Source organism: Calypte anna, chromosome 4B (genome assembly GCF_003957555.1).
Source record: "Calypte anna isolate BGI_N300 chromosome 4B, bCalAnn1_v1.p, whole genome shotgun sequence".
Classification (NCBI taxonomy): Eukaryota; Metazoa; Chordata; class Aves; order Apodiformes; family Trochilidae; genus Calypte; species Calypte anna.
In genome coordinates, this window is record NC_044249.1 from 399720 (window position 1) to 543898 (window position 144179).

At 38.2% G+C, this 144179-nt stretch overlaps 2 protein-coding genes across 2 annotated transcripts; both read left to right on the forward strand.

The window, feature by feature from the left end:
* Positions 1–4144: 4144 nt before the first annotated feature.
* KIAA1109 (KIAA1109 ortholog) lies at positions 4145–90897 on the forward strand. Its single transcript, XM_030450371.1, has 87 exons — positions 4145–4243; positions 9335–9473; positions 11917–12033; positions 13311–13389; positions 14047–14111; positions 17399–17585; positions 18733–18814; positions 19396–19589; positions 22505–22584; positions 22977–23127; positions 24939–25095; positions 25809–25887; positions 26659–26750; positions 27608–27725; positions 28804–28959; positions 29935–30032; positions 30999–31177; positions 31319–31425; positions 32178–32386; positions 34036–34263; positions 34835–34972; positions 35635–35811; positions 36451–36579; positions 36834–36953; positions 38311–38588; positions 39349–39599; positions 40070–40328; positions 40746–41586; positions 41998–42068; positions 42552–42725; positions 42988–43108; positions 43712–43858; positions 44150–44277; positions 44679–44881; positions 45445–45642; positions 46403–46614; positions 46942–47093; positions 47783–47933; positions 49028–49180; positions 50288–50528; positions 51661–51809; positions 52091–52310; positions 53082–53240; positions 54422–54597; positions 55085–55260; positions 55873–56579; positions 57906–58145; positions 58530–58623; positions 60098–60148; positions 60643–60849; positions 61002–61240; positions 61779–62023; positions 62658–62763; positions 63494–63591; positions 63834–64019; positions 64423–64591; positions 65133–65344; positions 66418–66616; positions 67129–67188; positions 68232–68458; positions 68959–69159; positions 69374–69504; positions 69954–70077; positions 70480–70589; positions 71066–71156; positions 71526–71585; positions 73146–73390; positions 73694–73909; positions 74644–74824; positions 75038–75230; positions 77384–77545; positions 77657–77796; positions 78792–78993; positions 79386–79589; positions 79706–79885; positions 81005–81142; positions 81477–81737; positions 82813–82963; positions 83132–83289; positions 83787–83979; positions 84171–84388; positions 85031–85282; positions 85834–86037; positions 87214–87408; positions 88306–88440; positions 89035–89200; positions 90197–90897. Exons 2-87 carry the CDS (start codon positions 9377–9379, stop codon positions 90411–90413), a joined length of 15267 nt encoding a protein of 5088 aa, XP_030306231.1. The 5' UTR covers positions 4145–4243; positions 9335–9376; the 3' UTR covers positions 90414–90897.
* A 782-nt stretch (positions 90898–91679) lies between these two features.
* On the forward strand, positions 91680–100782 carry ADAD1 (adenosine deaminase domain containing 1). The gene is made up of 11 exons (XM_030450882.1): positions 91680–91860; positions 92687–92863; positions 93268–93435; positions 93971–94039; positions 94559–94684; positions 95649–95772; positions 95974–96144; positions 97699–97925; positions 99216–99453; positions 99973–100105; positions 100669–100782. The coding sequence occupies exons 1-11, from the start codon at positions 91680–91682 to the stop codon at positions 100780–100782; spliced, it is 1728 nt and encodes a 575-aa protein (XP_030306742.1).
* Positions 100783–144179: the final 43397 nt, after the last annotated feature.

Consider the following 144179-nt stretch of genomic DNA (forward strand, 5'->3'; position numbering starts at 1 on the left):
CTTAGATTCCACTGCAAACAGAGGTACAAGTAACTTAAAGATGATGCTTTTATGCAACTACTCTTTCCTTAGAAAGCAAGACTTGGATTTTATACACAAAATAATTATTCTGAGGCAAATGTGAAATAATTTAGACCATAGAGGTCAGGGTTATTGTTGGGGAAACAAGTTCAGAAATACACAGGTTGTGAGCAATCCTACCTTACTTCAGCTTAGGCACGTTGGGTTAATGGTTATTGAGGCCTAGTTAGAGGTTTCTAAAAATGAGCTAATGGGAAAGAGATAACTTAATTGGCAACAGAAGAGGAAAATAATTATGTGAGAAGAAGTGGTTCCGTGAGAATGGAATGTGTAATTGGAATACAAAGCCACCTGCATGATATGATGGTGTAACAAGGCTTCTCTATATCAGTGAGTGCAAGTTGTTAATAAGGATTTCACACAATCATACTGATGTGCACAGGGAATCCTTGAGCCTCCACAGACTGTTTTACCGCAGGTTATAATTTTCGTTAACTTGAAAATTACATGATGGGACAACACTTATAAAATCTACTTTCAATTCCTGTGTTGATAACTAAGGATGCAACATCATTTGCTGCAAAGAGTTTAAGGATGAACTATTCTCTGGTTTTCCTAGACCATGAGAAAAACTTGGGCAAGCTTGAAAGTCATACCCCAGGGACAGCATTCAGCCTCTGTGCTGTGTGCATGTACATAATGCCATCTGAAGTTGCCACCTCCACCACTAAAGGCAAATGAGCCTGGTATTTTAGAGAGCAGTCAGGACTGAGAGAAACCCCTGACTTAGCCCCCCTCATAAAATGTGAATCTATACGTGACAGTCACTATGGCACTTCACCTTAATGTACTGGATCATATAAAAGTGCATTGTATCTTCTCTTCTAATCTTGAGACACCATTAAGAATGGCTCACTGTGTTGGAAGAGGCTTTCTTAGTCCTTCACAACTAAATCATCAACTGGACTACAGAAGGAAAAAGCAGATTAATCAACTCTTTTCTCTTGTTACCCAAGTGGTTTTAGGTTAAATTTTTTTGCTGCCTTTATAAAATAATGTCTATAAATAAATTACAGATGCCAAGTACATTTTATTGTCTGGCAACTGTGTACAAAAGCGCTGAAAGAAGCAAATCAGCATCATTACTTAAGTGGAAGAAAGTGAAGGGAAAACTCTTAAGATGAGAGAGAAGGAAAAGAAAGCAGGAGGGAAATGGGAGCTAAACTGTGGACACTCCCCCAAAAGGTCATGGGAGGCAATGGAAGGAATGAAGCTGGTGATAGAAATCAGCAACACAGATAAACATCAAAAAAAAAAAAAAAAAAAAAAAAAAAAAAAAAAAAAGCAATCTTCAAAAAAGCAGCAGGCAATCAATCTCAACATCCTGGCCTCCCAGGAACTACACTCATAGGGTCAGGAACTTCCATGTAACACCAAGTGCCCACATAAAAAACAATAACCCAGCACCCAAAACTTTGTGACACAGTGAGCCACAGAAGTCATCCATAGGAGAGGTCCCATGAGAGCCTGCAAAGACCAAGCCAGGCCAAATGATGCTGACAAAATAACACTCAGGTGTAAAAAAAGAATCTGAAAACTGAGCATATACAAACCTTAAAATGATAAAAAACTGTGCCACTCAGTGCTAAAATTACTCTTTTGTTTTGGAAATACTACTAGTTACTACTGCATTAGCACAGAAAGGGACTGAAGGCGTTTAAAACCACAGTGCTGCTGGCTGCTATAAGGCAAAGTGAAGCAGGCTGTTAGAGTGCACACCACAAATACACACACGTACTAATATTTTATATAACACATCAGCAGCATGTTGGACTAAGCTGGCCTTTTTAAAAAATACTGTCTGGAATAACTTATGTTCCTGATTTTATCTCTTGCACAAGTAGACTCAAAGTCTTTGAATTTCCTTGCTACCACTGCAACTGTGGTAACGCTCAGAATTTCAGCTGTCTTGGCTTTCCTATATCAATCCTGCTAGCTTTAAATTGTGGTATCACAATAAGAACTGAAACTATTTCTCCCTCTGCCTTATTTTGGTTGTTCTGGGACACATTCTGCCTGTAATTGATAAAAATAAATCTAGCATGGCCTGTTCAAAACATTGAAAATATTTTCTTGAGAAAAAAGCGCAGGTTTCTTTTTCAGAGAAGGTAAATATTAGTGCCCTTTATGAAACAAACAGGTTCAAAGTCTAGAGGGGTAAATATTTTTCCTTGTGTATAACTCATGTTTCAGTTTTCTACCCAGGCCTGTATCAGCATTCAAGCTTTTCTTTCCATCTCTTACAACATGCAAAGGCCCACCTTCCCCAAGCTCTAGTGCTAGTTTGTGAGCTGAAATTTCTTCATGTGACTTAGCTGCATGGTCCTCATTAAAGCCTTCCAGACACCATGTGGATAAAAAACATTTGGAAGAGCCTCCCAACACCCTGAGTATCCATCCCCTTGGTGTAGCAGGTCAGAGCATCACTGGAGTGCATGGCTCCAGCAACAGCAGGGAAATGAGGTGGAAAGGGGGTCTTCACTGTGAAACCAGAAGTATCTAAAATAATATTTTCTTACTATGCTTAGTATGATGAGAATGTAACCAAAAAACATGAAATATAAAACCTCGCTAGATAACACTTGCTTTGATGGTAGTTCATCTGCTGGGTGGAGGATGCCTGAAGCTGTTTGGAGCCCAGTCACCACTGCTCAGGATGCCACGGTGAGGGTTTCGCCCCTGGTTTGCAGCACTGCAAGATTACAATGCTGCTTGAGGGATAATCCCACTGCCCTCTTTCTGTGCCAGGTTGAGAGCTCATGCCAAGTGCCATGGGGCATCCAATGCCCTTGTGCCAGTGAGTGGCATCAAGCTTGCTGTTTGCCAGTCCAGCTGAAAGCTCTGCAAGGAAAAACTGTGTGGGTCTGCTTGAGACAACATGGGGTAGGAGGCAAAACATGAGACTTGCAAAGAGGAGCCACAAGTCCTTTGCCCTGCAGGGCTCAGTTTCCACTTGGCTCCAGGAAATCACAGAACCACAGAATTGTCGTGGTTGGAAAGGATGTCTAGAGCACTGCATCCAACCATCAGTGCAGAACACACCAAACCACACCACAGCATCACCACCATCTCACTGGAGCATGTCCTGAAGGGCTTCAGCTACATGGTTTTTTAATACCTCCAGGGATGGTGACTCCACAGCCTCCCTGGGGCAGCCCATTCCAGAACCTGACTACTCTCTCAGTAAAGAAATGCTTCCTCAGATCTAGTATAAACCCCAAGCGTGCAAGTACTATGGGGACAGAGGTTCAGAGAGACCCAGATGCTCAGTTACTGTTCCAGTTACATCCCATCCACTACTCAAAAGTGTGCAGGATGCACACCTGGTGGTTTTAAAGGAATCTCTGCGTTTATCCTGTTTTACACCTGGCAGTCAAGTCACAACCGTGGATGTGCTTACAAAACCTGACAATCACCTTCGTGTCTGTCTGTCCTTCAGGGTCGAGTTTTGTCCCCCTGCATCGGAGGAAACAGCAGAGAGGAATCGGGACACACGGCAGCCCAGCTCTTGGGAAAGCAAAACACTTCAGTGCCTCCCAAGTAAGAAATGATGGCGAGCCTCCCGACCGGGAAGGTGGCATGTGCTGGGGATCGAGCGGGCCCTCAGCCCTACGGCCTGTGCTCGGCGGCGGAAGGCCGCACGGCAGCGATTCACCTCACGGGACGCTTCAAACGTGGCTGTGCCGGCGGCGGACACGTCCGTCAGGTGCACGAACGGCCGGAGAGACTGCAAATGAGGACCCGTGTGTACCGGTACCTGCACCGGACCCACGACGCCAGATCCCGGCTCCCGGTGCCGCCCACGGCCCCTCAGCTGCGCCTCTGCCTCCGCCTGCGCACGCGCAGCGCCTCTCCCCCACCCCGCGCCCGCTGTGAGGGGACGGGAGAGGCCGCCCCGCCCCGCCCCGCCCTTCCCGCGCACACCACCCGTGGCCGCCGCCCATTGCGATTGGCGGTGTTGCCCCTTCTTCCCGCCCCCTCTGGGAGCCGCCGCCCGTACCATTGGCCCCGCCGGCCGGTGGCGCCTCGCCGTTGGCTCCGGCGGCGCTGTGGGCGGGGCGGCCCTGCCTGGCCGTCGCCGTGAGGTACCGGAGGGCTCGGCAGCCGCCGCTGTCGCCGCCGCTTCCGGATCTGTGGTGAAGCTGTCGCGGAGGGCGATGGCGTAAGTGCGGGGGTCGGCGGTGGCGGTTCGCGGCAGGCGGGGCCGGGCCGGGCCGGGCTCGGCCCGCTGTGGAGCCACCGGGGTGGTGCGGAGGGTTCGGCCCCGCCGCTGTCTCTGGGCCTGTCAGGCCGCGCCGCCGGCGGCCTCTGTGAGGGGAAAAGCAACTCTCCCGCGGAGCGGCTCTGAGAGGAGCTGGGTGCTGCTCGGCAGCCCCGTGGAGCCGGCACGGGTCTCCGCTGGGCCGGGGAGAGGGTTCTGTGGAGTGGGGCGCGGCCGGGCCGGGGAGGGCTCGGGGGGCCCGCGCCTCGCCTCGCGCTCCGCCGGTCCTGAGGAAGCGGCGACCCCCGCGTGCTGCTGCCTGCGGACAGGGGGCGGGAGAGCTGCCGGAACGGGCGGGCCTCGCCCTGCCCCGCCGCTCTCCTGGGAGCGGTGCGTGAGGAACTGGGTTTCACGGGTTCCTGGCTGGGTTTTTGGTTTGTCTTTTCCCCATTGCATGTGTCTTTTGTAGGGTTACGCCCTGTAGAAAGAGCATCAGGTCAGTGGCCAGGAGTTCAGGTGCTTCCAGTTTTGTTTGGTCTGTGAGGAAAGTTTCGTTTTCCTTTCCCTGGCTGGTGAGAGGTGACTCTGCCAGCACCTGCGGCCCCGACGGGGTCTGAGACACACCTACACACCCAGGGAGGCACACACAGAAGCACACACCCACACAGACACACACAGGCACACACACACTTAACACAGAATGCATTTCACATTGTCAACAAAAAAAAATTCTGATGTAATTTATGAATTTCATGTGCTCTTAAAAAGTTGATAGGGTGGAGGACAATTTAACATTCACTATGTAGTAAATATCCCAGGTATAAACTATATCTGGATTTGTTTCCCATCTTAAGAAACACCTCCACAGCAGCCTTCACTGAACTTTAAGGAAACTTCCAGAGTTAACTGCAACAGATATATCTATGTGCATAATCTTATCAGGCTTACTAAGAAAATACACGTGATTGCTGCCATGGCAGTTCTTCTGTTGTATAATTTAATTAGTTAATTATACTTTTTTTCTTGCTTTTATTAATTGTAGCAATGCAGTCTTTTTTTACAGTTTTTATGTGTAAAACATAATGACCAGATCAACAGTTGGGACAGAAATTTTGGCACCTGGGGAGAAAAACTGAATTATATGAGGGAGTGGCCCTCTGACTTCTGAAAGTGTGTTAACAGGTTATTCAAACAGTATTTGATAAAATTGGGTTTAAGGCCTGATTAAGCAGTTCTCTAAACAGATGTTTGAAGATATTTGCTTAGCATCATGAACTTAATATGCACAATTTGACAGTGTTCATAAATGAGTAGATTTTGGTCATGCATTGCCTGGGGTTGATTGGGGGAAGGTACCTGCACCTCCAGGACTTCTCTAGAGGGGGCTTTCATCCTCACGTGTGTGGCAAGCTTAACTGAGTCACTGCTTTTGGGAATGCTGTTAGAAAACTTTGGCATGTGAAATGTGCATCAGCTGCTCTCAGGTAATTGTCCTTTTGCATCATTTTGTCTCGTGGGAAGTAGGCAAAAGTTGACTGCTTGGAGTTAGCAGTTTGCAGAGTTATCCTGTATTTATAGTCGTGTTGAGATACTCTGCCTTTTCCTACTAACTTCTTATCTTCTTCATAACTTCTTAGAGCACTTGTTGCTCCACCAAAATCCATGGGCTGGCTGTGGGCTGGGACAGATGCTAATGAAGACCTATATGTAGTTCACTAAGGATGATGGTATATGTAGCTGTGAAACTCATTTTTAGTTTCCTTTATGGCTCAAACTGTGGTGATGTGTCAGAGAATAAATTTAAAGGAAGTAGTTCTGAAGAAAAAATAATAGGTAGGGTGCAGAAGACTTGATTTCATAGAATGTTTCAGAGGTACAATGCAGCAGTTCAGATTTTAAAAAAAAGAAGGGGGAAAAAGCCATTGCTTGTTGTTGAGACCAAACCCAAAAAGGAATATATTTTTTTATACATGTGTGTACGTAAGAAGAGTTCTTGTTTATTTCTACTGTATTTCTGTTCTACTGAGAATAGAATCCTCTAGGTTCTGTTGTTAGGATTTGTGCTTCCGTGCTGTGGTTTCAGCTCAGCGGAAGGTTGTAGCAAGATTTCATCAGTATAATTAGAGCAGTTGTTTAGTTTGTTTACAGTTTACTGCTGTTGTTACCTGCAGCAATAGCAGAGGGCAAGAGAATAGGCCTGAGTTTTACTACTTTGCTTAAAAAAAAAAGTTACTTTTTATTTGGGTATAAGGTACAAAGAGGATGCAATGTGTTAGAGGGCAGAATTGCTGTGTGCATCTTGTCAGTAGAATATTTGCTGTGAAAATTAGATCAAGTTTGGAATGCTGGAAGCAGGCTGCAAATGAAGCACTTCCTTCAGGATTGTAACATCCCTTGTGTCATCTTACTACTGAGAGAAATGGATTGATGTGTGACAAAAGTAATTAAAAATCATTTTTGAAAGTGTGTTAACTGTGTGTTTCTGCTATAAAGAATGCCTGTCTGACCAGGAGGAGCAAATCCTCAACACTATTGAACCCTCACATCTTCAAGACAGTCTGCTGTCTGCTTTGAACACGCTAAGTGCTCTAAACATAGCCTGAAAAGCAGGCCCCAAGTGTTTGAGTTGGGGCATCATAAATAGAGGATTTGGCTGTAAGTCTCCTTGCTCTGGACATCTCATTTGCAGAAAAAGACCACATGATGTTTTAAAGGACTGCTGTGTAGATAAATACAAGTATTGGCATTCTGTCATTTGAGTTCCACAGAATCTTTCTCTTCTCCCAGGAGAAAGCTAATACTTTTTGCATGTATGAACAGTTATGGTTAACGAGAGCCCCAAGTCACATACTGAATAGTCAAGGTGTGCTTAGGAAAAAAGCAAAAAAGAAAAAAGCAGAGGGGAAGGCAAGTTAACCAAAACACTTGTCATGGTTTTGAATGGTTTTCCGCCATTTTAACTGAGCTCATCCCATAAACTGTAACAGAGAACAGGAAAATGGTGCAAATAAGCGCAGGGAGGTAAATGTGAGGTTCAGGGTTTCTTGTTCTCTTTGGTGTGCTTTCTTGTTTGTGTCAACAGTTAGTAAGATTCAGACTCCAAACCTAGTTCTTTAAGATTTGGATAGTGTATTTGTACTTCAGAAGAATACAGTAGCAACATAAATGTAAACTACAGGCTCCTCAACCTTTGAGTCACTGTTCCTGCAAAGTGCAACACAGTCAATGTTTTGCAGGAAATAATGCTCTCAGTCAAGAGAAAACTTAGTTGGGAAGACCTTAGTTTTTGAGCAGCATTACATCTTGAGAATAATCAGTAATTAGAAGTGTTAGCAAGAAAACTAACAATATATCCAGTTTTTCCTGTAATATCCACACTACCTCTCACTCATAACTTGAAATGAAAATGAGGAAAAAGCTGAAAACCCCCCACCTTTATTGCACTTGTTTCTTCCCTGCCTTTGGGTATACACAGTACATTGACCTAAAAGCCTATGTTTTGAACTAAAATGGGAGTCCGAAGAATAAGTGCTAACAATTTGTTCATTATGTTTACTGTAAGAGGGAATGAAATGGGGAGGAAAGAACATGAAAGTAATAAACAGAAGCAAACAACAAAAAATCCAATGCCAATACACCAGACATCACTTCCAGTAGGGATGATAAAGAAGCTACTAACTTAGTTTCCCTACAAAGAGGAATAATAACCGTCACACACACACACTTAAAAGAAGCCCTTGTTTTAGAAGGCTGTTAGAACAACAAATTAAATCACATAATGCACTGTGATTTGCTTTAAGACATTCACAGTACCTTAATAAAAAACCCACATGTCAACTTGCATTAGGAAGCAGATGATGCCTTCCATGCTGTATATACTGTACCCAGAGATTTAAGTCCTGCAGCACTCGGCAATCCACCTGCACTTGGCCACCCAAGTTATGAGTGAGAGGTAGTGTGGATATTACAGGAAAAACTGGATATATTGTTAGTTTTCTTGCTAACACTTCTAATTACTGATTACTCTAGATGTCATGCTGCTCAAAAACTAAGGCCTTCCCAACTTAGTTTTCTGTTCTAGAGCTTTTGACTGAGAGCGTCAGGCACTTCATAAAGAAAAGAAATAACCACATTTAAAAAAAAGTTTTAAAGATTTTTTAAACATTGAATACTGCTAGGAAGTCAGGATACCAGGATCTGAAAGTGTTTTGGTTTTGTTGTGGTGGTTTGTTTTTTTTTTTTTAAAAAGCAGAATTGATGCTTAGATTCTTTTAAGAATGCTTGACAGCTAATATCCAAGTTAGAAAACTTTACATGAATCTAATGCAAGCAAAATACTGTTGTGTAATTGAAGATGTTACTGAGTTGAGCTACTCCCTGCTAATCACACTTAATTAATATAACCCGGTTGCAAAGTGATTTATAGGTGATTTGAATAAGTAAGATGAGAAGGACTGGATTCTTGCTCTAGAACAGACACTATGCAGTCACTTTTTGTAAGATGATGGCAATTCATCCTTAAGCAGAACTGATGGATTAGGAGGTTATGGGAATTTTCCATAGCTCCTGAAAGAGTCTCCTTCAGCTTTGCCATGCAGGCAGGGTTTCAGTCTTGGTTTGTATTCCTTTTTTGAATGTTAGGAGGCTCACTTGCATGTTCACTTACCTTTGAAGTACTGCTGTGGTTCAATGTCTTTGTAAATTCCTTTGCTATTATATGCTGTACAGAGCATTTAGGGTCATAAATCTGGAGAGTGTAGTTTGGCATTTTGTTGATATATGAGTTGTTCTAGGGAAGCAGGTGCCTGGAAACTGCCTATTTCAGCAGAGATGAGTGGAAGTGTTTTTGGAGCTCTAGAGTAGAAGAAAGGGTAGCTGAGAATAAGGAAGATGTTAAGATGCTATTGAAGGAATAAACCAAGTAAATTGGTACTTGTGTGAAACAGACTGCTAGAGATTATTTAACATGGTATGTGCTTATTTTTCTTCAAACTATACTGTACTTGTTACTAATTTTAGTGGGTGTTTTTTTGATTGTTTTTTTCCCTTCAGTTCTATAGGTGCTGGAGCAAAACCAGTAAAAACAACTTAGCAATGGATCAAAGGAAGAACGATAGCTTTGTCCCAAGCATCACACAGTTGGAAGACTTCCTCACAGAACATGACTCCAATGTTGTTTGGTTGTTAGTAGGTAAGGTGAATCTAATCTTTTTTGTTAAATGTTTTTGTCTGTGTGCCTTCTCTAAAGGCTGTCATACCAGTATTTAATTTCTTACCAAATTATGTCAGAACACTGAAAATGGTTTCATTTGTCACATAGCTGTGTAGTAAGGTGTAACAAGGCTACCTAAATAATTCAGAAAGAAAAGAAATAGCATCAGAATAATCTGGTGATCATTGTTATACCATAACAAAGGATTAGCATTGTAATGCATGTCATGCGTATACAGTAACTTTATTATACTGCTATGCCATTTTATATGGTATAGCTTGAATACCATATAAAGTGATATAAAGTGTTTAGTGACTTAACTTCTGGTCTAAATCATGTGCCTCAATAAGCCCTTAAGCCAAATCATCACATACTTGGTTATGAGCTGTTGTAAATGTGCTTATTTAGGTATGCTGGCTTTTCTATAACAATAGTGCTATTGGTTAGGTTTGTGTGTAGGTACTTTTACTTTCTGAATCTATGAACATGTGTTCATAAAAATGAAGTGGTGTTCAGGTCTGGATGAGAGTGCTAGAAGTATGTGATGAATTCTGACTTTTCCAAAGGTAGATAATACCTACTTTTCAGCCTTCATTCTTGGACCTGGAGTGAGGGATGGTGTAGGAAATGGTGAAACAGGTGATGAATTCTAGAAATGAACATGTTTCTCAAAGAGCTGTTGCTCAATTTTAGAATAATTTCTTAAAATCATGTATAATAAAGCTTTTGAAATGTAGCTTGCATGTAGTTTCAATGAAGAGGCTTTTAAAATCAAGAATAAAGAGATGTTGAGAATTTATGTGGTCTGTCATTTAACAGCAGAGACTGATCTGGTGAGAGGAGATAAAAGAATAGGCTACAATTTGTGGCAGAGTTGAAACTAGTGGTAAAGGCAGTGGATTAGGATTGTAGTGCCTCAAGACTGCACTTGTTGCTGGTTTTTCTCAGCATATGTCACATTAAGAGGGTTCCTTCCTGACTTTAGGTTTTTAGAAGTTAGGTGTAGTTAGTGTTGAACTTTGGTCTCAAATTTATTACTTGAATATGAGTCATCCCACCTTTCTCCCTGCACTGATAGACCAGCAGCAAGTAACATACTCACCTGAAAGTGAGGGGAGGTGAACACTGTCCTGGGAGTGTGCCTTCAGTGAAAGTTAAGAACAGTTTCTTTCATGACATGTAGCTCTAGCCTTCCTTGTCTTCTTTCTGTGTAACCACTCACACAGATCTGATGTGTTTTATGTGTCAAGCAGCTTACCTGCCTCCTGTGTGTATGAGCTGCTTGAATTTTGGCTCCATGGAATCAGTTTTCCAGTAAGGAGAAGACAAAGTCAAAAGTCTTTCTCTTCTACCTCATCTTTCATCAAAGCACAGGTGTTGTTACACAGCAGTTGAACATCCCACTACAAAAGTGAAGGAGCAGTTAAAGGACAGGCTGTTTTTGTTTTTTGATGGTTTTGGTTTTTTGACTAGGCATCTGAAGTCTGCAGAGTGAAGGCATCATGCCCGTATGACTTTCTGCACTTTTTCCATTAATGGCACAGTTAATCTAAGATTTTCAGTATGAAGCATGTACATAAATTAAAAAGTTCTGTTACAAAGTTCATTAGTATAATGAGTAGAAATACCTCAAATACAAAAATCACTTTTTGTCATACTCTGCTGTGGATGAAACAGAATGGTAATTATCAGTAAAATGAGTTAGAAGTATTCCTTTCCCTGGCAGTCCCATTCCTTCTGGGTTTATCCTTCTGGAAGGTTTGAGAACCCTCATAGTTAGAAATAGGTTACTAGCTCTTAATCAACTGAAGTAAAAATTACCGTGGGGATTAGCAGACCTATTTTTTTTTTTAACATGTTTCTCATTGGATTGCTGTTTTCTTTTTTTCCTATCGAATTCCATCCTTGAACTGTTGCCAGATTTCTGTTAACCCAGGGACTGTCAGGATATAGCAACTTAGGAAAAGATTTCAGACATAATAATGTTGCTTTCTGGGCTAAGATATGAAAGACTAAAAATTTAAGTTCCAGGTCATGCTTTGGAGAAAGGTGGAGAAAGAAAGCAGTATGATTTCTGTTAAAATAAATGACTGTTATGATTTAGTCCACAAAATTTAAATTACTGGATGATAAGGGATGATGCAATGAAATATGTGTTGCTTTTTGCAGGTTTTCAGAAGGACTTCTTTTTTTCTTATGTTGGAAATGGAACTGAGCTTCCTGTTTCCTTTTCTATTTTCTCCCCATCTCTTTACACCTTTTTTACACCATCTCTCTGAAAGCACCCATTAAAATGTTCTCTCAGCTTCCAAGTTTTTTGACAGTAGGAAGATTGTTCTTGTTCTTTATAGTCTCAATAGGTAAGGCTTTTATCTAGGTCAGCATACTTCAAAATATTTAATTCGTTTAAATCTTTCAACAGCAACAATATTGTCTTGTGGATGGATTATCTACCTAACTTACTATAATTCCCGGAACATTGGACTCATTTTAACATTGGTTCTTAACAGATTATATAAAAATGGCTACATCCATATTGGTAAGTTATAATTACTGTAATGCCACTGTATATCTACTGCTTTTTTTTTAATTTCATTTTGTTAGAAATGCTAAGTAAAACCAAGGCATTCCTTCATTACAATAATTTGAAAATGGTCAGCGTGGATTTAGTTCAAGAAGAGAAAAAGTTCAGTATCATGCTTGATATAGATAGAAAACCCCTCCCTTTTTCACTGAAGTTTCATTTTATGTTAAGGTTCACTTGATGGGCATTTAATTTTATGTCAAGTTTACTTTATGTTTAGCCTGTATATTTTGTGTAGTGAAAATCTGTGCCTTTTTCATTATCTGTTTTTCAAAGCCCTAAATCATAATGGTTAGAGTCCTAGGAGGAGAAGAATGACCTCCATCCCTCATGGACCCTGCATGAATTGTTTCTGAAATATCTCATAATTTGGTGTTGAGGGGTGCAGCCCCCCACTCCTCTACACCTTTGAGGTGGGTTTTAGGGCATCTGAAGTGTGGGTAGCAACTGCTGGAGCAGGCTCAGAGGGGCACAGCAGAGTCTCAAGCCTCATCTCTGCTATGGCAATGTCCTTGCTCTCTAAATAAGCTGTCAGAACAACTAATCATGTTAATCCATACTGGGACTGTGATATGTAGAATTTTTACTGCCTAGAACATTTGCATGGAAATCCATTAATTTTTAAAATATTTTAAAACATTTTTTAATAAAACAGGTCAGTGCAAATCACTTGGGTGCTCACCCACATTACAAAAATATCTGATGCTGAGTCACAGAGGGCTGTGTCCCATTACACCAGTCTGATTGCACTTGTGATTTTCTTTCATGTATTATTCCATGCCTTCCTCTGTCTGCTTTCCAGAATGATGGATATTTTACTTCTGGATATTTTTTTGCAACTATTGATCATGAATTTAGTGAAAACTTAAAAAAACCTCCAACCATCTATTATCCCCTGCCAAAGAGAACCCTCCAATAATTGGTTTATGCCCTCAAGAATTTAATAAGTGTAATCCAAATAATTTTCAAATCCAGCTTTCTGAACAGTGATGTAGATGAAATACTTATTGGTTGCTACACCTGATCTGTAGGGTTTTATTAAACTATTTCTGTGAAGTTGCTATAAAGTAAAGACGGCTGGACATAGCTGGTCAAATGTATGGCCAATTCTTTATAAACTTAAGCAGTAAGAGCACAACAGTGATTAAATTTCATGATTTACAGCTTGACTTCTATTGAGTAATGTTGATTTAAAAAAAATGACATCCTGTGAACCCTTTCTCTCACACTAGGCTCCTTCTCGTTCTCGGTGCTGTCTGGAAAAATCATGGTTCGTGAGATCTATTTCATCACAGAGGACATGTCTATCAGGTACAGATTTCCTAGGGAGTCACTCTTCTGAACAGTGATTTCAAATACAGTACATGTCTAAATAATGCATATAAAAATACTGTCTTAAAAATTAACAAGAAGTATAAGTATACTTATTAGACATAAACTGACCCTTTTGATGGTCTTTCTTAGATACTTGTGTTAGCCCATTTGCTGCTTGGGTGTTATCAGTTGGAAGTGAGTATTGGATAAGATTCTAGTTGTCCTTAACATTTGTGAAAGAAAACACATCAGAGTTTGAAGGAGAGCTATTTTTCATCAGTGTCTTTCCCTCCTTCACACTCCCACTCTTTAATCTGGAAATCAATTTTGGCCAAGTAGTTTTCATTTACTGGAACTGAGAATTGTTTCATGAACCACACACTAGAAAATTGTTGTCATTTTGATTATTAAAGTTAAATTTGGAAAGTCATGGGAAGGCAAATGATATGGGATTTTATACAAGTTTCAGCTAATGCAGTAATTGCATATATACCATGTTGTTTATGCTGTAATGCTTTTTGCTTTAATATTGCTTGTACACCACTGCTACTGCAGGTCTCCACACTGCATAATGCAACATGCCATGAATCTGTACGTAGGATTTTTGGATTGTCATTCTCTTAACTTCTGTTTTGTCTGATCTATTTGATTTAGAATTCAAGATGGATTTATCATATTTCGCTGGTGGAAGATGTACAACCCTAAGCAGAAACAGCATGGTAAGTTTCTCAAAAAGATTTCCAAGTTTCAGAAGTATACAGAAAAATACTTCCCTTGCACAATTGGATGCATGCAATTGATCTGTTAATATGTGCCTGAAGCACGCTGAATCATCAGAAGGTGTGGGTCCTTTTAACCAGCTGACTAGAACAACACAAGGAAATAAATACCAGATTCATTATCAGGGATTTGAACCCCTAAAACAAAAGACTAACCTTAATAGTAGCCTTTATTGTCTGTGGTCTAAGCATAATAGACCCTGTATTGCAGTTTATAACTCATAAAGAGAGACTTATGTTCTGGAAGTAATTTTATTTTCAATGTTTTAGTTTTAGTCTACAGATCCTTCATAAAGCAAAAATAAAGCTGATATTTTGCTATAGGAAAGCATGGAAGCTGAATCAGAGATATTAACAATTTAAAAACCCCACCGGACTTTTATAAAAACACAATTATATATTTTAGTATTTTCCTTGGAAAAAATATGTCTCATGAAGACTTGGATACAAGCAGAAGCAATTGTTGTCTGAGTGTTGTGTTGATGTTCTGTGTTTTGTTGATTTTTTTTTTTTTAATTTTTTAATTTTTTTAAAATGTTCTGTAACCAAAGTGAAGGTTACTTTTAATAACAAAATGCAACAGGAATGGGATTTTTCCTAGTGATGACAAACTTAAAGTCCTGTTAGGGTAGATCTAATGTGATATTATGCTGTTTTTTTCAGAGATATTTAGGGTATTAGAGGAAGGAGGACCTTTGTGCACAAAGGGGAGTTTGGTGAAGGAGCCCAAAATACTTGGAGACCTTCATCAGGGAACTCCCTTTCAACTCATTTCAGGTGTCCTTAGCATCACCTTTTTTGTTAAAGGGATGTGCTTGAGAATGCATCAGAACAGATGCATTGTATGCCTATCTTTGGAATCTAAAGTGAATGTTGCTCTAAGACTTGGTTGCACTGTACCTGGGATGCTTCTCATGAAGACTTAATCGCAATTCCTCACGTAAGAAAAAGTTTGATCCAGAAAAAGTTAGGATAATGACTATTGATAACCTGTATTTCCAGTTCTTCAGCTTGACCTCCTTTTCATCAGGGCACTATATTTGTACCAGGCATGTCAGACCAGTGTTCAAAGAACTTAATAAAAAAGCCAAGTATGTGGGTTGTCTTTCTGCCCTGCGTTTTAGGTTATATCATACTGGGACTTGAGAGCAGATTTTGCATATATTTGAGAAATGAAATGTTTTAGGAACAGAAGTTGGAGGATTATATTGTGAATAGGCCACATCCAGGTGTCTTGGCTTAGGTGCCACAGCAGATAATAAATTTTTGTGTTTCAAAATCAGATAGTGTTGTTTGTGAAGTACTCTGCTGAAAGGGGAATATGGTTTTCAGAATCAATTCCTCTATTTTTTATTGTCTGGAGCAACTTTTTTCATGTTTCCATTAGGTTTTATTTCATGGTTATATTTATGTTGAATTGTTTGGTTAGGTGTGATACAAATACTTAAATAATGTCTTGATTAAACTCTGTAGGAGGCAAGTGTCAAAACCTTAGCAACGCTATTCACCTTGATTCCAGCAAATGTTGATAGAACTTTTACATGACCTATCTATATACTTCTTTGAATCATTTAGCTATATGACCTAAAGATTTACTTGTCTCTTCTGACTTTTTTTTTTTTTTTTCCTGTTCCAAAAGTATCTTAGGCAACCAAATTTGTGTGTGGAGATCAAATCTTTTTGTTATTCAGAAAAAGAGGTAGTTGTCCCTTTAACAAAATGAATTACTGCATATTATTTCATTTAGTTAATGAAGTCTAATGCTTGCCTGCAGGAAATTGAAAAATTAAATTTACTTGTGTTCTTAATGATACTGAGATCTCCCAGATGAACAATTGTGTATCCTAATCTTTGTCCATGTCATCCTTTGCCTGTATCTTCTTGATGCATGTTAACATTACCAAAGAAGGGATTTGAAAGTGCTTTTATGAAAACAGGAAGGAACTGAAACTGACTCAACAACGTATTTCTCTGTCTCTTGTTCAAGAAAACTGTGATGTCTGTACTTTCTGGAGACTTGTTATATATCTGCTTCTTTTTATAATGATACAGAAATGTCTCGTCATTGAGTAAGAAGTGGGTTTCTGTTGTTGGGTCTGTGTTGTATAGACACAAAACACTGGGGGGCAGAGGAGTTTGTGAGCAAGGAGGGGAGGGGGCACTCACTAAAGCAGCTGTCTCTAGACTTGGACCTTTGAGCAGCTGCCTTTTTCTCTTGGCCCAGACCACAGCAGCAGTGGTGTACACTTGACTTCCCAATTTCCAATATCTGTGAGAAATGTCTTCAGTTTGTACCCCCTGAGTTGCAGTTGGGCACTGCTGTAATGGCCATTGGTATTTCAGCTTTCTAAAGTCTGCTGGACTTGGAGCACATCAGGTTTTGGAGCAGCTCGGGTCTCTTGAGTGCATGTGTAATGGGCACTCTTTCAAATGGGCAATTAGGGGGAAATTGTGCGAGTTTTTCCTCACATTAACTACATAATTAGGTCATACTACTGAAGGCAAAAGTATGTCAAAACATGTCAGAAACAGCTCTGTATGCCATCAGCAGGTGTTAAACTGGTTTTTAAGTATCAGAGAGTCAAACTGGTAATAAACTTAATTTTTTTTTTTAAATTTAAGAAAATGTTGACCCATTTTGCAAAATGAATATGCTTCATGTTTGTTTTGCATATTAATGCTTTCTCTTTCTCTGTAAAAGAAAATTGTTTGGGTTTTTTTGTTGTTGGTGGTGTTTTTGGTTTTGCTTTTTTTTTTCCCCTGTTCAGCATTGCTCTACCACAGACCTTGGCTAGAGAACCATTCAGTTTGAGGTTGATTTGGTCTCAAGTACTTATACGTGTGCTGAAAAGCAGAAGTTGGCACCAAGGCTTTTGTGCTGTGCATCAAGAGAGACTTTTTTTTTTTTTCTTTTTTTTCTTTCAGGTATGAGAGTGAATAATCTTCACCTATCATCTTGTGCAGCTCCTGCTTGGACTTACTTTTAAATTGTGACCAAAGGCTGAAATGCCTTCTAGGTTTTATATTTTGTATACAATTGTCTAACATGCCAAGTTCTACTGAATTTCTAGGAATAGTGTATTTATTTTACAGGATTTTTTCTACTGCTTTTTATATATACTTCAGCAGCTGTTCACTACTGCATAGGTTGTTTCTGCAAAATGTGTGTATTTGAAAAACTGGAAAAATTGCAAGGCAGTGTTCATGTTTTCCTACTATTTTATTAGATCCAAAGGCAGAAACAAGGCTGTATATTATGGTGAACGACTTTGAATTTCATGTGTACAACCGTTCTGAGCTTTATGGACAACTTCAAGAACTATTTGGGTTGGATCCCACAATAATTCCAGTAAAGAAAGACGATGAAAAAGCACAAGTAAACGGGAGGCAGAGAACACACACCAATCTTCAAAGGTAAATTATTACTCATTTTGCTATTTTGTTGATGCTTTGTTCTGCAGAGTGCTGAACTAATTGAGTAATCCTTTGTTAACATATGCTTTAGAGGCCAAATGGCCGAAGCACAGCTGAAAGAGAAATTGCTCTGACAAGCCTGACAGTCTAAATCTTTTTCCTTTTCTCAGAGTTTCTACCATAATAATTAAAAAATGCAAAAAACCCTACCAGACACTCCTAGTTTAATGCTCAGAGACAGGTTGAAAAATTTATTTGAAGCACAATGTGGAAAGGAAGTGTGTGTTAAAGAGGATTATGTTTCCAGAATAATAATGATATTGCTCAGTAGAATTTATAGCTGCTGAAGGCATAGAATAGAAAAAATGTGAGGATCTGTATGGTTTTGGGAGCACTAACTGGTTTTTGACCTTCAAATATGAGCTGATTTCACAAGTAGCCTTTTCAGGGATGTATGTTTGTTTATAGCTATGCAAGCCTTCTTTTCTTACTTAATTCCTGTTTTTGGGTACCTCAGAAAACATGGTGTGGGTCTGTAAGGAGTTCTGTGTGGCTTGTGTGTAGTGGAGTCAGACATTCTATAGTAAGGCTCTCTGAGCAGAATCACACCAGATTTACTTTATCAGTAGGAGCAGTGCAGATCTAAGGAGCCTGAATTCTTCCACTGCTGCTGGCCAGGCCAGTATGTGTTACTAAATTATGTAGTGGGCAGCTGCAGGGCACTGTCAGACCCGACTTTGGATGAGGCTGTGCTGCTGAGCAGGTATCCCCTTGTTCCCATCTTACACCCTTATTCTGCCTGTTGGTACCATGGGTCTTGGGAAATGAAAAACCTCACACCAAAGACCTGAAAGGATTGGTTTGGAAATACTTGGATCAGACTGCGTTTTCCTGAAGAAGGGTTATTCAACTGTTGCTCTGTGTTAGAGATGCCACACTTGTTTTCTGGCTGTGTCAGCCCAGTCCATCAGCACACAAGGCACAGCTGCACAGGCTGACAGGCTCTGGAGTATGCAGTAGACTACTGCAGGTCCTTTAGAAGAGGAGTGTTCCCTGACAGCTGTGCACTGAAGACCTCTAGAGGGAAAGGTTGGTTGGTTCTTCTGCAGACAAGACAAAATAATAAAACTTGTTTTTTTCCCCACAGTGTTAAAGTAAAAACAGAATCTCAAGACCCTTCTTCTTCATGGAGGTCACTTATTCCAGTCATTAAAGTCAATGTGAGCACGGTAAGTGAAAAGACACTGATGATGATGATGATGATGAAAATATTTAGCAGTATATGTTTAAAAATCTGGCTTGCCATTTGGTTTTCTTTTACGTTCTTTTTGAATTTCTGTTCCCCTTCATGCTTTAAAGAAGCTCTACAGTAACACTACTGGCAATCACCTGAAACAGGCACGAATCCTGCAGGTGCTGTTGAAAACGTGTTTCTGATATTCCCTATTTTGGGGAATACTTGTATGTTAAACTTGTGATGGTTTCAAGAATATCACCAAATAATTAGGCTAGGTAATGCGTGTTGTACCATGTGGGGTGTGTTGGCTTTTCTCTTATTTTTTTGTTTCTTCCCCATCTCTTCTAATAGGGGGATTTGGACATGTTCTTAAAGTTGATATTGCCTCCCAAATAGCCTGGGAGATGAAATATTGACAGCTTAATGTAGAAGGTAGTGTTTTTAGATATGCACAGATTATGCCCAGGATTTTTGTCCGTGGTATTTATGTGCATATGACTGCAGGTTAAACTGCAGTGCATAAGTACAGAAGAGCAGTGCATAGTGAGTAACTGGGTTTTCTTTTTGATTTAGGGTCGCTTGGCATTTGGGAATCATTACCAGCCACAAACACTTTGTATTAACTTTGATGATGCTTTTTTGACGTATACCACAAAGCCACCCTCAAGCCACCTTGATCAGTTTATGCACATTGTGAAAGGAAAACTGGAAAATGTTAGAGTCATGCTGGTCCCAAGTCCAAGATATGTTGGTCTTCAAAATGATGAGTAAGTTCGGGGGTTTTTGTTTTGTTTCCATATTATTTTTTTATATATTTTAAGAAAATGAAGAAAATAATGTTGGTTGTGTTTCCATGACTTCATCTTTCTTGGTGTGTTTAGATAACTGGCGGGTTCTACCACTCCAAAGGTTTTAAATGTTAGATCTTTAAACTGTTTTATTTATGGAGAAAAGTACTGGTTTTCTGTCTCATTAGTAATTTTTTGTGTGTGTGTGTTTCTGCTCTGTGATAAACGCCCTACTTTCACCTTTATTTTCCTTCACTTGGGTACTACAGCTGTACATAGGCTTTGACAGCACTAGGATAAATGCAGGGCTTAAGCTGTTGACTTCTACAGAGCTGATTTGCCAATGGTTTGGAAAATATGTTTCAATAATGGGCAAAAGCTGCACAATAGTCCCTGTAGTATAAATCATTTTATCTTCTGAAGCAGCATTGCTGGTCCTTGTACACTGATGTGTTCCGCAGAGGAGGGGTTGTGCAGCTTTAACAAACCAAAGGGTAAAAAGTCGAAGAAAAGAAAGGCTGCCTGCATAAAGTGATTTGGTGGTAGAATTTTCATCTTATTACACTTTAACCAGCAAGACAGTTCCGTGCATACTCCGTTAACATTCTTGATTTATATGGTATGAGAAACATAGGCATAGTTTTCTCTATCTTATTTAATGCTTACAATGATACATATTCAACAGATAATTTGGAGAAACGTAGATTTCAGTCTTTCACAGCCTTTATTTGGTCAAAAAGCCCAAAGTTTGCTATCCTTTCACAACTGTATGTGTAAGTTTATGTAAAATGAGTATAGCAATTCTATACCTCCGAAGCATCAATGTCCAGAAAATTAATCATGATCCTTGGAAATGAACTGTACGTGATTTGACTGTACCTTAATTGGATTTTTATCAGCCAAATACTGCTGTCTGTAATATGCCTTCAAGTAACATTCTGTGGATGCCTAGAGAATCTTACTCTGCCAACATGATAACAAAGGAAATTTCTGCAATTAATAATGAAAACAAACAAGATTAAACCAAAATAGAATTAAGATACTTAACTATTAGCTTTCCCTCCTGCTTCTGCTAAGTATTTTCTTTTTATATTGTTACCATCCCTACAGCTCCTGGTGGCTGAAGGATGCCATGTGTACAGAAAACATGACCTAATTAACTGAGTTGATTCAACAGATGACCCAGTTCACTGCAAACTGGGAATGTTTGAATCTTTAGAGCCTGTCCTCTTACCCTTCTTTGGCTTAAAAATTAAGCTTAACTTCCAGAAATTCCTGCAGGCAATCCATGTCAAAAAAACAGCTAAGTGACTTGATGCAATTTGTAACAGGCTGACTAATGGATACAGGCATCAAAAACCCACCTTGAAAACTGTCAGATTATAGACACCTCAACATTTTCATCACTTCTTGCAAATAAATCCTCCAAAACCCAAGGAAAAAAAATCCAAACCAAAAAAAATCCACCACCACCAACAAAAACCCCCACAAAACCCCAAAACCTTTGCTAGGAAAAGCATATGAAAACTAAAGAAATTTGGAAAGCAGCGACTCAGCAGGATCAAAGTGGAAATGTAGGGTAGATATAAGGAAGTACATTTTAATTCTAATATTGTTATAATTCAGTGCCATTTTTTTTTTCTTTTTTCTTCTGCTAATGGTCTGTTGTGGAGTTTCTAGTGTCCTACAGCCTCCATCACCTAAGGGTCATAAGATGTATTTGCTGAAGTTGGTGGGTTAGTGGCCTAGTTCAGTACCTTTCTTTCCCAGGACTGCTTTTTTTGTGTGTGTATTTTTTTTGTTTGTTTGTGTGTTTGTTTTTGTTTTGGTTTTTTTTTTTTTTTTGGTTAAGCTGTAACAATTTCTAGAAGTAGCAAAGTCTTTTGTGGTAAAAACAAAATGTTTGCATCATAACCATTATTCTACTACAAAATGTAGTATTATGGAAATTCACGTGGTAAGACTAAGGAATGGATGGTAGTATAACAGTGCCACAAGAAGTTTTGGGTGTTAATTTTATCACTTAGATCCTTTTATATTGAGGGAAATGTTTTTTTTTTAAACTAATGGTCTAATTACTGACTATATCCTGTCCCTTTGGTTTAGCGTGCTATTTTAGTAAGAAAACAATTAGCAGGTGGAAGAACAATATAGGACAAGGAGAGAGGAACCCTTCATGGAGACAAACACTGAAAGTAAAACTTTGATACTTGGTCATGGCTTATAATACTTCAGAAATGTCTTTGTGGAGAGGAAACTTGTAATGCTTCAGTTAACTGAACTTTCAGTTCCTTTATGTAATAATAACAACAACAAAATAATGTTCCAGTACTTGTTTCAAATCAGGGTAGACACTGGCTAGCAATGTGATGGCTTTCTTTTTGATAGTAGACTTGAGACCAGATCAGAAGCTCATTTAGTCTGAGGTAGCAGCCTGGGAATCACAGCATGATAGGGAGGGAAAAGAAGTTTATAATCTGCACAGCAGCTCCATTTCAACAGACCATGAGTGTCCTGGGCACTTGGGTCTGTTCCATCCGCCCCACTGGCAATGTGACAAGACTGGCAGATAAGGCAGCCTGTGGCTCCTGCCTGCAGTCAGGCTGCTGGCAGAACCCATGTGGACAGAGGGAGCCTGGTGTCCTGGATTCACATCAGGCTTGACTCTTGTCCACATACATTGAATCTCCACTGTTGGCTTGTATGAGACAGGCAGCAGTTTTATTAATGATTCCATGGTTAAGTGTGTAATACTCATATGCTACAAGTGAGCCTGACCCGTGTAGTCTCTTCCATCATGCTTAATATGTTTCATGCAGATTACTTCAATTCATAAAGACTAATCTCAGTGCATTGCTTTTTAACCTGGACCTTTGCACTTCTCTCCCTTACAGACCCCCGAGGCTGATGGGTGAAGGTTTTGTTGTAATGCAGTCCAATGATGTTGATATCTATTACTATATGGATGAACCAGGTACCTTCATTTAATTTTTTTTTTAATGCCGAAAAATCTTTGTGCTGAGTCAATATAATGTTTCAGAGCCAATAAGAGCATTCATAAGTGTGCTTATGAACCCTTCAAAATTCATAGGTCATGTTTTCTGAATGCGAAAAAAACTTCAGTTGAAGCAAATGGGAAAGAGTTCAAGTCTTTCATATTCAGAAGGGAGTGAAATTTTGAGCTGCATTTGTTTAATGGTGGTTTGCAACTTTTGAGTTTTTTCATGTAATGTCATGTAATGTCATGTCCCTGACATTGGTGAGCAGCACTTCGGAATAGGACTTCTGTCCACATTGTTGCCCTCATCAGGATACTTTAATGAAGACTTCTTTCATGCTATCTGGTTATTGTATTACATAATACAGGTCTGGTACCAGAGGAGACAGAGGAAAGTACTGATGGAGAAGCAAACAATGAAGACAGCAAATTACAGGATCTGCCACCATGTTGGGGTTTAGACATTGTTTGTGGAAAAGGAACAGATTTCAACTATGGACCTTGGGCTGACAGGCAGAGGTATTACCATGATTTACATCTTTAGTTTTTATCTTTAGAATGTCTTCTCAATAGTAATAGATATTAAAGTTTTTCAGTGTCTGATTGCTCAAACTTCTAATTTATATGAGGCAGGCAGTCCTGCTACAATGGTTTTAAAGTTTGTAAATTCATTGTTGTTTATCTGGTGGGCCTTCCAAAGTTAGGATCCCTCAGTGAATTTCTATTATCAAATCAATAAATTATATTCCTATTTTTTTGAACAAAGTAGTTTTAGTATTGATGAAGTGTTAAATACCTAAGGGTTTAGCCTTTTAATTAGTTAACTTTAGACATATTAAGCTCCTAGTAGCTCATGGTTGGGAATATACTGCATATTGATGAGACAATTTTATGGAAGAACAAATCTGGTTGTGAAAATAATAAGGGGGGAGTAATTTATTCTTGCATAGCAGAATCAATCACTTGATGTATTCCCCAAAGAATTTATTATCTAGACATTTTAGTGACAGAATATTAGGCTAGAGGTCTACTACTTTCATTTATCCCTCAATGTTTTGCACATGACTATTTCTGGTAGAGACAATAAGATTGTTTAGAGAGCAAAGGACTATTAAGTAAAAGTGACATAATCCATGCTGTCCCCTTTTTCCCCTATTAATTACAGACTGATACTTCTCTTGGCCTCCATTAATTCTCCTGTGAAATGATGATGATGAGCTGTCCCTTAGGAGTGTGAGAATGGCAGACCATGGAGTTGTCATTAGATAGGACTGTCAGAGAACTTAGGAGATAAAGGCCAATTTCCAGAACAGTGCTTTGCTAGGAACAGTCAGTAATCACAAACTGTATTTTTAACACTTACCAAGAAAGCCTGCACTGCAGTGGTGTGCTGCTTGTGGGTTTAGCTGGCTAGGCAGAGGAGAGTTTGCAGTCTATGCAGAGTGTGTGGAGTTCATAGGTGCATATGCATTTTTACGTTTTGCTATTTATAGAAGACAGAATTTTGGGAAGTGTCTGGGGGTTTTAGAAGCACAGATGTGTAGGAGTTTTGTGGAATTTGTACTCTCAGTTTGTACAAGGGATTCTGCAAATACTGAAACTTGGTTCTTTGGTTTCTACAGAGTTTTGACTGTGTATTGGGTATTGCATTTGTAGGAGGGTTGTTATTGTGTTTTTTGGCTTTTTAAAAAAAACAAAACAAAAGAACTTCTATGCTGCTGTAGTGATCAGGTGCTGAGTTCAGGGAACTGCTACCTCTCCTTACAGACTTCTACTCCCTTTAGAGCTGGATGAGAAATGCTGTCTCTGCTTTATTGCTGTGGCTTTCCTTTCATCTAGTTGCATGTTCAGACATAAATCTGGAAATGTAGGCTTCATTTCACTCCCATCCTGAGGTCTTGAAGTTTTCATATTTTGTTTATTTTTGGGCATCGCATCAATTATTTATGCACAAACAGAAGCATAAACAGATTACTTCCTAGTATGTTTTTGTTGCAGATTTGTAAACCAAAGATGAGGAATAATAAGCAAAAAACCATAGCTTTTCATGTTTGTTATCTGAATGAAAATATTTGATTTGTTCTAAATCAGTTATGCTGTGTCCATTTCTGGCTTTTATCCAAAAGTCACTGGTAATTCACTAGTGAGTTGGAAGGCTCCCATGATCAAGATTTTAAAGAAGCATTCTTTCTTACCAATCATGCACTGGTTGTCTGAAGACTCAGCTAATTGGAAAATAATGTGTTTATGCATCTATTTGCATAATTGTGTGTGTGTACATATATATTCTGTGAATAAACACAACCTTTTTTTTTTCCCCCTCCCACTAGGGATTGCTTGTGGAAGTTTTTCTTCCCACCAGACTACCAAGTTATGAAAGTCTCAGAAATTGCTCAGCCTGGGAAACCAAGACAAATTCTTGCTTTTGAGCTGCGGATGAATATTATTGCAGATGCTACCATTGATTTACTTTTTACCAAAAATAGGGTAAATAACACAAACTTGCCTAGAAAATAACTCGTCTACTCTGATTAAACTGTGTTTTTGGGTTGTGCTTAGTTCCTCTTGTGTCAGGTGTTTTTTACAAAACTGTGTTTTTAAAAGCTGGTGACTTAGTTTAGAGTTCCATAATTATAAGCATATTCTTCAAAGACAAATATTGGCTGAGATACACTGTTATTTTTTAGCTTATTGTAAATTTCTGTTAAGCCTTAAATCTTTATCTTATGCCACGCTGGCTCCTAAATTCATGATCTGGACATTTCCTGTGCATATCTAATGTTACTGGGGAAAGGTGTATTGTGTTTAGAGGTTTGGATTTTTCCTCTACTTGTTGTTATTCTAATGAATGGGATCTGGCATGACTTCATTATACACTTGTTTTCTTTTTCTTGTGACTTGAAAGGGATAGAAAATGTAGTGTGAGAAAAACCATTTCCTCTACCCTCTCAGGGCTTGGATCAGAGTATCTTACACCATTTCTATTAATGGACTTAAGTCAACATTTGTTAAGCCTAAAACTGATGTTACTTGGTATTGGGGCACATAGATAGTTCATTAATAATTCTTGTGAAGATACAAAAGACTTCAGTCATTGGATGCCTTAATACAGCTGTGAATAGTGATAGGTATGAATTATACTGATTAATGCATCAAATGTATAAATAATGTTTGAATGTCTTTCCTGTCTTGAAATACAGGAAACCAATGCTGTACATGTGAATGTTGGTGCAGGTTCATATTTGGAAATAAATATTCCCATGATAGTAGGTGAAAACGGTGAGTTACAGCTAAACTTAATTTGTTTTTCTTATGTTTTTCCTGAACTATTTATCTTAGTTCATGTGTGTGTGAATGTCTTGTGTTGTTCTCCTGTGCCTATGAAATAATGTTTTCTCATGTAAAGGAAGAAAAAGTTTTCTTGTAGATTTCATTTCAAGATAGTAAAACAAGTATGTATTTATATAGTTAACTTGATGTTTTTTCTAAATTAATAAACACAAACTCTTTAACTGCTAGACTGCTTATCATTTAACTGTGTGTATTAAAGCAGATGACAAACACCATCAAAGAATTCTTCAATAGCATTAATGTAGTAGTTGAATTATGCTGAGAATTTTAATATGAAAACTAATTAAATAGTAGTATGTTTAAAGAAAACAAACCCCAAAATTGAAGATGGAGATAAAGATGAATCACAGGTATGTTTCTTGTATATACTCATCTTGCTGGCTGACTTGAAGCCATTTGCTGAATTTTTTGTTCTCTTGATTCTCTCTGGCATATTTTAGTTATATTCTATAACTTAAATCAAGGTCTCTAAAACTTAAGTTTTGCCAGACCCAGGAAGGAGAATTCTATCACATCTTCTGTGTGAATACAGAACATATTAAGCTCTTTGTTGGCAAGCAGTAGAGGGAGTAGAGGACAGAATTTTTATAGAACTAATTTCCTTGGTGATATTTCTTGACTGTTAGTGGACTGCTGAAAACTATTTAAACACGTGTGCAACTCTTTAAGTCTGAATGTTTTGTATTTTTTGTTTGCTAGGATATTCACCAACAATTAAAGGGCAGCTTCTACATGTGGATGCCACCAGCAGTATGCAGTACAGGACTCTCTTAGAAGCTGAAATGCTAGCTGTAAGTTTGCTCTAAGAGTCATAAAGCTGTACTCTCTAGAGGATTTAAAATAAAGAACATATATATTTATCTGTGGAGCAGATCGTTCGGTTCTTAAAGAATACAGAAATACTTGTTTTGAATATGTTTTGCAAGACCTTAATATATAAGGAGCTTTTATATATACACACAACTATGCACATGTGTAACTTTCAGTGACTTGCATGATTTATATACCAATTTATATGTGTTTAGAGAAAGGAGTGAAGGGATGCCTTGTTTACTGTGTAGCCATGTGTTTCTGTAGGCTTTACCTTAATAAATAATTACACTCACTAGGTGTGCTACAGAGTGTGCATGCATAAGTACTTAAAAGTACTTCAGAATGCTCAGTCTCCTAATTGAATAGTGTGTTAGTATTTGGTTCTCCTGGTATTTTGCTTTACTGTAATTCTGAAGATTACTTTTCTCACTGTTTTTTAAATTAACCTCTTAAGGTGATGTTTTTATTGTTCAAATCTGAGCAGCATATCAATTGTTGAAAAATACTGTATCCTGAAAGAGTTCAGTGTATCTTGGAAAGCAGTACTTTTAGTGAAAACTTTGGTTTGTAAATTGCTTGGTACGTCTGCTGTGACAGATGTGTCAGAAGTCCATAGTATACCTCTCCAAATAAATGAATACACTAACACTTGACCTTCAAACACATACAGGGAGAGAGATTAAATTATTATGGAACTGGAGAGACCTTCTGTTCATTCCAGCAGGAAAACAGTTTTAATTATGCAGCAGAGTATATATGTGAAAACTGCTGAGCTACAGGGTCAAGCATTGTCATCTTTTCAAATAATCCTGATGCTTTAATTTTTTGTCCACAGTTTCATATTAATGCCAGCTATCCCAGGATATGGAACATGCCCCAGACATGGCAGTGTGAACTTGAGGTTTATAAGGCAACCTATCATTTTATCTTTGCTCAGAAAAGCTTCTTTACAGGTAACTTCTTTACTAAATTAGTTGTGCATCAAATGAAGTATTCCTTCTTTAGAATTTCTTGTCAAATTCTGCACGGGTGTACAAAGTCAGATAACTTTTTTTACTAAATAAGTTGCATATTAAATTGTCTCATATTTGTAAATTACCTAAAATTGTTCCGGAGGACAAAATTCCTGATGTTTTCTGTTATTTCTAAGTGTTTAAGTACATCATATTGTTTTATTTGGATACCAATTAATTTAATTTTCTACCACTTAAACTAAATTTGGTCTACAGTTATGTTATGTAGCCTTAAATTTCAGGTTAATTTCTTTGAGAGCTATTGATTTGTTTAATGTCTGTTACTTAGGATGTTGATTTCTTGGTCTCTCTCTGGATGACTGACTTTCAGCTACTTAGGCTTTAGGTCATGTCCCTGTGGCTGACAGATAAAAGAAAGTAATTTGCTCCTTACGATTTTGGCTGTGAGGAGGAACACGTGCATACAAAGAACTAGTGTAATACAGAATCAACAAACTGTTGCTGAAAATTACAGCTCCAATAATGGAAAAAATGTAGCCCCATCAATATGGCACTGCTTGAGCTAATTAGCCTTGCTCGAAGGAAGGCTTAATTAGTGCAGGCATAGTGCCATGATAATGAAGTTATCCTAGTGAGGCCAGAGCCATTATCTGCATAGAGCTGCAGTGCACAGCATAGTTTACAAATCTGTTGGTAGCAAACATGAACACACTACAGCAACAACTGTTTTGCTGTTTGCTAATATGACTAATCTACACAGGGAAAACCAAAGGGAAGCAGCTGGTAGTCCAGTGCTTTTAGGAGTGTAACTTTGCTACTGAACAAAACTAAATTAGAAATCTTAGTTAATCCTATGGCACGTGGAAAGTGAGAGATGGAGTTAGAGAAGTGTCTGTGGAATATGTGCCTGAGAAATAGATACTGTATACTGCTCTCATTTTTCTGTAAATGAGCAAACAGTCAAGATGTACAATTTATGAGAAGCGAAAAACTTAAAAGGAGAAATCTTTCACCTGATTGCTACTGACTTGCCATTTATTACTTTATTTGGATTTAGATTTGATCCAGGACTGGTCCAGTGATAGTGCACCTGATATTTTTTCATTTGTTCCTTATATGTGGAATTTCAAAATCATGTTTCATCAATTTGAAATGATTTGGGCAGCAAATCAACACAACTGGATTGACTGCTCCACCAAACAACAAGAAAATGGTGAGATCATATTGATTTTTTTTTTTTTTAATTAAACCTGGAGGAAGAGTACATACTACAAAAATGCACCAATTATGGACTACATGTATGTAGTGACAATAGAATTATGGAACTTTAACTAGAAAAATGTTTATTCAGTGATAAATACCCCTTTTGTTACTGTTGATATACATAAACTCTCCTAAAACTCTTTAAGTTCAAATTTAATCTGGGGAGAGTGCAGTTCTAGAGCATGTTTTAACATTCATTTTTCAAGAGTCTTTGAATCTTTGATTTAGTACAACATTTTTCAGAGAGCAACTAGGAGGTCTTGACCTATGCTCAGTAAGCTAACTGTAAACACACTTGGGAATAATTCTGAGTAATGTTGGAAAGATACCATTTGAACCCCTTATAACTATACATACCTGTTGCCTGTTCACTTCAGAATAGGAGATAACACTGCTAATTGTAGAGGAAACTAAAAGGTATGTTTCAGAAACCCAAAGCTTGGTCTAGTATGCAATTTGATTTATCTGTACTTCAGTTGTCTACACTATACTTGAATCTTATCATTTCAGTGTAGAAAGAAGATGGTGGACTGAAAATCATGAAGTTGTGTTCTAGTTTAAAATAGGGCTTGCTACTTCACCAGAAGTCTGAACTTTCAACGTGTGTTTTGTTGTACAAAACCTGGTGTGTGCAGCAATGAAGTCATGAGAAAGTAGTTTGTTGTTTGTACTATCTGTACTTAGCACAGAGTAACTGCAACCAATGTTCTTCTGTTAAAGACAATGGGAGGGAATAAGTCATTCCAGCATGATTTATCACCATGTACCCTACAAACACACACATTGGTTATACTAAGTTTTCTGTGTCTTAAGTTCTGGAACATATTTTCATTATTTTTATCTATATGTTTGATAACTTGTCTGAGAACAAAATAGGGAGTAATTTTTGACAGATTTTTCTTTTTTGTTACCTCTTCTCTCTCAGTTTATCTAGCAGCTTGTGGAGAAACACTGAACATTGTTTTCTCTCTGCCTTTTACTGACTTTGTTCCAACCACATGCAATACTAGATTCTCTTTAAGGGTAAGTTCTTTTCCCCTTGTACCTTTTGTCTTTTATAAGTGAGATAATTTCCTTATCTTCTTCAGTCAGGAGATTTTGAATAAAATTTCCTGAAAGAAAAATGCTGTCTTTCACTTGAGGTTTGTAGAATTTTTCTTTAAGTAACCCAGAGGTGAATGGTTTGTGTCACTTATGTGAAGCATACAATCACAGGCTTTTTAAAATTTATAGATACATATATGTTAAAAAACATTTAAAATATAGGCACACATTTAGTATGTATATTTACTAAATGTACTTAGATTCATGTCTGTGTGTGTATTTTATCACTTGAGAATCTATTCCCATTTATATAGAAAATGTAGAAACCTAATATATCTTCAAAGATTAAAAACAAGTACTGGAATGAGTACCCCAAACCATTTTAGAAAGCAGCCTTCCAGATTTTTAAGGGTTTCTGTAAAACAAGTAATGTTGACAGTGTTTTTAACAGATGCACCTAATTCTTTCAAAGACTGTACTCCTTTTCTTCCCTAAAATAGGAACAATCTTCTGGCACTAAAAATAAAAACCTAGTTGGTGGGCTTGGTAATTTTATATAATTTGGTAGCAAAAAAAAAGAAGAAATATTTTATCTATTTAAAAAAAAGTACAGTTTAGTGGAGGTGTAGGGTAGCCTTGGGCCACTCTCTTAACTTTTGCAATACGGCTTGAACAACAGAAGAGAAATGCCCCTGTGTTTTATAGACTGCTATGGTGTGTTGTTATCTGTAAGTTACTGGACTTGTAAGTATTCCAGAACTACAGATCCCTTGGTATTGTACTAGAAACAGGTGGGAGCTTTGGTTAGCAATCACAAGGCAGAACCAAGATTTCTTGCCTCACTTTGCCTGGGAAGTGATGACACATATGAACGTGCAAATAGAATAAGCATTGTCCATAAAGTGAATGTAAATTAACTTTTTTGTTATCAATGTTTGATTTTAGGGAGAAGATGTCGATCTCCATTTGTATCTACCAGATTGTCATCCTAGTAAATATTCCCTTTTTATGCTAGTGAAGGATTGTCAGCCTAACAAAATCAGCCCTGAGTCGTGTATTCCTGCTGAATGTCAAAGTGGTCAGAAAACGAGCAAACCCAAATGGAGGAACATCACTCAAGAAGAGTGAGTTTTATTGAGATATATGTTTATACTTTTATATTGGCTCTTTGTTTTGTTTGTGATGCAAACAAGCTCGTATGTTCGTGAAAGATTTTTAATGACACTATTGTACTTCAATAAAAGTGTGGTGTTTCTTTTTAAAAGGGCTGGATGGATTGAATGCTGGACAGTCCCAAGTGTTGTGTTTACAATTGACTACTCATGGCACCCAATTTATCCTCAAAAGGCAGATGAGCAGCTAAAACAATCCTGTAAGTGTCACTCCCACCACCTCTTTTTTTTTTTTTTAACGTGTTTTCTTTCACTTCTAATCTGTCTACTGATAGAATGTTTCTTACAGGATCAACATCTATATTTTATTTTGAGTCAATTGCTAGGACTCCTGGGTTTCTCAGAGACAAATATGTTTTGGAGGGTTTTTTTCCAAAAAGGGATGGAAGTGTTGAGGTGTTTGTAATATAATGTGACAGCTGTCAAGTTCAGCTTTTGATGTTTATATTGATTGTCAGGTCTGTTAGAAATTTTGTGCTTTGTGACTCAAGTAATCGAGCTGTTTGAGGGGAAATTTTGGCCTAGAGAGCTAGTGGTTCACAACAGGTTTTTAATACAACTTTTGCATTTTTCCTGTTTATTCACTTTTGTTTATTCTGCAGTAGCTGTGTGGTTGTGGGAAATCTGCTACACTGAAAGGAAGGCATGCCTTTGTTTAACTTGAAAAGCAAGATAAATAAATTGAATTTTTGTTTCAGAACTTGAAGTTGTTTTTCTCTTGCTTATTGAACATTGACTAAAACACTCTTTATTTTCCAGTCCTCTCATAGTTACTAGATGGGAGAAACCTGTTCAATCACATAGACATAATAACCTAACTATACGATCCAAATTAGAAAGCTGCAAAAAAAAAAAAAAGTATATTTAATACAAACTTGTATTTACAGAATTTTGTCTGTCAAAAGCCTAACTTCTATTAAAAATCGGTTCTCTTCTTTATTTTGCTCCCAAGTGTCAGAAATGGAAGAAACAATGTTGTCTGTGCTCAGACCATCACAGAAAGCAGCGGACAGTGTGATTGCGTCTCCTACAGCCTCAGCCCGCCTCCCCCTCGACCCTGCAGAGCTGCCTCCAGACAGGCTCCACGTGGAGCTGGAGCTCTCCCCAGATTCCCAGATAACCCTCTATGGGCCCCTGCTCAAGGCCTTCCTCTCCATAAAGGTAGGCATAGGAACATGTAAAATTGTTGGATAGCCATATCCACATAATTTTCCTTTCAAGGAATGGTGTATGCTCTGAACCTTATGTGTAGAAATCCTCTTGACTTTTTCAGTGGTAAAAACAAAATTTAAAAGATCCATTATTACAGCTATATTAACAACAGCTTCTATGCAAAGCTGTGTCAGCACCCATGCTTTCAGTGCATTTTAAGTGTTGCCAAGTGTCCTATTTGTCTGGCTTTTTAAAATTAGATTCTGTGAAATTTCTGGGGTATTTTTTTGATTTTTTTTTTTTTTTCTTGACTGTTTCTATCTTTTTGCCCATCTGTGCTGGCAGCATCTAATTTTTTAGGGTTATTTTTAATGTTTGCTTTCTTGACTTGTAGTTGAATTGTTGTTTTCAGTTTGTTTTCATTGAGATTCCTGGATATGAATAATTTATGAAGTTTTGTTAAGCCTTCTATTCTTGGGGGGTAGTTTTTTGGTGTAGTGCACTGTTTTTTTACTGAAGGACTTACTGGCTGGGAATGAATGATAAACAGTCCCAGATGCAGGTACCAGGAGTAAGTTACTGGAGTTCTTGTCACCCTCTGCTGGGTCTGCCATATGAAAAATATTTCAAGGTCTATATCATAACCCTGATCTTCATATTCTTTTGCTAAAAAGCAAAGCAGATTAGCTTTACTGAACTTGTAAAGGGTTTTTTGGTTTGGCCACAGAGCTGTGCTTAATTCGTGTGCATTAATACCAAAAATGTTTCAGAGACTCAATACAAGATGCCAAAATGACACACCTGCAGGAGTCATTATTTCAAAGCCAATATTGAGCCTGTCTTTTCTGCAGACCTTTTTCAAGGACATGGGTACCTTGCAGTTGTTTGATTGCTTTTTATTGGACACTTCCTATTCACTTGGTTGTGCTACAAGCTTGCAAAAGAGCAGATCTGGGAAGCAGATGAGCCACTGAAAAGGGAATGAGGGGAGCAGGAAATACCTCAAGATTCTAACCTGTTTTGGTTTAATATTCAGTCTAATACTCTCTTGTCTGTGTCTCACACATCACCAGTGGAGTTTGTAACAGTTGGAATTTTTCTGTCAACATGAGCGGTCAAGGGACTGAATTACTTTAATTACTTTCTAAGAATTAATGAGGGGGCAGCTCCTGTGTCTGTATTGTGACCTCTTTGGTGGGAAAATATTACCTGCATCACTGAGAGAATTCTTTTTGAGTCTAGGTTTTGTGTGTGTGTGTTTTTGGGGTTTGTTTGTTTGTTTGTTGTTGGGTTTTTTTAAGGAGGCAGGGGGAAGAGGTGCCAGATTACCAGAAGTCTGCTTTTAATGCACTTAAGTAAGACACAGGAGGTTGATTATTTTTTTTATTTTTTCTGTAAATAATGATGGATTTTCTGTAACACTGGTACTTTGGGAACTCCAGAGAATCCCTTTTGCTGCGAAGCACATGGCCTAAATCTGCTCACTTAGGTTGTATCTGTTTTTATCAAAGTAGATGTATTTCTTCAGCTGTAGGGTGTACCTATACCTCTTATTTTAGGGAGGGCTAACATACAGGAAAAGGTTGGATTTCTATTTCATTACATTGCCTATTGATTTTTTACTTTTACCATATGATCATAACAATTCATTTTCCTAGGAAAATTATTTTGGTGAAGATGACATGTATACCGATTTTGAAGAAGTTATTTCAAGCCCTGTTTTGTCACTGTCAACATCTTCAAGCTCTGGATGGACAGCCGTGGGAGTGGAAAATGACAAAAAAGAAAATGAAAGTTCATCCAAGCCAGTTCACCCTCTTACTTTACGCCCGTGGGATATCACTGTGCTTGTTAACCTGTACAAAGTGCATGGACGATTGCCAGTGGTCAGTACTTTAGAGTCCTAAAATATTTTGCTTTGTGTGTTTTTTCCTAGTTTCATAATCTGGATTTAAAGTAACTCCCTGGAACTTAAAGTTCTGGTGGTGCTTGCTAAAAAGTGTGTCTATTCTCTACTAAAACTGTGGTGACCTAAAACAACTTTAGACATGATTGACTTTGCTTATCTGGGAGGCAGAACTGGGTAATTTTTTTGTATGATTTTTGTTAAATGCACTTGATTTGTGTGATGATGTTTTTTTATTGACCATTCTGGTTTCTTTGCTAATTAGCAGAACTGTCTTCTAATGTGCAGTCTGCTCCATGCAGCTGCATTCTGAGGGATCCCCAGGAGGTCAAAAAGAATCTAGATTAAAAAAATTCGGGTTCACACAAGTGGGTTTGTGTTGCTATTTCCGTAATTGTTGAAAGGTTTTCAGTGTTGCACAGGCTTTGTTTTGAGTATCCCTTTGGAGAAAAATTAGCATGCTTCCTACTCACAGATTTGCTTCTAATACAAATTCAACTATGCTGTGTATTCTCTGTTTCTGAAACAGATGTGTTTAATTTTTATTTTAGCACTGCAGTCCAGATGGTCCTGAGTGCCCTACAGTTTTCCTGGAAAGGCTGTGTTTTGAGATGAAGAAAGGATTTAGAGAAACAATGCTTCAGCTTGTACTGTCTCCAGTGAATTTGTTTCTGAATGACAGCTATCAGGTAGCAAGATGTTTTTGTCATCTTTGTGTGTATGTTTGCATTGTGGAAGTTGTGATGATGGTAGAATTGAATTAACATTACATTAAATATTATTAACATTACAAAATTATTAGGAATTATTAATTAAAAGATATCCTGAAGAAAAATCTGATGCATATTTGGATTGCTGCTTATTTAAGACCACGTATCTCTTTTGTGCACTGAATGAGATCCTGAAGGTTGTTCAAACCTGTAACTTAATTACTGTATCACAAGTCATATATGGTCATACAAGGAAGCAGAAATTTTGCAGGCAAAGTTTTGGTTTGGGTTTTCTTTTTAATTTAATTTCACAGCCCTGAGACTTACTATCTGACTTTTTCAGTACTATTACTGCTTGGACTTGGTAGTGATGTGGAGTTCACTAAGGGAAGGCTGTTGATGATTGTTGCTAAAGATTAAAACACACTTCAGTAAGACAAACTTCCCTCTCTGTAAGATTTACATAGTTATTGTTGCATGGGTGATGCTGAAAATCTTGGGACTGTCTAGCTATACAAAAGTCAACAGGATTTAAGAGGTGAAGATAAATGTGTATGAAGTATGTGTAGCTACACAGCTTTTACACCTGCTGTTGGTGCATCTTGTGCAAACACTCTCTGTGGCTGACTTGTTCTGGGCAGCGCCCTGCAGTGGATGAAGTCCTCCGAGAGGGTCACATCAGCCTGTCTGGCCTGCAGCTGCGTGCTCATGCCATGTTTTCAGCAGAAGGTCTGCCCCTGGGGAGTGACACCTTGGAATATGCATGGCTGATAGATGTACAGGCTGGAAGTCTTACAGCCAAAGTTACGGCACCACAGGTACCATATAGAAACTATTCACTGTGATATTACCTTTATTCCTACTTGTAAAACTGGCATCGTATGGGTTTTTGGAAAGCACATCATCTCACTTGATCTGGATGCATCTGTGCCTTCAGTAACTAATTTTGTACCTTTAAAAGCTAATAATTCCTCTAAGTGGATAGGAGATACCAAATGAGCTGAATCTGATACTAGTCTTAAATCTAGGTGTAACAGGGTGGCTAATGTTATATGGGAGTTTGAAAGGGTGATGGTGAAAGAGCATGAGTGAAAAACAGTAGTGAATACCGTTGTCACTACAGGGAAACACATGTGTGTTACATCTGTGTATGTTAATGTATTTTAGTATTTTAATTTTCCCCTCTCATAGTGTGATATACTGCAAGAAAATGTGGAGCAACAACACTAAGGGTAGAGAGAGACATTTTGTGCAGGACAGCCATAGCTATTTTAAATTGCAGTTAAAAATATCGCTGATTTAAAGTGCCCCTTCCTTTGCCTAGCCAAAGAAAACCATTTTTCCTTTATTCCATCTTACCTCCCAGCCTTTGGTGGTGATCTTTCAGTACTCTGTCAAATACTAAAAATTCATTTTACCTACTTAGGATTAGACAACATGTGGTTATATGCTTACAGCTTGCATGTCTTCTGGACTGGGGACAGACCTTTGTATTTCATGTGGTGTGCCAGGAGTTTGAACTGGAAAGGCCAAAATCTGTGATAATATGCCAACATGGAATTGATCGTCGTTTTTGTGACTCTAAGGTAATGTTTCAGCTGACTTAATTGCCTGCTATCTTTGCAGAGGTTCTTTGGAACACTTTAGAAATCCTCCCTTGAAGTTATCAAGACACTTCTTATAATAAATAACTTTAATAATTATTTAATTTAATAAATTAAATGACTTCTTATTCCTTGGGTTTTAGGTGTCTGCTGAACAGGACACAAATACAAGGACAAACACAAATTAAACTCCTAATGTAAATGTAAATCTTATTTCTTTTTTCTGTTTCCTTCAGATGAACTGTGTCCCTGGGCCGTGTCCAACATCTGATGACTTAAAGTACACCATGACACGTTTAGCCATGGATGGAGCAGATTTGTATGTGGTAGAACATGGCTGTGCCACCAATATAAAGGTAATATTTCTCTTAACAGTAGTTAAAATACTTCTTTGTCAATAGTGTTCTTTGTATTTTTTGATGGAAAGCTACCTGAATTTATTGCTTGCTTACATGCAGTGGACTAAGCAGAATTTCAGAAACTTCTAAGTGATAAAAGGTTGGCTTGGAGTAGGGCCATTTGCCTTCTGCTTATGAATTTCTTTAATGAAGTTGGTAAGGAAGAGTAGATGTCCACCAAAGCAAGACTGGAAGCTGCAGAATTGGTGTAAAAATATTTAAGAAAACACTGTGGAATAAAAATCTCCATGTCTGTACCTGAGAGCTAATAAGAACATGTATTACAAGTTAGTAACTTAGCAACTGGAAATGATTGATATGGATTGTGTACACGTGAATGCTTGATAACTCATGTTCATCTTATATAATACAGCTATTTGAATTAAGATATAATTTTGATGGGGATGGGAGTAGTGTCAGCACCACTGTCTGACTGCATCTAGAATTCTGCCTGGTGTATCCTCAGTTCAAAAAATGTGTAGAGAAAACCTGCTATGTCTCCCCATTATCTTACTGTGCATGAGAGAAATGGACTGATTTACTCAATGCAGGAGAACATGAGAGAACTGAGCTATGGTAACAACAGCAAAGGAGAAAAGTGCTGTGGCAGCAGAAGTGACTGGTAGTTGTGCTGTCCATGAATAAATTTGCCAAGGTAGTCTTAGCATCTGAGTTTTGGGGGACAGCTTCATATCATGAGCAAGAAACTAACCAAAGGAAAGTAGTAATTATTTATAATGGTTTTTTATGATGTGGCATCTTGTAATTTGAATGGCTTGCTACTGAGTGGCAGTAAAAAAAAAGCATTTGACTCCAAATTCTACTGAGCCCAGTATTAAAAAGCACTATCACAAATGATAACTGTGTTTGCAGGCATAAGCATAAATGTCAGTATTTTTAAAAACCAGCTTAATAACCTGAACCACTCTAGAAAATTATGTACTCAATGTTTCATTAAAATTAAAAAAAGAAAGTTTCCAGTGCTCCTTTACAGTCTGTGACAGAGATGAGAAGCACTAATTTAATATTAACCCTGTGGGTAGCTCTTCCATGGCTAGGTTCTTTTTTCAGCTTTCTTTATTTTCCGTGTGAAAAGTTTGAAAACTCCATCTGAAACTTCAGGTACTGTGACTTCTTGGAGAGAACTCAAGCTGTGCAGGAAATTTGGTCCACTATTTTTAGATTATTTAAAGTCTAAAGGCTAAGCATGTGTCATCTTTTGCTGGTGCATGCCAGTGTCAGGGATGATTGATACTGTTTGGGCAGGTGGGTTGTTGTACAGTTGATCAGAGCTGATGTTTATATGTATTTTCAGATGGGTGCTATACGTATTGCAAACTGCAATCTCCACAACCAGTCTGTTGGAGAAGGTGTAAGCGCTGCTATTCAAGATGTTCAACTGAGACAATATGTTGAGCAGGTGAACAATTGCAGAACTGGGCTCCAGCCAATATTAAGAAGGGCATACTGGCTGGAAGCTGGCTCTGTCAACTTGGGGCTCATCACTGCTGACGTTGCTTTAGCTGCAGATCATCCTGCTAAACATGAAGTGCAGAGACATTTCTTAGAAACGCATGATAACCGAACAAAGAGGTAAGAGATGCAATTGAAGGAGCAGATGCATCTGAATTCTTTTGGGGGGTATAATATAGTAATACATTCATTTAAAGATGGAACTCTGTTCTTGGCTTTTGAGGTTGTTTATTTTTGCTTACATAGATTAGTTTCTTGTAGGTCTTTTAAATTACATTGAATGCTTAGCTGTGGGGTTGGTGGTTTGGATGTCCTTTGACTATACAAAGTGGGATGATTTTTGGCAAAACTTGGTTTTCCCTCTGCCTTCCCTTATCCCCTGAAATGAAGATCAGGGAGAGAAGGGAATCAAATTTAGTCCTTTATTCTCAACTGAAAACAGCCCTTACAGAGCCCTGAGCAAGTTGATGAGAAGCTGTGAACACGATGCCTGGTGTAACCTTGATTTGTGTCTCTCTGAAGAGCAGTTGCCTCTGGCATAAGCAGCATACACCAGTTTGGAGTATATTCAGAGTGCTGTACTCCATGCAGAAAGAGAGGGTTGTTACTGTGTGTTGTGGCACGTGAACATAATCTCTGCCTGAGCACAGTTGACTGGGCACTGCATATACCTATGTGATTTGCTCCTTTCAGGAGCTGATCCTTTATTTTATGTCTGATGTGTCTTTCAGCTACAAATCATAATTACTCATTTCATGTTGGGTGAAACAGGAGTTTACATGTAAAAGAGGGATATATTTTCATCTTGTAGCCACTGAATTTAAATGTAGAAGACTAACATGGTCATGTTTTTGTTTTCTGTTTTTCTGCCTTGATGTAGGCTGTGGTTTTTGTGGCCTGATGATAATTTGAGGAATAAGAGAAGCAAGAACAAATGTGGCTGTCTTGGTGGTTGCCGGTTCTTTGGTGGCACGTTAACAGGACTGGATTTTTTCAAACTTGAGGAACTGACACCTTCAAGCAGCTCTGCTTTCTCAAGTACAAGTGCAGAATCTGATATGTTTTATGGACAATCTTTACTGCAGCCAGGAGAATGGATAATTACTAAGGAGATTCCTAAAATTTTAGATGGTGAGGATGGATTGTACTGTCATTTTTTACTTTATTTTGCCCAGAAGTATCATTTCTTAACCGCATGTTAGTTTTTATAGTCTTTCCAGTTCTATTTAATGAGTAGCACTTGTGGTGCTCTCATGGAAGAGGTCTTGTAGTGGCATGGGCCCCTCTAAGAACAGACAGTAGCTTGAAAGTAGTGGGCAAGCTTTCAGACACTGAATTTTTATATTAGTGTGCAACTACTTTCTGAGTAAAAAAAAAAAAGCTTTTTTCACTTCCATCTATTATTATGTAGAAAGCAGTTTACCAAGACAATCTCGTGTTTTGCTGTTAAGATTTTATTCATTTTTTCTTAGTTGAGCATGCTAGTATGTGTATGCATTTCAAAACCAGGCTTTCATTTAATAAGGATTTTTATTTCAGTGGGTCAGGAAGAGACTGTTACAGTTGTGTTAATTTATCTTCTTTTCTGTTTCTGATCCTAGGTAAAGCAAATGGTGTAAAACGAAAAGATTGGGAGTGCAGATCTATGGGTATAGAAATAGAAAGAAAAGCTCAACATCTAAGTCTGCAAGTGCCATTGCGCTCCCACAGCTCCTCCTCCTCTTCAGAGGAAACGAGCAGTTCTAGTGCTGCACTCCCTTTGCTTGCAGGTGAGAAGGAAAGCCCATCATCAACTACTGAGGATCACCTGGGACAGAAGGAGTTCTTGTCTGGTGCCAAAAGGGAAGATGGTCATGGAAGGTTAGTACACTGTCCACTTTAGAAGTATAATTAGACTTTTGAATACATTACAACAGAAAAATACCCTTATCTCTAGCACTTAATAAAATGTTGCTTATTTTCTCATGGTGCTGGTGAAATGCATTTCCTAGTTTGAATGCAAATTTGGATCCTAAATAGAGGACGATTAGCTGATCTATACAGAAAATCCAGCATGTAAGACTACAGCCCTTGCCATTAATGTTCTTTTTTACCTCACTGTATGTAGACAAGTGGAATAACAAGTGGCAGAGCTTAGTATGTCATCAGCATTGTGAAAACAATTGCTATCCTCATCGAAAGTCACAGAATCACTGAAGCATCTGACAGCTCCTGTAATGTAAAGAGACAATCATTAATAATGAAATAAGCAAATAAACCTTTAATTTCTGTTTCCAGTGCTGCAGTTGAAGGTGGAGATGGCAGCCCTGCATCCCCTGGCAACCAGGAGAGGCCTGTTGGTCAGTCTCCCCTGCGGTCTCCGCTGAAGCGTCAGGCATCCGTCTGTTCCACCCGGCTCGGGAGCACCAAGAGCCTCTCAGCAGCTTTCTATGGGGACAAGCAGCCTGTCCCAGTTGGTGTGCAGTTCAGCAGTGATGTGTCTCGCAGTGATGAGAATGTGTTGGACTCCCCAAAGCAGAGGAGGAGCTTTGGTTCTTTCCCCTATACTCCATCTGCAGATTCCAACTCGTTTCACCAGTACCGCTCAATGGATTCCAGTATGTCAATGGCTGACAGTGAAGCTTACTTCTCTGCAGCAGAAGAGTTTGAGCCAATAAGTAGTGATGAAGGTCCAGGAACCTATCCAGGGAGGAAGAAGAGAAAAAAGCAAGCTCAGAAAATTGAATATAGTAGAGGGTCTATTTATCACAGTGTGGAAGGGCCCTTAACAAGCACAATCCATGGAGAAATCAGTCAAGATGTTAAAACATTGCCAATTAGGACTCATCCCTCACAGGCTTCATTTGTTTCAGCTCTGGGGGAAGATGAGCATGGTGAGAACTTGTATGTCATGGAATCTGATAAGACTCTGGAAACTGAGCAAATTACTTCCCAGCAGCCTGTAATGGCATGTTACCAAAATTATCTTACACAGTTCCAAGTGATCAACTGGTCAGTAAAGCATCCAACTAACAAAAGAACTTCAAAATCTTCATTGCATCGCCCTTTAGACCTCGACACTCCAACAAGTGAAGAAAGTTCATCATCATTTGAGCAACTTTCTGTCCCAACTTTTAAGGTATGGAGGGGGGAGGAGGAAAGAGCATATAAAGGAAGAATTAAAAACACGATAACGTTGCATAGCACACCAGTTGTGTAAATAAAGCTATGAGAAACTTGAAGCTGTTTTGCTTCAAGTTAAGAAATTCCTTGGTTTTCTGACTTCAGATCATGAGTTGCATGACTGGGAGGTTGTGGAAATAATAACAATAACAATAATAATAATAATAGTCATTATTGCACTTTAAGTTGCTGCCTGTTGAATCATAGGCAGCTTATGTGAGCTCCTGTATAGTATATGGGAGAATCTGTATATGAGGTATTCTTTTAAGGAAAAAAATCTACTAGAAGAATCTGAATTTTAAGATTCCTTGGATATTTTTTAATTTATAGAAGGAATGTAATATATTTCTTTGCACTTCTCTCTTAGATGGTTAAACAGGGCCTTACAGCTAATTCGTTACTGGACAGAGGCATGCAGCTTACAGGATCAACATCTAAGTAAGTTGAATACTCTATAACATTATTAGCATATTTTTTTAAGAGTTGGGTTTTCCTTGTACTCTTGTTAAAATTTTGTCAAGAGCCAAAATGTTTATTTGTAGCTGTAGTTTTCACTACCGGTCTGCTGTAGTACAGTGTATCGTATTATAAAATGTTTCTTTTTGGTCAAAAAGAAAGTACACTGTAGAAACATTAAAGTATTCCACTCATGCATTTTCAAGATTACAAATTGCAACTTAATTAAAATTAATTTGGGAGGTGTTTGTGATAACTGTCTATTGTATTGCTGAAGGCTGAACTTGAATCTAGGGAAAGGGCCTTGACCCACAATTGTATTTGTGTGCTTCCTAAGCTATACAGTAGAAGCAAGAAAGTAGTAGAAATGCATGTTATGCATTTTATTGAGAATCAAAATCGTACCAGGGTACTTCTGTATTTTTTTACACACATAGATTTTTAATATGATTTTGACTTGTCTAGTACACCTTATACTCCTTTGGAAAAGAAATCTGGAGAAAATACAGATGATGAAACAATAACAGAAGAATGGACTTTGGATCATCCTGTCTTTCAGACACGGACAACAGCAATAGTAGAAGTAAAAGGAACTGTAGATGTAGTTCTGACTCCTCTTGTAGCAGAGGCACTGGACAGGTAATTAATGTTACTTTCATTTGTTTGGCAAAGGTCTAGGTAAAAGGATTGAATCATGTGACTAATGGCACAGTAGGGCCTTGTACCTAGTGAATGGAATTCTGCTTTTCTTGTGAAGCTCAAAGAATGTTATGCTGACCTGTGAAGTGCCCTTTATTTCTGTCAGTGCTTTCTCTGTAGTGTTATTTAAACACTATTAATGCTGTATCATGTGAAACTGGAAGTTTTCAGTGGTCTGTTGTGGGCTTGTTTTCTCTCACAGGTATATAGAAGCAATGGTGCATTGTGCCAGCTCACGACACCCAGCAGCAATTGTTGATGATCTGCACTGCAAAGTTCTTCGAGATGCTGTTCAAAACAGCAAAACAAGCTTCTCAGAAAATGTAAGGAAGGGAAAAAGAAAGAAAGAACATTGTTTTCTATATTTTACATAGAGAAGATTTTAATTAAATTCAGTGTCTGGTACAGTAGCTAAGTGCTATATCAATTTGGAATACACATACTTTGTAATGTTGTGATTGAAGGTTTTCTAACTTCCATGATCTATTCAGTAATACATTAATTTGCATGGCATCATACATTCTGCTCTTAGAAATTGCTATAACTGATATTTTAAAGTATTGTGTTCATATCAGCAATACATCAGTTACTATTTTACTAATCTCACTGTTTTATGAATCCTTAAACTTCATAGTATAACAGACACTAGTGATTTACTTCAAAATAAATCATTCTGTATGACTTAAATATGTAGCATTTGAACTTTTAGCTGAAATCCAGTCATTAGAAAGTTAATTGAGAATGCCACTCTCTCCTTCTGGACCTACATCTGTTGTATCTTTAAGTCTATAAATGCTGCCTTGTTAGAGCAGTCATGGTATTGTGCTTTAAATGAAGCAGAATACTGTGCTAATTAACTACCTTGCTACTCTTAGCTAAGCAGCTCTGAGTTTTAGTGACCATAAATTTTTTTCCCTCCCTTCAAGTTATCTTCAAAGCAGGATATTAGAGGAACAAAAATAGATGGTACCACTACAGGAACAACAAACCAGGGACCAGCACAGACCAATCTCTCACTTAAGCAAGACAATGTGACAATTAAAGGTCTTCAGGCCAACGTTACTGTACCAAAGGTAACAACTTTTTGTTTGGCTTGCTAGTACACGTGTGCCTCACAAATTACTCTTTATTTTTCCACCATATTAGTTCCCCGAAATCTTAAGTGAAACTATATATTTCTGCTGGATAATTCACGTTTTGAAGAGTACAGGCTGTTACTGTTTTACATCTTTTAGATGTGATGGGTTATTATTTTTATTTTAATGAGAAGTATAAAACAATACTTATTATAAATTGGTGATGTATACTTAATGGAACATGTTTTTTCTAAATTCCTTTGTTCTTTGGGACAATTTTACATATAGGTGAACCTCTGTTTACTACAAGCATCTGTGGATGAATCTCCAGGGGTTTCTTCTGGAAAAACCGTGACTCATGTTTCCCTGGTAGCTTTGTGTTTTGATAGAATTGCTACGCAAGTTCGTATGAATAGGTAAGAATAATAGATACAATTATTTGTGTCTCATCGTTGTTCAGTTAGTCAGAAGACTTGGATGCCAATTTTTTGCAGCTCTGAAAAGTATTTGAAGAAGTTTCCATGACTGTGTTATTGTACCAAATAACATCTAATTAGAATTGTTTCTTTCAGAAGTGGAAGAACCCTCCCAGAATAACTGTAGAACTTGAGTTTTAGCTCTTCCTTACTTCTGTGTCATGCAGGATAAAATTAAATTTTTCAGTATTTTTCTAGCAAAGCATATGTGTCTTCTATCTTAAAAAGAATTGTTTCTAACACTGCTGTGCCAATGTCACTTAACATTTTAAACAAAATAATCAAATGAAACATGCCTATCTGAGATTTGGTTAATTGTTTTTTCTCCCTTATATTTGAAGGGGTATAGTTGAGGAGACTTCAAACAATGCAGAAACTGGGAGGAATTCTGTCACATTTGATCGTTACATTCAAACGAGTAAAATGCAGCCCCAGTCTTCTGGCTCACTGAGATCCAATGCTGGAGCAGAAAAAGGAAAAGAAATAGCTGCTAAATTGAACATCCATCGTGTTCATGGGCAACTTAGAGGCCTTGATACAACAGGTAAGCAGGTTCTTTTAATTGTGGAAATGTCAGTTTTCGTAGAAGCAGATGGTTACAATTTGCCTTGAACTTGTAGTTCGGTTTGCAGTTTGGTTGTGTTTGTGTTTTGTTTTTTTTTTATCAGCACAGATTAAAAAGGCACATATACCTAGAGATTTTGCATATACTGCTAAAAACAATTTTAGAATAGATATACATTTATTTTCTATTATTCTAGTATGCTCTAGATGGTAACAAATGCATTCCTATGAAAACACACTATCCAAGAGCGTTGTCATTTTATGCTTTTAAGTCTTAGGCATTTATTAGATTTTTTTAAAAGTAATTTCAGGCCATTTGCCAGCTTCAGATAAAAATCTTGTTTGTACATGTGTTTGGAACCATGACTATACAAAAATACCAATGAAGACAGATGTGTTAGGAGAATAGGAATGTCTCAAAAGTTTAACTTTGGCATACTAAAGGTACAACATTCCCAAAACACTGTGAACTCCAGAGAGCTATTTTGGGATGTAAAGCTTTTTCATGTTTTAAAAAAATGGTAAATATGTTTGTTTTCACAGATATCGGAACTTGTGCAATAACAGCTATTCCTTTTGGGAAATCAAAAGTTCTTTTTACTTTGGAAGAGTTGGATGAGTTTGCTTTTGTGGATGAAACAGATCAGCAAGCTGTCCCAGATGTAACTCGGATCGGTCCTAGTCAGGAGAAGTGGGGCTGGATAATGTTTGAGTGTGGAATTGAAAATCTAACTATAAAAGGTAGAGCTCATGTAGGCTTTCTGCTGTTGTGGTTTACAAAACTAATAATTCTTTTGTTAGGTTTTCTAATTGGGTAATTTCTAGTTTAGAAATTTCTCAATATAGGTGTTACTAAATAATACACATCTTTTTAAATAAATATATCACATAGTAGATTATACAATATAGGAGCTTTTAGTAATTGATACCACCATGGTTTAGGCACAGCTTGTATCAACCAGCCATCTGCTCCCTCATCCCCACCGTGGGACAGAGGGAAGAAAATCCACCCCAAAGGTAGTTAATCAAGATAAGAATAGGGAGGTTTTCTTTCCTCAGTTTCCTCAATTTCCAAGGCAGGGTCCCTCTGACAGGACAGAGTCCCTCAGGAACCCCTGGGACATGAGTCCCTCCCTCAGGTGCAGTCCCTCAGGAACTGCTCCAGCCCCGGGGGTCACGGCTGCTGTGGGAACAGTCACCTCCTATGCCACCCAGCACACAGGTGTTTTCTGTCACCCAAGTTATTCTTTGTAGTGAATAGTGTTTAAAAAGTCTTCATGTGAGTACTCTTCATCTTCTTGGAACAAACTTGTCAGGAGCTCTAGAACTCTAATTGCTGTATAAAATTGTACTGATAAATCATTTTGTAAAATGGTAATGCATATTGTTTAACCAAAATCATACCTATTTCTCCTCTTAATTGCAGATCTTTTCTATGAGACATAACTTAGAGGTTTATGCACAGCAAACATTTACAGTCTTGGTATGAATGCTTTTATAGGAGGAAGACAATCTGGAGCAGTGCTGTATAATACATTTGGAGTCATGGGTAAATCAAGAGATACAGAGAGAGGTGGATTGCTTGCATCAAATAACTCTTCAGATTCTCCAACTGGTAGTGGTTATAATACTGATGTGTCTGAAGATAACCTTCCTTGTGATAGAATAAGTCCCTCTTCAGATATTAATGGAAATTCAGTTTCAGATGAGCAGGTATGCACTATGTAGAAAGGAATATTCTTGCGTTTCTTTTTGGGCTGTGTTTTAATGTGATTAACATCAATAGTAAACATTGGCAATTGAACAGATGTCTTGTGCCAACTGCATTCATACTGGCTACTTCCACACTGAACATACAACTTTGTGCAAGGTCTCTTGGTATTGTCTTGGGAGAATTGGTGGACAACGGTAGTTTGGGTTTTTTTTTTTGCCTAAAAGTATGTAAAACTGTTTTCTACAAGCAATGCACAGTATGGTGTGTTGGTGCCTTCATAACTTGGGAAATGAATTTCACTTGACTTCTGGATTTCCTTTTTTAAGGATGAAGGGGTTGAATCTGATGATCTGAAAAAAGATATACCCTTGATGCCTCCTCCTCCTGACTCTTGCAGCATGAAGTTAACAATCAAAGAAATCTGGTTTAGTTTTGCAGCCCCTACCAATGTACGCTCTCCAGCCCATATATTTACAAGGTATGCTTTTACCTGATTTAAAAGAAAGAAATTTACAGTTATACTTCGTTGTATTTCAGCTGCATTTGGTAGATACTGAATGTAGTTTTGATAATTTTTTATTTCCATTTGTATTGTTTCCATTTATATGGAAGTGTTGCTATAAAAAAAATAATGAAATGGGATTAAAAGAAGAAAAATTAAAAATGCCCAACAACAATGAAAACACTCCCAGGGAAACTGAAATGTATGAAGGAGAAAGGCAGAAGAGGTGCTTTTTTTGAGTTCTAGAGAAGTGAAGCACTTTGTGGTGTTGGTATTCAACCTGATGCTTAACCCATGATCTTACTACCATTACACTATAAATTTTTCTAGGTTTTTCATATTTTGTTTGTAGAACAAGTCAAATATTCCTATCTGTCAGTAGTTTAAGCTCAGCCTATAGCTATGGATTAGAAAATACTCTGTGGTTTTCCTAGTATTTTTGCCTCAAATCGCTCATGGCATACTGCCTGACAGTTAATGTGGGACTCAGTCAGTGATGAGGAGTCCAAAAGGTGCAATTTCAGTAAGGAATACAAATGGGAGAAAGAGGGAACAGCAGTAGCAAGAGTGGTTGCCACCTATTTACATTTATAATAGAATTAGAAAATCTTGCTGATTGCTGCTACTGAATGTGAATACCTGATTGTTTTTATTCTTCTCAATAGGCAGCTGAACCTCCTGAGTACTGCAACGCCTGCAGTTGGTGCTTGGCTTGTTCCTATTGATCAGGTGAAATCATCCTTAAATAAATTAGAGACTGAAGGAACCCTGCGGATCTGTGCTGTTATGGGCTGCATCATGACAGAAGCTTTAGAGGTAAATGACCCATATAAAATCTTGGAACAGAGCAGTGTAAAATGTAATGTATATTTGGGATTTGGAATACTTTCACTGACAAACTTGCAGCAGCTCTTGTGAGCCTCTATTCTAGCATTGGTCACAAGAGGTCACACAAAATATAAAGTTTCAGTGAAAAAAAATTTCAGCTTCTGCAAGTGAGGAAGTCTTGTCCTTCTTACAGGAGTGCATCTTCTGGTAAAGTAACTGGAGATTCTGCCTTTTGAAAGGGTAGAATAAGAAATATGGCTGTAGTGTGTGGTAGGTTTTAAGAAACAGGCAAGTGTGCTGAACTATGAAATATTCACGATACCTCTTCAGACAAAATGTGAATTTCTCTAATCCTGCAGTGTATTGAATCCCTGTGTGTCTTGGGAGAGAAAGAGAGACTTGTTAGAGAAAGAGAGACTGTAACGAGGATGAAACATTCTAGCAGGAAACTAGCAGGACTTCACATTTTTTTCGGTTGAAAACTGGGATTGGTAGAGCTTTTATGATAAAGGAGGTGTTTCTGTTGCCACGGATCTTTCTGGTGTATGACCAGCTTTCTTCTGTTCCTTTACTTTGCACCACCCAGTGGAAAGATTTCGAGGTGATACCTGTTAAGATCCTGCCTTAAAATGTAAGGTTGACCAGCTAGTACAGCTTGTGCTGTACTCATGAATCATCCTTTGCAGCAGTCTGATATTGGTACCTCCCTTCCTAGCTGTTTCCTACCCTTTTTATAGCATTAAACCAAAAGGAGGAAAGTGCCTGTTTGTTTTCTTTAACCTGGAATAAACAGTTTATTTGAAAGTCTCAGCTAGCTGTGCATGTATGTCTGGCAGTGCAGAGAGAGCTTTATGAAGTCTGTGGTTTGAATCCAGCCCTTCTGTTTATTACTTTATACAAAAAAATAAGCATCAAATATGATTTTTCACATACCACTGTTTAAAATAAAGTAGGTGTCCATGTGGCAAATCTTTTTTGCACAAGTTCAAAATGTGGTTCCAAGTTTGGCATATTCTGACATGAGCATGTTCTTGTGTTTGCAAGTATGTTGGTCTGTAAAAAATTATTGCGTTTTAATCTAGAATAAAAGCGTGCACTTCCCTCTGAGAAGCAAGTACAACAGGCTTACCAAAGTGGCTCGTTTCTTGCAAGAAAATCCTTCTTGTTTACTGTGTAATATATTGCACCATTACCTGCATCAAGCAAACTACTCCATTATTGAGGATGCAACCATGGTGAGTTACCCAGAAAAATGGAAATAATTCAGTGTCTTAGTTTAATATGTACCAATTCTAATGTCTTAAATTAGGTAACTGTTTAAGGAAACTTAACAAGAATAAAATGTAAACCAAACTCCTATATAACTGGATATAATTAATCAGTAGATTTGGCCTCTTTCATTTAATTGTCTTTCAGATATGCTGGTTTTGTTGTGGCCCATGTATCTGCATCTTTTTTATCCAGCTCTCTTATTAATAACTGAGAAATCATGAAAAAAAAAATGTGTTTAAAATTGTTATTATTGGCCTTTTAACCAGATTTCCTTTTTCTTAAAGATAGCAGCAAAGCAGTAAAAATTTATATCTGGAATTTTAAATTTGAATAATTATTAAGGCAAAGAAATGCACTGATTATCTTATTCCAGATGTTCTCCCTTAGAACTAGTTTTCATGTCTTTTAGAAATAGCTGGGTAATGCAGACAGCTTAAGAAAAGAGATAGAATTGTAGAAACTTCAAGGCTTAAGAATCCAATATTTTTCCTTGCTGGCTTTCAAATGTAAATGCCTGGGTTGTAGTGGTAAATAATTGTTTGGACAAACATACTAGGCATAAGGAGGAATGTTTCTTCCAGTTTTTGTGTCAGTTTCAGAATCCAATTCCATGGCTGTCAGATTTAAACACTACATTTTGCAGCATAATCAGTTGAGAGCCCAGTGATTGGAAATAGCACAATCAGGCAGAAGTATAAGTTTTTGATTTGTCATTGAAATGAGAAGGGTTTGGTGGTTTTTCCCTTTAGCACATTTCAGTGGTGGTATCAAAATAATTGCTATTATTTCCCTCAGATTTAGGTGTTTTAAATACTGCTTTTTTTTTTAACCCCCTGGGTAGGTCTTCAGGTCATGTAAATTAATGTATTTACTGTGTTCAATGAAGCTAGAATTTTTATCTGTTAGCACTATGGCTTCTTATATCTGAAGGGGCATTTTGTGGTGCCAGCATGTTTCTGTAAAAACCTCTTGAGTGCAATGATTTAAGGGAGTGCAGACTTTTTCCCCCTGGTCTAGTTAAAAATGCTGTGGTGATGTGCATTTTTTTTTTTTCTTTTTTTTTCCTGAAGAGTGATGGCCTTCCTGCCTTAGTAACCTTAAAGAAGGGTCTGGTTGCGTTAGCAAGGCAGTGGATGAAGTTCATTGTGGTGACCCCAGCTTTTAAAGGAGTCAGCTTACACAGACCAGCTCAGCCAGTGAAACTGCAGACAAATCCCTACCACGAGCATGAGGATGGACTTGGATTAGACAATGGGGGAGGTCTGCAGAGTGACACAAGTGCTGATGGAGCAGAGTTTGAATTTGATGCAGGTATTCTTATGTTTTTTCTATCTCCATAAAAATCTATAGGGACAAGTAGATCCTCACAGAGCATTTGTAGCTTTAGTTTGATTTCTTGAACACATTATTCTTCTTTAAAATTACCAAGCTTCTTCTTCAGAATTATCTTCATTATAAGTAGCTGCTGACAACTGTAGTATTGTAAAAAAATCTTACTTGTTTAGGGAAAAACAAAGCAGGAGACTTCTCTTTCTTCACCTGCTTTCTCTTGTTATTTACTGCACAAAATACATACTTATTTATTATCTTGGAATTCAGATTTAGTTGTGTTGCTTCTGGCCTAAGTTGTAATTGTAACATGCAATTCCATTATTTCTCCTAGGTGAAGCTTCAAACCTACCTTTTTATTTGTTCTTTGTGAAGACATATTTTCATTAGAAAAAGACTTTCTTCATTTTTATTACTTCATATGTGGTAGATTTCTGCTGACAGCTTACACATTGCCCATTTATCATAAGCTACTCTTTTAGATTTGTGCTCAATATAGAGCTGACTTAAGTAGAAACCACAGAAGGGAAGGGCATAAATAAATACATGTTGTTGTTGACTTCTTTTGTGCTGTTGTGACTGTTTTTTTTTGTATTATCTGTATGTAGTGTTAATCTTCTCAGAACTACGTTTGTTTTTCTTTTCTCAAGTAAGAACTATGTAATACAGAGAATAAAATAGTTTTTAAAAAATCAGGAAGAGACTCTGCTTTTGGTTAAAAGCCATGCAGCATTTACCAGCTTGAAGGCAGCAAAAGCAAAGATGTTTGTGTTGTGTTTTAATTTTTTTTTGCCCTGTGTATATTCTTCCATTTTTCACCAAGTATTTTGGAAGTGGCAATTTGGACTCTTTTTATGGATGGAGTTCACTCAAATATAGGCATTTTGATTCAAACAGTTATCAGCTATACCAGAACCAGCAAAAGAAGTGAAATCTGTTAACTTCCTTTTGACTTATAGCACAGAGTAACAGTTGAATGACATTGGGACACTGGTGTGTAGGTGTGTGTCAGACTTTGGACGTTCATGACTGCTTCTAAATAAATGTCCCTAATAATAGATAGTATTGTTTCCCATGTATATAAAATTGAGAAAAATTATTTACTTGGTTGCAGCTACTGTCAGTGAGCACACAATGCTCCTGGAAGGAACAGCTAATCGTCCTCCCCCTGCTGGTGGCTCCTCTGGCCCTGTAACTGGTGCTGAGATCATGAGGAAATTATCCAAGACTCACACTCACAGTGATTCTGTTCTGAAAATAAAGGTAAGGGGGGTTTGTTTGGTTTTTTTAGCACCATGCACGAGTGGAAAGTGGTTTGTGGCTGGCCTATTAAGAAGCAGTTCAGTAGACTACAGATCAATAAATGCTTGTCTAAAAATTACCTATGGCATGTAACCTGCCCCAAAGGAAGTGCTGCTTGTCCAAAGGTTTGCAGGAATGAGAATTTCGTAGTTACTGTGTTCCAATCTTGTATTCAGACCAAATGTCTCTTCCTTTTTGCAGTTTACACTGTACTTCATCAGTTTCTTTGTTTCCTCCCCAAGGGCATACATCCCTACCACTCCTTAAGTTACACAAGTGGAGACACTGCCACAGATTCACCCGTACATGTTGGCCGTTCTGGACTGGCAGTCAGAGAAAGTCCAAGAAAAGAGAGTCTGCTCAGCTATCTTACTGGGAGTTTCCCTAGCCTGCATAATCTTCTGGAAGGGACTCCTCAAAGAAGTACAACTGCAGTTAAAAGTAGTTCTTTAACAAGAACAGGTATGATGTAGCTAAAGAGAGGGGGAGTTCTGATTTTATTTTATTAGTTTAGATAAGATGCTGTGCAGCAGCACAATAACATTTCCTAGAATCAAACAGCAAATACATCAGGTGGGAAAACAAATGACAGCTAACAAAGTAAAAAAAAAAATTCCTTTTCTTTAGCCTTACTACTCTTTGGTAAAATACATAATTACTTCAGTGTGTCTTTTTGAACAAATAAGGAGATGAGGTGATCATACTGTGTTTGATATTTTTTCTTGGCCTTGTAGTGCAAAAACTGGACTAAAACTAATTTCCAGCTACTCAGTTTGTGTATAATAATTTTCCGGTTTTTAGTAATGGTCTTTTGAACAAACACGTTTCACAGAAGTTTGAAACACATACAGTGCAATTTTTAAGCTCTATATTGCTCTGAGCACACTCATCTAACAGTTAAGTTTGATACTGTGTTTTCTCTAAAACCTCTCTCCTCTGCCATCAGGGAATGAAATACTATTCAGAAACAAAGGTATTTTGATTTCGTAATGACTCCTTTGCTCTAGTTAATGGTAGAGATGAACAAATGTAAAGTCACTGGTAGTGCAACATCCATTAGTGACACAGCACAACTTCTGTGGGTAGCACCTGTAGTGCTGCTTGGCACATAATTTACTGGAATAACTTTTAGGGGTTAGGCCTGTCAGTATTGTCAGTACCATTATGCTGTGGTCCTGTTTTTTTTCTGACTTCAATACAACAAACGTTGAAACTTCTGATTCATCTGTATAGGGAATACTGTGGCCACAGACATGTTATCTGAACATCCTTTGCTGTCTGAACCATCTTCTGTGAGTTTTTATAACTGGATGTCCAATGCTGTGGGCAACAGAGGAAGTGTAGTACAAGAAAGTCCAGCCACCAAGTCTGGACACAATTCTCTTCCAACAGGTATTGTAAAATTAGAACTGAATTTAAGAGGTTGGCTGTGCTTGTGTTTACCACATACTGTCTGAAAGTAATTGAGCAACTGACTTAAGTTCAACAGATGTAAATACTACCTATAGGACTTCCCAGAAAATGAATAAATATGATTTAAGCAAAATTTTTATTTTCATTTCCCTCACCCTGTCTCCAAAATTAGAGCTTTTTCTTAAATTTGAAACTGAAAGCAGCTTCTGAAATCATGTGTAACTGCAAAAAGCTAAGCCATTTGCATATATTGCTTTGTAATTAAGATTTTGTACATTGGAATCCTTGCTCTTTCTCAGTTCAGTTTTGAGACTGAACATAAACACCTATTTTGAGAGCAACATTCTTCTTCAGGGATGGGAAGTGGTCAACTGGTGTAAGGGAATGCAGAAAAGAAAATATACATTACTGATAGTCTTAAGTTTATTAAAGAAATAAATTTGTAACGATTTATTGAAGTCTATTATTCTTGTAAGCCTGTTGTAATTCATAAGCCTGGCATCTCTGTATCTTCATTTACATTTTCACTAGCACTAAATTGGAAACAGTCTTTCAGCAATGCATTCATCCTAGGCAATAAGCTGGTTTAATTTGGTTTTAATGTTGAACAAGTAAATCTGATCCTACAGAATGTCTTGGTTCTGTGCATATTGCTTCACTGGTGTTGCTTCTCTCTAAATTAAAATGTGTTGCTCTTCAAGAAGAATCATTCTTGCATCTGCAAGAAGACAAGATGTATTTATCCTGCTGAAACTGAAACAGTTTGTTCACAAGTTCACATTCCTGAAATCCAACTTTGTGATTTTACCTAGGGCAGAGATTTACCCCAATTATTTTTCTGTGAGGCCATATAGGTTGTGACTGCTCAGCCTATAAAGTGTTTCAGTTTAATCAGGAGTTAACTATCCTATGGAATGCAATACAGACAAAAGGCCTTAGGAAGGAGACCAAAAAATGGAAATTCTTTATAACTTTCCAAAGATGAGTTGGTTGTGTTTGTGTTACCTGTTTCAGCAGTGTCAGACTGTTTGTGTATCCTGAATGCCACCTCTGTGAGGCTACAGGCCTGACTTTCTATGGTTTAACCTTGCTGAATTTATAGAGCTGGTGGTGTGAAAATTTGCTGTGGTGTTAGTGTTCCATGGGTGTTCATTTTCCAGGTGTGGCACCCAATCTTCCTACTATACCCTCTGCTTCAGACTTCAACACAGTCTTGTCTAGTGACCAGAACACCCTGGATGGCACACACTCGCAGCACAGCACCAGTCAGGATGACATTGCAGGTGTAGAAGAGGGCAACCAGGGGTTTCCTGCTGTCCAGCTGGCAGATGCACAGGTAGGGGTGCTTTGCTGATCTGTTTTGAAGTTCTGTAGGGAAAAACTAGTTTATATTAAAAAAAAAATCTTACAGTAATAAATAAGTTTTAATTTTTTTACATTTTTTATACATGATGAAAGGCTCAGGAAAGCTCTGAGGTATCTCATAAGAAACTTAAAGAATGATGATCAATAGAGCATTGTTTTATAACTTCAGGTAACACATTGGAGCATTTATGGGAGTAGCCTCGTTCACCAGAGTGTTTTTAGTTGGGGGGAACATAGAGAAACCTTAGCTCCCATAGATAACCATTCAGTGCTGGCTTGCTGTGCAGTCCATAAAGCCTGTCCTATTTATCACCCTTCTGTTTTACAGCACTGTTAATAAAACTAAAATGTTCTCCACTGTGTAGCTGACATTGTACATACTGTAGATCAACAAATGATGGAGCAAAAATTTGGAAATAATGTAGACAAGAAGTAAATCTATGGGTTTTGTTCTGTAGGTTGTTTTCAAACCTCTTCTGAGGTACACAGGAATTCAGTCTCAGGATGCAATGCCACTCTGCTACAGAATGTACTTTGGAGAGTACCTTTCATTCTCAGGAACTTTGGACTGTCTAAGAGCAGATATTGTTGATTCAGATACAGCAAAGGAAAGAAAAAGCAAACGAGCTCGAAGGTATGTTGTGAGGTATTTGAAAATTTATATATTGATTAAAGAACAGAAATTAGTTTTTTTAAATGTGAAGACATATAATTCCAAAGTACTGCCATAGATTAAGGAGCAGTTCTTAATTCTCTTATCTGTTTTATCTTCCTGTTAGAATATTTATTTTTTATCTTCCTGTGGAGTGGTTTGGAAACTTAAGTGTTTAAACCTCAGCTGCTTCTGAAAATTGGAGACTGGGAAAGGGAGAACTGGTGGGAATAGTAGCAGGGGAAATTTGAGAGCTCTTAAATGCTGTTTTCTAATTAATCTGGTAAATGAGGTTTTTTCTTTTGATGTAAATAGTGAATCTTTCCCCTACTGATTTTGTGCAAGTCTTTAGTTTATTTTAGAAAGATTGCATGCCAAACTAAATTTACATAGAACTGAGTGATTACTGGTTTAGTAGCACAGGGTTTGAAAGTATAAAACTTTTTATTTTATATTTGGAACCATGGTAAGAAGATGATATCCTAAGGGAAATAAAAGATTGGATTCGATAAATCAGATGTACCACTGAATAAGGAGGTATTTGACTCCCATAAAAAGAAACAAAGCATTATCTTGTCCCTTTTCTTTTCTTAGGCAAGGAGCTGTCAATCTTCCTCCTCTTGAATTCAAACCAGCTTTGATGTTGGAAACTTTCAGTATTAGTGCTGTTGTCATGGAAAAATCCATGTGCACACCTCATAACTCCACCAATGCCCTTTCTTTTCATGACCTGAATAAACGCTATTATAATACTTTTCACTGTAATTTTACAATTTCTTGCCAGTCCATAAGCCAGCATGTAGATATGGCACTGGTTCGTCTCATTCACCAGTTCAGTACAATGATTGATGACATCAAGGCCACACAGACAGACATCAAGCTGAGCAGATACACAGCTGGGTCAGCCTCTCCAACACCGACTTTTAAAACTCGCAAGCACAGAGACTTCCGCTCCTCTGACTTCAGCCGAAGCTCTCGGGGGAGTCTTAATGGAGGCAACAGAGTGAACAACACCAAGAACAAACGAGCAAACAATGAGAACAACAAAAAAGAGTCTCGAAACAAGAATTCCTCGGGAAGGTCAGAAAGGAGAACTTCTAAAGTGTCCAGGAAAGGTTCAAAAGATGTAGTTGACCACATGACTATTCATATGGATGACTCTGACTCTATAACTGTCTCGGAACAGAGCGAACCTTCTGCTGAGTGCTGGCAAAACATGTATAAACTGCTGAACTTCTATTCACTCATTTCTGACCCAACTGGGATTTTAGAAAAGTCTTCTGAAACTTTCGGGCCAACAGGTAAATTTGTTCATGAATCCAAATAATTGAGTGTGTGCTTCTGCTCGAGTGTGGTCTTCTAAAGCTGCACTTCACTTGCTCAGCTTTTGAGGAAGTTTTTGAAGGTTGTGCTTCTCCATCTAACATGGCTCCGAGGGGCAAGTGGTGAGGAATGGGGAAGAGCCTGCAATTAGTTCATCAAGATGGTGTACAAAAGGAAAAAAAAATGTTTCCTGGCTTTTCTTTTACTTTTTTATTCTTTCACTTCGAGACTTATGTAAGTATATGTTAATTGATTGCTTTCAAATTCACTCCCTTGATATTCTTGTGTAGCTCTTAATCTGGATTTGCCCTGGTTTATAGACTATGGTAAGTGAGTTTTCTGCTTAACTGTGTGCAGATGGATGGAGTTTTTTCTCTCAAGGTGCATATTTTTTCTCCAGTGGCTAATGGAAATGCTGCATATATATGCTGTATATTATCATTTTGTGAAAATAGGGAAGCACATGAGCCATACTGAGGGTGATGATTTCTGCCTTGGGAATGACTCAGTAAAAAAATAATCCGTGATTCTAGTTTTGACAGAAGAAAAGTTGAAATACTGTTTTTGATAAAGTCTAGCAAAGGCTACAGGTATTTGGGCCATGTTTTCACCTACAACTCTGAGATCTGTTGATCATTGCTCTCTATTTCCAATATTTAAAAAAAAATCAGAGTAAATTTGAGAGCTGGATTATCATCACTGTTTTTGTTGTTGAACTGAGGTTGCTGTAAACAAGCAAGGGATTATATTGTTAAACTTATTTTCTTCGGATTTCTATTAACAAGAACAAAAAAACTGAGGAAGTGTTAAATGAGAGCTTCTGTTAAACAGGGCAGTATCTTTCATGCATAGAATATCCTATCTAGAGCCATGATACTTGCACAAAATGTTATTTTTCTTAGATTGTTTTTATGCTCTGCATACTGAAAAACTAGCTCATCCAAAACTAAATCATAGGAACCTTTGGCTGTGAAAGATAAAAAGGAAACAGGACAATTGGAAACTCAGAGCATTTTTACTGTAAACAATATATGTGCATAAATATAAATATTTGTGATGTACGTGAGAATGTATTTATGAGTCATAATGAAATCACATTACATATTATTGTCCCTGTTGTGTCCCAGAGTTGGACTTGGTTCAGTTGCAGTGTTACCAATTGTAAGCAAGGTCTGGACAGTTTGCCTCCAGTTTGCTAAATGTGCACCACACGCGATCCTTGGTTCCAAATACAAATATAAATCCAGGTGCATCAAGGATTCCCTGTGAAGTATCCTTCAAGAACTCCTTTGTTTGTTCTGTAGGTGTTCGAAGCCCAACAGACCCTGCCTGCAGGGTGGTGTTTGAGAACGAGCAGGAGAGCAGCAGGGAGGCGCAGAGGAAGCGCAGCCTGGTGACTGCGGAGCCGCAGCACGTGACGCTGATAGTGTTTGGGATAGGGATGGTGAACAGGACACACCTGGAGGCAGACATTGGGGGTCTAACGATGGAATCAGAACTGAAGAGGATCCATGGCAGTTTCACCCTGAAGGAGAAGATGAAAGGTGGGATGAGCTAAGATGAGGTTAATCTGTAGTTAATTGAGCGACAGCTTTACACGTTTATGTGAGTGCATGGGTAGCACATTTTGTTTGTAAACAGATCTACAATACAGCTGTGTGTGGATAGTGTAATAACATGGAGCAATTGCTTTTAACAGGGTGCTGAAGGATGTTAAAAGTATGCAAGATATTCCAAAAATGCTGTGAAGGAAAATCTTGCAGATGATAGTCTCTCCTGTTTTCAAAAGCTTTCTCCTTGTCACAGTTTAAATTTGTTATTACTTAGTGTTTTCAGTTTTTTTCCTGCTGCTATGTTTTTGAAAGCAATAGGCATACTTAGAAGTATTTTACTAAATGAAATGCTAATCAATGTGTTTTTTCTTAAAGATGTATTACATCAAAAGATGACTGAGACGTGTGCCACTGCTCACATAGGAGGTGTCAATATTGTCCTCCTGGAGGGAATTACTCCAAATATCCAGTAAGTATGACAATTTAAAATATTCCAGCTGCATAGAATTGGTATCAATTGTGTGACAGTGAATGTATATAGTTTAATATGGAGAAAGCAATGATCATATATCTTCAGGTAAAATCTGCAAAGTCACAGGATATGGTGGCAACCATGCAATTGTTGCAGAATTGGGCTTGAGCTTGACTTGGAAAGATAATTAAGTGTGCCTGTTGACAGGAGGCTTTTCTATGAAAGGTATATCCAAGTAAGATGAGAAGGAATATAGTAAACATACATAGTAGGTTTCAGTCCCAGTTCTGCAAGTCTTAAGGCACAGGTACATGACTGTGAATTCTCCAGTCCCCTTCTATTTCTACAAAAAGGTGTATTAGTAAGTTCAGAATTGATTGTAGGATCATGGGTAAGAAAACTGACTGAAAAATCATAGGTGACAGGTTCTCTTGTAAAATGAAATACTAAATCTCATGTAATCAGAGCTTTCTGCACTAATTTCATTCAGTGTGGTGTACACATAGGAATTAAAACACATTTTTATATTGCATCTCCTAAGCTTATCAGAGCTTTTTGAAACTTAGAGGTTCCACTAAATCATACAAGATCTTTAGGAAGTATTTAACCTACTGATGCTGATTGTTCTCATGTAAGATCTATATTGTTTCTTTAACAGATAATTTTTTGAAATCCCATGATGCATGATTCTTTGTGTTATTTTCACATTTCTAATATCCATTATCCACCCTTTTTATGGTTTATTATATACTTTTATATGGTCTTTTATATGTATGTAATTGACACAACTTGCTCAGTATCCACATTGTTTTAGGTTTTTTGCCACGTTCACAAATTCAAAAGGAACATGCATTATTTTTTGCTGTTTCTAGCTGAACTTTTTTCTGTGTTGCAAAATAACACTTGAACTACAACTCTTTGTAATGTAGATCATCCTCACGAAGTTTGAGTGTTAACTAGGTAACCCTCAGTATGTGACCTGGTTTTAAAATATTAATATTGTAGAAAGGAGCTAAATATTGTGACTTGAGTCTCTCTTTCTCCCCTTTTAATACCTGTTTAGTTTGGGAGATGATATATTGAACTTTAAAACATACAGAATTTTACTAATGTCCCCAGATAATTTCTTCTGATAAGGTATGTTTTAGAGGAATAAATAAAAGTTCTAATCTAACAACCATGTAGGGCTCCTGAAAGTGACAGATTCTTTGTCTGTTATACATCATGATCTTACTGAGCTTCCATATAGGAAGGGTACAAAAGGAAAGATGGGAAATAATAAGTCTTTAACAACAACATCAGCAAACACAAACCCTAGCAAAACAGAACAGGACCTTTCACCTTGGTAAATTTGAAAGTAAGTGTCATATTGTGGGTTACAAGTAATTAACTGGCTAATTTTGCATAAATGTTTATTCTTCATTTGCTTTGTTTTTGTTTTTCTTGCTTTCTCTTCTATCTTCATCTGTAGACTGGAGGATTTTCCTACATCTCCTACAAGCACAGCCAAACAAGAGTTTCTGTATGTCATATTACTACGTTTAATAGTCTTGCAATTAACTCAGTGTTGTGTAGCTAATGGTTGCATTCCTGCTGTGTGTGAATGTGTAGGCAGATGTTGCTTGAATACATTTTCGTTTCATATCTGATATTACCTAGATAGGCTTTTCATAGGAGTTGAAATGGAAAGCTTTTACTTGTTTCCATGTGTGCAGATTTGTCTGTATGTGTGCAGCCTAGTGTGTGTACCAAGTGATCTCTCATTATGCCAGAATAACCATTTAACAGGTATTTTTGCAATGCATGACTTGTAGTTGTCTTAAATGTAGTGTAGTTGCTTGTGGCATGTATTGCATCTGTGTTGAAAGTGAGAGAAAAAGGACTGTGTATGTAGCTTATAAACAAAATCACTCACTGGAATAGCTTAAAAATCAGCTAACCCCTAAAAACCTATTTTAACATACTGCTAACTGTTTTGAGAGATGTGTAAGCAAATTCTGTTTCCTTTTCTGACAGAACTGTTGTGAAATGCAGTATTGCCAAATCCCAGGCCCTCTACAGTGCACAGAGAGGGCTAAAAACAAACAATGCTGCTGTGGTGAAGGTTGGAGCCATCAGCATCAACATCCCCCAGCACCCCGCCACGCTGCACAGCATGATGGTGCGCAGCTCTCACCAGCTCTCCAAGCAGATTTCCGATCTCATCCGCCAGCCCTCCACTGCGTAAGTGCTGCTGGTCTGGCACTTCTGGATGCCACTGGTTACCATACACTGATAGCCTTGTGCTGCTTTGGACGTGTGTGGGAGAGTCAGGCTAGTTGCATGTCATGTTAGAATAATGAAAAGGATTTTCTGATTTTTCTCTTGGTAAATAGACCCCAGCCTACCAAAGAAGATGTTGCTACTCCTTTGCCTTCAGAAAAAACTCCAACAAGTATTAATCAAACACCGGTTGAAACAAATGAGTTTCCACAGCTGCCAGAAGGCTTGGAAAAGAAGCCTATAGTTCTCAAATTCAGTGCCATGATAGATGGTATAGCTATTGGAGCAGCACTGTTGCCCTCTCTAAAGGCAGAATATAAGATGGGAAGGATGAGGAGTCATGGAATGACAGGTAACGGTTTCCTGAAACATTAAAAACATTATGGCTTTTATTTTGTCCTTGCTAGAAGCATCCAAGAGGATTTGGTGCCTTCTGTGAGTTACAGCTAGAGCTCTGAACCTGTTCCTGTCGGCTTATTATTTTGAATGTAGCTCTCAATCATATGGGGCCAGAGGCAGATGAAGACGTGTATGTGTTCATATTCATCTTTCTCACTCCCAGGAATCTGTCCTCTACTAAAATCAGCTTTTGATCCTTGATGAATTGGCATCTGATTCCTAAGGCTACTTGAGAATAATCTTATAGGGCCTCAGTACAGATGGGGAGTTTATATGACTCCCTTCTCTATCTATTTACAGTTGAAGTAATTTTTTTTAAAACTAAGGAAAGCCAGAATCATGTGAGTAGGTATTTATAGTTGCAGAGGCCAGTGTGCTTCAATAACATTTTAAAGTGGTTTTTTTTATTCCAAATTAATTCTTAAGTTTAAGGATAAACAAAAACTATTTTGCCATTTCATACATTTTCATTCTTCTTCTCCCTCTTACAGGTGCCCAAACTAGATTTAATTTTGAACTTCCAAGTCACAGATTACGCTTCACTTCAAAAGTCTCAGCCACTGATATGTCAACCATTCCTCCTTCGGCGAGTCTCAACCTTCCTCCCGTCACCATGTCAGGCAAATATATCATGGAAGAACATGATACTTACTCAGACCAAATTTGGAGTATAGATGAACTACCTCCCAAGCAAGGCTATTACCTGCAGGGAAACTACTTACGTTGTGTGGCTGAAGTAGGTGTTGGAAACTGCAGTCATCTTTGATAATTTGTTATTTCCATTCTGTTACATTTCTGTATGTGCATCTTCATATGATTTTACTAATCTGCTTACTGCAGAACTCTCAGGCTTACAGGTTGATCCAAATATAGCATTTTAGTTCTGTGATTCTAGAGAACAAGCCCTGTGAGGAGAGGCTGAGGGAACTGGAAATGTTTAGTTTGGAGAAGAGGGAGGCTGAGAGGAGACCTTACTGCTTTCTATAACTACCTGAAAGGAGGTTGTAGGGAGGTGGGTGCTGGCCTCTTCTCTCAAGTGACCAATGATAGGGCCAGAGAAAGTGGCCTCAAGTTGTACCAGGGGAGGTTTAGACTAGTTCTGAGGAAGAGTTTATTTACTGAGAGCGTAGTTAGTCACTGGAATGGACTGTCCAGGCAGGTGGTGGAGTCACTGTCCCTGGAAGTGTTTAAAAACTGTGTAGATGAGGCATTTCAGGACATGTTCCAATGGGTGATACAGCTATTGATACATAATCACAATATAATTGGAGCTGAAAATGTATTCCTGAAAACTAAAAACTGCATTGCTTGTAAACTGTAGGTATGGTAAAAGTTTTAAAGTTTTGTTCTAAAATTTTGTATTTCTGCAGGTTGGTTCCTTTGAACATAATCTCACAACTGATCTTTTAAATCATTTAGTATTTGTGCAAAAAGTATTCATGAAGGAAGTAAATGAAGTCATACAGAAGGTTTCAGGTAAGGACAACACTTAAAACCAACTTTAAGATCCTTGAACTTTGAAAGATGAGTTAGTTCTCTTACAACTTTTAGGTTACTGTTGTTGTTTTGCATTATTCTATTAAAGAATATTTGAGGGGAGTAGGAAGGAGAAATAAAATTAAAGAGGAGGGAGGTTTTTAAGACTATTCAGAGAAGAAAGATGTCCAGATACAAAATGAAGAAGAAAAAATTTTATGTTCTAAGTTGTTTGGGTCATTTTGGGCTTTTTAAATACATGTTTTAGCTGCCTCTTCTTATGATGAAATAACTGTAATTCTTCCTGTCATTGAAAAATTCTGATATAAATTAAAATTCGTCTTTTCATGCAGTTTGCATAGTATTCAGTCAGGAGTTTAATTTTTTTACTGTCAGGTAACTAGAGATGCAGTGGTGCAGGAGACAGAGGATATCTTTGTGAAGGCCAGATGTTAACTCTTCACAGGCCTTGGGCCTTCCCAGGGGGGAGGAAGGAGGAACATGACTCTACCTCAGTTCTTAGTAGAGAGCTATTAACCATATGTAACCAGCCAAATCTGTACCAGCAGCTCCCATATTCAACCTAGATGGAACACATACTATAAAACCATTTTTATAAATTTTAACCAGTCACTACCATGAGGCTTAATTCACTGTCACCTTTTAAAATACCTATTTTTAAAATCTTTTATTTATTGAAACTCTGAATATGTATATTTAATGTGTGCAGGAGGGGAACAGCCAATACCTCTCTGGAATGAACATGATGGCACAACTGATGGAGAAAAGCCCAAAATTCTTCTTTACTCATTGAGTCTTCAGTTCAAGGTAGTCTTGTGAGAACAAAACAGTGGGTCTAGATGCTATTAAACTCTGCATGAAGAGTATGACCTTGAGTTTGGTTTCTGTAATCTTTCAAAATAACTTAGTGGCACTGCACTGTGAAAAACAGCTATCACATCTTTTTTTGCTGCACAGTGAAAAGAGCTCTTGTTGGTATTGTTTGTTTGTTGCAGTTTTCCCTTTTCTTTTCTAGATCCAAATAACTTTGTATCTTCCTTATTCATTAGGGTATTCAAGTGACAGCTACAACTCCCTCAATGAGAGCTGTGAGATTCGAAACTGGATTGATAGAACTTGAACTCTCAAACAGACTGCAAACTAAAGCAATGCCTGGAAGTAGCAGCTACCTCAAACTGTTTGGGAAATGTCAGGTGGATTTAAATCTGGCACTAGGACAGATTGTTAAACATCAGGTTAGTACTCAACACCTTTGTAGTATGATACTAAAAATATACATAAACAAGAGGCTATGTTGCTGATTTCTTAGTGATCTGTCTGTAAAGTGCACGAAGACTGTGGGAGAGTGTTGTGCTTTTTTGTTTAGAGGGTTTTTTTTTTAAATCATTTTGTCAGGTTTTTTTCAGCTTGTTTCCCTTTTTTTAAAGTTTGTTTTTGTGGATTTTTCTTTTTTTTTTTTAATAAAAAAAGTAACACTGCAATCAGAAAGGAACTTTGCTTAAAGACAAAAAGGGGAGAGGAGATATCTTCACATCTTCTTGTAATTTTACATTTTGTCAAATGCTGTAATTTGATTATTTGCTCTGAACTCTTCTCTGTTGCAAACACCTCCTTCTTCCCATTTGTTAACATTTTAAGGTTTATGAAGAAGCTGGCTCAGACTTTCATCAAGTGGCTTATTTCAAGACAAGAATTGGATTAAGAAATGCTCTCCGAGAAGAAATCAGTGGCTCATCAGATAGAGAAGCTGTGCTCATTACCTTGAACAGACCAATAGTTTTTGCTCAGCCTGTGGCTTTTGACAGAGGTACTGAAAGTTGCTACAAATTTGTTTCCATACTGAGGAAGCCTTTTTTTTTTTCCTTTTTTTAAAAAAGAGGCATAATTATTCAGTATTTAGTGCATTTCATGTTAAATCAAAATGTTAGGTAGCTGAGCAGTTTAGGAGGTCTACTGCATGACAAGAGGTTAGCAATTCTTAATGTCAGAACCTCCATTTGCTGAGATGAGTTTTCAGGTGGTTTGGAGGGAAGTTGCTTTAAGTCATGGCAAAGGAGTGATGCTGAGAACAGTCTTGCTTTCTGTATTTTAATATGTTGCTAAATGACTGGCTTTGACCTTCCTGTGCTTTGCTGCATGAGTCTCTTCACTTAATCCAGAATAAGTGCACGGCCATTGTTGTACATCCAATGTCTTAGAAACTGTAAAAATGAAAAAAACCCTAACCTTAATTTAGAGATATTGGTGTGGGGTTTTTGGTAGGTTTTTTTTTTGTTTTTTTGTTATTGATTGGTTGGTTTTTATATATATATTGATTTAAATTAAGCATTTCTGGTTTCTTCATAAAGCTGTCCTATTCTGGCTGAACTACAAGGCTGCATATGACAACTGGAATGAGCAGAGGATGGCTTTACATAAGGATATTCATATGGCCACAAAGGAAGTGGTAGATATGCTGCCTGGAATCCAGCAAACCTCTGCACAGGCTTTTGGGACCCTCTTTCTTCAGCTGACTGTCAATGACTTAGGAATTTGCCTGCCCATTACAAACACACCTCAGGTAATCAAAATGTCTAAAGCAACATGACTTTGGGTAGTCATAGTTGAGCTATTTTGAAATATTTTTATGTCCATAAATATAACTTTTCATCATGACAATGCAAAAGTTGCAGGATGCTGGCACCCAGCTTCTGTGGTGAAGCAATGCTGGCAGGATGTGTTGTGCAGGGTGTTCTGTAAGGGAACATGCACTGGAGGGATACCCTACAGTCTTGTGTTTCATGATGAATGGCTCAGTAATGGGTTCCCAGGATAATGCTTTGTGGCCTTCTATCTCCTCCTTCACTGACTGTGCAGTTTAGTGAGTTTCTTGACATTCAATGCAACATGATCCAACACGTTCTCCAATTTGAGATTTTGCTCAGCATATCGATAGGAAAGTACCTAAATCAGTGGACCTATCTCTTGAAAATGAGTTTATTCTCAGTCAAGAAACACTTCCATGCAGACCTGTATTTCCTATCTTCTTCCTGTATTAGAAATGACTGCAGTTATGTCTGTCTCGTTATATATAAGCTGAAGGTGTGACCTCTACCTTTGAAGTGTAAAATCAAAAGTATTACATTGCCAGTTCACAGCAGTTCAAAAAAATAAATAAAGGATTAATAAATAATTCTATATTAGGATAGGTTATGTTTTAAGAGAAAACTGTATTTGGAGACTGTTCCTATCTTGAATTGGGAGTGCTCTTCATGGGGAATAATTCCAGAACAGGAGTGAATCATGTTAATGATATAGAAGGAAATAGCCATAATACATAGAAATGTAAAGGAATAATGAGGCTTTAGTGTAACCTAGAAGTCGTTATGACTTAACTTTGTGAGAATCTTATCTGGCAGCTATAGACAAAGGGGATGGCATTTTATGCTATTATGTGTTACAAATGATAGTAAATTATGACTAATACATTCTGGTTTGTGAAGTCTTTAAGCTGTATATAGAATAGCACATTTACAAGGAGATACAGGAAGATCAGTTCTCTCACAGGAAAAGATAAACAGCATTTAACATTCGTACAATATCACTTTGACATTGTCATGACCAGTAAATTCTATCTGTGATTTTATTTTCCAGTCAAACCACACTTCAGATCTTGACACTGGCTCTGCTTTAGTCCTGACTATTGAAAGCACCTTAATCACTGCCTGCTCCTCAGAATCTTTAGTTAGCAAAGGCCATTTTAAAAACTTCTGTATCCGTTTTGCTGATGGCTTTGAGACAAGTTGGGATGACTGGAAACCAGAAATAAGAGGAGATCTAGTAATGAATGCATGTAAGTGGGTGTGATTTTTATACTGGACAATAGTATTTCTGCTATAAATATATTTTTACCCTTTCCTGTGACTTTTAATACTGCTGAGCTTTCCTGAAAATTTGAAAGAAAACACTTCCATCTTTTGAAAGCAAAATAATACGGATCTTAAAGGTTGTGTTGCTTTGTTTTCCTCTATTAATAGCTTTGTTGCTATATGATTAATTGTAAGCATTTAAGTTTTGTTTGAGAGATGTTGGATGCTTTGCTTTTTATATAATTTCATAAAATCCCAGTAAGTACTGATGATTTTCATTTAGTTATGTATATCTTTCATTATGGTGAAGATTATAGAATTTATAGAATTTTAAATTGACAAACTTGGATGTTACCAAGTAGGCTCACTTTACTAAGTAGGAGAAGTGGGAATTAATACTAAGCATCCTATCCAACACTGCTGATACAGAGATCAAGATTGTTTACAGCAGCTTGGACTCTGCCTAATCAGTGCATGTGCTTCATGCTTCGTACAGGTGTGGTGCCAGATGGGACATATGAAGTGTGTTCTAGGACAACAGGACAGGCTGCAGCAGGTAATACACTGTTTTAGTTAATCAGATCCTAAATAAATGAAGCATTCATAAAATAGGAAATTTAGATCCTTTACTTGTGTTGTAATTTAATTGCTGTTTTGAGGGTTTTTCGTTTTGTTTAGTATCTTGTTTTGTGGTAAAACTCCTCAATGTTTTTATCTGCTCCATATTTCCAAGCTATTCCAGTTTTTGAGTCACATTGGCAACACTAGTTTTAGATTTTTACCTGCAGAATAACACACGATATGTGTGTTTGTTCCTTGGCTGGGTAATAGTTTATTACAGAAATATTGTTCTACCACTTCCTGTCCTAGAGACTACTGAAAATCTCTCAGGCCTTCTCATGCTGAGGTTTAGCATCCTGAGCTCTCATTCGTCCCTCAGCTCTTCCAGACATGGCTTCTCTTTCTCCCAAACTCTCTCTATTCACAGTCTTTCCTATTGAGTTGTTTGGACATTCTCCAGAGACCTAAAAAATACTTTGCAGTCTCTGTCTTGGTAAAAACAGAAACTAGTGTAGTTCTGCTTAAAGGAAGTACTCTATTTTGATGCTGAAAGGTAGTGTTCTTTAGAAAAATCCTGGTTATACAGAAGACACACTGCACATATATTATAACATCTTTCAGCCTTCTTATTGAAGATTTGAAACTGTCAGCATTTTGCATGCAGACAGACATCCTTCAGGTTTCTTGGTGTTAAAAATCCTGTTCTAGAATAGTATACTTGGCTGCGATTGTAAGCCCTGAACTTTGAGATGCTCTTTCCTGGTCATCAGCCTTGCTGAAGGGAATGTGTGCTCATTACATTTTATGAGTACAACACTAGTAAAAGAAACAGTAACTTGGTAGCTGTGAAGTACTTCCAGAAAGCATCTCAATTGTAGAATGTTTCCCCCCAGGTGGGTAGAAAACAGAGTTCTTAGTAAGTAATTTGTAGCTGTCTTGGGTAACTAATACATAACTCAGCATGGGGAGATGTTTAAAAGAGGAAAAACATTTAGCCAGGTTTGGGGTTTTTCTGTTTTGTTTTTTTTTTTAATGCAGAAAGTAGTAGTGCTGGAACCTGGACACTGAATGTGTTGTGGAAGATGTGTGGTATTGATGTCCACATGGATCCAAACATTGGGAAAAGATTGAATGCTTTAGGCAACACACTGACAACATTAACAGGAGAAGAAGATATTGATGATATTGCTGACCTCAACTCTGTAAACATAGCTGACCTTTCCGATGAGGATGAAGTTGACACAATGTCTCCTACTGTACATGCGGTAAGTGAATAAACCAAAGTGCTGCTGATTGGGAAGGGTGTGACAAAGCCTTCAGTCAAATGAAAACATCTTGAGCTGAGCCAAGCGTGCTACTCCTTATATTTCATATAACTCTTGCTGCAAATCAAGAAAGTTTGTGTGTTAGTTCTCTTACTCCATATTTCAGAGGCAAGAAATCATGAATCATATTTCTACTGGTGCTATGTGGAAATATCGATCTGGATTTGAAAATATGGAGACACAATACCTAACTTCAGGTGCCTGAATTGGAAAAGGTGTGGCTTGTAGATAGGTTTTGTTAACAGGAGAGTAAGTTACTAATGTCAAAAAGTTAGAAAAATTTCTTTTTTGTACTTCTACCCAATATGCCACTGGCCTTGCTTTTTGGTTTCACATAAAAACATTTTAACAAATATTCTTTAATGACTATATTAAATGTCTCTTGCCTGCCACAGTGAAAACATTATCCCAGAGCTCTAATGTTCCTGTTTGTTGTTTAGAAATCAGGTGGAGGCTCATTGTGTGGAGATGCACGCAAGCTAACAATCAGGCAGCGGATTGTAAATCACCTGCTGGGTTTGAGCCCCGCAAAGCAGCGCTACTCTGTTCCTGTAGAGTATCTCCTGGGGACAGCCAGGAGTGATTCTCTTCAGTCTAGCAGATCACATATGAAAGCAGGCAGATCCTGCTCATGGGGACATGTATGTAGTAGCTACAGCGTGTTTCACTGAATGATGGGATTTGGATCACTGGAAAAAATCTAATCAGCTGCCTTTTGATATTAACCTGATTCCTTTGCATGCACTAGTTCAAATTCTAAGGTGTGAAATTCACTTTGTCTATTGTTAAATCCCACAAGAGCACTAGTACTAGTACTAGTAATGAGGACATTAATTAAATGTTTATTTTAAATAGGAAATTGTTGATCACAGACGGCAGGGAGCTTCTGGTATCCAGACTGGAGACCAGCGCGGAAGAAAATTTGTGAAGCGCTTGGTTGATATCAGGGAACTCAACGAGCAAGCTAAAGTTATTGATGACTTAAAGTAAGTTGGGTGTTGCTTCAACTCACTCAATTTGGGGATAGCAAACTGTAGCTGAATTTATTCTTTTGATATGTATTTCTTACAATGTAATGTATTTCTTACAACTAAGGCTTTTTGAACTTAGAGAGCTGCTGCATAGGTATTCTTACTGTCCATCCTATTTAGCATGCTATTTTGTTCTACATCCTGTCTGTCCTTTTAAGTCACTCAGAGACAGAAACCTTAAAAATCAGTCCTCAAGTAAAATATTATACCCAACAAAAAAAGCTGTATTGAGAAGGAACCTTTGCAGCAATGCTGTCATAAGTAACTACTGGCTATAAGTATCTACTGAAAAAAAAAAAAGGAAATTAAGTAATCACCAGTGAAAGCAGGACATCATTGCAACACAGAGTTTGGAATGGTGAAAATGTCATCTGTAAGACAACTCAACCATGCTCTCTCCCCAGAAAACTAGGTGCAAGTGAAGGGACAATAAACCAAGAAATTCAGCGCTACCAGCAGCTGGAGTCAGTGGCTGTGAACGACATCCGCAGAGACGTCCGCAAGAAGCTGCGTAGGTCCAGTATGAGGGTGAGCAGTATCAAGTTACTGGAAAAACAGTAGTACCTGCTCTGAATGTTTCTTTTCTGCCTCTTGGTTAAAGCAAAGAGAAAACTTTAGTGATGGAAAATGAAGGTTAAGAATATCAAATAGCTCAGCCACTCCTTTACCTCTAGGAGAGAGTGGGCAAAGTTGTTTTGTTTTTTTTTCCCTTGTAATAATACTGATAGAAAAATTGAAATTTTAGGGAAAATATAGTGGAAATAGGTTTATTTGCTCACTCATGAAATACTTCAGAAATCTGACAATAGTCATATACACACACAAAATATTTTAACTTTACTGGCACATCCATGGAAAACAGCATTATAGCTCTCCAGGGTTTTTCTTTGTGTTCTCAGTGTTGCATTTAAATGTTATTTTTTGGTTTAGGCTGCATCCTTGAAAGACAAATGGGGACTCAGCTACAAACCCAGCTATAGCAGATCTAAGAGTATTTCAGCATCAGGAAGACCACCTCTGAAGAGAATGGACAGAACAAGGTAAGTTTCTGGGAATCTGAGATCTGTGACAGTGGCAGAAGTAACAGGAAATGTTGGTCTTTGACCCTGAGAATCCTTTTGCTACAGGCAGCAGCTGTATGTGGTGGAATTGCATACTAAGAGGTAGTTTTGGACAACAGGCATGTTCTAAAAATAAACTTTTCACATTTTGTGTGGGGTTTTTTTTTCAGATTTCTTTTTTGACCCACTTAGTGGTATGTCAGATGAGGCTGGTGATAGACTACCAGCCAGAGCTTCCTTCTCTTTCTTTTGGCCCATCTTTTTCCTTTTGGTGTACCCTAAATCTTCAATTATATATTCAATTTATACTTTTTTTTTTTTTAGCAGCATGGTAAGCACTCACTGTACATCTTTATTGCATGTAGTTAACTCTTGTTGTGTAGGTGACTGTTTGCATGTGCACAGAATCCTGTTGTAAAACACCACAAGCTGTTGTGTTCTGGTTTTGCTTACAGCTCACGACTAGGAGACAGTGAAGACCTCCCAGATATCCGTGTGGATGCTGCTTCTCCTGGGCCAAGAGTAACTTTCAACATTCAAGATTCTGTAAGAAGTACTTTATGTACCATATAGTTGTATTTCTTGTGCCACCTGGTCACAAGCTCATGAGATAGGTAAACTTAGGTGGACCAAGACTGCTTGTATCTTTTTGTCTTTTAATCTGTGTATGTGTATACACATGCATACCCATGCGTTGTATATATGCAAATAGTATAATTACAGTCTTTTGGGAATTTTTATCGGAAGTGTGCAAAAATCATCTTGTGTTTTTTGTGCTTGAATATATTTAAAATGGATTTTTTATTCTTTGCTTTTGTTTGTTGCTCTGTTTTCTCATTTTAAAGAAGTTTATTGTTTTGCATGGCTAAGATGATTGTAATTGTTTTAATTATTTTTTTTTTACTTTTAATTAAGTTGAATAAAACAGCTTTGGTGATTGCACATTCCAGCTGTCCAGGGGAAGGGTATTTTCAGGTATTTCTGAAAAGAAGCAAGTATTCTTTGCCAGGGAACTAATTGATCTCACAGGGAACTGCTTTTCAATGTTTCATCTCTTTTGCTCTTAGCTAAACAGAATGTATATGAAATTTGAAAATAGTTCAGTTTAAAGTTCAGGAGTGTTTCTACACCCTTAAAACTACCATGGTAGTTTTTCTTAGATGAATTAGTGGGGTTTTTTTGTGTGTGTGTTTATGAAGACTGATCAAGGCTGATATCAAGTGCCATAAGTCTAGCCTTGAGAATGGACTTTTAGTGTGAGAACAGAACTTTAGTGTGTGTGTGTGTGTGTGTGTGTGCACAGGTGTCTTCATCTTTGTGTTCCAAGATTACAGCCATTTACACCAGCACAAAATAATTGCCAGGTGGGAAGATGCTTTTGTATTCTTGTATTTATTGCAGAGTAAAACATTTCCAAATAATAGTGAGCATGGAACATGGCAAAACTTATACCCAGAGAAAAAATGGTGACTTTTTAACTGCTTTAAAAAAAACATTTTTAGGGATGATACTAAAGGGTTTTTTCTTAAAAATAAAAGCCAAGCAAAACCCAAAACAAGCCATCAAAACCAGACAAGAAACCTAAACTCAACAGGTAGTGCATACCTTTTCTTCCCTCAGACTCACCTCATGCTCCCAAAAATGATTTATTTCTGAGAGAAAGGTGAAAATGGAACAGAAGAAATGTGTTAGGCACATTTAAATCTGTTCATGTTAAAAAGGTATCCTACCTTTTTTTGCTGTCTTATATGTAAGTACAGTTAGCTCCAGTTTTGTTGGCATAGCAAAATGCTATCAAACACTGAAATGTAACAAATGTTGACTATTTAAAAACTTATAATACCACTGATGTTATAATGCTGGTTCTCAGCTTCAGCAAAGCTCTAATTTGAATTCTCAAAAAGCTGTGTATCTCCATAGCAATACTGCACAGGTAGTGCTGGTGTTAAAACTAAACTTCCAGAGACTTTTCACATGCATTTTAAAGACATTAGTATTGGAAAATTGCAGTGTGGTGCTTGTGGTGTGCATTATGTGACAAACAGGAGGCCTCTTTTGGGAATTTAGCCTGAAGTTTGTTTTGTGTTAAAGCACTTTTGCCCATTCTGTGCTGTACATTCTGTGTTAGCATTCTGCATGTGCCTCACTAATGCTGCTGGGGCCCTCACCCCTCTACAAGGGTCATGGGGATTTTTGCTGTCTATTGCTCTTTTCTTAAAAAAAAAAAATAATGTAAATGAAATGTTTTAATTTATTCCAGTTGTGTGAACTGGTCAGAGCATGATACATATTTAGCTAACAGATTGAGCTTGATCACTTGGCAATGGCAAATTCTTCTCCACCAAGCCTTCCTTTCTTTCTTTTTCATAATTCACCTTGAAGTTTCTATACCTGCTGCCACTGTATTAGGAGTAACTTGGTAGAAAGGGTTTCTTACAGCATTCTTGCTTTTTTATTTCCAGAACTATTTAATGCAGTCTCAATGAAAATGCTATCTGTGGAAATTTTAATACCTTTTTGTCTTTCTATAATCAGTTTCCAGAGGAGACAGAAATGGACCTTTTGTCTGTAACTATTGATGGTCCCTCCCACTACTCATCTACTAGTGAAGGCTCGTGCTCAGTATTTGGCTCACCCAAGCCTCCAGCAGTCTTCTCACCTGGCGTTCCCTTCCAGCCTGAAGAAGGACGTCGGGATGACAGCTTATCATCAAGCAGTGAGGACTCTGAGAAGGAGGATGACCATGAAAGAGAGAGGACATATTTTTATAGGAAACCACCGTAAGTAATGGTCTTAAGAATATAAATAAAGAAAATACACTTGAAATACTGACCTCAGTGCTACAAAATCTTTTCTTGATTGAGAATTAAAAAAGGCTACGTTAGACAACCCTACACTAGGGAAGAATACTTAGTAATATGTTGATGGAAGATGGATCATTGTATTGCTGTCAGATGAGGCTTTTCTCAGAGCATTTCTTAAAAGATTCTATACTGAGTGAGGACACAGTCTGAGGAATGCCTCCTGCCATCTGTTCTGGTGGGTGCCATGCTAGTATCTAATCCACCACTGTTCCTGTGCAGGAGCACCTCTCGCAAGAAAGCAACGGGTTTCGCTGCTGTCCACCAGCTCTTCACTGAGCGCTGGCCAACAACACCTGCCAACAGGAGCATGACTGGCACTACCACGGAGAGAAACATTGACTTTGAGCTTGATATCAGGGTTGAAATTGATTGTGGAAAATGTGTGCTGCACCCTACAATGCTTCAGCAAGAACACGATGACATCAGCTTACGAAGGTAAGGCACCTGTTACTTACCTGCCTTATGAGGAACAGGGAATGAGTAATTGATTCTGCTTTAGCTGTTAAGGCCATCTGAGATATTTCCATCACTTAAGTTATGACCATATGCACAATTATTGACTCTTAAACACTGACCTGTTTGAAAAGCAGAGGATATAGACATTAGCTTGTTCCTGTCACTTTATATTCATAGTAATTATCACTACTTCAGAGCATAAGTTGTAATTGTTATGGCCTAGTGCAGCATGGGGAGTAGCATTTGTTTAGCAAGTACTAGCATATATACCCCTCTTCTGGTTTTATTTTTTTTAAATCATGTTTTATCTTTCATAAGCTTTCAAAGTTAGGCTTAGTTAGGCTTTCAAAGCAATTGGATTGTTGGGGTTTTTTTCATCCTACTTCTTAGTAACCTTACAATTTAGTGCATCCACATAATGGCTTGGGTAATACTAGGGCTGCTACTGTGTTTTCTCATGATAACTTCCATTAATTTATGAGTGTGAAAGCATGCAGATGTTCTCTCTGTCTTAATAAAATGGTGAAACCAGAGTGGGCAGACAGAATGGAGGAGTACAGGTCAGAGGAAGTAGAATAAAACAGAGACTGAAATGCCTTGCTTATTTGGCTGATTTGTTTTAGATATCTCTAGGTTCTTTAACACTAGAAAAAAAGCTTTTATAATTATAAATACAAAGTTTACTTTGGTAACATGCATTGTATTTATTTTAGGAGCTATGATCGGAGTTCCAGAAGTTTGGATCAAGAGTCTCCTTCAAAAAAGAAGAAATTTCAAACTAATTATGCATCTACTACTCACTTACTTGCTGGCAAGAAGGTGCCATCATCTCTACAGACAAAATCTAGTGATGTGGAAACAACAGTGTTTTATATTCCTGGGGTGGATGTAAAGGTAAAAGGAGTGTCTAACTCAGCAGGGAAGCACTTGCTTTTCCCTGCTGTTCAAATCTGATTTCAAAGCAAATACATTTATGTAGAAATTCATATATACAGAGCACCTCTGCGATGTCTTTATTCCCTTATACCGCTAAAGTAGGAGGAATGACACCAAACTGTGAAATTGAGCTACTTGTATGATTCAAATGGCTCTTTCTTTGCTTTCCAGTTGCACTACAACTCTAAGACTTTAAAGACTGAATCGCCAAATACTTCTCGAGGATCCTCTTTGCCAAGAACCCTTTCCAAAGAGTCCAAGCTGTATGGTATGAAAGATACTGCCACATCTCCTTCTCTGTCTAGCACTATCCACAGCAAGACTAATACCTTACTTCCTCCCCAACCCCCACCCATCCCATCAGGTACTTAGAAACAATAACATTCTAAAACTTATCATGGATTATGTATCTTTCCTACATGTAATCTACTAGCTTTAGATCTGTCTGCACAGTATCTGAAGGGCTGTATTTATCAAGTCTCAACTTTGGTTGCAGCAGCCTAATCCCAGAAGCATGAATGCTGTTCATAACAATGCATTTTTCCAAAAAAAAACCAGTCTCAATATTTCTGTTAGATTCACCATTTTCCAGTGATGGGCTGTCACTGCCTCCTCCCTGTTATCATTTAACAAAATAATGCTAATTATTGGAAAGCAAAGTTAAGATACTGGTGTAAGAAGTGAATGCTAACTGCTTTATTCCTCATAATCCAAAGAAAAAAAATCAGATTAATCTTTGCTTCCATACAATACACTATTCAAAGCATACTTTCAGATTTTAAGCACTTTCTGCCCCACAACTAATGCATATGTTTTTGCTTTCTGGAGTTAGGTTATTTCTGAGGCAGCTGTTTGTTTATATTCATATTAATCAAAATACCAGACTAATGTCCTCAATTCTGCAGGCCCTTAAATAAATTACGATTTGGTGTCACATAAATTCTCCTACTTGAATTTTTTTTATTTGAAATGATTCCTGTTTTCAAGCAGGAGTCTCTTGTTACATCAGGTCAGATCTAGAGGTTTGTAGATTACACCTCAAGCTTCTGAGACCTTCACTCTTCTCTCCTTTGGCATTTGAGTATCACTTTAAAAGCAAAGCCAAAATGTTGTCCAAGTGTGATGAGCAGGCAAAAGTAATAACTTTGAAAAATTGTGTGTGGTTGGTAGTTTGGATTTTCTCTTGTGGTGTTTTTTTAATATAAAACCAGTGGAGATTCTGGGAGAGAACAGTGAAATGGGGACACCTTCTTTAATTAACCATACTTTTAAACCATTAGTTCTTCCTCCTTTAGGTGTCCTTCCTCTGTAACTACCAAACGCTGTGTCATCTTGTTGTGTACTACTTTTCTTCAATTTTCTACTGTATTTTGCTAGCCTTTTTTCATTTTTTGCCTTTTAATTTTTTCCAAGTCATGTCCAGTTTCTGAGCCTTGTTGATTTTATGCCTATAAGCTCTACCTTTGGCGGGAAGCTTTGAAATTGCTCTTGCACCATGATATAAATGTCTCCCAAACCTAGGGATTACAATTACTGCACTTCTTTATGGATTATATTTATCTAAATATTTATTAGTTCTGAACTGTTTTGAAATATATTTACTCTTACATGTATTCCTTTTTTATTAATGTTCTTCCACTGGCGTGGAAGCTGCATTGTCTTACTTGCTTGGTCTATAGTAAGAGCAAAATAGGACAATCTAGTTGGAGGTACTAGGCAGAATATAATGTCTACAATAAAAAAATCAGTATTTGAGATTTTAGCAAATAAAAGGATTTTTAAACTTTGTTTTAGTCATTTAGTTAACATTTACATTGTTCATAGACATTTTAAAATCAGTACTTTCATTTCTCTCCATCCCAATAGCTATTTCATAGAGACAGAAACTGGAAGGGTACCAATATATTCTGTGCACATTTGTAATCTGGTGAATATGGATCCAAGTGTTAGCATCTTCCACAGATTTAGAAGACAAAAACCTTTTTATTAGTTAATACACCGATTAGCTCCAAGCTTTCAAAAAAACCTTTTAGAATCTTTAGCTATAATATGCATAAATGTAACAGGACTTGCCATTTACAGTTTTAATTTGTTGAGGTATTTTTCTCATTTTAAACTGATGTTGTTCCTAGTCTCATGTGTACTTTTCCTAATACCATTTTAATTTCCAGTCAGCTGTTGTTACTTTGCATTGTGTCCTTGGAGGAGAATTGTGTGTGTCTGATTCCAGTGCTGTTTTTAAAAAAAGCAAAGTGGTAACAGTAATGTAAGGATGCTTGGTCAAGAACATTTACAAGGGAATTACTGTCACACAGGACAAACAAATAACTGACTTTGCACAGTTTTCATAGTGAAAACTTCTAGCTTTATTTTTTCTAACCAATCTGATTTCTGCCTTTTCATATGGTGATACAGAGATACAGAGGAAACAGCTTTTAACTATAAAGTATCTTCTGATATTATTCACTTGGTGTTGAGTGGTATTACATTAGACAATTTATCTTTTAAATATTGCAGCCAAAGGGAAGGGAAGTGGTGGAGTGAAAACTGCTAAACTCTATGCATGGGTTGCCCTCCAGTCACTGCCAGAGGAAATGGTGATCAGCCCATGCTTACTCGACTTCCTGGAGAAGGCACTTGAAACCATTCCTATCACACCCATTGAGAGGAATTACACAGGTAAGTTCAGTATTTGCATTCTGGTACTCTGTTTTATTTGTCTCCTAGTGGCATTGGTCTGTTCTTCCCTTTAAATTCCACTTTCTAATGAGTTCTTGTATTTTAAAAAAGCTGTTAGTTCCCAGGATGAAGACATGGGACAATTTGATATACAGGATCCCTTAGAAGAGTCCACAACATCACTTGTATCGTCCTCCACCTCAGCATATTCATCTTTCCCTGTAGACGTGGTGGTTTATGTACGAGTTCAGGTGAGGTTTAACTCAACATTTGGTATAATTAGGTATAATAAATGTCTTTGAGACAATACATGCTTCTCAGTATTTTCAAGTGGTTTTTCCTGAGATATTAATTTCTAGAGAGATGATAAAATGGGACTTACTTACTGCAGCAGAAGTTATGACATGTTTTAGTCTTGGGTAGACCAAATAAATGAGCTATTTCTCAAATCACAGAAGTTCTGAGCATTTTTAACTATTCCTTCTTCTGTGTTGCTTTTAGACTTTTTTTTAAAGTATCTTTCATAGCTAGTATTTCTATCTATTGTTTATAGCTACCATTACAAAACAAAAATAGTTCTTAGAGAATTCATCAATTTATATTAGAAATGTAGTAATGTACAGTTACCATCTACAAGGCATTATTTCTACTGCTTAATAATTTGTATCTGAACTTTTTATATGTGTAAGAGAGAGAAGTTCTACTGCAGGAGTGATTCAGAGCACTTGAGCCTGATCTGAATGTTGCTATCACGTTTTTCCACTTTGCTCAAACAACATTTTTTCCTGGTATAACTTTGATTATGTTTCCAAATTGAACAACATATTCAACATATTCTGACAGAGGCATTTTATTACTTTGGTTTTTTGGTTTTGCTTTTTTGGGTTTTGTTGATGTTAGTTTTGGGGATTTTATGCATATGAAAATTAAATACAACGATCTATAGATTCACTCAGCTTTTAGTCCAAAACTAATCTGTCCAGAAATACCTTCAGGGGAATTGAGGCTTTCAGCATCAGCATGACTGGTTGTCTGCAAGCTTTGCAAGAGCTATGATTTAGGAAGGAAGAAGAGAAAGGGGATGGACTTGTCCTTTGATGCATCTAGGCTTCACGTGTCCAATCTGAAAATGCTGCAGTTTATTAAGATTTTTAAAATAAATGTATAGCACTTCATAGTACAAATTTGGGATGTTTTCAGTACGACACATTGGTTCATTGAATGCTTTGTTTTTTCTGTCTTTTAGCCTTCTCAAATCAAGTTTAGTTGCTTGCCAGTATCAAGGGTTGAATGTATGCTGAAGTTGCCTTCCCTGGATCTTGTTTTCTCTTCAAACCGAGGAGAACTGGAAACATTAACTGCAACATACCTATCAGAAACTGCATCAGTTGGTGGCAGTGTTTCACAGAGTGGCACAAAGAACTCAGCTGGTAAATCTGGAGCACCAGGTAATATATAATGAAGGTTTATGCAGCTTGTAGCATAACTAAGTATAATGGTCTGCCATCTAAAATGAGAGCAGAGGATAAAATTTTACATAGCTTAAAGCTAGACATTTATGTATTAGTGAATTAAGTAGGATTTATTCATGTTACATCAGTTTCCAATAAAAGCTTGGACAGATTATATTGGAGTTTTCCTTGTATTGGCTGAGTTCAGTTATCCCTTAAGAAAAGGTAAGCATCAATATCTAGAATATTTAAGCTACATTGCTGTGACAAGGATATAATTTGACGTGCATTTGGTCTGTTTAATATTGCTCTGAACAGTCAGTATTATCTCACATTTGAAAATGCTTTCATATTAAAACTAACTTTTGCAAAAAAACCTTTGACTTCAGGATCATCACCTGGACTAGGCAGCCCTCTGGGCAGAACACGGCACAGCAGCAGTCAGTCAGACCTGACTACCTCCAGTAGCAGCTCCTCAGGCCTGAGCTTCACTGCCTGCATGTCAGACTTCTCCCTTTATGTGTTCCATCCATATGGAGCTGGAAAACAAAAATCTGCTGTTACTGTTCTAACACCTGGATCTGGAGCCTTAGGTACAGAACAAGTTTTTCTTTTCTTTAATGAACATTGTTCAAGTTTGCCATGATTTTCTGAACTGACTATCTGAAAAGGTCACAGAAGATTCAACTTATTCCTGTCTTATTTTTAGGTAATGTGGATGAGGAACCAACTTCGGTCACTGGCCGAAAGGATTCTTTGAGCATTAACCTTGAGTTTGTGAAAGTCAGCCTGTCACGAATAAGGCGTTCAGGAGGTTCCTCCTTTTTTGAGAGTCAGTCTGCAAGCAAAGCTACCAGCAAGATAGATACCACGTTGATAAACATATCTGGTATATGCTTATTTCATTTTAATCCATGTTAAGCCAATTAGAGAACTGCTGTTTCAGTGAGATACTTTACTTTAGCAGCTTTTGTAGATGTTATGAGAGCCATACATTTTTAGTGTGTAGTAAAATGTTTCCTCTCTTTGAGTGATGTAGGGATTGATTAAACACATTAAATTTTAATGGTACTTGGAGTATCTATTTGCAGATACAAAGATATTTAGCATCCTGATTCATTTAATGTAACTGTATGGGTTTGCACAAACACATCTCTGCCATCACTCCAGGTGACTTAATGTGACACATATCTCACAATATTATTGTGAGATTGTACTGGGTCTGGCTAGGGCAGAATTAACTTCCTTTGTTGCAGCCTATATGGTGCTGTGCTTTGAATTTGGAGATAGAACAGGATTAGTAATCCACCAATGTTTTGGCTACTGGTGAACAGTGCTCCCACACTGTCAAGGCCTTCTCCCTTCCCACTCTCTCTGGGAGGGGATGTGGCCAGGGCTGCTGACCCAAATTGATCAAAAGAATATTCCCTAGTATATGATGTTGCATGGAGTAATAAAAGCTCAGGGAAAGGGGGGATGTTGGTGGTTATGGCATTTGCTTTCCCAAGCAGTTGTTAGGTATGCTGAGGCTGTGCATTCTATCAAATAGCTAAACATCTGCTTGCCAGCGGTAAGCAATGATAAATTATTTTTTTCCTTCCCTTTCATGCACAGCTTATGCTTTCCTTTTAGAACTGTTGCTGCCTCAATCCATAAGTCTCTTTGCCTTCCCTCTGCCTTCTCTCTCTCCCACAGGAGACTGGAATGGGTGAGCAGCTCAGTGGGAATATGGCTGTTAGCCAGGGCCAGCCTGCAACAGAGAGCAAGCCTAAATTGTCCATGTTTAGTCAGTTACATGCTGTTCTAGTTGTACTGCAGATATTTCTGTCAGGTGCTATCAGAAGGATTTTGTGTTCTCAGTTAGTAGTAATCTTAATATGTAAATCTTACTAGGTTTACATTTTTCATATTTCATATTCATATGAAAACCTATTTTCATAGATTTGGTTACCTAAACCTGTTACTACTGAGAATTTACAGTTGTATGTGTATGCTTTTTCTTTGTTAGCTGTCTGTGATATAGGATCTGCTTCCTTTAAATACGATATGCGGCGACTCAGTGAGATTCTTGCCTTCCCAAGGGCTTGGTACAGGAGAAGCATTGCCAGAAGGCTTTTCCTTGGTGATCAAACAATAAATCTACCAGGTAAGATACTGCTTCTTGTCAAGAAGAAGTTGTAGTAGGAATTTTATAAACATTTGTTACCTGTGTATTATTACGTGTGGGACTAAATATAAATGTGTTACCATTTACTCCATAGGCAGTCACTTCAGTAAGTTTGATAGAGAATTGTTGGAAGAACATTTCTGATGTAGATCATTGAATTATTTGAAGAGCTTATATTAATGAAAATGGTAGAAAACCTTCAGTTATGAGAAAAGTATTTTGACACTCTCCAAATACTTCTTAGTGTGTGGGAGCATATTGTTAAACAAAAAAGAAATTGTTTTTCTGCTTTCATGTGCTCCTTTTTTTCCAGTAGCATCGGGTCCTGGAACACCAGATTCAGTTGAAGGGGTAAGCCAGCACCTTTCTCCTGAATCTTCACGGAAAGCTTACTGCAGGACCTGGGAGCAGCCCTGCCAGTCTGCTTCATTTACACACATGGCACAGTCTCCTAATGTTTTTGCTGAACATAATGCAAGCAGCAGCATGTCACCTGGGACAGCAGCTCATAGCTTGAAGTCTCCAGCTGTTACAAGATCCAGGAGTGTTTCTGACTCTTCGGTGCCTCAGAGAGGTTAGTAGACAGAGGTTTCTCTAGTTTTGTGAAGTATTTTCATGAGCTGTATGAAAAGAAGTAGGTTTTACTGCTTTGTAGAAAGCAACCATTAAATAATTTTCAAGTGTTCCTGGGAGTAAAGAGTCACTGTCTTAGAGAAAAGAAAATATCTGAAATGGATGAACGTAGTTTTTTAGCGTTTTCTGTAAAACTGCAGTTTCTTTTACTAGAGCAGTTTAGCTGGGAGTAAATGAGTGCTCCAGTTGAATTTGATTGCCTTGTCTTCTTGGCCCTCTGTGTTCATCCAAGGAACTACCACACTCTTAGCAGAGGGTCAGTATCACAGCTCTCAGATGAGGTATTTCATTTCATCTGAGACTTTGGATTCATATCAAGAAGTTTAAATAAGGTTAATTTCTATATAAGAAATGAAGTAACTTCTTTTACTACAAAATATTATTGTATCTTACAGCAGTGTAGCACTGGCTGTGTGGAATATTTAAAGCATTAGATATAGATGGGAGATTTAGAAGTATGGTTCTTATTCTGCATTTTCTTAGTATTTACTTATTTATTAGTATTTACTTAGTAAGCAAGGAAGATGCTATAAATAATTATTTTTAGAAAAAGGCCCAGCTAGAGAAGGATTTGTCTTTTAGAGTTACTTGTTCCTAGGAAATGTCATTTTGCACAGGCTTATAAAAGTATTGCCTGGATTTTTGTGCAAAGAGCAAGAAAAATTCCGTCTTGAAATTCCATCTTGACACTTGGCTTGAATATTCAAATACTATTAAATACAGAGTTATTTTTAAACATTTAAAGAATTTATAATAAGTTCTTGCATGACTTGGCTGCAAATTATAAATCTTTTCTCCTAAAGATATTAGTAAAAATAAATATGTAAAATGAGTCAATTTCTATGACAACTAAAGCAATGTATATGGCAAACTCTGTAGTTCTCACTTACTTATCCTCACATGTAGTTTTGTGGTGCTCCTTAAATATGATGTTATGTTGTCTTTTTATAACATGTACAATGTATATATTCCTATCATGTGGAATAATTTAAATTTTTGTCTACTTTCTTGTTTAGATAATCTCTCGAAAACATCAACTCCATTTAATAAGTCAAATAAAGCTGGAAGCCAGCAAGGAACACCATGGGAAACACTGGTTGTGTTTGCTATGAACCTAAAACAATTAAATGTTCAAATGAATATGAGCAATGTAATGGGCAATACTACGTAAGTATAAAACAAGACCAAGCATGTTTTAACCAAACCTTGGTGAATACTGGTGGATGCTTAATCTTGAAATCATGTATGCCTAAACCACAATTACTCAAGTGAAGAAGTTTCAGTTTCTCTTTTGAGAGCCTGGTTAATTGTTTTCCACTTTTACCTCTCTCCTAGGTGGACCACCAGTGGTTTGAAAAGCCAGGGTCGTCTGTCTGTGGGCAGCAGCAGGGATCGGGAAATCAGCATGTCTGTGGGGTTGGGAAGGTCACAGCTGGACTCCAGAGGGGGAGTTGTTGGAGGTACCATAGATGTGAATACTCTGGAGATGGTGGGTAAGTTGGAAAGCTGCCTGTTCTTAGTATGTGCTCCAGACAGTAAATGGGAGAAAAGGAATATACACATTGCTTTGCTTTGTGAACCTGCTAGTGCACAGAAACTTTGGATTCTACCTGTGCACTTGGCATTGAAGGGACAGCCTTCTCATCAGGGACTGATCTGGTCTCAGGGTTGCTCCGAAATTACACTAGGTAGTTTTACAACTGTCAGCCTCCTTCAGCTGTCTGGACAGATGGCAACTGAAAAGACTTGATAGCATTTTAGCTCCTCGTAGAATTTCACAACCATATATGGTCTGGGAAAATGTAAAACTGGCTTTGGAAAGAGGCTGGGTGATCTGACACAACACCAAAGCCATGACCTCTTCATGCATCTGGGAAAAAGCAGTGCTTTCTTGGTCTCTATTATGTGGTTGGCATAAGGAGAAAAAAACCCCACATTATTTTCTTCATCTTTAACATTCTATTTTTTTATTTCTTTCATTCTTTTTCAGCTCATATTTCTGAACACCCAAACCAACAGCCCAATCATAAAATTCAAATTACCATGGGCTCTACTGAAGCACGTGTTGACTATATGGGGTCCAGTATCCTAATGGGAATCTTTAGTAATGCTGATCTTAAACTACAGGATGAATGGAATATTAATCTGTACAATGCTTTGGACTCGAGCATATCTGATAAAAGGTAATACTGCTTCCTGTGTTTAAAATGTGTATTGTTTGATAAGGTCAAATTCTGCTTATATGTTGTCTGTCCAGCATTGCTAACCAAAAATGTAAGCATGTGCTAGAAGGCAAACAATTCAATGAGGGGTGTTTTTAATTCTCAGTAGGAAATAGATTAGCTGCTAATGTTCTTGCTCTTTTAATATCCAGCGAGATATTTGTCCATGGGGACTTGAAATGGGATATCTTCCAAGTGATGATTTCAAGATCAACTACACCAGACCTTATAAAAATAGGAATGAAGCTCCAGGAGTTCTTTACGCAGCAGTTTGACACAAGCAAGCGAGCTTTGTCCACCTGGGGGCCTGTTCCTTACCTCCCTCCTAAGACAACAGCCACCAACTTGGAGAGAACCTCACATGAGCAATGTAAGTTTTACCAAAAAAGTGTATTTCTAAGTAGTAGGATGTTTAATTTGCAAAAATTCATCTGAGCAACTTCATACATGCAATTATAACTATTTGACTTCGTATAGTTTCTCCAGTACATTTTTCCTGTCAGTTTGGGCTACTAATAATCTTTTAATTAAGAATGCAAATATCTTTAGTGCCCCACTAGACCTGAGGTACAAAACCAAACCTGAGGTATTATTTTTGTACTTAAGTTAATATATATTTTTGTTTAAAAAATAAAAAAATCAAAAATGTTTTTTGCTGTTTTCAAGCTATTTCAGGAGAAATTAAATAGTTATCAAAGTCTGTTTTGAAGTCCCTTTCATAAAAAGACATTTCTACTTTGAATAGCAGTGAAAGTATCTTATTCTTACTTTCTATTCATTGTGAGCTGAAACCACAGTTTATCTAAACAAGAGTCACTGATTTATGTGTATGCTTGTTCAGGTACTCATGAACTACAACCAACTTAAATCACAAAGATGAATTGTGTCACTGAAACAGATTAGAAAATATCACTCATACTTCCATGTTTTATTAAAAAATATAAATATTGTAGCATTATTTTTCTTTCTTTTTCTTAATGTATGTTCTTGCTATTGCATGTTTATTTTCTAGTGTTGGATGCAGCCCATCATCGTCATTGGCCAGGAGTTTTGAAAGTGGTATCTGGGTGCCATATATCCTTGTTTCAGATGCCATTGCCAGAAGATGGAATGCAATTTGGAGGATCCATGAGCCTGCATGGAAACCATATGACACTGGCTTGTTTTCATGGACCTAATTTCCGCTCAAAATCGTGGGCCTTATTTCACCTTGAAGAACCCAATATTGCATTCTGGACAGAAGCCCAGAAAGTTTGGGAAGATGGTAATATACCATTCCTCACTTCTCTTAGTTCCTTCATTTGAATTTTAACACTCTATCAATACATAAGAAATAAAGAAAAACCTATTTTCTTTAAGTCTGAATCAAGGTGATTTCTAAAAACTATACTGCTTATCTATTATAATCTGTTCCCTCTCTATCTTTACCATCATTTGCTTAGTTGGTGGAAAAATGCAAAGTACACTTCCAAATATAGTAGATGTGTACCTGCTAATATGCTTACCAAGTGGATTGTCTGCCTTGTTAACTTCATGTCTGTGTTTATGTACTTCCTAGGTTTTGCGTGATGAATTTTGATGGTCTTATTGCTTGTATTTGTCTTAATATTGAGATGGTTTTACTGGCTGTAGCTAAGATTTTAGTTTTTCTACAGTTTTCAAGCTTTATACCAGTTTTTAATGCCACTGTCCTACTAATTATTCATGTTAAATATCTGTGCAAGGACAGAAGAGATTAAATCCTACTACTCTTACCAAGCTGCTTTTCCCATCTTTTTTCTCTCCCACCCCATGCCACCCATACCTTCAATGCAGGTACTAGTGAACACTCCACGTATATTGTGCAAACCCTGGACTTTCATTTGGGCCATAACACTATGGTCACCAAACCATGTGGAGCTCTTGAAAGCCCTATGGCAACAATCACAAAGATCACGAGGCGCCGCCATGAAAATCCCCCACATGGAGTTGCCAGCGTGAAAGAGTGGTTCAATTATGTTACAGCCACAAGGAATGAAGGTTAGATTCATGTTTGTTAAGTTTTGGGATTAGTCTGGTGGCCAGGCACTGTAGATTGTTCTGTTTAAAAGCTACTAAATTTCAAGTGGGCTATAGGGAAAAGGCAATTTGAAATATAGAAGCTGATTATTCTTGAGAACCTTATGATGAAAGGTGAATGAAGCACAGCAATATGCTGAACAGATGGAAAGGTCACTGAGCTAAGTCCTTTTTCAAACTGTGCAATAAACCCAAAATGTTCCCTTAGTGTACAAGACATTTATGTATCTGGCACTTTATCCCCTCATATGGATTATTGGTAAATATATCAAAGAGAACTGGCCCAAAGACTGAGGCTGGGGGAGCACCTGTTGTGACTAGCTGCCAACTGAGTTTAACTCCATCCATGACAACCCTCTGAGTCTAGCCAGTCCCACACCATCCCCATGCATTTCTGAAAATGGGTCTTGTTAGAGCAAGTCCAGAGGAGGCCACCAAGATGAGCCAAGGACTGAAGGACCTCTGCCCTGGAGACAGGGTGAGAGAGTCAGGGTTGGTCAGCCCAGAGAACAGAAGGCTCCAGGGAGATTCCAGAGCACCCCCCAGTTCCTGAAGGGGCCACAGTAAAGCTAGGGAAGGACTTTGGGGAGAAGGATAGAGGCTAATCTTAATAATCAAAGACCATCAGTTTTACAATGGAATGGTAATCTTTCTTAACTACTTTGTCTTGTCACAATTTTAACAGCTGAAAACAAATTCAATGATTTTGCATGTGTACTATGGTAAAAATCTTATGACAATGTCAGATTCCTGGTCAACAGTGATTTCTGACAGCAATACTGCCTTGGTGAATTAAGGTATTACTTGTATTAGTCAGAAACACTTATTTGTGTTTTAGGTATTACCATATTTAAAAACACAAAGGCCACACATTGAACCCACACATTCTCTATCTCAACTGAAAACTCATTATTACAACGGAGTTGTAATAGAGTGGTCAGATTAATTAAATTTGGACTTCAAGCTTCCAAGAAGTTAATAAAGATTCTTAGAATTGCTGAGATGTTATGTACAGACACTTATGTCCTCTGCCCTTATTATTATGCATTTTGTTAAATCTTTGTCACCCTCTCTGCTGATGAGAACCTTTTTTTAATAAAGACTACTGAATTCAGGAATTTCCCTTTGTCCTTGTAGAGTTAAACCTGCTTCGAAATGTTGATGCTAACAACCCAGAGAGCAGCACAACTGTGAAAAGCTCAAGTTTATTAAGTGGCTTCAGAGGTGGCTCCAGTTACAACCATGAAACTGAAACCATCTTTGCATTGCCAAGGATGCAGCTGGATTTTAAGTCGATTCATGTTCAAGAGCCCCAGGAGCCCTCATTACAAGGTACAGTAACTGTAATTTTGTTTTCCTGATCAAAAGACATTTGTCAGAAATGAGGAGTTAAATACGAAGCTGCTGTGCAGATAAGAGGATTAAACCTAAGAATTGTTGCAGGTCTGCAAGAAAAGAAACAATTTAATAATAAAAATACCTCTAATGAGAGAGTGATGATCTAGTTCAGCAACTGGTCACTATGGGAATAAATACTAAGAGAAATTACTATGAACATTTCAACTAGGTTTGCTGGTTTTAGGGGGCTTAATTTTCTAATACTACAGAGAAAGGCCAGCCTGAAAAAGAGATTATGACATATGAAATTAAATTTTATGCTCTTGTTTTCAAAATGTTATATTCAGACTACAATTGGAACTGATGGTAAAATAGACTGCTGAGGGTGTAATATATTTCTCTTGGCTGAACTGTGGACTTACCCCACACCTGAGCCTGGATAGTGTTGCTAAATAAGTAAACCTGATGGGTTTTTGGGTTGTTTTTTGGTTGTTTTTTAATAGCCAAACTAGCAAAATCTGCTATCAGCTTTTCTCACTGTCTAAAATCATGCTTTGATAGCAAAGCACAAGCCAGTGGTACTGCTGTAGGTTGACTTTCTTTGTTTAGGATAATCAAGGTTACATGGTAGGATTTCTTTATTTTTAGTCTATTTATCAACATACCAGGAAGTTATTCTGGGAAAACTGTTTGAAAAATGCTGAGGTTGCTAAACAAAGGTGTTAATTCTCTTCTTTGGGTCTTGGTTCAGTAACAGTGATGTAATTTTCAAATAATTTTTATTCAAATGTTGTGTACTTTTATGTATACCGTATACATAAAATACACGTATACATAAAATACTCAATACACATTAATAAGTGTATTAATACTATTTTTATCTGACTGTAGATACCACTGTTAAACCCAAGGTGGAATGCAGTGTAGTAACTGAATTTACAGACCACATTTGTGTAACGATGGATGCGGAATTGATTATGTTTCTGCATGACTTGGTGTCTGCTTACCTAAAAGAAAAAGAAAAAGGTAAGTTGCTATTAATGTGCTTGTCAGACTGTAAATGCTTTTGTACGTTTTGATAGAGGTGACTTGTTAAAAATCAATTAATTTTAAAAGAAACATAACTTTGCTTCTGTTAAAATCAACAGAAGTATTACGAGACACGCATAGTAAAGAGAATTAGAGAATTATTATTAGACAATTTAGTAATAGAGAAAGCAAGAGGTGAAATCTTTTATTCCCCACCATCTTCCTCCTTGGACTGCATTGTCAATCAAAAAATTCTAAACTGGGAGCATATCTGAACTTTGTTTATGGAATGTGATCAGCTTTTTTAATGCCATGAAAAAAAAGCTGTTGTATGTAGATGCTTTGGGCTGGCAGAGAGATGGTAGAATCCCACATTCCAGTTTTATGCAGTATACATTAGTGTTTTCACAGGGTATTTTTTATTAGCACTTTGTTGAAACCAAAACTGTTTACCAGAAATTCTGTAAAACTAAACCAACTTCTCTCTTTTATTGCAATTTGTGCTTGTGCTTCTTTAAATGATTCACAAAGAAGTCAAGTGAGATGTTCATGTCTGACCAGTGTTGGGTTTTTTCTCCCTCTTTTTTGTAGCAATTTTTCCTCCTCGCATTTTGGCTGCTCGTCCAGGGCAGAAAAATTCCACGGGTGTTCTTGAGGACAGCTCCACGGATAAAGAGGCAGAGGAAAGCATTGCTTACACTACAGTTGATTGGAGAGAATTTATGTGCAATACTTGGCATCTGGAACCCACGCTGAGGTAACAAGCAGGCACATCTGCAATCTCTTTATGCATTTTATCTGTGGGTATTGTCCTACAAACCAAAAGTGATTCCAAGCTGATGTTGTTCAGCTCCTTTAAAAGGATCAATCATATGGATGCTGTTAAAAATTTATCTTTGGCTATTAGTCTTGCTATAAAAGATACCTACTACAGGACATGACTCAAGCTGGGTAACACAATTACCTATTACCTCGGCTGACTTTTAGATTATAATTTATGGAGATCAAAGGTGTCGGAAGCTCTTCAAAATTAGTTAAATTTAGTAAAAATAGTTTTAAAAATCGAACTCATTAAGGGCCACCGGTTACTGTGTTTCAGTCTGTCCTACAATAGTCCATTCACTTCTGCAATTTTTCCACCTTGCAGTTTTCCATTTTTAGCATACCAGCTTTAGTTCTTTAAGCAACCACCTTAAAGTAAAAAAAGTTGTATATGCAAATTGCTGTATGACATTTTAAACTTAGCACAAAAGGATGTGTGTAGCAGCAACTCCCTCCTGTCAATATACACTTCTAATCACTGAAAGTTACTTTTTTTCTGTGTCAGTTTTTTTAACCTCTGCTGACACTTCTTGAAGACCTAAGACTTCATTCACATATGGAAACAACACATCAACCCAGGCCAAACAAGTGCTGACAGTTGGCTTTTTTTTTTTTACCAAAAATAATAAATCAGTTTAAACATGATCTGGCAGCATTCCAGATAATTTTTTACCTCCTTGAACATCCATTGGTCATCTTCAGCCTATCTGTAAAAATTGAGTTTGAAACAATGCCTGTTGGAATGAAGTTGGTCAGAAATAACTATTGCAAATGGATGTCTGTTTATACAAATCCAGTTGCTATATTTCTATTACTGAGATTTAAGGCCCCTATTTTTTGTTTGGGTTTGTTGTTCTTGGGGTTTCTTTGTTTCTGTTGGTGTGTTTGGGTTTTGTTTTGTTTTGGTTTTTTTTTGTTTTTGTTTTTTTAGATTAATATCCTGGACTGGGAGAAAAATTGATCCTGTTGGTGTTGACTACATCCTCCAAAAGCTGGGCTTTCACCACGCAAGGACTACTATTCCCAAGTGGCTGCAGCGTGGGGTCATGGATCCTTTGGACAAAGTTTTGTCAGTCCTCATAAAGAAACTTGGTACTGCATTACAGGATGAAAAGGAAAAGAAAGGAAAAGACAAAGAAGAATACTGAAAGTATAATGTGACAACAGTAATTCCGTTTGACTTTATCAAAGTGTTTTCTTGTATTTTGAAAATTTAAATATGGTTTAAAGAGAAACCTAACAGCTTTTTGCTATTCGATTTAAAACTTACATTGTGAGTAACTGTTTACTGTGGTACATGCTACCATTCTGTATTTGAAGTTATTGCATGATGGTGACCAATGTATATTCTGTGAAGGAATAGCTGGAACACTGTAAATCTGCTCCTCAGCACCCAGTTTGATGATGTGCAATATGATTCCTGCATCTTTAAAATACTTGCAGATTAACTGTGAATTTTCATGAACTTTATTTGCCATAACACAAACCCCTCCTTGATGTGACTGGTAATTGATTTGTTTATGTAGACTTGTGTAAATTATATATATATATAACTTATGAAACTGTGATTGCCTTAGTGCTAAAAATCATTAAGTTTATTACTCTTGTAATAAAATTTAACTATTGTACAGGGTTTACTTTTGTGTTATTCAGCTTCCCTGATGGAGAAAAAAAAATGTGTAAAGTCTTACCTTTTTTCGATCATTACTGAAGGGAGGAGCAGGCCCGGCGGCGGGAGGCTGAGGGGAAGGCGGTACCAGCTTGGAGCCGAGCTCCTCGGGCTCTCTGAGGCTGCGGGCGGGAGGTGCCGAGGAGCAGCCTGCAAACCCCACGGCCGCCATTTTGTGCGCCGCCCCTTTCCCGCCGCGGCGCACGTGCGGGCCTCAGGGCTCTGCCTTTCCCTCGACAAAATGGCGGGGCGGGGCTTGGGTGTTGCCGCCTTTCTAATTCTGTGGGTGGGAGCGATTTCATCAGCTCGAGGCCGCCTCTGGGAAGCTGTGTGGTGGCAGGTAGAGCTAAGTCCCCTCAGGGCAGCAGACGGTGGCGGTCTGGGGAGGTCCCCTGCTAGTCCCCGCAGGCAGTCCTTTCCTTCTCCTGAGGTGTTCTCCATTAGCCCCTCGGGTCTTCCCTCGCCGGGCCGGGAAGCCGAACCTGACTGGTGTAGGTTTTTTCACAGGTCGAGAGGAGAGGCGAGCAGGTATTGAAGCCTTTAATGTAAGCCCGTGCTGGAAAGTTGGAAGGTTTTTTGGTTTTTGGTGGTTTTTTGTTTTTTTTGGGGGGGGGCGTGGATGGGTTTTATGCTGTGTGCGTGGACGAACAGCGCGAGTTGTTTGCAGTGCTCTTGTTAAGAGAGGTTGAGTTTCTGTCATGCCTTTAACTAGCTTTACTGTTAAACTTACTCAGGTTGATAAAGGATGGCTAGCAGCAATGGTAAGTTTCAAAGTGCCGAAATACCCACATTTGACCCCCCACGAAAGAAAACTTGGCTGGCTCGTGGGCTGGGGCAGCAACCTCTGGAGAAGCTGCCTCAGTCTGTAAGGCCAAAGCTTCCATCTTTGCAGCGTTCCAGTGTGCTGGACCCGACACAAAATCCAGGTATCTTTATGACTTTATACACTAGGATTAGCTATTAAAATACACTGTTAATGCTAGTGAAAGTAACTGTGATTTTCTTTCATTTGGAAAGTTGCAGCCCTCTGCTGCTTTTTCTTACTGCTGCTGCATTTTCTTAAATGATTTATTTATCATCAGATTGAACTTCTTGCTCTCCTTACGTCCTTTCACACCTGGAGTTTATTAGAGATTTACTGTAGGCTGGTCTGTATAGACTGCAGCATTTCCTAAGTATAAATTTCAAGATACACTTTAAAAGTGCTGTTGAGGTTGACAAAATACAGGGTATGTACTGCTGTGTGAATATTTGTAGAGATCACTGAGAAATTTCTAACTATAATTCCTAGTGTCCCAGAATGTGTTTTGAATTCTGTCTCATACTGAGGTAAAGGGACCTATTTATGAGATTTGGATACAGTGGTTTATTTTAGTTCTTGGCCTAAAACTTTTCCCACTGCTTCATAGTTCTGTGTTAAAAACCCACAAACTCCATTGTCTTGAATCTGCAAACAGCCAACTTGGATTTGATAGCTGCTTTGCAAGGGAGGGGAGAGGATATGTATGTTTTATTAACATTTAATATGTTAATATTAGCCTATATTCAGAGGCTAACAGATTTAGTACTCAAAGTGAAAGCTTTGTTGCTTTAAAAATAAGAGGTGGAGGTACTCACCATTTCCGAATTGCTAATAACATTTGGTTCTGTGCAAAGCATTGCTGCTGTAGAGTTTGTTGGGTTTTTTTCTTCTAAGAAGCATCTGAAACATTTAAATGGTTGGTGTGTTCAGTTCTTGTATTTTTAATTCAGATACTTTTCTTTTGCAAGCAGCCTGTGCATCCCCAATTCCAGCACTTTCTCCAACCAAAGGTCTAGAGAAGTTGATTGCAACATATGAAAGAGGAGAAATAAACCCAGTATTAGCCCTGCATCAGTTTGCACAAATGCAACATAAGCAACTTGAACTGAAAGAAACTGCTCTGACAGGTAAATACTTCCTCTTTTCTAAAATAATAGTGTCTTATCCTTGAGATTATCTGAATTTCCGTAATCAGTAGTGACAGCACTGATACAGATTAACCTGTTTTACTGTTGGTTGCATTACCCACCACATCTGTTGCTTTTTGGGTGCCCTTTTATTGACTACATAGTTGTGTCTCATTGCTACTGCAGAATTTGGTCTGATGAGTTGTAGATATTTATGGATGTCACTGAAACTTCTTGGGAAGTAAAAAGCAGGAAAGATTCTTGTAGAGGTGAAAAGTGTGTTTTTTTCCAAAACTGTCTTTTTGCCTTGTACTTGTCCTTGGAACAAATACAAGCACATAAAGCTTTTTCTACAAATACCTTAAAATAATTTTACTAATTGTGTCTTTTTTTCTCCTTTAAAGGTGATATTATTCGACCTTATTTTGCCTTTTCTGCTATAGTGGATGGCATTTATTTCAAGACTGGATTGGGAAAAAACAAGAAGGAATCTAAAAGAAATGCAGCTAAGCTGGCTCTTGATGAGCTATTTCACCTGGAGCATAGAGGGACAAAGGCTTCAGAAAAGTCAGGTAATATTCTAGTCACACCTAAATAGGACTTGAAAAGCTTGACTTAAATGTTTGCTATGCAAAATTTTTGTAGCTTTAGGAGATAATTCTGTTGCCCAGAAATGGGCCTGTGTCAGGTTTTATTTTTAATACTTTGGGCAGAGCTTTTTATTGGTTCTGAAACTTTATCTTTTGTGCTTTAGGAGGTACATCGGTTTGTAGCACAGAGAATACTGAAGGAACTAATTTATTTGTTGCTGTTGCATTTGATTTGCTGCTCACTAAGTAACAGTTGATTAAGTTGATCCTAAGTGGTTTTGAATTTTCTGATTAAAAGACTTCAGTGCTGAGTTACTGCTTTGAAAAGAAGGCACTGTGTTCATCTTCTTTTAAGGCTTGCTACCTTAATATTTTTGCTAGCTTACAAGGACTTCAGAATCAGAAAAATCAGAAAAGAAAACTCCTGAACAATTAGAAATTTGCCAGAAGTCGTGTAAGATTAGTCTTTTGAAAGTTGAGATGTCCAACCCAGTGTAAAATTTTGTTAAATTCTTAGATCCTCCCAGTGTTCCTGCTGATCCCCAGGTTGCAGCAAACTCTGTTCAGATTTCAAGGTTCTGTTTTGGTAAGGAGTCGTCTTGTTTTTCTTTGTTGATTCAAATTAGCCAGGAAATGCTTGCTTACTTTTTTATATGTTTGCTGATCTCTGTGAAGTTACTGTTACTTTAAACATCTTTTTGAAGAGCACTAAGAATTAGTGTTGAAAAAGTAGAAGATAGACCATTGGTTCTAGACGTGGACACAAATTCAGTAAATTGCTTGAATTTCAGTAGTGAATTGGTGACAGAAGTAGAAACAGTATTTCTGTCCTTCTGTGAAATACTCTGGATCATAGGTGATCAAACTTGATCTATGTTCCTGATATAATTAATAATAAAAGCATAAAGTGTTGGGTATTCTTGTCCTTTATTTTTTCATGCCCATCTTGATAATTTTCAGAACCCAAAATAGCTGAAAGTTTAGAGTAGCTGAGATTAGGCTTTTAACATGTGTTGCTACTTACTAATTAGCAAGTGCTGATCATGTTTCTCCCTTCCCCCCACCCCTGCAAATGTGTCTTACGGGCTTTTATTGTTTTGTTTAGAAGGAAGACAGTGCATATATAAAAAAATTTCTGAATCACTGGCAGAAGTATTTAACTGCCTGACCTCCAAATATCCTGAGTACCAAGGCTGTGGCAGTTCACTGGCTGCCTTCATCATTGAAAAAGGCAAGTTGGTTTTGATGATGAGTGTTGGGGAGTAGAAGACCTCAGCTTGTGTTCCTACAGGGCCTTGATTAATGCATTGCTCATCTGGTAAATAGATTTAATATATATAAAAAATAAATGTAGTTCTTCTTTGACATATTCTGTTCTGATGACTCTCTTGCATGCATAATTGTGCTTCAGTCATGCAAATCCTCAAGATCTACATAAGCATTTCCTTGTGCTGCTTTAATGAGCTTTATAGATCAGTATAAACCAGAGCAGGTGGCTGTACACTGTAGGAAGCTGCAGCCTGTGGAGAACCCACATAGCTGCAGGGTTCCGGCAGGAGCTGTGGTCCATGGAGAGGAGCTCACACTGGAGCAGGTTTTCTGTCAGGACCTGTAACCCCAAGGAACACCCACACAGGATCATTTTGTTCTTGGTGGACTGTGCTCAGTGTAAAACCACCCATGCTGGAGCAGTTCATGGAGAATTACAGCCAGTGGAAAGGATGCAGGCTGGAATGATTGGTGAAGGAATTTATCGTGTGGGAGGGACCCTCTGCTGGAGCAGGGAAGGAATGGCAGAGACAAAGCATTAGGAACTGATGGAGTAGAGGTGGAAGAGTCAGGAGTGAAGTTGAGCCTGGGGGAGAGAGGACGTAGAAGAAGGCTGTTTCTAGTTTTGTTTTTCTTTCTCAATATTCTATTCTTAAGTGCCAATAAATTCACTTAATCTACTCCAGCTCATGTCTATTTTACATATGATGGTAGGTGGCAAGCCATCTCCCTGACCTTATCTTGACCTACAAGCTTTTTAATTTTACTTTTTCATAGAATCATTAATGTTGGAAAAAACCTTTAGGATCATCAAGTTCAACTTGCTTGGAGTACAAGGGGATGAGAAAGCAGCTTGGTGGGCACCTGGCAACCAGACACGAAGTTAACTTACAACAATCACCTAAAAATAATTGTTTTCTTTGCAGGTGGACAGCATGAAGTTGTAGCTCTAGGAACAGGAGAATGTAATTACAGTCAGTATTTTCAACTTTCTGGAAGAGTAGTACATGATAGCCATGCCATTGTTATTGCAAGACGTTCTCTGCTGAGGTGAGACTGTGTATGAATAGTTACAATCTTCTTGCAGCCAGTTCTCAATTTTAGTTTTATAATTGTAAATAAAAGTGTATTTGCATCTTATAGTTGGTATATTCTTTGTTATTTTCAAATCATGAGGTGAGGTGGATGTCCATATATTTGTAAACAAAGTGCTGTTTTTCATATTTACTTTCATTTACCACTTTATTTTAGATACTTTTATAGACAACTTATGCTGTTCTATAAGGAAAATTCATCAAGTACAGAGAAATCCATATTTTGCACAGCACCAGGCTCAAAGTTGCTTACCCTAAAGCAAAATTTAGCTATCTTTCTCTACATGAATCAGCTTCCAAAAGGAACGGCGCAGTTAAAATCACAGGTGTAAGTACCTTGGTAATTTCATGCATGTTGTGGAAGATAAATTGGTTTGCAGTGGCAAGCATGTTTGAGTGTGGAAAATATGCATTGTTGCATGTTTCTAAGATAAGAGAAACATTCGGATATATTTGAATATTTGGATATTTTACATATTTTGGAAGCATGAATGTACAGGGTGGCAGTGATAAGTGGAGTACAGCTCTGATACAAAATGTGTTTACATGGGCTATACCTTCATGAAAATCCTTTGTGTATCATGGATTTCTGCTTACCTGTTAACTCCCCTCCAAAGGTACTACTAGAATACGAATAATTATTTTAACCACAGAGCAAGTAGATGTGGTGGCTTCATGTCATCCTTTGCAGCACAGGACTAGAGTAAGCAAAGCCTTGAGTTAAAGCAAGTAGGCTCCTGCTCTGCTTTGGAGATGAAAGATAACGAGAGAAACTTGCTGGGACAAATATACTCCTGTGCTTATCTTTACGCTTCAGACTTTCATTACATTTCTGGAAGTGTTTTTTATTAATAGTTTTGCCATTTAACAGCAGCAGTCACTGGCTTACTAAGTTATTATGAAAATGTAGTTTTGTGTCCCTTAGAGAGGTGCAGTAGAGTAATGTCCCTGAATGTCGTACAGCCATAACTTCATATATACAAGACAGCAAGCTGCTTTCATGCTGTATTTAAGGTATTTGGAAGGCAGAGTTGTGAAGTGGAAGTCACAGCCGTTTAATTGCAGTAGTACTGACTGGGGGGAGCCCCTCCTTTTAGAATTGCAGAAGCTTTTAGATTGCCTCCCAGTGTAACAGCCTGCTCACATGGCAGTCGTTGGTGAGACTGAATGCAGTTTGTAAGATACCTGTAATTGTTGATGGATCACAGATTTACCACTTTTTCTCTTCCTTTTTGTCCATTCTGATGTGTGTTCTCAAATTCTAGGAAGTATTTTCTTTTAGTACAGCAGATTTGCTTACAGAGTTCCTGAGTCACAAAATGTGCCCAGTTAATAACAGGCTTACTTGATGTAATTAAGTATGTTATTTAAGCCAAAATTAAGTAGTTGCTTTATAGTAACATGGTAAAGCAGAGGCATCTTTTGTCATAACATTGAATTATAATAAAATATGGGAGAGTTGGCTTGAAACTTCAGGCTTTAACTGCTTACTCTTCTTTAGTAAAGGAGGAAACTGTTCTACTTCAGAATAATCACTGTTTTGACTTCTTAATTGCTTGTTTAAAATACTTGAGGAATTGCAGTAAATTATGTTTTAAAGATTAGGAGATTTCAGCAGCTGATGAACAGCCTGCAAGCAATTTCTGTCATAGTGCACGTAGACATAAAGTGATAGCTTGTTTACAGCATATGCTAACCCTTTTTAGTATGGTTGAGTTACTATGTCTTAGTTAAATAGTGGTTTTGGTAGTCCAGTCACTTGAGCAGCTAATCATGGTGTTCCTATAATTTACGAATACTGAACATAATGTAAGGCTCAGATACTTTACAATAATCTGTGATTAGACTCCTTTCTTACTGAAATTCAATCTTTTGTCTTTAGACATCTCAGTCCACAATCTATATCTGCTTACGAAGCCAATGAAAACCTGAGCCTCCATGTTGCTGTAGAAGGCAAGATTTACCTAACTGCTTGTTGTTCTCCTGAAAGTGTTACAGCTAGCAGTATGTCAGCTAGTGACAAAATAACAAAATGGGAAGTGGTTGGTGTACAGGGAGCATTGCTGAGTCATTTCATTGAACCAGTGTATATCAACAGTATTCTTGTAGGTAAGCTTAAAACAAATTTCAGTGTTGTTTATATCTGTTTTCACGTTCCAGTTTGATTATATTTCACAAAGCATGAACTAAACACGAACATGATGGTTCTTTAAAATAGTACAGTATTTTTCTGAAAAGGTATTAACTATGGATATTTTTTTCATACATCTGTGAAATACCTGGGTGTAAGACTCAGTTATGCTCACTCTTTTGTCCCTGTTACCTGTTACCCTGCATAACAAAATAAATTAAGCATTGTTTTGTAAAACAATTGAATTGTACATACTGAGAAAATACCAAGAGTGACAAAATCTGTGGCAACTTTCAGTCAAATATGGTGACTTCAGGTGACAGGGCTAGTCACTTAGTTCTAGAAACAAGCAGCGGTGGAAAAACTGCAGCTATTTAACTGAGAGTGCTCATTTTCACTCTAGGATATTGTATGACCACACCCCCATTTGTATTGGTTAGCACAAGTAGATGTTTTGTTGAGAAAGACTACGAGGGTGACAGTGAATTCTCAGGATTTTGTCACAGCTGGGAAGATCATACTGTTAACAGAACTCATTTCAATAGCTTTTATTTATGTGGCAGAATTACAGTAATGGATATTATCCTGTAGGTTTTCAGGGGTTTCTTCCTCTCTATATGTATTACAGATTTAATACACAGGTGTGAGTTCCTCAGACACGGGAAGATGTAGCAGTTCTTCCTTTTCTAATGCAGAACAAAGTTTTTGAAATGCTCCAAAAGATCTTGTAAGTTCCTTCTGAGGAAGTTTGGGCACTTCTACTTAAAAGCGATAGAAAAACTTCTGATAACTTGTACGTGATATTCCAAGTAAAAAGAGGAATCTGTAATTTATTGCCCTTCTATTTGACATTCTACGACTGTTCCTTGAGATGCTACAAACCAAACTGTTTATTCAGTACGCAATCAAATACTCCTGGATATAGAGTAACAAGAGACAACTTCCTTACAGTATTTTCTAATCTACAACAAAGTTAGTGTTGCAGTTTCTATTTTAATGGTGTATTCTGCAAGGGATGTGAAGAGCTGATAAAGAATGGTTGTTCCAAAAAGGAGACATCTAGTGAGAACAATAATGCTTTTGAAGAAGAAACTGAGATGTTTTATTGTTCTGTGAAGTGAATATTGGAACTGTTTTTTCTAAACATAAATTTTGTGCAGAAAAACTAATATGATTTAGAGCAGTAGAAGGATCTGAATTCTTAGTTTAGGGTTTGTTTTTCTTTTAATTTAATGTTCTTATATGTGACTGATATTTTTGTTTAATAGGAAATGGAAATTGCAGGGATATAAGAGGACTAGATGTAGCTATAAAGCAGCGTGTTGATGACGCACTTACATCAAAGCTTCCCATGCCTTATGTGGTCAACAGATCTCATACATACTTGGTGAATGCTGCACATCCAGTTCATGTAGACTTAAAACAGGGCTCTCTGAGTTTGAACTGGTCACTGTCGGATGCATCACTGGAGGTTGTGGATGGGTTAAATGGAAAAACCACTGAAAGGTTAGAATTTGTCTTCATTGTATTGAAAATAATGGTTAGTCTTACTGTTATGTGTAGGTTCATTGGAGTATTCATTTTTTTAAGCTATGCATGGAGGCCACAGTGCTACCCAAGTGAAGGACATTCTGTCCTGGTTGCGTGAAGGCACTGGTTATCTATCACCTGTAGTTTTATAGGTCCTGTAACTTTACAGTGAGATACCCATCCATGAAAATAACTAGTTTGTGATTTATCTTTATTCCATGGTCTTAGTGAATGTTTTAGTTTTCACAGAACAAAAAACTATTTGGCATCCTAATTCAGATGAATTCCCACTTGAAAACTGGTTTTGGTTGGCTTGTTTAAGTTCTCACAGCTGCTGATTTGCGTTAGCTTTGCTCATTGAATGTGGAAGTAGAATCATATGATGATATTCATAAAGCACGAGAGGGGAAAAAAGGTTCTGTAATGATCAAAGCAACATACTTGCAGTGTGTTTGCTACCAAGTTTTACTATTCTTTTTTTTCTTTTGACTGCAGTTCACCATTCAGAAGTGGCATGTACATGGCCAGTCGCCTCTGCAAGGCAGCGATGTTCAGTCGTTTCAGGCTGCTTGCTAAGGCAGCAGAATGTGGTGATTTGATTCAGTTTGCAACATACCATGAAGCAAAGGTAAGGTGGTAAGGTGCTGTGTGTGAAGTTTTACTAGGGAATCTCTTCATGGATACTCATAAAGTTGGTTTGATATCCAGGAGTGACATTCCGGTTTGCTGGAGACTTCACCTGAAGAACTGTATTTCCTTCATTGCCTATGATCTTAAACTTTTAAAAAATGTTTTTCTTCTTTTTCCTTTTGTCAGAACATTTTAAAAATTATTCAAAAGCTACTATAAAACAGAATGGCTTTCTAATTGAAACCTGTTTAGATTTGCCTTGAATGATACTAAATTTTTTTAATGCAATCATATTATTGGAACTGAATAGATACTGAAAAAAATGTTTAACAGAGCTATTCTCCCATCCTAATAAATGCCCAAACATACAAAATGAGTGTGTTTTTAGAGTCTGCAACACATTCAGACTGTCAGCAACTGAGGGAACTATTAAGATTTGTAGGTATGTTTTTCTGCAAGGTTTGTGGTTGTGCATATTATATGCTGGTGGTAAAGAACACAGATCTCTGCAACCATCTTTTTTGCCATCTTGAAAGATCTATTTCTTTCATTTATTTTTAGATTCAATCTGAACTATACCAAGAAGCTAAAAGCTTGCTGCAGAGCTACTTAGAGCAACATAGTTATGGCGCCTGGATTGTGAAGTCTCCACATATTGAGCAGTTCAATGACTGACTGTAAGGCAGATCGTGTGTGAAGTCAAGTTTGGATGATTTCTTTCAGTAAAGTATAATTCTCATTAGTAAAATCTTTAGTAACTATAGGGTTTATATTTGTAAGAAAGCCATTCCAGAGCTGCTTCTTGACAATTTAAATGCAGTTATTAGACCGTTGTAACTGTTTAGTCTTTTCCAGAAGTTGACATTTTCTCGTGTGTGGGAATATGTTACCACTTTGCAGATTTGGGTTTTTTTTCTCCCTGAATGCCATTTCATTTCTGCTCCCACATCTCCACTCTCTCCCCACACCTCACTGAGTTACTAACATTTTTTTTTTATGTTAGTTTCATAATTGTTTTGTGTTGATTTTTTCTTTTCCCCTGCCTTTTTCATAAATGTCTTTGACTTTGTTTTAGGATAGGTCTGCCAAGTGGCTTGTAGTTTAGTTTGTTTGTGGTAAAGGAGTTAAAATTGTCTGTATACTTCAGCATGTGAAACTTCCAATTTACCAAGCTGTTATTCAGCTGGTGAGAGTTACTGTTTCTAATAGTGAATTTAAAGCATTTTAAAGATGGCAAAGCTGCAAGTAACAAAATAGAAGGATGTAGTCAGGAGTCACCAGGAGGAAGATTCCTTCGGCAGTTGTGGGCTACCCCAAAAAACACCTGATGCTAATGCTTGTGGATCAGTTGGACTCTTCCACTCACAGCTTACTTTACCACTGTACTGATGATTGCTTGCAGAATTGTCTGCATACATCATAATTCAGAAAATGTTGCCTATTGAGAGGGAAGTTGATTCCTTTCAAGTTAAGGTAAGTATCTGGTAACATTATCATAACCTTTAGAAGGATGTTAAATGTGATGCTTGGGTTTTGTGTCGTGTTGCAAAATATTAGTGAACTTGAGCCAGATGGTGTGCTTCCTTGCACTATGTTACTTGATTTTTGTGTATCATACAAGAGTGGGAAATTTTTAGTTAAGTTCAGTAGCTGTTACATTTAGTCAGCTGTTCAGCAACAGTTCAGTGCTGTAGTCATGTTTTGTATTGCAAGAGGTTTCTAAAACAAAAGATTCCTTCCAGTATTTTTTTCATTAATCTGTTTTTCTTTTGCATGTTGAGTTTTTACCTGAGACAATTATAGGTTGATTTTCAAGTTGTTGAAACTCACTGACTTGCTGCTACTCAGCCCTTGACTTTTTTTTGCATCCTCCTCTTATTTTTTTGACTCTTTTTTAGATAGGGGGACTGGTGTCATGTTCTTTGTTTTTTGGTGCTGTGGTTTGTTTGTTTGTTTGTTTTTTTCTTTGTGGTGCTTGCTCACATAATACTTGCTCCATGTAATGGTTCCTTTATAAGAATGCCTGAGAGTGACCATCATATTCAAGACAGAGATCAGTGCTGCCTTTTTCAAGACCATTAAAACTTCAATAAATTTCCTTGACAATGTGTTAATATTTTGTATGTCTGGACTGTATTTCTATATGGACCCAGAGATTCGCTGAGGTGTCATCACCAAGGTATTTTGTGTAGTTAATCTGAAGCTTAATTTGTACCTTTTGCCTTAGATTTTCTGTAGAATGGCATGAGCGTCTTGACGTATTTTGTTAATTCAAGTTAAATAATTCTTATCAACTGTGCAAAATGATTTGCAGACATCTTGCATACTTTTTAGGAAAAGTACAGTTATGTATGGCTGAAACTGAAATGCCAATTTAAAATGTTAATTAGAATCTGAATGTTCCCATGACTACAACCATGTGCAAGACAAACAAATTTCTCCTGCCTTAAGTAGGTGTATGTACCATCAGTCTTTATGATCAAACAGGTACTTACCTGAAAAGCTGTCTCAAAACACTCGTTGAAGGTGCTACATGGAGAGGAAACCAAGCAGAAAATATTTTGAAAATCTACAGCAAAGCATGGTTACTGCTCTAAAGGCATGTGGCAGTCCCCAGAACTAGTGCCAGTTTAGCCAAATGTTCTGCTTTCCATGACTGTAAGCATGCAGCTGTCTCACTAGAGTGCAAATCAGCATCTGAGAGCAGCTTCCAGCAAAGTCTTTCAGACATGGACCTGATGGTAAGTGCAGCAAGTGTTGGAGGGGGATTTTGGATGTGTTACTGCTAGGCATTCTCAGCCTTACTTGGTTTTTATTGTTGTGGCCATTTAGGTGTGGGTGGTCTTGAAGGATTCTGCATGCTACAGTCCATCTGCAGTTAGTACTGGTAGTTATAAATACTTGTATTCATACCTAGTTGTGGATTAGTCTTCTTTTGACTTTCTCATAGCTGTTCAGTACTTCCTGTATCTTAAAATATTGTCTTACTTGGTTTAAAGGAGATTTGTTTCATTCTTTTTGCATGCTGCTTTTAATAATTTATGTAGTAATAAGGAAACTATTTAAAGAGAAGCATTATTCTACAGAGATGGACAATGTAGATAGTAAATGAGAAAATACACAAGAAATCTATTGATAAAAATTCTGTTGGAGTGTATTTAGGTATTACTGTTAGCACAGACTGTCCTTTAGAAGGCATCTGATTTGAGAAGAGGGTGGAGCTGATCTATTTGTGGCTGTGATACTGACATTGTTTTGTTTGTCTGAGTCCTTGTGGGTGGGGACAGAGCACTCCTTCACTGTGGGAAGAGAAGGTAAGTAGAGCAACAAATACCAGCACTGTAAGTATTTTCACACTTCTGGCAGAAAGCTATCAGAAATGCTTATGTTCTTTTTGCAGCATTGAAGAAAACTCCTGTTTTTTCTCTTGTTAAATCTGTTTTTAAATACTCCTTACTACACCCACCAGCAAAATACATCAAAGACTGAAAATGGGCTGATAACTGTTGTAGTAGGCTTACTTTTATCAATTATAGTGGCATGCACAGGCCTTGTCTGCTATCTGTATGCAAAGATGCCAGTAGATACATCTTTTGGTTGCCTTTGTAAAAATGAAGAGGAGAAAGGCAGTAGTGAAAAAGACTATCATTGAACAAAGAATACTCTAGACGTGATTTTTGATGTTACTGTAATTTATTAAATAAGATCTACAAGTAACTTTTAATTGTTCTTTTAATAAATAGGTGTCTCGCTAAGATTATTGATAAAGTGAGAGCCAGTTAGTTTTCCAAATTATATTTTGAGCCCTTAGGGCTTACAGAAAGGATCAAATGTGATCTTAGAGCAGTCTTGTCACCCTGTCTGAGAACATATAGTGGTCCCAAAATGGACAGCAACTGGACAAAATATATAATTTAGTCATAATTAAATATTTAAATACATGTAGCAATAAAACTTAAAAAATGATTATCTGATTATTTTAGCATGGATCTCAGAAAGTTGCTCAGCTCTTGGTGAAATGCAGGAAACTTTTCCTTGTTGTTAGCTTCACAGATCTTGCATCCAGTACCAGGTGGAATTAGGTCCTGCAATACAAATAGTTTTCTTGATTGGTGGTAACTCTCTTGCCAGCTAGTTTTTGCAATAATACATCAACTTTTTGTTTGTTAAATTTTTCTATTAAGAAAAAAGAACCCTTAAAATTTCAGGAGATTGTTGTGGGTTTTTTTCAGTTTGTAAGTATTAAGGCATGATGTGGTGAAGCTGCTGCTTATAGGATTTATGTCAGTGTAAAAATGCTACAAGCTAAACACATTCACTCTCTATGATAAATACTGCAGCAGAGGCAAAGCCTAATTTCTAGCCTGATGATTTCTAAAATAATAAAAGGATCTCCTAGACATGGAATTTCTTCATGTAGTACATCAAGATGTACTATGTTCAGTGCTGGATCCTTTACAATCATAAAATTATGGCACTGTTTTGAAAGCCATCGCTTGTGTAAATAATTGTTACTCTCCTAAAACCAAGTTTATGTCACCGAAAGATGCCTTGCCTGATTCAGTAAATAAAATATATTTGATATTTTAAAAAATGTTTACTTGTGTAACTAGTAGACCTCAAATCTGTTTGATTGTATTGCATTATCATGTGAATAGATGTTGTCATATACTTTAAAGTAATTGTATTTTCCTGTAAATTCCTGTATTCTGAAGAGGTGGTAACACAGCCCTTGAAGCATAAAAAAGCTTATACACTAATTCTGGTATGGTTTTCACTAACCCTTTTTTTTTTTTTTTTTTTTTTTTTAAGTGGAGTGGAGAGCTTGCCTACCATAAGACTCTGGAGATTCTTCTTTATATTTTGAAGATTATAAACATCCTCATCTTCAATTTCATTCTCCAAAGTGCTTATTTCTGCCAGGTAGCATTGTAGAGTTTGCCAGCTGCAGTCCTAAAACAGTAAAATCATTACATTTATAAGCTTATAAATATAAGTTTCCTGAGTACTGTTGATTCAGTTTTTAAAAATCTCAATTGCCCATTGTTTTTATCTTCATAATCAGATTTGAGCTGTTGGTTTTCTATAGTATACAGGTAATTTGTTACCCTTAAGGTTGCATTTTACAGTGTTACATGAGGCCTTAGTTCTGTGGTAGATTATTGTAGCTTTTAAGAAATGAGCAGTCTTAACAAGAAACTTTCAAGTGTTGAAATATCTATTGGGAAAACAAAGCTGTAGTTTGTGCTCATAAGGCTGAGCCTTTGAGCCTTACTCCTGGCTGGATATCACATCTTACCAAAGGGTTGATAGTCAAAGCCTCTGTAATTTTTACAGTGGCCTTATTAGAGCTATTTCCAGTTACTGAGGTTTGGTTGCTCTGTCCAATGCCTGCATCTTGCCCAACTTTTGAACATAAGTAGCTTTTCACATCACTCTTAACAAGCTACTTCAGACACTTGGTGACAGTGTTGGTCATCAGCCTCATACATTTGAATTTAAGCACTGGAGCTCTGAGATAATTGAGTCCTGATGTCACCAGCATGTGAGAAAAGTGACTCAGATAAGGAAGTGGTTGCAGAATCTGGCTTTAAATCTTTACTGAAACAAAATTTCTTTTAGGTGAGAATTCTTCTGGATTAAAAACTTAATTTCAGGTTCAAAGTAGTTAACAGGTAACTTGCATGAAGATTTTAACTGCTTCCCCATACTGAAAACTTGGTGCTTTGTTCATTTACCTACATCCACAATGGGTTAAAAAGAACAGCCCAGATCAGTCAATGATGAATTGTCTGGGGTGAAGCTGTACCTATAATACTGTCTGTGGTCTGATGTGCAAATTCCTAGGAACAAGTGGTGGTGGTGATTGTATTCTTTTGGAACCAAGTCTCAGATATCAACTGAGTGCTGTAAAACATGAATATAGAATACATCCAGAATGGCTTGGTAAAGTTTTGTTGCTGAAAAGAATTAGGTAAAACATAGGTGAATTTCATCAATGGAGGGATATTGAAGTCTTGTAAGGTCTTAAACAGAACCTGCCAGTGGCTCTGCATCTAGTTTGGGTAAAATATGGGCAATTTCAGATACTGCTTGATTTAATCGATTTCTAAGTCTACTTTCATTCTCAAAATTATTTTTCTGTTAGTGTTAATAGTGTTAATGATGTTTATTCATAAAGCACTTTTCCTGTCAATTCAACCGTGCGTGGAGCAGGATGAATAATAGGAGGATTCATTTTTTGTTACATATTGCAGAGAACAATGAGGTAATACCATACATCAGCCTGTTTGTTTGAGAATGCAAATGAAAAGTGCAAGTGTCTTTAAGAAACTGCACTCCCTAAAATGAATACAGGCTGTTCAGATTTGTCTTTTATATCTGCCCTGTAGTTTGCTCTAATAAGCAGATTACTTTGCTATAACTCAAATGTATCATTTAAAAGTAGCCATACATTGAAAATACTTCTGAAAACAGAAAATTTAAACTCACCTGGTTGTCATTTGGTGTGTAAAGGTCAAGATGAATCTTCTGTAGAGAAGGGGGGGGAAAGTTAATTTTTCTGAAAAAACGTAGAAGAAAATAAGTAGGAAAGGATTTTGTGATAAAAGAAAACCAACCACTTACATTCTTGCTTTTTTCCAGGAGTTTTAAATCTCTTATTAAAGCTCTAAGAAGCTGCACTTTTTCTGTTGATAGAGGTGCTCCATAAGCTGCAGTCACAAGCATTACTGCTGAAATACAGCTGAAGATCAGTACTTTGCACATCATGTCTTCTGATTATGTGTGTGCTAGTATTTGAATTGTGATATATGATGAGAGCTGATAAGCTATTACTAAGGTGTTCAGTGTATTTATACTCTTCTCTCTGGGGGGAAAAAGATGGGGGCGTCATGTAAAAAAGGTTTTATTACACATTTTTTCATATGTTCTACCTGTATGGCAAGAGTCATTAGTTTTGGTTTTCCTCCCCTGATGACACTTTGGAATTTTTATAAAGCAAGAGGGATTTTACCTAGATTCACTGGTGTAAGAGAAGCCCACACTCACTTTTGGCTGTCTTTCTTTGTGCTTTCTGCATAAACCACTTTTTCCCTCATGCGCTGTCCAACTCCCCCATAGAATATACTACTGCCACACAAAGTGTTTTTCTAAAGATGCATAATTTGCCCGTTTTGTTTATTTTTCTCCATATATTTATCCTTCAAGAAATCCTGTGGCATTTTTTAAGTGAAGAAGCAGCATTCTTATTTTAGTAATTGTTGATTAAACAACAGGAAGAAAGTTGGCTTCCTGTCTGAAGGTGGTTTTACCTGTCATCTTTTGCAAATACAGTGTAAGCTTAGGTGCATAAGTCAGTCTTCATGCCATCAAATGTAAAATGTTTATGAAAAAAAAACCTCCAGCAGGATTTTTATTTTTGGTAATTTTTAAGCCATTTTTTTCTCTCCCTGCTTATTGTAATGCTGCTCTTCTCCATGTGTGCACCTTTTGCTTTTCTCCAGCTTGTGATGAAAATGCACTGCTTTTAAAAGTACTTACAGATTTTCTTACTGATATGTAACCCATTGCATTTTGTGGTAGATATTCACAGTACTGAAGTTGAGAGCAAGTAGTCATTTGATACTGAAGTCTTGCATAATACTGCTGAATTGTTTTTCTTTTTTGGATCAGGTCTCTGTTGGCTGGTATCCTTGCTACACAGCTCTATAATTGTTTTCTTCATTTTGAGTGTAGTTCTGAGCCAAATACTCCCCCTGCTGCCCAGAAATTTCTAACGTTATGTGAAATACGGTTCTTTTGTTTAGTGAATTTTGCTGCTTAAGCTTCGTGGAATAAATTCTGGGTTTGCACAGGACTACAGTTTGAAGTTTTGTGGCATTGAGGATGAGCAAGATTGAGCTGGGTAACTACTTCACCCAGCATTGCATATAAAACTGCACATTGAAACCTACTTTACATGTTCTCATCGTGTATTCTGAGAGGAAGAGGATCTGTTCAAAGCTGGTTAGAATATGCTTTTGTTTGCATTAAATACAGTTCTCTATAATACTTTCTATTAGTGTCTGTCTGCTAATGATGAAACTGGTGTTAATAAGCTGTGTGATTCCAGCTCCCGTAGAATTTGGTCTCCATTTCCTGTTTTTTCAAAGAAGTATGAATGTTTAATGTGTATGGTTACACAGAAGTCCTAGTAGTTATTGTAGCTTGCAGAATGTAGTATTTGTGCAGTTTGAAACATTTTCTTGCACTGAAGCTTTTGTCTCTTGTATGTATTGTTGGTAGTAACCAATTTCAAACAGGAGTTAAATGCTGAGCACTGGCTCGTCAGCTTTTCTTGAGCTGGGAAAAGCTGTAATAGTGGTTCTTGAAGTGCAACTTTTAAACAGTTCCAGTGGCTGCTGTCATCATGCATAGGTTGGGACAGATTAGCTTAGCAAAATATTCTCAGATTTATAAATCAAGAGATGTGCTGTCATTCCAACCACCACCACCTAAATGGCCATGGAAATGCCATTAAGTGACATAAGACTTCCATGTCCTACCCAAATACATCCAGTCTTTAACATTCTACTGATGGAGAAAGAATGTAATGGATTCCTTCTAAAGGCTTACCAGCAGTTTAAGGTTCTAGTACTGCAGTAGATGGTTGTAGGTCCTGAGTGTTTTTTCAGAGGAACTTGCCTGAGCTGCAGACTGAGTGGCCTTGCCCAGGTTGTTTCTTTGCATGGTTAGTGGTGAGCTTGGAGTCTGGTGGAAGTATGAACTTGAGCCTGGTTCTGCAGCAAATCTGTTGCTCAGGTTTTACAGACAGGCTTTAACAGAGGTTCCAGTCCTGCAGTTGTCTATTTGGGAAAACTAGTGCAGTTGGATATTTTTTTGTATGTTTCTTGTCTTTGTTTTTGCTGTTAAAGAGAAAGCTTGAAGGTAAAAGATTCCTGGTTTTCAGTGTTAATGTTTTGTAGTGGAAAAGAGGCTGGTACATACACTGCCAAACTAAATGTTGCCAAGTTATTTTCAGTCTCTGAATTTAAGAAATGTATGATAAAAAAAAAAAGTTGAAGTTCCTCTTTTGACAAGGTCAAAAGGCCAGTGTTAGATTATAACACTGCAGGATGTTAACAAACCACGACTATTGTTTTACCTTACTTAGTGCTGTCAGAATGCAGATGCTAACCAGGTGGCTTAGATTCATGACTAGATAGGGACAAAAGCTATTGAGATCCAACCTCAGTGCTGGCTGGCAGTATTGAAGGCTTAAAATTGTACACAGGCATTTCTATGCCAACATAACTTATTCTCTTAAATTCAATTTCTTGATTCCATTTCCGTTTTGCTGACTTTTCCCACTTGCTTCAAATGGGTTGTGTGGGATTTACTAGGGAGGGGCAGGGGCTTCCCCAGACATACTTATTTTGCCTACTGTCATACCCACAACCAGCACTATGTCCCTGTACTTCTGTAAATCCTGCTCCTCCTTGAGTGTTACAAGCATTAATGCAGAAGAAGTGCTTGATCAGAGACTTTGTTCCTCATATTCTGTCCGTTTTAGCCAACCCTTCTGGTGGTAGAGACCCTATGGAATTCAGTGGAGTACTATGGAGGATGTAAAGAATTTGTTTTGAGATAGTCTATTGAGACTGTACTATTGGGAGGAGAATAACAGTTTATTTTCCTTAAATTCTGGAGCTGTGCCTCATCAGCTGAAGAAAGAGATGATTCAGTTGATTCAGTTCTTTCTCCAAAGGTGGCTGCAGTCAGAATCTTAGGGCATAATGGTACTCCTGGTTACTTTTCCAAATGCCAGCTGTTCTCAGTTCAGAAGAATTACTCTTCCAGAAATGATTCCTGATACTGACTAATGCACAATGTATGTTCAGGCCCAGCCTTGATCCATGCAGAGTCTTAGCATCCTCAGCATGGGTGGTTAGCAAGTTCCACAAATCTACCTGGTTGTGGCTTTGCTTGTTTTGATGCTGGTTCCTGCTAAGTTCATTTGATGGTATTACCTTTCAGTCCTTCTACTGGAAGAGGCAGTGAGTCTTCCTATTTACTGTGCTGTGACACCAAAAATAATATGGAACTTTGTCCACAAGAATTCTATTTTCTAGACTATCTTTCCTGCCCTACTTGTTTGTTGCACAGAACATCGAAATTTTGATGGTTCTTGTTGCCTTTGCCTAGGGTGGTGTGCTTTCTTCTTTCAGTCAGCTTTGAATATGAACAAGAACCTAAAAGCAGCATCCTTATAGAATGAAGACTGTGTAGATATACATGAAAAACATGTGATTCTCTTTACTCAACGATATTTCACAAATCTTCTTTAGTTGGTGCTGCAGGACTCCCTTGAGTTCAGTGGTAAATGATGCTTGCTATAGCACCTGTGCTAGCTATTTACAGTGTACTTCGAGGCAGATTACATTTCTTAATGTTTATGCTGTGTTTGTTGCAGTTACTGAAAGATGTTGTTTGAAGTTATCCTAACACCAGAACGTTAGATGAACTTTTTAGAATTAGTTGTGTGTTTTCTTCAGAAAAAAATGTGGCAAGTGCCTTTCAGAGAGGGTAGGGTAGCTTTCATTTATTATCTAAGTAATCTGTCATTCTTTGTAAGGAAGTGTGACAGTGAACTAGTTTCTTAATATCTCATTTAAGGAATTTTTGTAATGAAGTAACAACTAAAAAAGTGCTATCATCTCAGTTTTTTCCCCAGTTTAGAGGTAAAAGGAAGAAGGAGACCTTTTTGAAAGAGGGTTGGAATGGATTATTTGCCACTGTTGTTGTAGCAGGACCCTTTGTTAAGAAGATTGTATTTTCACCAACCCTTAATGATCAGAGAAACAAGGATGCTGGATCAAATGAGGAGGCTGTATTTTCTTTTTTACTTAGCATAGATGGTATGTGAATTCTGTCTTGCAAGTATATGCATTTTTTTCTCTGAGACAACATTTGAAATATATGGTAGTGCCTTAGTCTTCTCATAGTAGATTAATTACTGTATCAACTTGAAAAAAAATACAGAAACAAGCAATTAAAAGCTGCAGTTTACTTTAGTCTTAAGAGTGGGCATTTTAGGGGATACACTTAAGAAATAATTAATACGAATAGAAATTCAATCATGATTACAAGGGCAGAGTTCCATACTAGTGACCTGGTACAACATAAGTTGGAGCATAAAACTGAAGAAAAAAACCCTTTTGCTAGGAAAATCCTCTGTGGGTGTCAGTGGCAGTTTCAGAACTAAGGAGTGTTCCTGGTTCTTTCCCTTTCACTCATGTTGAAAATTACACCATTGCTGACATAGATGAAGCAGAGCATCTTTGTTTGTGACACACTGTACAAGAGAAGCTGAATTGCATAAGGTCACATGCTGGGCTTGACACAGCCTGAACGATAGCCTTGGTGTGCTAGGTTTTAGAACAGATGTAGCTGGGCAGTTGTTGAGAGATGAGGGCATTTACTAATGGGTCATTAGAGACGTTGATTGATTCACACAGGTAATTTCCACAGTTGTATTGTGGTCATTCTGTTCTCTTTTCTGCTATGGAATGAGTGTGTTTTCCTTTGATTTTTGTGTGTGTTGCCAGTTTTCCACTTTGCAACTACTCAGTGATGAAGTTCACCTTGTTCCCTTAATTGAGGAAATCTTTGACTAGTTAGAAACTAGTGAGGAGTCTGCCACTGCTAGCTGAGTAATAACAGAGTAGAGAAGAGCAATGGAGCATGCATTTGTGAGACTGGAAATCAGCTTGGCATGTCTCATGCCTAGAGCAGACTGAAAAGAAGTAGCTCCATGAGCTGTTAACTCTGTGGACTGTTTTGTAATAGCTTTATGTAAACAAAATGGAGAGATTTGGGGCTGACCTGAAGGATGTTAGGAGGTGTCTTCATGTGTATGAAGCCCAAGAGATGGACTAATCTACACAGGATAGCTGTATCTAGGATATGTTGTGCACCAAATTCTGTGTAGAGTAGGGACTGTATGAAAAAACTACGATGAAATAGTTGCCTCAACAGAAAATAAAAAAATTATACATTGTAATGTGGTAACATTATATTTCATAATTAAAGCACTGTAGTGATTTTAGAAGAGCACATGCCTCTGGATCTGCATGTCTGCCCCAGCCCATACCAGTGCAAGACCCATATGTGCGTCACCTTCCCTCCTGTACACTGTTTTTCTGAGAAAGGAAATGCAGTTGTGGGTTGTTGAGGAGATGCTGTGCATTCTAGCTAGCATTGTGATCTGGGTGGTGAGTGCAGCACCCATAGCAGCTCACGCCCATCTCTCAATCTAAAGAGAGAAATCAGAAACTTTAGTGTAATTCTTCCACTTAGTGCCTAAAGAGCATCAGTAAATGCCCTGAAAAATAGGTCGACCTTGGTAGAAGAAAGTTTTTCCCAGATTTGTGTCGGAATGGTGGGAGTAAGCTTCTGTGGTGACAAGCCAGTTTGGAGAATGGGAGTGATAAATCCAAACCAGTGGAGACTTTTTACCTGGCAGATGTTGAGAGAGAGGTGAAAAACTTCAAATTTAGACCACATTTTCTGTTTGAATGCATTATTATTTTGTTATTTATGCTATAATACTGCCCAGGCACGACAAGTGAAATCCAAATCCATTGTGTTAACTGCATAAACATAGAAGGAGATAAACTACTGGTGTATTACAGTGAACATGCTCCTAAATAATGATGGGTGGTAATAATTCTTAGAAAATTTGTGTTCAGGTATTGTCTTGCACATCTTCTTCTGGAGTTTGGGAAAGATAAATTTTTACATTTTTGCAGCTCTGGAAACAGTTTCCAGAAAGAAAAAGCTGAACAGCATAGTTAGCAGAAGGAATATTGCTGATTTCCACAAGTGAAACTGCTTTTTTTTCTGAAGCAGTGGATTGTAATCTGAAGAAAGTGGGCTACACTATCCAAATACCAGAAAATCACTTCATCTTTTATCTTATTATATTCATATATTACCATTTACTTTTGCTCATCAGTAATAGAAGTGCAGGAAATTGAAACTTTGTATTTAGAGGTTTCTGAAAGGACCGCAGTAATCTGGTTATTTATTTTCTCTTGCTCTATTCTTGCAATCTTGATAGAATATATAGTACAAATTTTAGTTGCATAGAAGTTCTGCTCAAGATGTAGGCTGCTTTTGGGCAATTCCACACTTGAGTAGATAGATGCAAAGGTCAGTAGAGTCAGTGTTGTGGGAAGCAAGGTTGAAATTTTAGTGCTGAGGTCTCAGTTGGTCTCTGGACTTTCTTATTGACAAATTTGGCAGTGGAAGCAAAAGTGATGGAGAAAGTTGCCTGGGTATTGGTCTTCCCACCGTTACTTAAATTACTGTACTTTTTACTTTCCATATCTTTCTGAAGGAAAGATTGACAGTGATTTGTTGGTGACAAATGCATCATAGTGACTTCAGTCATATATTCCAAAACCGTTTGTGAGTAAGCATTTTGTCCCTCCACCATCTCTGTTCAGATCCAAGTTTAGAAGTTTTAATAATATAAAGGTTTTGATATAAATTATTAGAGAGGGAGGCCCTTATGCATGTCATTTTGTGCCTATCCAGTTGTAAAGAGTTTAAGAATAGTATCTGTTGGGTTTGCTTTAGTGTTAGCATACCAATAATACAGGACCTGTGAAAAGCTGCCCTCCATGAGATAAACTAGGGAGCAGTGAATGTGATCAGTGAAAAGTTCCCTTTTTAACCACAGAGAATACCACTCACTGAAACAAGTATAAAAATAACTGCAGCTTACTAGGCTGCAATTAACTAATCATGCTTTTATCTGTGGGGCAAGCTGTCATGGGAACAGACCTGACATTTATATTACTTCTGTAACTGCACGGAAGAGAAACCAGGGTGAGAAAGAATGGAACAGGGACACACAAAAATTGTCTGAAAACAGGTAGCATAAATGCACCTTCCTCTTTTGGAAGTGGAAAAGCAAAGGACTTTAATCATATAGCATATAGTCCCTTAATATTGCAAATATAAATACAATTTAAATATTTTGGACACCTAAGGATTTGGTATAGGGATAGTTACACCTTAGATGTTGACTGCAAGAAATTGCTACAGTGCAGTATAACAGTAGTAATAAAGGGACTTCTCATTTTATTTGTCTCAGAGGACAGAGAAAGAGAAATGAACATGTACTATTGTCATTATTTTTGCATGCTTTATCCATACTTGGCAGAAACCTTTTCTTGTAATAAGCTTCCGTGCAAAATGGGAGGCTTTGAACAGCCTTTGAGTGGCCCGGGGAAAATTCTTTATCTCCAGAAGGAAATGAAACTTTTCTTCTGTGAAACATCTATTCTGGAGGATGTTCAATTAAAAAAAAAACCAAAATGGAATTATGTTTTAGTATAATGTGTCTAATGTGTTTTTTATTTTGACATGAAATAAATCTTGGATTTTGTTTCCTGCTGTTTTAGTGAGACTTAATGTTCATGGTTATTCTGCTGCTGTCATAATAATGGTATTGGTTATGGAGTGCAATACTTACCCACTGTTAGTATGGGCACCTGCAAATGGAACCTTTTAGAATTATGTGTATTTGTGGTATTTTCTTCCCATTCTGATGAAATGTTCTGAGTTCTGGAATTCTGAGTCGGTAAAGGGGTTTAATGGATGGAAATTTCTTCCCTAGTAGGCAAAGGCAAAATTAAGCACCAAGAAAACTGCCTAAGATGTTGTGTGGTTTCAAATACTTATTAATCTGAGTGCCAGGTTATATTCCCATACTAAAACTGATATATTAGTATCTCAAACTTAATGTACAAAGTCTCTGTGACTGAGAGAGATTTCTGTCACAGTGTGAGAAGCAATAGGAATTTTTACCCCATTCCTTTTTAATAAAAAAAGTTAGGGTGAATGTAGAATTCCTTTTGTGGTTTGAGTTATAATTTCATTGTTAACAAATGTGATTCACATGTAGAATGTAGGGGTTTCCCCCTATGGTGCATGGTGTATCCTTGCTTGTGGTAATCTGGGGTTTTTCTTTTCCAGCTGGTTAATTGGGTATATAGTCTTAATTCTTCCTGTTCTCCTAGATGACTGTATATTCATTTATTCCTTTCCATCCAGTCCTGATAGGTTTTTGTAGGATTATCTGGTGCTATGAAGCATAATCTCGAGTAGGGATGTGGTTTAGAGACTCCCATGTTGTCATTGTAGCTATGACACTGCCTCCCCCATTACCTGGGGAAGTTGCCAACTTCTGCTTTGATCTTTCTCACGAGCAAGTGAGAGTGAAATTTTACCATTACATTTTGCAGGAACTTAGTGCCTACTTCTGAATAATCCAGTCTTAATCCTGATCTCACAGAAACCAAGAAGTGCTTTGCATTGGTGACTTGCCTCATTTGCGTGTACAGCTTTGGGGCACTGTTTCCTGTGTTTGGCTTTAGGTTTTTTCCCAATGGAATTGGTGATAAAATAACGTGCCTTGGCTTGATAGATAGAAAGGGTGACACATAGTTCTAAAAAATACGTTACTTTCATTCTCAAAATAATTTTAAAATTATATTTGATTACATTCCTGTATTGCTGTACTATAAATGGGTTTTAGACACCAGCATCTAAGCTGTGGTTGATTATCCTGGTCGCACCAATTTACTGCTTTAGCATCTGGGCAGTTCTCTTCCAGGGTAATATGCAGAAGTTTGCACAATCCTATAAGCAGTTCTTTCAAGTAGGAATCAGGGCTGTATATGTCAATATGCAAGAATTAAATTCTAGTTCATAGCTCAAAAGAAAGGTGGAGTATGTGATATTTTAATGAAGAGTCTTGTAATGTGTAAGGGGTGAAAAAATGAACATTGTGTCTCAGTTTTTACAGTGTCACCTCATGCTTGGGATCACTACACTGCTTTTACCACTTACTGGAGATCTGAAGGTGTGTTGCTGATTTCTGTCTCTCTCCCCATGGCTCTTTCCTGCACTTGTTATGGTTCTGCTTGAAAGCTAGCAACATGAAGTCTGCATTGTCTTTTTCAAGGAAATGCTCTGAGACTTGCTGTGAAGGTGGAGAGAATCTGGGTTTACAGGTAGGCTACCAAACCTCCTCCTGAGCAGCATTAGAGAGGAGAAGCACAAAAATGGCCAGTGGGCTGGAGCACCTCCTCTCTCAAGATAGGGTGAGGAAGTTGGGGTTGTTCAGCCTAGAGAAGAGGAGGATGAAGGGGGCCTGCAAGGAGTAGGTTTTTTTCATATGGGTGTGTAGTGAGAGGACAAGGGGAAATGGTTTAAAACTTGAGGAGGGGATATATAGATTAGATAGTAGGAAAAAATTCTTCCCTGTGATGGTGGTGAGACACTGGAAGATGTTGGTCAGTGAAGCTGTGGCTGCCCATCCCTGGCAGTGTTCAAGGCCAGGTTGGATGGGGCCTCTTGCACTGCAGTGCTTCTGAGAATCCTGCATTCAGAGTGGAAGTGAAAGGGCTTTTACTTGTATTCAGAAACTAAACTGATTTTTTTTTCCATCTAGAAAATGATTAAAAGGTTGTAAAGAGAAAACAAAAGGAAAAAAAATCAGAAAATGAGTAGGCCTTGATTCAATGTTCTATTATATTTAAAAAGTACAGGTACATTAGTCATATTTTCTGAAGGATTTCTTGTCAAGGAGCTTTGCTGTTTGCAAGCTTTTTCCTGTGATTATTTTAATAAAAATATTTTTTTAGTTAAATTGGTACTTTGAAATTTGATAATTACAGAAACTGAAGTTACCTGCTCCTAACTTTCAGGGACACTAACCAGTCAGAGCACCATGCAGAGACCTGCGTGGGGGGAACCATTTCTGTTGCAGTTGGGCCAGTGCATGGTGCTCAGAAACCCCAGGAGAGGACACTGTCCCTGTTCTGGGGCACCATCTGCTGGTGCCTCCTCATCTGCCTACTGCACATGGATATATGCATAGTCTGCATGTTCCCTTAGGGTGTGGAGCACCTGCAATTCCTAACTGAGGTCAGATCTCTGTGCTTTCAGTGGAGGGGGTTTTATAAGAGATGTTGACAGAGGTCTTTCTGCTTTACCAGTGCAGACCTATTCTCTCCATTTAAATCTGGCATGGTAATGTAGGAATTAAAAGCCTTACAGAGCAAAATAAGGCATAAGTATAGAGTATAGCTTGAATTTTAAACTTTCAATTTTCTGGGTGACTTCATACTGACATACTTTGAATGGAATCGTCATCTTTGATTCCTTCAGAAGTTTTAGCTATGTTGTAAAGCCTCCATCCTCTTAAGGTTGTTGCAGATACTGTATTTTGTTCAAGAGTGGAAAAGTTATGCAAGAAAGTTACTGAAGTGATGGAGTCCTGTGGTACTTAAAGAAGTAGAAAAGTGAGATACAAGAACACAGAAACAGAGCTTTCATCAGAAATAAACAAATTATTCTTTAGCAGAAATGCCTCATCGTTTGGGTTCTTAACATCTCTGAAGTCTAGAATAGAGAGGGTTTTTTTCAGGAATTTTTCAGGTTCCTTTGTTCTGGGCTTTTGTAATTTATAGCAGTAATACAGTTGGAAAAGGAAAGAACATTGGGAAGTCTTCAGCTGTGTAAGGAGGAAAAGAGAAAACTAAAATGGAAGTAAAGAACTTGGTTATTGTCTCTGTAGTGTTATCTCAAAGCATACTGTCCTGAGAGTGAGTTTATTTGTTGTGAAGTCTGGAATTGTATTGAATTTCCATACAGTTCTCAGAAGGTGGCAGCACAGCAATGCAGATCATGAGCTTGGCTGAAGAAACTGTGTAGATGTTCTCTCAGCTTTGATCGTGGATCATCAGCACAAGTGCAAAGCCAAGAACACTGTAAGCCAGTTTTGTTTGTCCCCTCACAGCTGTAGGGACAATATGCAGGAGGAGAATTTAAAAAAGGCAGTATTGAGAGAAAGAGCGTGGCATTTCTGTGCAGTACAAACCAGCACACTTGATACTCCAGTGAGTTGTTTTATATCTACACAGCAGTGTCACTTCACAGGTATCTAGGTTAATTTGTGCAGAACTGTATCTAGGCTTCTCAGAGTTAAATAGAGGAGTTATTCTAGCTTTAGCCAAATTGTCTGATTTGGGAGCTCTGTTCTCTTATGTGGCAGCACAAAACCATACTATGCATAGCATATCCTCTGTGCTTCAGCCAACACTTCTGGATGAAACAGAAGCTTAAACCCTTTTGGTAAAGTCTCTATGTGATCTATTTCAGGTTCTGTGAGGTCTCTAGCCTTCATGAACCATGTACTTGGGAAGACAAAGCAGGTTCAGGGTCTGTTTGCTTATGACAATGCAGTGTCAATGCAGAAGTTGTGAGATGCCAGTAAGAAATAAAAGCAGTATATGTGTGCAGAATCTGAGGTGTTACACTAGGAAAGAGAGGCTGTTTTATTTAGCAAAAATGCACCTGGAGACACTGCATCAGCAACAGAAAGCATTCTCAGTATGGTGGCTTTCCTAGAAATCCTAGACTGTTTAAGTGGGATTCATCATGCCTAATAATAGGTATGATAAACCTATAGTTACCTGAGTGACAACTGTTGCCTGTTGTATTTCCAGTTACCTGTGTTACATTACATAGTTTGGAGTGACTGTTACTGAATACATCTGCTTCTCTTCCTTCAGGGGACAGATTTCTCAGTGAAAAACAGACTGAATAGTTTTTGTTTCTAGAGTTACATTTTTATGTGTATGACTTCATTCTGTGTAGAATAAACATGAAGGTGCCTGGTTTTCATTCATATGAGTCTAAGGAAATCTGGGTGATGATTGATTTTCAAAGGAGATGGGAATAATAAAAAATATCCCATCTTAATAGTTATGTAAGGACAGGGAGCAGATAAACTTTGCATACCATGTACCTGATCTGGCAAAATCTAGGACAGTATAAATCAGTAAAGTTTAGCAAGGGGTCTCAAGGGCCACTGTCAACGTAGGAATGATCAGAAGCTTTTTTAAAAAAAAAAAAAAAGAGAAAATTGCATTGCTTAAAATTATTTAATATCACAGACATATAAATAAACCACATAGTCCTTAGTATGAGCATTCCATTCACATAAATGCAATAAATAATTAAATTAGATGAGTCAGTTGGTATAAAAATAAAGAATCTTGTCAGGAAAACTAAATATTATACAGAATTGTATATATACCATGCTAAAACACATCTTGAAGTGCCTGCAGAGGGCACTTATGACCAAAATCATAAATACATTGTAGAACCTCCCTGGGAGGCAATGAGCTTCTATGGCTTCGTCTATGAACTCAGTTAACAAAACAGACATTGTTTCTGCAGAGTGCAGTTAGTACAAAAAGAGTTCATCATACAAGTAGAAATAAATCAGAATTGTTTAAATTCCCATCTGGAATTGGGATAACTAGTCCTGCCTACAGCCACAGGTTTCTGCTGCAACGTCTTCATTTTTTTTCCTGAGGACAGTCTTGAAGAACAAGATATCTTGAAGGCTGATCTCTTCTGCACTGATTTCATTTCTTCATTTGGCATTCAAATATCACACCCTGAATAGCACTCAACCTTTCATAACTGACAAATCACAGAACTAGCAGAAGACCTCAGTGGCAGAGTGTATCTGAAGTGTATAAAGTTGCCCACAGTGATTGTGCTGCCACAGCTCTCAAGTGTGGTGCTAACTAGAATCAGCTGTGATGATTTTAATTAATATTCCCCATTCATATCTGGACTGGATTGTCCAATAAATAGTTTTCTGCAAGATCTCAAAACAATTAAGTTGCATTTATTACAGTTTCTCACCAGTTTTTCAAATTCTGCAAGTAAGCATTTTGAATTAAGTTGTTCTTCAGGTAAGAAATAGCCTCAGTAACAGTAAATAACATTTAAAACAACAGTGACAAAAAAACACTAGCACTGTGCTTGATGTGATGAGATCCATAGCTTAAAAACAGTGGGGCAGTCACTAAACAGGAGTAACTACATTATTTACTGCATTTAGGTGCTGCCCTGTGTACAGAAGCCAGAAACTGTTCCAGTTTAGGCAGGAGTAGCTAGTTAGCATATGGCATTCTGGTAGGAAACTGCTTTGCTCTCATAAAATATCCATCCCAGGTACTTCTGGATGCATCTCAGTGATGACTAATAAATATGTAATGTACATGTTTTCTTTCTTAGGGCATGCTAATTGCATTTGATCTGCTCAACAGGAATTTTAACAGGCTCTCATTTTGCAGGGGGTGGTCATATCAGCCAGCCATGCCTTTCCTGTATTTAGCATGGAGGGAGTACAGGTGGAATTTCATCTGAAATGTGTTTCTCCCCACAGAATGCAGCGTCTCCACTTAAAGCATGTGGGTTACTCCTCTCCCTACTGAAACCTGTGACAAATGTGCTGCTAACTCTAAGATGGGCATAGGTTAGACCTGTGACATACAGTACGGCTTGCAAATACTTTTCCAGTATTTATAAGACAGTTAAATGCAGGATACTTTCCCATAGTTAGCTAAGATACAGTCTAAGGACTTAAAAATAAACCTGTGTGTGTGGTAGCATTTTAGATAAGTAACTTAGTCTGAGGAGGTACTTTTTAAGGGTTCAAAGCCTCTGATTATTTTTGGTTTGTTTTCTTTAAACAGTTGCAGACATCTGTGTATGAAATTCATCTAAGATCAAGTAAAAGCACAGGAGTAGCCCTCTCCTGTATTTCTAATTCAGCAGAAGGTGATAGTTCAGTCCCTTTAAAAATATGTAATTTTGTAAAATTACAATTTAATTTTCACTGCAAGGTGAAGCTAGGATCATTCTCAACAGAATTCATCTTGTGAATAGCCATTCAAATAACACTCCTCACTGTTTTGGGAGAAGCTTTCACTTACCACACACACACAACACAGCATAGTATCAGTAGGAAATATTTACATTGTTCACGTTGTCTTAAATAACGATAGTGTCTGCTTTACATTGTAAATTTTCAGTAGCCTGCAGCTCTGGTGTCCTGCATTAGTTCTTGAATAACTGTAAAAACAAAACAAAAGAAAACAAAATAACAGCAGTGTTAGAAATAGCATAAAATAAGGATATCTGTTTGGAAAATGTCAAAAAGTGCTGAGGGGGAACCAACTCTGATTACCTGCTGGATTAGTTTTGCAAAGCTCTTCAGAAATTCTTTGGGGCTTTTTTTCTCATAAGATTCACATGAAGATTCACAGTGCTGTAAGACAAAGAAAATCATGCCACTTCTAAGCAGCACATCAGAATCCTAAATGACACTTAAACCTTTCATAGTGAAAAATCAAGTGTTACAGTCTCAGACTTTTACACGTGTCAAAGCTGAGACACGGTATTTCAGAAAGGGAATGAGTTGTAGTAATGACACCTTATGTTCACCCATTTTGTAGTGATCCCTGTTCTTTTGACTGACATGGTGGTTGCCAAGTACATGTGTACACTTGATAGACAGGTCAGAGGGAGTGTCTTTCCCAGAAGTGCAGAAAATTGTACATCTTAAATTTCTAAAGTAATGAACAGCAGAGGAGTTTTTCTGAGTTTGCTTTCTACAATTCAACTGTTGCAGGTGGTGTCTGCTATAGAAAATAAGGAGCAGTGACCACAGTTGTGAGCATTGTGAGGTAATCCTACCTTTCCAGGGTTCCTGAAGGTGAGTCGTTTCAAGACTTCAACACTGTGGCTGAATGTAGCATTTACTTGGCTGTTTTTTGGTTGTAATTTCAGTATGCCCTTCTTGAAGCAGGTCACAGCTGTGAACAGGCATCCGTCCTAGGGCAGGAAAAGAAGGAATAGTTTTCAAACAAATGTTGCATCAGTTTTACCTTCGTTTATGTAGGCTGTGGTTCCCAAGATACTAATTGGGAAGACTGACCAATATTTTGTGTGTGTGTTTTAGAAATGCAAGAGATCTTTTACCCACAATGTGCTTTTTCTTTGATAATTACTTAAGTATTTTCTCATAAAAAAATGCTTCAAATGTCTACTTGAATATTAGTTACGATATCAAATTGGATTGAATAGTCTTGGAGTGTTTCTTTAAGTGTGCACTTTCAACCCAAGTGAAGGAAAGTAGGCACCATCTATATCGTGTGAAAAAGAAGCCATCTATTCTGTTCATACATGTTTTCTGTTGCAGCAGCTTCTCTGGAATTAAAGCAGCCTCCCATTTTCCTTTCATGGTGCAGCTGTATATTAATTTTACTGATGCTAACAGAAGGAACATTTAGAACTGCTGATTATACATATTAAAAGTGCTGCAAAGCCCTCATCCCTGTTTTGTCTGTTTCTGTTTCAGTACCAACTGCTACTGAAGCTGAATCTCATGTAGTTTATTAGATACTGCTGCGGTTTGCTGCATTGACAAGGAGAAGTTTGCTGCTTCATATATGTTGCTAATATCAAATTTTAATAGAAACATTTTGTGTTGGTTAGATATAGCATTTAATTTGGTTAAAAACCACACATGTATATTTGTTTTGAGCTTCTTACAGTAACCAGTCAAGCTTACTGGAAAAAAAAACATTAGTTTTTAAAGAAACCAGTTTTCCAGCTGAAACTGAAAACATTTTCTGCCTCATCCTTGCTGAGCTGAGAAACCAGCAGTTCTCAGATATGCTGCTTTTTTTTTTTTCCTTTCTGAGTTAACAGCTAGCTATAGACAGGCCCACAGTCAATGAACCACAAGGATTGTGGGGTTCATTATGTTGTGATGGATTAAGCACTTTGATGAGGAGGACCAGTCTGAGGAGGGGATGCAGACAAAAATGTAAAATGTCTGTGTCAGAGGCAATTTGCAGTGATACTTTACATTTGCCTCAAACTAACTTTACAGGTTGGCCTGAAAAGCCTTCACTTCCTGAATTAGTGATCAGCAGGGGTTAGATGCTGCTCTGATGTAAATCAGCATTGTGTCACTCCCTTCAGCTGCAATGTCAGTCACCAGCAGTAGATCTTCTAGACCGGTCTTGAGACTACTCTTTCAGCCTCAGCATGTTTGGGTAGTAAACCACAGACATTTTAGTTATAAAAGGTAGTCGTCTTCCTGAATATTCAAGGCCAAATACAAATCTGGCATAAGGAAGTTATCATAGAAGCAATATTTTGATATTTGAAATACAGTAATATGAAGGACTTTTTACTAAATCCTATTTCATGAGGGTGTTACTGCACCCAATCACCATTACTGCACACAGGTGCTATATATATATGACAAAGTCATCTAAGTTGGACAAGTCAGCAAATGTAAATTTCACTCCATAAGATGAAAAGTTTGTTAATGTGATTGGTGATAATAACTATTAACACACTAATAATGTTTTTGTTTTTCATCAGAGGTTGAGCCTGTATCAACTTAGCACCTTCTAAATATGTGAATTCTCTGTGTCTGGTTTTCAGCAGAGGTCCTTGGGACCTCCCAGAAATAGACTGTAAAGCCCTACCATGCAGATGAACTGTAACCTTCCTTCCTGAGCTGACCATGTTTTTTGAGACAGAAAACAAACTAACAAACTGGTTAAGTCATTAGTCAGCAGCTGATTTGCTTTGTTTCAGAGGCAGTGGCAAACACTGCAGTAAAATGACAGCAAATCAGCTTTTCACTTCGATACCGCAAGTTAGAGAGTGCTGATGAAAAACCCCAGCAGTCACTTAGGGTACGTTAGGTTTTTGCACTGCAGTTGTTTCTAGCAATGAAAAGGAATGTATCTGTTTGGGTCATGCTTCTGTATGTTCTTGGCAAGTGAAAAATGTGCCCAGTTGTAAGTCCTAGGAGGAGGCTGACAAACCTCATGTGAAATAGGTGAGTTTTTGTCCTTTCTTCTTGTCGTTCTTTGCAAGGGAGTTTATAGGCCTGAGTAAATAGCATTGAACTCTGGGTGTTTTTCAGAAACCTTTGCATAGTGATCATTTTTGAATGAAAAATCAAAATTGTTTGCTGTCTGAAATATGGAAATTTCAATCAAACTTAAGACAACTCATAACAGAAGTGTAACATTAGGTTAGCCATGGCTAGCTCTTGGTCTTTGCTGCATGTTGGAGATTAGCAAAAGAAGGCAGAATGCATTTTTAAAGAAATGTGTCTATTATTAGCATTTAATTTCACATTAAATCTTGCACCATGCCACTTTCGAGTATGCTTTCAGTGACTGGTATAATGCACGAGTTACACTGACCTTGGAGCACACAAAATATCAGCATTAAATAACATATAAATAAATATCTGTTCTATAAAAGGATTCACAGGGACTAGTTCTTGTAATTTTAACTAGTTATAAATCCAAAGAAAATACTTGCAGAATGCAGTTTTATCTTGCCATTGATCGTTTGACCCTTGCAACAAGGGCTGTCTCAGAGGAACCAGTGTGACTGCACAGGGGAGGAAGTGCTGTGTAACGTGGCCTTATGCTGCCACTCCTGGCATTGAGCTTTAGCATGAGGGACAGAGGGGTCTCAGCACTGCTCCCAGTGTGGCATCATGAAGCACTTCCATCCCAAATCCTTCATCCCCAAGAGCACTGCTGCTCATCTGTATCTTGTATGAAACCTCACTCTTTGCACCTTTTCTTGAGTAAATGGAATACATACAAATTTGAATCTGTGTGTTAGAATGCACACATCATAGCAAAATAGTAGTTAAGATTCCGTAACATAAACCCTTTTGTCATTAAAAATCCAGAAATAAGGAAGTTTGTTAAAAATACTTTGGTTTTCAGTCTAACTTGCATTAAGAGTGGAAGGTCAGAGATGTGAAAATGAAGGTATGTGCCATTTGTCAGTGGAATAAACTAGTACAAAATCAAGTTGATATAATTAGAAAAAAAATAGATATAATTAGATATAATAGAACTAGAAAGCAGCCTCACCACAGGGTTTTCTGGTGTATGCAGCAATTCAACATCCTAAAATAAAACAAATACAAGTTAGAAAAATTTAACAATCAGAATGATGGGCCTCACAAGGTATATTCTAATAAGCAATATGTAATGCTTGAAAATAATTCCAGTGTGATGACAAGTGGCATTGCTTACCTTATCTTTTACTGTAGGTTCTAACTGTTTAATTGTCTTGAAAAGCTGATTGTATTTTGCTATTTTGTGTGGAGCTGTACTCAGTGCCATACTGGAACAGAAGAAAAGCACACAGAAAATAATCATGCTCCCCATACTGATGAGCTTTGTTTTTAGATGTGCCAGGAGCAAAGTTGTGCTATTCAGTTTGAGCTGTGCTCAGGTATGCTACTTACCTACCTATATATTGCTCTTTGAAGGAGATGTAAAACCCACCCATTTCAGTTTGGAAAGCTTTGTAGAATGGATTAATGAGTAACCCCTTTTTCTTTTCCACTGGCTAGGTGCATGTATGTGAATTTCTGCGTAGGGGGCAGGGATTGGTGGAGTGAAAGAAAATATGCCCTGTCTGCATATTGGACAGGAAAAAAAGAGAAAAGGGTGAATTCCCATTTTCACTTTGAATCAAGAAATGAACGTAGTAAAAAAGTAGGTACTTGGAAACCACAAACCTAGGTAAACAAAGATTCTGCATTTTTTTTCCTGTTTCATACAGCAACAAATCTCTCCAGTCTATCTGAAGCTCTTCTGTACCGTGCTGTAGAACTAAGAAATGGTTATCAGTGCTGTGGTATTGCCACTAAAAGGTTCCTGTGTGCCATTAGAGGGCAGTTCAGGTCACTTGGACCCCTTCACTATGGTGAATAAAAAGATGCTCAAGTTCAGATATTTGCAGAAGTCAGAAGATTTCAGATGGCTCTGTAGATGCTTTATAAAATCTACTCAGTGTTTGGCCTTTAGTTTGGTGTCTAGAAAACTGGTCTGTGTAATATGCTGACATGGTATAAAATGCACCTTTATGTTTCTGTCTGGCAGGTGAATCTCAGCAGTTGAGTTGGATCTCCTAGTTCTCATTGTTCATTTCAAACTAGACATTTCAGCAGATGAGAGCTCTGTCTGGCATACTCAGTGTGTTTTCATTTTCTGTATCCATATGATTGTTTACTGTATGCTGTTGATGTGCTTTTTTTAATCCTTCAGAAAAAAAGAGCTTAAAGGAATAAATTTTGCAAGTGTTTGTGTTGATACATGGGGCATTCATGTTCTCATGTATGCACACATGAAGTATCTTCTAGTGAAAGGGATAGTTAATCACACCTAATGTGGAACAGAAATCCTGAAAAATGAGAACTGGACGTAAGTAAGAAAAGAATACTTTCTTCTACCACATAGTCTAAAATTAAATTTCTTTAAGTAAAGGTATTGTGATATTTATGTTCATGGATGTGTCTTGAAATAGTTTTAGGTAAGCAGGGCTGTTGGATTTTTAAGTAGGGACTATCTCAATAGGTTTTATTCAGAAGTGTCCATTTGTAGCTAAGGCTCATTAATGGTAATCAACAGCATCTTTTGTTTGAGAAACTATATGGTGACTAGCACTTATTTTTATTCTCTCCCTCCCCCCTTCCCATTCAGTATGAAGTATTGCAATTTTTTTTTCCTATGGTTCAACACCTCTGTAAGATTGTTGAGACAGTGGAGAGACTATTTCTGATGGTGGCATTCTTTACATGAAGCAGGTACTTGGCTCTGCTCCTCTTTACCAAAACAGAACCTTCATGTTCTCTGTAGGTTATTGACTAGTACCTTGGATGAGTGTGCACTGTATTCTCAATCCAGTTTTTTTACTATGTTGTTGGAAGTAAAGGAGCAGGCTGATAGTGTGGTGATAGTTTCTGCTTCTGTGTTTTGTCAGTATTTCAACTGACAGTTATTTTGAGAAGCTCCTTTCAGCCCGGCTGCCACTGATGACATGCTATTCCTGTCACCCTTTATTTTCTTCATCTTTATTTGATTGATACGTTGGAAGCTTTGCACTTGAATGTGTAGTATGACTCCATTAGCTCTGACCTCATTAGGTGGTTGTTAATTACTCATCCAAAGAAATCACTGCAGATTGTTTTGTGTTCACCAGACAACTTCAAGACCACTCAAGAACTTCAACTAAAGCATAATGGGATTGTCCATGTATTCTTAGAAACACAGGGTTTGGGGGGGAAAGAGAGGGTGTTGAGCAACCTCATTATTTTTTTTGTCTTTTGAGGAATCATCACAAGCTTTGTGTTTAAGAAGAGCTGTTCTGTTAGGCTGTTATTGCCCCTTCACATTTGGGTTTACTCAACAACCTTGCATACTAAGTCCAGGTGGGAGAGCCCTGCTGATGTCTGGTAGACTGTCTGTGCTTTTGTGGTCCTAACAAAGCAAACCTTATTATAGGGCAGTGCACTGCAAAAGGCAGTTAATGATAGGTATATATAATGACAGGTTGATTGTTGTGAAGACCACTGCATATTTTACAGTGAAACCTACTGTGTGAAATATAATGGCTGCACATTAATACCAGAGACTGACTGAGTGATGAGTCGTACTTGAAGAGTTGTCATTTTTTACCAGAAGCATCACAGAAACATGGCAGATTATCCATTGGCTGGTTCAGCAAACCTCCACCAAGTTAATGAGAGGTAAGATGACTTTCTCTGGGATATTCATAAATTAAATCTATATCTGAAATCAGTTTTAAAGTTGGTACAGTAATTGGAATGGGAAGCTATAGAACAGGTATTTGACAGTGTGGTAGAGGGTGGTTCCATGTCATGAATCTAGAACTTTGTAGTCTTTTGTGTTAGAGACTGTAAGTCACAATAATTGCTTGAGGAAAGATACTCTGACAGAGAAAGTGAAATATAAGGACAAAGAAGAACTTCCTTTATGTCTAGGCAGTGGAGAAAACTCCTTGATATCCCTCTTATCAGATTAGAGTGAGCAACATGCCTTTTATATACGTCACTTCTCTTTTGTGGCTTAGGAACATGCTGAGTCAAATAATGACACTCTCTCTTGCACCGTCGCCTGCCCAGCCCCAGAGGGACTGCAGCAGAATGGAAATCTGGAAAACCTCCCCCTTGGGCCTCCTCTTTCCTCTTTGCAACACGCAGGAGCTGAATGACTTCAACCCTGAAAGTCCAGTTCCCCCACCCACTTTTTCCTTTACATTACAGCTGAATGGAGGCTTTTCCCATAGCTTAGTCATTGCTATGGCTCAGCCAAGAGAGCTTGTAATATACATGCTGCTTTCAAAGAATTATTGTAACTTAGATATATGAAATTTCTTGACAATATTACTGTGATTCTGAGGTGGGGGAGGATTATAAGAAAGCAAGGGAAGGGAGTTATACTGGAAAATGGGAGACTAGGAGGAAGACTTCTGTGTAACAAATTCAGGAAAATTAATCTTTAAAATATTTCTGAAAGCTTTGTGAGTTGGTACCATGCTATTTCAATCTGCTTATTATAAGCTTTGGTATAATTGTGTCTTTCAACCTTGCTTTGAAAAAAGAAAATCCTACCTGGGAAAAAAAAATCTATTCCTAAATTGCATTTGCCATAAAGGTCAGAGTAAAGATAATTCTGAATGGTATGAGGCAACTCTGAATGTGGTGACATAGACAACAAAAATCAGTAGACTGCATACAACAATATAAAACCATTTCCATTCTCCATAATGTTCCATCAGAATTAATGTGTATCCAGTTTGTAGTTCATGCTGATGTGGGGCTAGTATTGGCTAGTAAAAATACCTTGTGCAGTAAATTAAGGAATTGGGGGAATATGTGGATCAGCTCTTACAGGAGATTGTGCATTTCTGTCCTGAAAGAATGAAATGAAGATCAAAAGGATGCCAAGCAAAAACTTTTATTACAGAGGATTCTACTTATGTCATGCAAGGGTAATTACCCTGGGTAATTTATAGACAATTTATAGTTGCTGGAAAACAAGAAGAATATGACAAGTGCCCAACTAACTGTTATAAAGTGTAGTGTCTTCAAAGAACTGGTGTGAGTGCTGAAGAACCCCCCTGTCTGCAGCTCATTCTGGGGGCTGGAGAAATAAGTACCTGGGTGCTGTGGGCATGTCAGTGTTCAGCCTCTAGCTGTTACCAGATTTATAATTACTGTCTTACACTGGTAGCAGTGAACATCAATAAATAAAGTTATAATGTGGTTCTCAGTTGCAGTTAAGGCTGAGGTGCAATGCTGTGTAACAGAAAAAAAAGGCAGTTTTAAGAATGAAAGAGACTTGGTGGATGGAAAGTAGGACCTGCTTTCAAGAACAGAATCTGAATCTAGTACAGCCCTGCTCATGGTTTTATGTAAGCTTTAGAAACAGCTTCAGCTTGTGAAGATGCATGAGAAATGCAAAGCCATTTGCAGACGTTCCTGTATTGCATCATTTGTTCTGTATTAACTGACTTTGCTCTCCCTGCTTCAGCAGAAGTCAGTGCTATGAATACAAAGCAGAACAATTTAACATTAGCAGCAAAAGCACATAAAATACCAGGTACCTCTTGTTCCTGGGTCACATCAGTGATGTTTGTCACACACACATAGCTTGACTGATAGAATTATAAGTAGCAAACCATATTGAGCAAAAGTCTTGTCATCATCCAGGCCCTGAGGCAGCCCTAGACCCACTACACACAGAACTGTCCTTCTTAACCAAGTCCTTTCAAATCTTTCCTTAAATCTTGGAGCAGCTTCCCACCTCCTGAGTCACAGCTTTCTCTGCATGTAGGATGGAAGAAGCTTCTCTGGGTCACCAAGTCTGATCTTCTGCCATTGCAGGCATCAGTCTCATATCATTCCTTTCACCTCTCAGCCAAAACCTCCTGCCTAAGGCTTTATTAGTTCCATTTCTGTAGTGATAAGAGCTTAGAGCCTTTTCTGTGCCGGAGCTGTGTCCCAGCTTTTATAGGGCATCTTCATTTATACTTGGAGTACTAATTATCTTTTCCCCATACCAGAGGACAGGCACGTTCAGAAGGGAAGGCAGCAGTTGACAGGAAGTCAGGCTGCCAGGGTTCTCATAACAATTTGAGGGCAGAAAGTTGCTCAGTTGGAAGCCACAGGTGGTTTCATAGTTACTGCAGTCTGTGAAGCTTCTGTTACAGTAGTTTGGGTCATTAAAATGTGATCCAGGTAAAAAATTCCTCTTCCAAAGGCTTTGAGAGTTCATTTGTTTTGCTTTGTTTTGATTGGAATAGCCTCACTGTCAACTCTACTTTCTCCTTGGTACAGCTGACAGATTTGCAAAACTGAATGAATTACTAGAAGTCAGAAACTCCTACGGGCTCTACTAATCAAAGCTGTGGCTCTCCTACACAGAGTATCCCCTTAGTGCACAAGGCTGCAGTGTTATTCCAGGAATTGTAATTGAGTGCCAGTGCCAACAGCATTCAACCCTTTAGCTGTGGCTGAAATGCAATTTCTGACAATTATTTTAAGAGGACCTAGGGAACTCTCAACTTTACAGCCTGGTCTACATCCAAGACTCCTGAAGCAGTGGTATCACTTGGGTGGGATTTGCTGTTATTTTTTCAGGCAGTTATATCAATGAAATAATCTCTGACATGTATTTATTTATGCCAGTATAGAATTATTATAAGTAGGAATACTAACTGTTCCATTTATCAAATATGAATTACTCTGTGAATGTAACACACTTTGTTACACACAGATCTGCTGTTTAATTGTTTACAGCAGATAGGGAATATTCTTAGATGACTGGCTCATTCTGTGCTTCATGGATAACACTTTCATCTAATAGCTGAAAAAAAGCAGCTTTTCTTGCTAAGTTTATTTTCAGATGTCTGTTTCTGCCCTTTTCTGTAAAAAGGTATATCTAACAGGTATGTCTGTGTCATTGCCCACAGTTAGATCTTCTGTGTGTGCATACATACAGATCTGAAAAGCTGTATAGCACAGTTGCTTTGCGTAATGAGTTTCATGTTTTTCACAAGTCAGCACCTTAATTGAACCTTGGAAAAACTATTGTGTGATCAGTCATAGCACTGAAGCATCAGCACCCGTTGGGTAGAGGTAGTCTTGGATAAGAAGCTGAATGCTGTGGTTTCAGTGACTTATCATTGAAACCTTGTGGTTTCTGTGTAGGAGGCTGTACAAGCTGGACACGCTTGACATCCTTGTTTCTGAGCTGTGAAATCTGTACATCTAATTTAAGAAAATTGTTTCTGGTTTAATTTTATTCTTTTTTTTTTCAAAGTGAACATATTTTTCTTGCATTCAGTGGAAACAATAATGGAAATATTTTAAGATGTACTGTGAGCCTATTTTGACCTCAAAAAGAGAAAAGAATCAAGATAATCTTGATTATGATTAAAGGCCTAAGAAGGAAATTAATGCTTTTCTCAAGTGTGAAGACAAATAGAGAAGCTAACTGTGGGAAATTACATAGATATTATAAAATAAAAAATCTTCCAGGTGAGAGTTTGATTTTTAAAAAATCACAAACAACTAAAAAGGTAATTTAGTATAAGCCATGGTACTAGTACCATGCAGGGTAATCAGAAGTATCTGTAGTCTTCTAGGTGATCTAAATAAATAATTTCACATGTAAGGTGCATCACAGACTGATCGGTCTGAAGGTAGGACAAAGACAAAGGTGCAGTAGAAGCATTTGCAATCACCAAAAGCTGTAATTGAACACTGGGTCAGTTTCGTGCATTTTTCTTTCATGGTTGGATTTTATGCTACATTCAGTGGAGTGATACAGTTCACTGAAGAGTGACATGTGCTGTTTGGTGCAGCAGATGTGGTAGCCAAGTTCCTTGGCTTTACTCTGGTGTGTATGTGTAGGAGAAGCACATCCATGTCTGCATTGCCCAATTGGAACCAGGAGAGTTACGGACCCACCTGCACTGGTCTTCATTCTTTCCCTTACTCTTTTCCCTTCTGCTCTGGTGAGAGTCACCATTCTATAACTCCCCAGAGAGCTGGGCTGTGGCAATACAGGATACCTGAGCCTCTAAACTTGGCAAATCTTCAGTTCTTTTCACTGCAGGGACCCACGAGTGCCCAGACCTTGAGTTTTCGCCACCAACAAGGTGAACTCTGGCAGGCAAGTTCCCAGAAGCATGTACACAATTCCCTGTAAGTGAACTTACAGAAAGGTATTAAAAATTAGCAAAGACCTCTGCATAGAAAGCAAAGGATAAGAAAAAGAACAAGGTACAAAGTTTCTTGCTGAAATAGAAGTAAAATAACTGCTTGCGTGAAACTAACTACTCAGTGTGTTTGTGGGAGTACAAAAATGTGTCTGAAAACATCATCAGAGACTTCTGTGTGAAGGAAAATTGAAAGTGTGATCACCCACCGTAAATTAACTTCAAAAGGATGACTGCAAGATTCATTTCAATAATTTTAAGTAATTTCTGTATCAAAATATCAATTGAAGACCAAAGACTTTAAATTCTTGCTGTTGTCTTAACTGGTACTGACAGGAGAGTTGATTCTTTAAAAAGAAAAAAAAAACCAAAACAAAATGTTGCTCTAATGTTGTACCTTTGACTGAAAAATTAAGGCATCTTATCTTGCTTGTGTTTTCCTTCGAGAAACCTGTGCCAGCATGCATGATACAGACTTCTTTCCCCCTCCTTTAAGCACCAGCCAGTCACCAGAGCTTTGGTGTTCACCTCTCAGGGTCACTGACACAGCCAAAAATGTGCCCTTGCTGTGGCAGGGAGCTGTTGGGCTGGAGCATAGCTGCCTGCCTACGTTTTGGTGCTTGCTTCTAACAGGGCCAGAACAATATTCACTGACTTAGCAGACCAGGCTAGGGAATAGGGATTTAGCAGCAGGTAGTGGTTTCCTTTTTTTTTTTTCTCTCACAGAAGAATACATAGAGTTTTGGAATTTTAGTGGTGTCTTGATATTTACCCTGTTCCTTGATGTTTAAAGAAAGACAATTTTTTAAGGTTAAAGGTCAGAAGAAGACAACATTTTATACAATAAATTGTCTTCACTCTAAAAAATAGTATTTTATATAGTACCTTTTCTTCTCAGTATAAATTATTCTTCAGTGTTATTTAACATCTTCCATAAGTTAGTGAAAGATGGCCTGAAATGAGCTGATGTGGACTGCCAGGCAGTTCTTCAGCATTTCTTTGCACCTAACAGAAATGAGGCAAAAGAGCTTTATTTAGCCTTTATATATATATATATATATATATATATATATACACTGACTGGAAAGACCAGGCCCTTTGGCTGCCTCTCACTCCAGATGTGTTCCAAAAAATCTGTACTCCTTCCCAAGGGAATTCAAGGAAGCTCCCAATATATAGGACATTGAGGGCTTGCTTAAGGAAAAAGCTTGTAACTCATCCCTGCGTTTCTCCAGTTGAATGAAATGTCCTAGACTGAAGTATGAGCCAGTATTTCTGGAAGAGTGATGCTGTGCATGAACAGGACCAGCTCAGTGCTACGAGAGAGCTATTGCAATGGTATGAATGAGAACAGCCTGAATCCACACCCCCGTTTCTGTTCTGTCTGGTGCTGAGAAAGCTTTTCAGGTCTGATTAGTCATTTAAAAGTCAGAGAAACTATTTAAGAAAAAAATATCCTTAGTAAATGTGAGGCATAGCTGCTCTCTAGTGGATTTGTGAATAGTGTCAGCAGTGTAAGCATGCTTAATATCCACAGAAAATAGTCATGTAAATACTGAGCTGAGAGACAGAACAGGGAAAGTGGTAGATTAGCCCACTTTGGAAAGTTTTAAGTCTTAGCTTGACAGGGTGCTGGGACATGTCATACAAACTATAGTGTTAGAAAGGCTCCATCAGGTAGTCCTTGAGCTCCCTTCCAACCTGACAGTCTATGAAACTTCAGCACATGTAGTTTCTCATTTGCCTCGCTTTCTCTCTTCTTCTGTAGCTGACTTACACCAGGGCTACAGGGAAATGGCAGATGCAATAGCAACTTTAAAAAAAAAGTTCATGTCCAATGCTGTGGTGAGCAATGTTTCATTATCAGTATGTGGTAGTTTTGTTTGTACATGAGTGTGTTTCCATTTAGCATCATGCCAGAGTGACAATTACCTTAGAGTTAAGGAGCAGGGGAAATGTACGAAGTTCTTCTCCCAGACTTCTCCAGCAGCTTCACTGAACAGTGATTAGCTAGCTGTCCACTGTACATCAAGAACCCACCTAATAGATGAGAAGGCTGTGGATGTCGTCTACCTAAACTTCAGTAAAGCCTTTGACACTGTCTCCCACAGCATTCCTAGAGAAGCTGGTGGCTCATGGCATAGACACATGTACTGCTTATTGGATTAGAAACTGGGCTACATGGCAAGAGCCCAGAGATCTGTAGTCAATGGAGTTAAATCCAGTTGGCAGCTGGGCACTAGTGGTGTTCCCCAGGGCTCAGTTTTGAGGCTTGTCCTGTTCAATATCTTCTTCAGTGATCTAGATGAGGGTATTGCTTCCTCAGTAAGTTTGCAAATGGCACCAAGTTGGGTGGGAGTGTTGATCTGCTCAGTGGTAGGAAGGCTCTGCAAAGGGACCTGGGCAGGCTGGACTAGTGGGCCAAGGTCAATAAAATGAGGTTTAAAGACACTGGCCTTCTTAATTCATCTCCATGCCATCACAAACATTTGGTAATGTGTTACTTTCCGAAATACTACAAAGACAATTAGTATTGCATTGATTTCAGCCTTGTAAGATGATTGTGTTCACATCCATCTCAGCACTATTATAGCAAGCAACTTCCTAGCCCCATGCAGCTTCTGGGAAGGGAACGTTCTGGATGGGGCAGCATATGAATCTTGTAAACCAAAAAAAAAGATGTTTGGAAAAAATGTGTGCTGATGTTGGTTGCAGCCTGGGTGATTCTGATTGGTTTGTCACAAGAGAATGCAAGCAAGTCTGACTTTTGCTACCTTTAGTAACCATCAGATCTCCTTTAGTTCAGTGGGATTATGATAACGGTGGTTTAAACAAAAGAGGCTCAGACTTTGCAAATAAGAATGGGCAATTACTTTTGACTCCATAGTGAATTTAACAGGCTCATCTGAAAGCTAACATTGACATATTCTTACAGGTCAGTCTGAACTGTACAGAGGTCAAAATATGTATGTGAAAACTAACATATTCTGTTTCCTTTTTGTTTGGCTTCCTGTATGCGAGCTTAGGTTGCTTATTTTTCTGAATGATGCAATGGGTTAATGGAGAGTATGTGGGTTATCAGCAAGGAAATCTGAAGGTACAAGGACCATAACAGGATCTTAAGTTTTGCTTTGATTTAACTGGTGGAATTGCATGCAAATGGAAAATTGTGACGGTGCATTGCCATCATTTTATCAAGAGGATGCTGCAGGAAGTACCCTAAAACACAACTGTACTACATCTCATTTCTAAATAATCCCTTCAAGTCTTTCAATTCAGAATCCCTGCAGTTTTTTTACAAAAAAATAAACCACACACATAGTCCTTTCTGCAAAGGGTGAGATTTATAGGAGTGTGAGGCTTGAAGGACTGGATGGATTCACTTAAGAATGAAGATAGGTCACCAGGAGATTGACATTTTCTAGTTCAGCTTGCATAAGTGAACAAGTGAGTTCCTTTCTGGAAAGTTCTTTCTATGGCAAGCAGCCTTTTGCATGGAAAAGCACTTCATTTGCTTTAGAAACCCTAAGGAAGTTAAGGATATTTTAAACCAAGCTTTTTTATAAAATAGCTCTCCTTGTTTTGTTTTGTTGCTTTTTTAGGTTGTGTGCAGCAACGCAGAGTAAGCTCAGTTGCCTTCTGGAAATAAAGGATTTGGTGCACAGGGAAGCTGCCCTCAGCCCGAGAGCTTCAGTGTGGTGCTTGTGGCACAGGACAGTGTGGCCAAGGCTCCTTCATGGGGACCCACAGGCATTGTCCAAACCCTCATTCAGTGCAAGCTGCTCCCCGCCAGGTAAGCTCCAAGGTGTTTTTGAGTGTCTGTCCACAGGAAGGACATTGGGACCATTTGGTGGTTATGTTCACTGTTGTGCAATTTGATGGTGCTGAAGTGTGTACAGATAATGGCAACATGGCCTTATGGACAGCAACAAAAATTTTATTTGAAGTGGTTCTGATGCATCTTTCTTAACTGCTGTGGCTTGAATAATGACCAATAATAACACCAATAATAATATCTTAACAAACAGCAGGGAGGGAATGCCCTATGGTTTACCCCAGCTTAGCTCTACATGTTGGTATTCTGAAACTAGGGTGGGGTGGTTTATATTTTGATACAGCATTATCTAGGAGAGAAGGAAATAATGTGAAACCTCAGCCTGTGATCCGAACAGTGGTTTTTTTTCCTCACTGGTGTTGTTGCTTATGCTCCTGTTTGACTGCCTGGAGCTAAGGACTTCGTTTAGTCTGAATGTTCTTTTGTGTGATGTGACTCAGAGGGCAGCAGCATCAAATACCATCCTTTTCCTGAGTTGTTTTCTCCATATACTCCATACACAGAACAACACTGAGCAGGATAATAACTAATCCTAGTACATCACAGGGGGGAAAATAAGCAGCAAGAGGAAAAAAAAAAAAAAAGAGAGAGTGACACTAGAGAGGTGAAGCCGAGTCAAACATCCTTTGTGCCTGGAGGAAAACCATCATGACTAGGGAGCATTCTTGTAGGAGACAGCTGCCTATAGGAACTGAGCCTTGTGCTAGATGACAAAAGAGGCTCCTTGGTAACTTTTGCAGGCCAGCAGACAAGCAGGCCCAAGTCCCTGGACAGTTGCAGAGCACAGGATGTCACCTGTGTATTCCTGCTCACTGGGCACCTGCAACTACACAAATCCCTGCCTGTCTTGTCCAGGAGGCAAAATCTCTTTGGGATTCCCAGAAACTTTGGGAACAGCTCCTTCAGTGGAGATGCCAAGCCATCCTTTTGTCCTCCTTAAAATCATTCCTGGCAAACAGTTTCCTCGGGAAACCTTGCTTTCACTAAGTAAATTAGTTTACCCAAGGCTCTGAGAATTAAATGTACAGGCAATATTTTTCTCCTAAGTTTATAGGCAAGATGTACATGACTAAGTGACTTCAGTGCTTAGCATGTTCCTCCTGCTGCAAATCACAGGACCTGTACCTGCCAGCATCAGTAAGAAACCCTGTGGCATTAGTCACAGCTAGTGGCTACCCACATTCATTCTGTCTGAGCAAGAAAACTTGTGGTCTTATTTCAGCCTCCTCCCTCCAAGTCTCAAAGACAGGCATCCCCATTTTGGGCAAGAGACATACTTCCAAACCTTACTTATCCCTCTTATTATTACAGCATCTGTTTCCTCCTTGGCTTTGACTTTGCATTCCCCATCACTCTGTTCCTGTGAGCACTGGGTGCTCCCACAGCATTGCATGCTGCCTCCATGGGGTTACTGTGTCCTCACTCACCATTTTCCCTCCTCTCCCTGGCTCCTGCTGCAGCTGTTACAAAACTGGCATGTCCATGTCACCAGCCCTGCTCTCCCCTGATGGCTCAGAAGCTGCTCCCAAATGCCTTGCTCTTTTTAAAGACTGTGTCTTCTTTTCACCTAACGCTCACCATTTCTCTCTCTGCCTTCAAAATCTCTGTTTCTGTTCTAAACAGTTGTATTTTGTTTGCCTTGAGAGAGGCTTTTTTGTACAACTCTGCCTCATTGATTCTCCACTCCTTCCTAAATCTCAGATGGAAAATGCCTCTTCCTGTCCTCAGACTTGTTTCTCAGACTTGTCTTCTGCTGAGACTGATTTAACTGATTGTTATTCTGCACTTCGAATGTTGCTCAAAAGATGCTGCAGAAAACAAAGTTGTATCAAAACAGAAAACAATTTCAGAATGGGATGAATCACCTTTTCTTCAACCTTCAGATAAAAATAAATAATTCTTTTAAAAAAAGATGATTCACTGTAGAAAGTCTATATGAGGTTTCTTAAATTCAGTTCTGGTTTATTATCTGTGAGGCAATTCTGTGCTTCTCATTCTGGCAACGTGGTATCATTTTACTTGAAAATGGCCTGGCGGTTTGATTGACTCATTCTGGGAGATGACTTTATTTTGTTGATAGTTTCGAAGGCTACTTATGCTTATTTCATGAAGCATGTGTTGTATTTCAGACTACAGATTATTTTGGAAAAATTCAGTAAGTGAATACTAAAACAGAACATGAAGTATAATAAAAATACAGCACACTTTAAAACAATGAAAGGCAGTGCTTTTTATAAACAACATACAAGCTGTGGAAGCTTTTGCTGCTGTATCATCAAGGGTAAGACCTTTGTGAGATTCACAACAACTGGAACTCCACTCACTGGAGTTGATTTCCAGACCCCTCAAGCTGGATCCAAGATTTAAAGATGCCTTCTTTTAATGAAGTAAAACAAAAAATGTAGGGTGATCCTCTGTCATTTCTACTGTTTTGCCTTGTATTTTGCAATCCTATACATGAATAGCAGCATATTTTTATTCTGATCCTGATTTTCTTACAGACTTGAATTTCTGAGGATAAAATTCGTTCCTCAGTATATAAACAGGTGTTTTGCAAATTTGGTACTAATTATAGTCAAAGACAAACTTGTCTAGTGAAGGAGTGTTCAGCCACGTCAGAGTTTCCAGTGGCAGGTAATTCTCAGGTACTGAAAAAGTTGACAATTGTCGAAGGTTCTGGTTCAAGATTGCCTTTAAGAAGATACTGTGTATTTACTGCAAGTATTTTCTTCCTTAAAACTTTGTCAATTACATTTGCTTAAGCATTATTTCTGCAACTGGAAATGGCATAAGAGGGGTTTTCGTTTGGTTGCTATCACAGAGGGTCAAGTTTCATTAAGCAGATGAGGACTTAGATATTCCATACAGTTCTCAATTGATTTAAATAAAGGCATTTAGCATCAGTGAATGTGATGTTGATTTAAATTTACATTTCTGTGAATTTAAGGCCTAGATGACCAAAAATCAAGAATTTCATACTTTTACCATGTAGAAGGAATAACGGTGCTCACTGTTTGAAAAGTTTGGTAGGAAAGTTTGTACAGTTTGGAAAGTTTGGTAGTTTAACCAAATGAATCCCTTTTCTACACATAATCAGGCTTAGGGGAGAAACTTTGATTTCTAATCACTTCTAAATCTAATCAGACTAATTACTTCCAGTAAAAACTTCGGAGTACTTAAATATGCAACTTGTAGTGTGCTATGCCACTGTTGTTTGTATTAGGTGGAGTTTTGCTTTAGTAATTGTTCTTAAAGATCGGACTGTTCCTCCAAATCATGCTTAAGTCAGTTGGTGCAGCAATGACAGGTATTTCTGCAATTAGTTTTGGTACTCAGTGTTTAAGCAGTTGGACAGAGTATCTGAAAACATTTGCAGTAATAAAAATGAGAGGGATAGCATTGGTCTGGGTTCAGTCAGACCAATTCCAGACACATTATGTGCCCTAAGGAATGCCCCACCCGATGGGACATGTTCATAAATATAGCCAAAAACTGTTGAAGGAAAATGTTTTATCCACGTATACTCATGGAGTAACATTATAACATGGCCAATCTTACCAAGTTTCGTAATGAATAGTAAGTGGGAACTGAAAAAACCAAACTGTTGCCCATTCTTACCGTAAATGTAAAGGAAAAGAAACACTGTAGGTGGGGATAGCAGTTCTGAGCCATTCCTTTGGTGTGTTACATGTAATTGTCCCAAAAAACCCCAATAGGACTTCACCCTCAGAAATGTCCCGTTCTGCAGACTGCCTGTCCTTACCTTGTTGGCCACAACCCCTGAGCACTTCTAATGACAACCAAAAAATGAATAGCATTTGACGTATTTCATATTTCCACTGCTGTTCAGTGATCTTTTTTTCCTTCTGTCTGCGGTTGTTTAACCTTGATCCAGTCATTCAGGTGAGAACAGAGAAAAGCAGAAACAAGTCTGTGTTTTTTTCCCCCTGCATGTGGAGACACAGCACAGCTGCCACCCAGCGTGGTCAGGGGGGGACTCAGTGGCCTTGAAGCTGAAGTGTTCTTTAAAAACAAAACAATATTTTGCTTATGGCTCAGTGATATTTAACTTTTTCAGCCAAAAGCCATTATTTTACCAACTGGCTGCTGAAAATAGTGACTGTTGAATTTTTCCCCCAGGCTTTTGGACTGTGGAGGAAATTGTGGGAGAGCACCATTTAGGTGCCAAGCTCCAGGAGCTACACTGCAGCCAGTGATCAGCCCTAGATTTTGAAAAATCTTCCTATGCCATATGTGGTATGTTGTGCCTGTTTAGGTCTTATTTGCAAGCTGTTCAGCTGCAACAGATATTTCAGTGGAGCAGGGTGGTATGCTTTGGAATAAAAGCCAAGGTGATGTTTCCAGCCTGTGAGCTGGCTTTGCTGCACTGGCAGCTGTGAATGAGGTGACTCGGTCCTGTGCAGTCACACCGGGTGGTGTGGCTGACCCCATCTTCATTCAACACACCAGCCTTTGAACTGGACACTTTTCCTTTCTCTGGTGCACCACCCAAACCAGTCTGCTTAGCTCCTTGATATCCAAGTATAGTAACAGTGATATTTGGACCAATGCTTTCAAAAGTAAATCCTGGACATTGCATGTGAAAATTGCCCCCTCTGCTTAGGCACATAAATAAAGTGCCTGCCCTCAGAAAAACAGTTCTGAAAACCTCACATTTTATCATTAGTGACATTTTGTTGTGATCTGTTATCTGTGCAGTTCCACAAGTGACCTAGAATAAGAAAAGCAGAATTCTTGTTCTTAGAAATGGAAAAATTTGCCCTTTAGGGAGTATTCCACTGCAGTAAAATATTCAAGCATGCACAGGGTGGCCGTTTGCCATTGCTTTGACTATCATATCATAGGATGCTCTTTCTAAGCAGCAGAGGAGTTGCCCAGTGGCAATCGGTGAGCTGCAAAAGCATCTGGAGATGATTCAGGGTGGTTTATGTTCCCTGGGGGGAGCAGAGTGCAGCACGTGGCTGCAGCAGAGCAGGGGGAATACACCAGAGCATTTGTAGTGACTGCTGCAGGCCACAGCCACAGCACGGACTGGGGTTGCCCTCAAACTTCTCAGTGATTTCTGTTAGCCTATCTACAGCTAAAGAATCATCTGTCTGACTTTATTTTAGCTTTACTTCAGAAGAACCAAAGCAGATTGCCTCCTGTTAGCTGCAGCAGGGTGTAAACAGAGGCTTGGGACTCAGGCTTATTGTCTGGTAGCAGCATGCAGGTCAGTCTGTGCGTTAAAGGGTTGTGTAATGTCCTTAATTTAAATTTATATCTTTAGGTACAACCTTGCAGTTTCCCCAACTTAAACCTTTTCTGAATAATGAGGGGAAATTGGGTTTGCTGAAGGAGCACGTGAGGGGCATAACACTAATATTTGACCTGGGCAAAGTTACATTAGGAAAAGAAAGATTTAAAGGAGACAGTGAACTATATTTTTCCAATCAGAAATATGCAGAAAGAACTGCTGTGCTAGGCAAGTCTGTCCATACATCCTAGGAGTTCAGTATCTAGAAGAAGTAATCACCAATACAAGATCTTCCTTCTCACTTTTGTCAACCTACACAAGAAAGAACAAAAATGGATAAACTATAGGGGTAGTCACCATTCTTAATGCAGAATACACTTGTCTGCACATGGAGTTATCCAGATTGTGCCCTTAGGAAAGGATAGCAGGAACATCAGCTTAAACAAGACCTGGAGTCTTCCCAAGACTAAACAGACACTACTGTGTAGTCTTACCTTTTCAGTGTTCATTCTTCCTCCACATTACTTGTCCATAAAAATACAAATGTCAGTACTAAAATAAAGGCTGTTCAAGGGAAAAAAAAATTATTAAACCATTTGCCTCTGTCAACAGCTTGAACGCAAAAGCCCATATCTGACGTTCTGCATTTCTTTGACATGGGAAGCAAACAGGTCTGCAGAGCCTTCTTAAAATAGGAAATTTTCAGCCTAACCGCTGGTTCCGCCTGTTTATTAGAACTTGTGTTGGCTTGTGGGGGCTTCTCTTACTCAGAAGTGAACTGAGACTGACACTAATGTTTGTTTACTACGTATCTGATTAACCAACACAATTTTCAATTTTCTTGACACGATGGCGTTGGGAAACCTTCCGTTTCTAAAACCTTACTATCAGCATGTTATTATTTCTTGGCTTTCTGGCCAATATTGTTTTATATTTCTGTTACCAGCTCTCTTCTTTTGAGCTCAAAAGCTTTCTAGGACATAGGGCTGTTACTGTTCTGCTTGGACAGGGCGTAAAAAATATGCAAATTGTAAATACTGGTAATTGCTAGGAACTCAGCATTATCAAGTAAAATCTACTAAAGCTGATGTAATGTTTTTTAAGAGACAGTGCCTTGAGAAAGCCAGTTTCTCAATGGAAACTGCTGAAATAAGTGTAAAATTATTTCATTTTTGTCAAAGACCTATGCCACCTTTTGAACTGTGAGTTTCATGATGGCAACAGTGCCACAAACATTACTGTCCCAGGCTCCAATTTCCATTAAATACCTAGATTCAGTTTGAATCAGTACTTTAGTCTTAAAAACAAATTATTTTGTATGTTAAAAGAGACTAATTGCCACCTTTACATTTTCAGGTGGTATTCAAAAACCACCCTAAAGTTTGGAACTCCAGGACAATGTTAAGTCCAATCTGTAAACAGAAATTCACCCCAAGAACGCAGCTGGAGATATTGAGAAACATCCCAAGGGGGATTACTTTGCCATCACTGTAAAACAGTTTGCTTGATAGGGGAGACCTGTAATGTAAGCAGCTCCTTCGTGAGCCAGACCAATGGCAGAGCCTACCCCTGTGATACCTCTGAAGAAGAAAACGTTGGTGTTAAAACATAAAAGTGGAGAGCTGGTTATGGTAAAGTAATGGTAAAAGGGCCTTGCTTCTGCTTTGTTGGCATGGATTACAAAGACATGCTCTCTTGACTTGTCCATCAGCTTGGGTCAAAAGCACTTGGTCTAGAAAATGAATAAATGTTGAAACACAGTTGGGAAAGGCTGGTTTGTTTTTCCCTTGACATGGAGCTGTTTTCCCTTATCTGGGCTTTCCTGTTTTGGTCAGTAAGAGCATGGAACAAATGTGACAGGGGATAGATGCCAGGAGAATTTTTCCTCTTATCTTCTGTATGGTCTCACTTCTTCACCTTCCTAGGAGAAGGTCAGGAGGCTAAACAGAACAGGACAGTGCTGGAGGTGCAGAGGGAGAAGCTTTGCTCAGGAGGCAGAAGGAAGAGAAGCCCCCAATGGAGCATGGCCCTAGCAAGGACTGGTGTTAGAGCAGTGGTGCTGGCTGGGGAACTGATGCCAGCTCTGAACTCAGTGGCTTAGAAGCCATTGGAGACTTAAAAGTGGGAAGGCTGGGGCTGCATAGGACTGACAGAGGCTGTTTGATTGCTTTCCAAAGGCATTCCCTTCCTGTGCTAGCCCTGTTGCCCACCTCTGTGTGTGAGCACACATTTGGGGATGACAGGTCTTGTCAACTTTACAGGAGTAGCTTCTCAAAAGAGCTTTTGTGTTGAGCGTTTTCCCAGACAGCTGCACAAACCCGTGTCCGTCTGCCTCTGTGTTTTCTTTCCCAAGAGCAGTACTCAGAGTGGAGAGCCAGGCCCTGGCTGCCTGACCTGGGATGCTTGTGGGCTTCTCAGAACAACACTGCCCTCAATATGAGCTTGGCAAATGTCAGAGGGAGCTTGGTGGAAGGAAACAATATGGATCATTGAGCAGTGTCTCCAGTTGCTTTCCCAGCAGTAGGTGCACAGCCATCATCTGAAGCAGCTCTGTCAGTATTCAGCCAGTACTGGCAAGTGCACAGTGAAGACCCCTGGCTGATTGCACTCACCTCCACAGTCATCATCTGCTCATGGAGGATGGCAGAGAGTGAGCTGAGATGGGTGGGAGGTGAGAGGAGTACCCCTGGTGACTTCCACTGAGCCCACCAGGATGATGATCTCCACAACAGCGTTGGCAAGAGCAGTGACTTCAGGAAGGCCCTGGGCTGGGTGGCCCTCATGGAAGAGCAGTAAGGGCTGGGTGTGAGCTTCCAGTGGCTGCAAGGCAGAGAGACAGGACAAGGTGGGGCAGGAGAGGCAGTTTCCTGGTGTGTCCCTGGCAGAGCCAGGTGGGGAGGTGGTGCTGGGCATGTACCTTAACTTGGAGCTCTGGGGTTGGCAGGGCAGGCAATGCTGGCCCACAGC

Coding starts and splice junctions, on each gene's coding strand:
- KIAA1109 (XM_030450371.1), top strand. CDS start 9,377: ATGGATCAAAGGAAGAACGATAGCTTTGTCCCAAGCATCACACAGTTG. Junction 25,888..26,658: donor CATGATAGTAGGTGAAAACG/GTGAGTTACAGC, acceptor TTTGTTTGCTAG/GATATTCACCAACAATTAAA. Junction 31,178..31,318: donor AGGAACATCACTCAAGAAGA/GTGAGTTTTATT, acceptor TCTTTTTAAAAG/GGCTGGATGGATTGAATGCT.
- ADAD1 (XM_030450882.1), top strand. CDS start 91,680: ATGGCTAGCAGCAATGGTAAGTTTCAAAGTGCCGAAATACCCACATTT. Junction 97,926..99,215: donor TATCAACAGTATTCTTGTAG/GTAAGCTTAAAA, acceptor TTTGTTTAATAG/GAAATGGAAATTGCAGGGAT. Junction 100,106..100,668: donor CAACATACCATGAAGCAAAG/GTAAGGTGGTAA, acceptor ATTTATTTTTAG/ATTCAATCTGAACTATACCA.